The sequence below is a fragment of the Strongyloides ratti genome, scaffold srae_chrx_scaffold0000003 (genome assembly GCF_001040885.1).
Source record: "Strongyloides ratti genome assembly S_ratti_ED321, scaffold srae_chrx_scaffold0000003".
Taxonomy (NCBI): Eukaryota; Metazoa; Nematoda; class Chromadorea; order Rhabditida; family Strongyloididae; genus Strongyloides; species Strongyloides ratti.
The window spans coordinates 269,911-414,089 of record NW_020171511.1 but is presented as its reverse complement, the minus strand read 5'-3'; the positions used below and the strand labels follow the sequence as shown (position 1 = coordinate 414,089).

At 19.9% G+C, this 144,179-nt stretch overlaps 32 protein-coding genes across 32 annotated transcripts; 12 read left to right on the top strand and 20 right to left on the bottom strand.

Moving 5' to 3' along the window:
• Positions 1–118: 118 nt before the first annotated feature.
• On the bottom strand, positions 119–2,279 carry SRAE_X000190500 (Sphingosine-1-phosphate lyase 1; the record flags this gene model as incomplete). Its single annotated transcript, XM_024654229.1, has 7 exons — positions 119–328; positions 413–551; positions 642–1,027; positions 1,069–1,466; positions 1,519–1,690; positions 1,736–2,011; positions 2,097–2,279. 7 exons carry the CDS (start codon positions 2,277–2,279, stop codon positions 119–121), a joined length of 1,764 nt encoding a protein of 587 aa, XP_024499375.1.
• A 1,678-nt stretch (positions 2,280–3,957) lies between these two features.
• On the bottom strand, positions 3,958–4,809 carry SRAE_X000190400 (Major intrinsic protein family and Aquaporin-like domain-containing protein; the record flags this gene model as incomplete). Its single annotated transcript, XM_024654218.1, has 1 exon — positions 3,958–4,809. One exon carries the CDS (start codon positions 4,807–4,809, stop codon positions 3,958–3,960), a length of 852 nt encoding a protein of 283 aa, XP_024499374.1.
• A 4,812-nt stretch (positions 4,810–9,621) lies between these two features.
• SRAE_X000190300 (Hypothetical protein) lies at positions 9,622–10,023 on the bottom strand (the record flags this gene model as incomplete). The annotated part of the gene is made up of 2 exons (XM_024654207.1): positions 9,622–9,736; positions 9,800–10,023. 2 exons carry the CDS (start codon positions 10,021–10,023, stop codon positions 9,622–9,624), a joined length of 339 nt encoding a protein of 112 aa, XP_024499373.1.
• A 985-nt stretch (positions 10,024–11,008) lies between these two features.
• Positions 11,009–11,606, bottom strand: SRAE_X000190200 (Hypothetical protein; the record flags this gene model as incomplete). The annotated part of the gene is made up of 2 exons (XM_024654196.1): positions 11,009–11,154; positions 11,204–11,606. The coding sequence occupies 2 exons, from the start codon at positions 11,604–11,606 to the stop codon at positions 11,009–11,011; spliced, it is 549 nt and encodes a 182-aa protein (XP_024499372.1).
• Positions 11,607–11,641: 35 nt separating this feature from the next.
• On the bottom strand, positions 11,642–14,073 carry SRAE_X000190100 (7TM GPCR, serpentine receptor class x (Srx) family-containing protein; the record flags this gene model as incomplete). The annotated part of the gene is made up of 5 exons (XM_024654185.1): positions 11,642–11,656; positions 12,566–12,917; positions 13,045–13,205; positions 13,262–13,632; positions 13,722–14,073. The coding sequence occupies 5 exons, from the start codon at positions 14,071–14,073 to the stop codon at positions 11,642–11,644; spliced, it is 1,251 nt and encodes a 416-aa protein (XP_024499371.1).
• Positions 14,074–14,322: 249 nt separating this feature from the next.
• On the bottom strand, positions 14,323–18,193 carry SRAE_X000190000 (Protein HID1; the record flags this gene model as incomplete). Its single annotated transcript, XM_024654174.1, has 7 exons — positions 14,323–14,338; positions 15,951–16,130; positions 16,185–16,539; positions 16,588–16,623; positions 16,724–16,735; positions 16,789–17,499; positions 17,554–18,193. 7 exons carry the CDS (start codon positions 18,191–18,193, stop codon positions 14,323–14,325), a joined length of 1,950 nt encoding a protein of 649 aa, XP_024499370.1.
• Positions 18,194–21,151: 2,958 nt separating this feature from the next.
• On the top strand, positions 21,152–23,544 carry SRAE_X000189900 (Immunoglobulin-like domain and Immunoglobulin-like fold domain-containing protein; the record flags this gene model as incomplete). Its single annotated transcript, XM_024654163.1, has 6 exons — positions 21,152–21,403; positions 21,484–22,392; positions 22,452–22,872; positions 22,940–22,988; positions 23,044–23,119; positions 23,485–23,544. The coding sequence occupies 6 exons, from the start codon at positions 21,152–21,154 to the stop codon at positions 23,542–23,544; spliced, it is 1,767 nt and encodes a 588-aa protein (XP_024499369.1).
• A 1,308-nt stretch (positions 23,545–24,852) lies between these two features.
• SRAE_X000189800 (Beta-lactamase-like domain-containing protein) lies at positions 24,853–25,805 on the top strand (the record flags this gene model as incomplete). Its single annotated transcript, XM_024654152.1, has 2 exons — positions 24,853–24,898; positions 24,994–25,805. 2 exons carry the CDS (start codon positions 24,853–24,855, stop codon positions 25,803–25,805), a joined length of 858 nt encoding a protein of 285 aa, XP_024499368.1.
• Positions 25,806–26,301: 496 nt separating this feature from the next.
• On the bottom strand, positions 26,302–29,518 carry SRAE_X000189700 (Moulting cycle MLT-10-like protein family-containing protein; the record flags this gene model as incomplete). The annotated part of the gene is made up of 2 exons (XM_024654141.1): positions 26,302–28,125; positions 29,513–29,518. The coding sequence occupies 2 exons, from the start codon at positions 29,516–29,518 to the stop codon at positions 26,302–26,304; spliced, it is 1,830 nt and encodes a 609-aa protein (XP_024499367.1).
• An 8,973-nt stretch (positions 29,519–38,491) lies between these two features.
• On the top strand, positions 38,492–39,782 carry SRAE_X000189600 (Immunoglobulin subtype 2 domain and Immunoglobulin subtype domain and Immunoglobulin-like domain and Immunoglobulin I-set domain and Immunoglobulin-like fold domain-containing protein; the record flags this gene model as incomplete). Its single annotated transcript, XM_024654129.1, has 3 exons — positions 38,492–38,507; positions 38,871–39,353; positions 39,667–39,782. 3 exons carry the CDS (start codon positions 38,492–38,494, stop codon positions 39,780–39,782), a joined length of 615 nt encoding a protein of 204 aa, XP_024499366.1.
• A 2,112-nt stretch (positions 39,783–41,894) lies between these two features.
• SRAE_X000189500 (Immunoglobulin subtype 2 domain and Immunoglobulin subtype domain and Fibronectin, type III domain and Immunoglobulin-like domain and Immunoglobulin-like fold domain-containing protein) lies at positions 41,895–43,555 on the top strand (the record flags this gene model as incomplete). Its single annotated transcript, XM_024654118.1, has 3 exons — positions 41,895–42,090; positions 42,293–43,456; positions 43,512–43,555. The coding sequence occupies 3 exons, from the start codon at positions 41,895–41,897 to the stop codon at positions 43,553–43,555; spliced, it is 1,404 nt and encodes a 467-aa protein (XP_024499365.1).
• Positions 43,556–49,267: 5,712 nt separating this feature from the next.
• On the top strand, positions 49,268–57,948 carry SRAE_X000189400 (Receptor-type tyrosine-protein phosphatase delta; the record flags this gene model as incomplete). The annotated part of the gene is made up of 7 exons (XM_024654107.1): positions 49,268–49,355; positions 49,473–49,657; positions 49,714–49,837; positions 49,978–50,429; positions 51,110–51,239; positions 54,404–54,675; positions 54,730–57,948. The coding sequence occupies 7 exons, from the start codon at positions 49,268–49,270 to the stop codon at positions 57,946–57,948; spliced, it is 4,470 nt and encodes a 1,489-aa protein (XP_024499364.1).
• Positions 57,949–59,034: 1,086 nt separating this feature from the next.
• SRAE_X000189300 (HAD hydrolase, subfamily IA and HAD-like domain-containing protein) lies at positions 59,035–59,996 on the top strand (the record flags this gene model as incomplete). Its single annotated transcript, XM_024654096.1, has 2 exons — positions 59,035–59,907; positions 59,958–59,996. 2 exons carry the CDS (start codon positions 59,035–59,037, stop codon positions 59,994–59,996), a joined length of 912 nt encoding a protein of 303 aa, XP_024499363.1.
• A 595-nt stretch (positions 59,997–60,591) lies between these two features.
• On the bottom strand, positions 60,592–60,852 carry SRAE_X000189200 (Hypothetical protein; the record flags this gene model as incomplete). Its single annotated transcript, XM_024654085.1, has 2 exons — positions 60,592–60,723; positions 60,763–60,852. 2 exons carry the CDS (start codon positions 60,850–60,852, stop codon positions 60,592–60,594), a joined length of 222 nt encoding a protein of 73 aa, XP_024499362.1.
• A 2,767-nt stretch (positions 60,853–63,619) lies between these two features.
• On the top strand, positions 63,620–65,998 carry SRAE_X000189100 (Serine/threonine-protein kinase SIK3; the record flags this gene model as incomplete). The annotated part of the gene is made up of 3 exons (XM_024654074.1): positions 63,620–63,856; positions 63,912–64,383; positions 64,422–65,998. The coding sequence occupies 3 exons, from the start codon at positions 63,620–63,622 to the stop codon at positions 65,996–65,998; spliced, it is 2,286 nt and encodes a 761-aa protein (XP_024499361.1).
• A 13,451-nt stretch (positions 65,999–79,449) lies between these two features.
• SRAE_X000189000 (Zinc finger, BED-type predicted domain-containing protein) lies at positions 79,450–81,822 on the top strand (the record flags this gene model as incomplete). Its single annotated transcript, XM_024654063.1, has 4 exons — positions 79,450–80,075; positions 80,159–80,262; positions 80,303–81,661; positions 81,710–81,822. The coding sequence occupies 4 exons, from the start codon at positions 79,450–79,452 to the stop codon at positions 81,820–81,822; spliced, it is 2,202 nt and encodes a 733-aa protein (XP_024499360.1).
• Positions 81,823–82,525: 703 nt separating this feature from the next.
• On the bottom strand, positions 82,526–82,782 carry SRAE_X000188900 (Hypothetical protein; the record flags this gene model as incomplete). The annotated part of the gene is made up of 2 exons (XM_024654052.1): positions 82,526–82,705; positions 82,762–82,782. 2 exons carry the CDS (start codon positions 82,780–82,782, stop codon positions 82,526–82,528), a joined length of 201 nt encoding a protein of 66 aa, XP_024499359.1.
• Positions 82,783–83,629: 847 nt separating this feature from the next.
• On the bottom strand, positions 83,630–84,145 carry SRAE_X000188800 (Protein of unknown function DUF2650 family-containing protein; the record flags this gene model as incomplete). Its single annotated transcript, XM_024654041.1, has 3 exons — positions 83,630–83,752; positions 83,806–83,926; positions 83,967–84,145. 3 exons carry the CDS (start codon positions 84,143–84,145, stop codon positions 83,630–83,632), a joined length of 423 nt encoding a protein of 140 aa, XP_024499358.1.
• A 2,455-nt stretch (positions 84,146–86,600) lies between these two features.
• SRAE_X000188700 (Extracellular ligand-binding receptor domain and GPCR, family 3, gamma-aminobutyric acid receptor, type B and GPCR, family 3, gamma-aminobutyric acid receptor, type B1 and GPCR, family 3, C-terminal domain and Periplasmic binding protein-like I domain-containing protein) lies at positions 86,601–91,663 on the bottom strand (the record flags this gene model as incomplete). Its single annotated transcript, XM_024654030.1, has 7 exons — positions 86,601–86,709; positions 87,951–88,218; positions 88,993–89,056; positions 89,131–90,019; positions 90,069–90,943; positions 91,028–91,348; positions 91,394–91,663. The coding sequence occupies 7 exons, from the start codon at positions 91,661–91,663 to the stop codon at positions 86,601–86,603; spliced, it is 2,796 nt and encodes a 931-aa protein (XP_024499357.1).
• Positions 91,664–95,162: 3,499 nt separating this feature from the next.
• On the top strand, positions 95,163–97,525 carry SRAE_X000188600 (RNA recognition motif domain and Zinc finger,RanBP2-type domain and Nucleotide-binding, alpha-beta plait domain-containing protein; the record flags this gene model as incomplete). Its single annotated transcript, XM_024654017.1, has 4 exons — positions 95,163–95,184; positions 95,226–95,412; positions 96,019–96,080; positions 96,390–97,525. 4 exons carry the CDS (start codon positions 95,163–95,165, stop codon positions 97,523–97,525), a joined length of 1,407 nt encoding a protein of 468 aa, XP_024499356.1.
• Positions 97,526–97,855: 330 nt separating this feature from the next.
• Positions 97,856–98,590, bottom strand: SRAE_X000188500 (Hypothetical protein; the record flags this gene model as incomplete). Its single annotated transcript, XM_024654006.1, has 3 exons — positions 97,856–97,936; positions 97,985–98,193; positions 98,242–98,590. 3 exons carry the CDS (start codon positions 98,588–98,590, stop codon positions 97,856–97,858), a joined length of 639 nt encoding a protein of 212 aa, XP_024499355.1.
• A 3,319-nt stretch (positions 98,591–101,909) lies between these two features.
• On the bottom strand, positions 101,910–102,833 carry SRAE_X000188400 (Collagen alpha-5(IV) chain; the record flags this gene model as incomplete). The annotated part of the gene is made up of 2 exons (XM_024653995.1): positions 101,910–102,623; positions 102,675–102,833. The coding sequence occupies 2 exons, from the start codon at positions 102,831–102,833 to the stop codon at positions 101,910–101,912; spliced, it is 873 nt and encodes a 290-aa protein (XP_024499354.1).
• A 1,550-nt stretch (positions 102,834–104,383) lies between these two features.
• On the top strand, positions 104,384–105,664 carry SRAE_X000188300 (Protein kinase-like domain-containing protein; the record flags this gene model as incomplete). Its single annotated transcript, XM_024653984.1, has 2 exons — positions 104,384–104,416; positions 104,459–105,664. 2 exons carry the CDS (start codon positions 104,384–104,386, stop codon positions 105,662–105,664), a joined length of 1,239 nt encoding a protein of 412 aa, XP_024499353.1.
• Positions 105,665–109,123: 3,459 nt separating this feature from the next.
• On the bottom strand, positions 109,124–110,400 carry SRAE_X000188200 (Tachykinin-like peptides receptor 86C; the record flags this gene model as incomplete). The annotated part of the gene is made up of 2 exons (XM_024653973.1): positions 109,124–109,507; positions 109,555–110,400. The coding sequence occupies 2 exons, from the start codon at positions 110,398–110,400 to the stop codon at positions 109,124–109,126; spliced, it is 1,230 nt and encodes a 409-aa protein (XP_024499352.1).
• Positions 110,401–113,025: 2,625 nt separating this feature from the next.
• Positions 113,026–115,359, bottom strand: SRAE_X000188100 (Clc protein-like family-containing protein; the record flags this gene model as incomplete). Its single annotated transcript, XM_024653962.1, has 3 exons — positions 113,026–113,806; positions 113,916–114,777; positions 114,861–115,359. 3 exons carry the CDS (start codon positions 115,357–115,359, stop codon positions 113,026–113,028), a joined length of 2,142 nt encoding a protein of 713 aa, XP_024499351.1.
• Positions 115,360–116,963: 1,604 nt separating this feature from the next.
• SRAE_X000188000 (Sphingosine-1-phosphate lyase 1) lies at positions 116,964–120,322 on the top strand (the record flags this gene model as incomplete). The annotated part of the gene is made up of 7 exons (XM_024653951.1): positions 116,964–117,120; positions 117,164–117,237; positions 117,280–117,421; positions 117,465–117,768; positions 117,814–118,407; positions 118,458–118,804; positions 119,235–120,322. The coding sequence occupies 7 exons, from the start codon at positions 116,964–116,966 to the stop codon at positions 120,320–120,322; spliced, it is 2,706 nt and encodes a 901-aa protein (XP_024499350.1).
• A 2,282-nt stretch (positions 120,323–122,604) lies between these two features.
• Positions 122,605–124,358, top strand: SRAE_X000187900 (Adenylate kinase/UMP-CMP kinase family and P-loop containing nucleoside triphosphate hydrolase domain-containing protein; the record flags this gene model as incomplete). Its single annotated transcript, XM_024653940.1, has 5 exons — positions 122,605–122,845; positions 122,887–123,576; positions 123,627–123,718; positions 123,763–123,864; positions 123,909–124,358. The coding sequence occupies 5 exons, from the start codon at positions 122,605–122,607 to the stop codon at positions 124,356–124,358; spliced, it is 1,575 nt and encodes a 524-aa protein (XP_024499349.1).
• A 421-nt stretch (positions 124,359–124,779) lies between these two features.
• SRAE_X000187800 (Translocation protein SEC62) lies at positions 124,780–125,751 on the bottom strand (the record flags this gene model as incomplete). The annotated part of the gene is made up of 2 exons (XM_024653929.1): positions 124,780–125,676; positions 125,728–125,751. 2 exons carry the CDS (start codon positions 125,749–125,751, stop codon positions 124,780–124,782), a joined length of 921 nt encoding a protein of 306 aa, XP_024499348.1.
• Positions 125,752–126,484: 733 nt separating this feature from the next.
• On the bottom strand, positions 126,485–128,338 carry SRAE_X000187700 (Peptidase M1, membrane alanine aminopeptidase,N-terminal domain-containing protein; the record flags this gene model as incomplete). The annotated part of the gene is made up of 4 exons (XM_024653918.1): positions 126,485–127,108; positions 127,156–127,755; positions 127,801–128,076; positions 128,120–128,338. 4 exons carry the CDS (start codon positions 128,336–128,338, stop codon positions 126,485–126,487), a joined length of 1,719 nt encoding a protein of 572 aa, XP_024499347.1.
• Positions 128,339–129,147: 809 nt separating this feature from the next.
• Positions 129,148–130,497, bottom strand: SRAE_X000187600 (Cytochrome P450 18a1; the record flags this gene model as incomplete). The annotated part of the gene is made up of 1 exon (XM_024653906.1): positions 129,148–130,497. One exon carries the CDS (start codon positions 130,495–130,497, stop codon positions 129,148–129,150), a length of 1,350 nt encoding a protein of 449 aa, XP_024499346.1.
• A 1,234-nt stretch (positions 130,498–131,731) lies between these two features.
• Positions 131,732–132,998, bottom strand: SRAE_X000187500 (Organic solute transporter subunit alpha/Transmembrane protein 184 family-containing protein; the record flags this gene model as incomplete). The annotated part of the gene is made up of 2 exons (XM_024653895.1): positions 131,732–131,875; positions 131,931–132,998. 2 exons carry the CDS (start codon positions 132,996–132,998, stop codon positions 131,732–131,734), a joined length of 1,212 nt encoding a protein of 403 aa, XP_024499345.1.
• Positions 132,999–133,084: 86 nt separating this feature from the next.
• SRAE_X000187400 (Attractin) lies at positions 133,085–139,703 on the bottom strand (the record flags this gene model as incomplete). Its single annotated transcript, XM_024653884.1, has 4 exons — positions 133,085–133,101; positions 135,768–135,957; positions 136,008–139,392; positions 139,435–139,703. The coding sequence occupies 4 exons, from the start codon at positions 139,701–139,703 to the stop codon at positions 133,085–133,087; spliced, it is 3,861 nt and encodes a 1,286-aa protein (XP_024499344.1).
• Positions 139,704–144,179: the final 4,476 nt, after the last annotated feature.

Sequence of the window (144,179 nt, the reverse complement as noted above, 5' to 3'; positions counted from 1 at the left end):
TAAAACAATTGAACATTTTAATAATTTATTATAATTCTATCTTGATTGAATAATTTTGGAATCAATTAAATAAATATTCAATATTGGTATGAAATTATAATGTATTATTTTATAATTATTATGTATTTTGTGTTGATGACCTTACAATATGAGTTAATATGGAACTCATTTTTCTACCATCAATACTTAATGTTCTAGTTGTCTTTCCTTGTGGTAACAAATGACTATTAAGATTTGGTGTTGCATAATATGAATCTAAATATATCTGTGATAATTCATCAGACAATTCAAAACACTCAATTGGTGTTGAAAGACCATAGAAAATTGTCTAAAATTATATAAAATTAGGTTAATAATAAGCAAGAAATGTATATAAAAAAAAAAGTTTTTTTTTTTTTTTAATTACAGGTACCTTTTCTTTTGTTGGATCTTCTTCTTTTGTTGTAGGACGAGACATGTCCATTATATATTGACATGTCCTATCTAAATCTTCAACAAATTGTAAAATTATAGACCTTTCATCAGTATTTGTTGAAATACAAAAACGAATTCTAAAAAAAAAATTTGTATGTTAATTGAAAAAATAATACATGATTATATTGATAAAAAATAAGTTTAATAATTTTTTTTATTAATTTTACCCTTTTGGTTTTTGTAGTAAATTTAAATACCATCCATCACCTTTCATTTTTTCTGCTACTTTATATAAATCTACTAAATCACTTGTAAAACTAACAACACAAAGAAGTGGTGCACCAATAATTTTAATATAATCTAATTTTTCAAGTTCAGTTACTAATAATCTTGTTAAATCTAATATTTTTTGTGCTTTTTCAACATAACCATATCTACCATTATAAATTAAACTTGACCACATAGTTGATATTCTGAAACCTCCTCTATTTTCTGACATTGTTGCTGCTGAGTAAACACCACATGACCAATCTTGTTTTCCAAAACATTGATATTTCATGTAACGTTTATCACGATATAATATACATGATGATCCAACTAATGCACCACCATACTATAAATTAAAATAAAAATTTAGTATATATAAAGACATACTCTTGAAGCATCAACTGATATTGAAGTAACAGCTGTTAGTGCAAAATCAAAATTCATTGGTGGATAATCACATTGTTCAAGAAATGGTAAAATAAATCCACCAAATGATGCATCAACATGTAATGGTATATTATTTCTTGCAACAATTTTAGCTATATTTTCTACTGGATCCATTGAACCAGAAATATAATTTGGAGCAGAAACAACAATCATACATACTTCAGGTGATATTAATCTTTTCATAATACCAATTTCCATACCATCATACTCATCACATGGTACTCGTTTAATTTTAATATCAAGAATTTCAGCAGCCTTATCAAATGCCGCATGAGCATTTACACCTAATATCATAACAGGTTCTGTTATATTTCTTTCTAAAGCTCTTCTTTTGTAACCTAAAATATTTTAATAATATAAAAATTAAGAAAAATACAATAATATAAATACTTAAACATGCTAGAAATATTGATTCAGAAACTGATGTTGTAACAGCTCCACATGAATTAACTCCTCCATGAAATATTGAACACATAATTCTAATAACTTCAGCTTCCATTTTTCTTATTGCTGGATACATTTCTGGAAATAAAGCATCAGAATGAAAATACATATCAAGTAACTAAAAAAAGTATTTTTATTAAAAAAAATAAAAGTTATCAAATACTTCTTTATTTAATTCTTTTTGTTCTTCATCATGTTGTCCATATACAAAATTATAATATTTTCCTTTTATAATATATTTTGTTTGAGCCATATCTAAATATTCACGTGCTTCCTTGACAATATCATTAGCTGAAATACCTCTATCAGGTAAAAATCTATAAAATTCTTTTTTTTTATCTGAAGATAATAATATTTCTTTCATAATTTCTTTTGCATATTCTCTCTTTTTTTCATAATAATCCCAAAAAAATGGTAAATTTTTCATTATTTGTTTTCCCTTTAAAAAAAAACATAATTAATTAAAATTTTATTAATTAGTAAAGATAAAAATAATCAGTATAAATTAAATAGTTTATACGTACCAAACCAGAAAAATCAGAAGTTAAAATAATTGTTAACCATTGGATAAAAAGAATTGCTGATAATGTAAAACAAACAATTTGCCATGCTTCATATTGAGAACATGATTTATTAAAATTTGACCTTATTTCTGTAATTGCTTCATGTATTAAACGTATTGATGCTTCATCAATTAAGAAATCCATTTTAATAATATTAATAGCATAAAAAAGTAAACTGTTTTGGTTTTAAAATTGTTAATGTAGAATGAATATAATTCTATTTTATATTTGAACATTAAAATGTGGTTATTTGATAGTTTATATAATGAAAATTAATTGAACTGGTAAAAATAATTTTTTCAATTTGCCTGTTTAGTCTTAATTTTATTAATCATTTGATTGTTGTTATGTTAATTTAACAAATATATAAAGATAATTTTTTTTTCATCTTTAAAATATAGTCATTTATATGTAATTAACTTATAAATTATTACTTAAAAGAATCATTATTTTTAAAAGAAAATTTTACACTTAGAATGATAATTTACAAAAGTTTTTTTTAACATAATAAAACGTTTCTTTGATATCTCTTTATTAAAATTTTTCAATTTCCTAAAAGTTATCATGTTTACATGATAAAAATTTCATCATTAAAACATTTTATGCATAATAACTTTGATAAATTTTTTTTTAATTTAAAAAAAAAAACTATTTTTAAATTGTTTTTATAAATTAAAAAAAGAATACTAACAACATTCATAGTACACAAAACAACAAAAATTATAGAATATTTAACACATGACCAAATATATTTTTCTAAAATATTCTATTAAACATTTTATGAATATTCTAAAAGCAAAATTTTTTCATATTAAAATTTTGAAATATTTTTTAGTTAAACAGGTTAGAAAAAAAAATGATACTACAAAAATCGTATAATTAAATTATGAGTAAAAATAACTGTAAACTATATCAAAGATCACATTATTGACCTCTCATTGATTTCTGAAAAATAAATATTTTACATTTTATAAATTATTTAGAAGTAAAATGTTATATATTTTAAGAATAAAAAATTGTCAATAAAAATTTAAAACAATAATTTTAATCGAATCAATTTTATTATTCATTTAATAAATATTTTATAAAACATTTTAAAAGTCATCTTTTGCTTTTTAAGATTAGTTTAATCTACTAATGTCATATTTTAAAAAAAAATTTCCACTTTTAACAAAACAAAAAAATTTTGATAAACAATAATTATATTTTACTGTTTTTTCGCATCTTAAAAAATTTTTATCATAATTTTTAATGTATCAAAATACACTACACATTTCTTTGTAAAAAGACAAAAAATAAATTTACCATCAAAATTTTTGATATGATAAAAAAAATATAAAGTTAAGTTTTTTGGTAATTAAATAATGTAATGAAGTATAATAATAAATATATTTTTTATTATTTAAAATTTAAACATAGCGTGATTGTGTATCTAATATTTTATTTTATTTGTAATTTTTTATGATAGAAATATCACTTTTAATTTATTAATAAAATATGTATATATCATATTGATGATCATTTAGTTGTTAAAACATATATTTAAATGTAATAAGGAAGTATTTTATAAAATTGATAAATTCTAAAGTATATTATTATATTCAATTAAAGATTTTATTTATAAAATTGCAAAAAAAAAAGTGATATTGTTTTTTAAATACAATTAATAAATTTTTTTAATTGTTTATTAAGTTTCAAATGTCGTTAAAACCACAAAATGTGTTATACTAGCATGATATAAAAAATGTTTTTAAAAAAAAGTATACAGTAATTTGTTAACTCTCTAAAAATAACCGAAGAAAATAAAAAGAAAATTGAAAAGTTAAGCAGCAACATTGATTGGAATATAATCTTTTTTAATTGGATCAGAAAGATGGAAACCAATAAAAGCATGATAAAGCCATCCTCCAACAGCAGCACCAATTAATGGAGCAAATGTTGGTGCAATCCAATAGTAGGCAGATGGAGAGTTGAAAACATCAGAACCATATGTAAGAAGTGTAAAAAGTCTTGGACCAAAATCTCTAGCTGGATTTATTGGATAACCAAGATTCATACCAAATGAACAACCAATCATAACAAGAACTCCTCCAAAAAGTAAAGCATGTAAATGAGATGGAACTTCATTTCTTGGATCAATAATTGCAGAAACAAATAATGCTAAAAGTCCTGTTCCTACAATTTGATCTAAAAATGCACCAAAGAAAGAACAATAGGGTGCAGGATATGATGCAAATATTCCAGCTGTAGCAGTACTACCAACAACAGCACGTATACCACCATCAAAATGATTTATAGCTTCATAATAAAAACCATAAACTCCAGCAGCCCCCAAAAATGCACCTAAAGTTTGAGCAGCGAAATAAACAAACATCTTTACAAGACCAATATTTCCATAGGTATAAAACATAAAAGTGATAGCTGGATTCAAGTGAGCCCCAGATGTTTTTGCAGTAGCCATAACAGAAAAAACAATAGCAAAAGCCCATCCAAAATTAACATTAATCCATTGGTTTAATTTTTCATGACGGAGGATAAATTGAGCGTTTATTGCAAGACCAATAAAGCAGAGAAGAAAGGTTCCAAAAAATTCACTAAGGAAAACCTTTAATGTCTCATTTTGAACTCTAGCTTTATCTCTAGCCACTTCAGTATTGTTTTTTATATGACTCATATCTCTACAAAATTATATTAATTTTAAACTTAAATTATCATTATTTTATTACTATAACTAAATTTATAATATTAGTAATAATAATAAATTATTTAATTAACGATCATATAAAAAGTATTTTTAAAAAAAATTTTAAAAGAAAAAAAGTTTAATAAAATTTTTTTTTAATTAGCAAAATCCTTTTTTTTTTATAATATTATTTTATAACAAAAATATAGAAGAGCTTAAACTTCTAATTTTACTACAACACATTATTTAAAAAAAATTTTAAAAAATAGATTTATTCAAATCAAAAATCCACTTTTTTAATTAAATAATAATTTTTATATAAATAGTTATAAAATTGAATATTTAATTAATGTTTAAATTAAAATCAGTATTTAATTTATTATTATAATGTTGCAAGAAAATAAAATGATAAAGAATTAAATGATTATTAAATATTTTTACATTCCAAATTGCATTAAGATAATGGTAAATAATTTTTCTAAATATAGTTTTTTTTTTTTTGCAAAAAAATGCGTTCTTGATTTGAAAAGGTGTAAAATTAGTAATAGGTAATAAAGTTTATAAATTAAATTAATAAATTTGAAATTTTTCTTTATCTCAGTTATTAAAACAATAGTAAATTAAAGATAAATATGTAAATTAAAAATAAGGTTATTAAAATTTTTATTACCGGGGTTCTTTTTCTAAAACCTAGTATATCAATATATATTATCAATTGCTACTTGTGAATAGTAAAAATTTATTAAACTAAAATGATAGATATATTCACAATTGACAGAAAAATATTGAAATGAAAGATGAACAAAATGAGTCGTTTATGAATATTAAAAAACTTATAATGCAAATGGATAACACTATAATTAATAAAATTACAACTACAAGAAATTTATAAATATTAGTTATTTTATCATGTTTCAATTATATACACCTTTTATTATAAAAGCTTAAATATTAATAAATAGCATTTATTAGTTTTATCATTAATTTAAGTAGCTTTAATGAATAGAAAATTTAACAAAAAAGAGAAAACGAACTATAATATAAAATGGCAAAGAGAGATTATAATTTAAAATAAGATTATTATCAATAACTCTTGAAATTAATGCATTTTACTATTTAAATTTTTTTATTTTTAATATTTAAACAAAAAAAAAACAAAATAACTTATGAAAGAATAAGTAGCATTATCACATTATACTGCCATTATTTTTCATTGTAGTACATGAATATGTACGTAAAATATTTAAGAAACGAAATATGTTTATCTTTTTAATATAATAACTACATGATAAAAAATATATATAATATTACAAAGTAGCAAAAAAAAATTCTAACATATCTTTTATTTATTTGTCATATTTAATAATCATATGAAAGTTAAATTTGTAACAAAATAAGTATGAATAATATAAAAATATATTTTAAAAAAGATTTTAAATATATTAAAAATAATTATTTACTTTATAATTAAAAATAGAAAGTAATAATATTATTGTATTAAATAAATAGCAATTTAAGATAATAATTAATAAAAAAAATTTTTTTTAATACAAAGGAAAAATTAATTGTTTTTTTTATATAAGTATATTTAATCTTTAAGAAAATATTTAAAAAGACACGTTGGCAACAATTTATATATAATATTTTAATATAAAAACATACGTTTATAAATTTATAAACATATGCACTTTTCAATAAATGATTTTTTTTATATAGACTACGTTTAAAATTTTTAAATAAGATAAATATTTAATTTTATAAGAAACCAAAATTTTATAGACATTAATAGACAAAATTTTCTTTTAAATTTTATCATGTTGTAAAGAAACTAATTTAAACTTATTTTTTTCTTAATTAACAAAATTGATGACCTTGTTTAGTCAGAATGAATTAAATATTCAAGTAAAGTACGAAATAAAGAATAAAATATAATTAATTGTTTACAAATAAAATAGTCTATAATTAATTAATACACAAAAAGATAAAAATTTAAAGTTAAAATATAATTGCAAAATATTTATTTTATAATTTTAAATAGATATCAACATTTTAAAATACTCATAGTAGACAACAGATGGGTATACATAAAATTAATACTTTATTTGCCCTAAAATTTTTTAGAATATATGACATTATATATTTTATTTTAAACATTAAAAATATTTCAGCTTTTTGGCATATTTCTATTATGTTACAAAATTAAGTTTTGCAAGTAAAAATTTATAGCATTTACATTTTACTAAATTTAAAATATTGATATTTTAAAAATAGTAAATTTTTTGCATATATAAGATAGATAAACTTTTTCCTCTAACTATATAAATCTCTTAATATATAAAAATATTTATCCGATATAGTAAAATTCAAAAAGATTTCTAAATAACATTATAAGTATGTAATAAACTAAATGACTTTCGAGCAATTTTTAAAAAATTTAATGTATAAATTTTTAAAAATTAAATATTTCACAAAATAATAAATATAAACATACATTAATAAATATTATTTATTAAAAAAAAAGTAATCAAAACTTTTTTTTGATGATAAAATAATTAACGAATTATAAATATTTTTCCTTAATGTAAAATAAATATGAAATGATAATACTTTATATAATAAATATCCTTTAAATATTGGTTATTTAAGTTATTAAAAATAATTATACACGAACAATTATGATGTTAGATATGGTTGGAAAATTATTATTATATGGTTTTAATAAATTGAAGTTTTAATTATAATTAGATTTAATGGTTTAATCATTAATATAACTATAAAAATTGTATTCTATTATTAATATTTTATAATTTTATTAAATTTAAAATAAAAAATATATTTAAAAACGCACAAATTAAAATTTTAATAATAAAATTTTGATGTAAATGTTTTTTGCAAATTTTAAAACGTAATTTAAAAAAAAAACTTTGAAAAGTGTTAAAAATGCATTAATCAAATGTATATGTATATTAAATTTTTAATAAATATAATATAATTTTAGTCAACAACAATTGTTATCAATCGGCTTTACCAAAAATTATCCATAATATTTAAAAAAAAAAAAAATTTCACCATGCTCATAATGAAACTATAAAGCTTTTTTTGATAATAATGTTATATAAAAAAATTTTGATTGCGATATTTTTTGTTTAAAATATAAGTAGTAAAATTTGTATGTAAAAGTATTGTTGGAAAAAAAAAGCTGGTGTTTTCACTATATATTAGGAAAGATAAATAAATAGTGTATTATGTGGTACAAATAATTTTTTTTTACTGGTATATATTTAATAATATGGAAAAATTTCATCTAATATCATATAATAATAATTTTATTGAAAAAAATTTTTTAATTTAATTAGGTTTAAATAATTCTTAATAACAAGTAAATAAACTTATTATTTTTTAAAATTTTTAATTAAAACCTTTTTTTCAAATTAAATAAAAAAATTTATTATTATTATTATAAAATTAGATGTTTTTTAAAAATATATCAAAAATAGTTCTTTGTTTTTTTATTTTAATTAATATAAAAATTTATAAAAAAATAGCTGAAGAAAAAAGTACATCTACAGTATACTTTTGATATAAACTGTTGAAATAGTATTTAAAAATATTTGATTTTTATTTTTGCAAAAATATTACATAAAATGTACAAAACAACAAAACTTGTCAAAATTATAAGTGACAAGCCTAAAAATATTCAAATTTGATAGTTTAAAATAAGTACAAAATGTTATTAAATTACACTTTTGTGAAGTCTTGTCACTATTTATATATATTTCAAAATTTTTTTTTATTCCTGTTAAGAAAAAAAAAAACTACTTTATTTATTGGATTTTAAATAGTTCTGTAGTATGAAGATAGAACTACTCTTTTTTTTTATATTATAATAATTTTCTTCCTCTTAGATTGCTATTCGTAAATATCACATAACTTCCCATTAACATCAATTTAATTAGCAGTTTTTAAAACTTAGGCATTTGTCAATAATATTTTTTGGGCGAACAAAAAAGAAACAAAGAAGTTACAGTTAGACTTATTTAAAATTTTACTTTTATTTTATATTCCTAACCAATTTAATTTTTAATAATTTAATTTATTATTCATAAAAAAAAAATTTTATATTATTTCTTATCTCTTTGTCAATTTGATTTTTAGATTAATCTTAAGACCTTTTAATAATAAATATAAATTATAAATTAAATACATATTTTTTTTTATTTATTACAACATATTATAATTACAATTTTCTCAAAGACATTAATTATCTTAATTTCTTATAATTAATATAAATTTTATCTTATTAAAATGTAATACAGTAAAATATCTTTCTTATTTTATTATAAATTAAAAAAAAAAGATAAAATTTTATTTTCATTGTAATGGTATATATTTGTTCAAGCAGGCAATAGATATTGATATGTAATAAGTACTTTGAATTTTGTTATCATTGCCTTTAAGTGCTTTTAAAATAAACATAATTTTACCTTTTTATATTTTATCTTATTTATAAACTCAACAAACATTATAAAATATTTTCATTAATAGAATGCTACATATTATTGTAAACAAAAAATAATCTTTTAACATTAAATCTTTTTATAAATAAATTTTACATGATCAATTTTTATTTTGAAAAGAAATAATCTTAAGGATTATTAATTCGATAATAAATATTTAAAAGTGACAATTTTTTTTGTTGATAAAAGTAATTTTTTTTTTATCTAAATTGAATTAATATAATTTTACACTTATATAGACAATAAAGTACAATTTTATATTTATTCAAATTTTTTTAATTTAAAGTTAATCACAACAATCAGCAAGACAGCACCCAAAGCAGCATCCTAACAAAGCCCATAAACAACAGCTATCTTTTCCACTTCTAGGTTGATGACATTCTCTTCTTTCATTAACATACCTATAATAATATTTATTTTTTTATAAAAAAAAAAAGTTTTTTTTTGATTTTAAAATAACTTACACTACTTGAGGTGGTGGTGGTTGCGCTCCATAATTAGGTTGTTGAGGATAACCTTGTTGATTATAATATCCTTGGGGATAGTTTTGATTAGGATAATATGGTTGTTGGGACATATTATTAAAATTATTATATTGTGTATGTTGTTGTTGAAAGTTTGGGTTATATGGTTGTTGAAATTGAACTCCATCGTTACCGGGGTAAGGGGGTGGGGCCGGTCCAGACATGTTTAAAAATTCTAAATTATTTATACATTACTAATATCATAGAGAAATTAAAATTTATGATAAATAAAGGTGAGGTAATTGTACTATTTACACGTGACTATTTCAAAAAAGAAAAATAAAATGGAATGAATACTTGTATCGCATATTATATAAAGTTATATACTTATAATACAAAAATAAAAATTGATTTGTATATAATTAAAAATATAAAAAAGAATAAGGTAGTGTATGTACAATTTTACTCGCACAAATGATATTCATACAATGACATTTTATAAAATTTAATTCTTTCATTCATAAGTAAATGATGAGTCATAATTTTATGAATCATTTATAAAGAATTTATTCATACGTCAGAATATTTTTTTTAAATTAATTAAAATGACAAAAAATGTTAAATTTGAAATAAAATGATAAAATTTTATATTGATGTTAGATAAATTTTAAATTAATATTATTATCAATATTTAAATTAAAAAAAAGAAAAATAATACAATATATTTTATAGATTAATATTGTAAAACTAAATATGCATCAAAAAACATTTATTTTTTTATTTTTAAATGTTTCCATGACAATTTTAATTAATATTGTTGAGTTTTAAGACTTTAAAATTTTTATGACTAGTTATAATGTTAAGGTGCTTTTAAAGTTTTATATGAAATGTATTATTGTTTGATAAATATACATATATATTTTAAAATATGACTCTATTATCAATTTTCTAATCTATCAAGTTTTTGATAATAAGCTATTCCTTTTCGTTAAAAAAATTTATTTCATAAATAACAATATATAATATTAAAAAACAATTTATTAAAAAAAATAAAAATAAAAAAATATCAACAAAAAACTAATGTTGGAAATATTTATAGTTTAAAAATAAACATTTAATTTATGGACAATTAATTAATAATGATAAAAATTACAATATGTAAAAGTATATGCGATCAATTTTTACGTGAAATATTTGTTTGTACTTTTGTCATTTATCATTGGATATTAATGAATTTGATGATTTTGAAAGCTGTCTTTTACATAAAAATTTAAATGGTCTACATTTTGAACAATGACTGCGCACTCTATCATCTGACACCAAAGAGTATGTTGAATGAGAAAGTGGATTATCTTCTAAAGAACAAGGAAATAATCAATAATAATAATTAAGATTTAAACATACTTTTTAAATGTCCATTTAAATTATCAAATTCTGTTGCTATATTTTTAATCTGATCTACAGGACTAGGAATTTCTTCTTCAATTTTGTGAACTATTGTTCTCATAATTAATTGTTCCCAAAGTTTAGGACTATTAGGTTTCTTATTATTTTGTCCAATTTCAATTTTTCTACCATCAGCTAAATATTGAATTGTTTTATTTTTATTCTTTTTTTCAAAAAGAAACATATGTGACTCATCAATAGGAATATTTAATTTATTTTTACTTGAAGAAGCCTTATTGTTTATGACTGATGAAAATTTATCAACATTTTTTTCTACTGTAGTTATAGAATTTACTTCTTTTTTTGGAGCAGCATAATATTCTGCCGGCGATTCACATGGTACATTCATAATTCCAATCATTTTTAAAAAAAAATATTACAAAATGAATAAAATTATTAAAAAATATCTGCCTAAAATAATAGAAATAATGAGTTATATAACAACAACAAAAAAATAATAATTCTTCATTTTTTGAATAATAATTTTAAAGTTTTTTTTTCCAAATTTATTATGATTATATATCCTATAGAAAAGAAACCACGCGAAATCGTAAAACTTAATGATTGTAAAAAAAAAAATATTTTTATGTTCTTCTAACACTATTATTATTATAAACAAATATATTTATAAGGTAAAGTAAACAAATATTTTAATAAATATGTTAGGAATTTTTATTAGCCGCCTACAATAAATATTCACGAATAATATTCGTATTTTTATTAAATATTATATCTATAATAATTATATAAAAATTGTATGTTGAATTTTTATGATATGATTGTAAAGGTAACAAATGACAAAATATTTTATAGTACTTCCATAATATATTTCATAATACTCACTATAATGAATTTTTTTCTTATCAAAATTACAAAAGATTTGAGGTTTATAATTTTTATAAAAAAATCCGATTATAAATATATAAAATGATGATATATTATATTTTAATAACATGTCTAAAAGAATGATATTTATCAAAAAAAATTTATCAATTTATATAGCATCATTTTAAAAAGGATGAACCCAATGTGGAAATGCTATTGACATAACAAGTTTATAAACTTCTATGAAAAAAAAAAATTCATAATATGTTCTTTAAGAATTCTTTTAAAAAGACTAACTACAAACAATAAAATGATGAGTAATCAAAACTAGAATAATATATTGTATATCAACAGTTGTGAATAAAAGTCTTTTTTAAAAATTTAATTCAAAATTTAATCAAAAGAATCAGCATTAGTGTATTGCAAGTTTGTGACTAATAGGAGAAATATATTCATCTTAATCTTTTTTTTTTTTATTTTTTTTTAAATACTTGCTTTTTTGGCAAATCGAACCCATTGTTCTACTGTATCTCTACCTAAATGAAGGACTACTGAACGGCTCTCAACACCTGTATTTTGTGATTCCTTTTGATCATCCTTTTTATATGAATCACTTTTTTTCTTCTTTTTTGTACAATTTACTATTTGTTTATCATTAATTGATTCTTCTTCATCACTACATTCTTGCCATCCTTCACTACTATCATATAATGGATTAACACGCATCATAAATTCACAAAGTTGTTCAAAGTCCCTGCTTTGCATTTGAAGACTATTTCTAACAAAATTGCCATCTCTTGTTGATCTACATGATTTTACGGAATTTCGTGTACTCTTACCAATATACCTATAAATAAAAATTATTTAAATATTCTTATCTATATTATAACATATGATTATATAAATATATAATTAAAAAATGTGAAAAAAAAAATATTAAATGATAGGAAAATAGATAATAATAATTGTAATACCTATGACTTCTTCCTGTCCATCCCATTGTAGCAAGTCGTCTTCTTTTTTGTATAAGATATTGAGCATATGAACAATTATATATTTCACGGTAACTAAATCGCATTCTTTCATTAAAATATGAATAAATAAATGGATTACATAAATGATTAATAATCCAAATCTAAATATAATAATTTAATATAATTTTAATTTATTATTTATTACTAATTTTCTTACCAAATGTAAAATAATTAAATGCCAATTTGAAAATATACCATATAAAAATGGTTTAGATAAAAAAAGTATTGATGAAATTGTACATAATAAAGATGGATAAAAAAATTGGAATGTCAATCGTGCCTGTTTTTTAAATCTATTTGCTGAACTTTGATTTAACTTATTTTTATTAATTTTTTCTTTAACAAGTTTTATTTTTAATAAAACTAATATTGAACAAATCCATTGTATTGAGAGACTTAGAATATTTAAAAATACTATTATATAAAAAAAAAGTTTACTTCGTTTATTATTTATATTTTCTTTAAATGTGATTGACCATAACTCTGAACGAAGTCCAATAAGTGGTTCCGGAAATGTACCAAAATATGCTAAAATAAAATAGAAAAATAATTAAAGCAAGTAGATATTTAAAAATAAAAAACATAAAAAAAAAGAAATGTTATGTCACGGAACATACCAGTTATAATGCCAATCAACCAAGTTAAAATAGAACTAATGATAGCAATAGAGACACGATTAAAAAATTTAGCTTTTGTTCCATAATAACGTATTGCTACACATCTATTCATTCCAAGAATAGCATAACTTAAAATACCGGAAATCCATGCTGATATGAGAAGAAAACAAAGTATGGTATTAAGTTTATTCAAATTATAACTTAACAAATACATTTCAGTTGTTGCTTGCAAACTACTATTAATGGGTATAAACAATCCAATATTTTTGCGATCGAGATATAAAATATAAATACCACATCCACCCCCAATTAAAAGCATAATAATAGAATCAGCCAATGCAACATTTGCCATGATTGTGTACGCAGAAAGACGATATACTCGTTTGAAGCAAATCATTAAAAATGTTGTAAAATTTGATATAAAACCAATAATACCTAAAAAAAGGTAAAGCAATCCAATTACCACCGTAATCCATGTTTCAATATAAATTGTATTCTTCATAATTTTAATGTTATATATAAAATAAGTAATAGCAATATTATTATATGATGTAAAAAATTGTATTATAAATTAGCATGTCCTGATATAAATAAAAACATATCAAGTAAGGAGTATCCTAAAATAAATCAATGTATTAATAAAATAAAATTTGAACAAATTATATAACTTATTATAAAAGTTAATGGTCAACTGAAAAACTACATTTCAAAAAGCGATAAATGTGCCGTTATCCTCAAGATAGAAATTGTTTCACTTTTCACGGATAAGATGATGACAGAGTATCGAACTTTAGTAGCCAGTAATGGATAAAATTTAAAAGTATGAAAATATATTATCTCTGAAGGCTAATCTAATTTTTAGTTGTTATTCCTGTCGTAAATTTATCCTATTTACATCCTTATATCTGAATTAAAAATATAACTAACATTTATAATAAATACAATTTCATACTAAGTCAACATTTCAGTTATGATATTGTTTAAAAAAAGTATTTTTATTAATAAAGATCACATAAAATATACAAATATTTAATATATTTTATGTCCTTTGTTTCTACTAATATTTTTTATTCTTTTTACAATTATTATAACATATTTTAGAATATATTATCTTATTCTTTTCAACAACTTAAAGTTACGTTATATATATAAATATATAAAACAAATAAAAAAATAAAATAAAATACTAAATTTAAAAAAAAAAAACACTTATACTGGGTGTTTCTATTTTTGATAATATGAAACACTCTTTAGTACGGTGGAGTTAAATAAAAAATGCTACTATAGTAATAGTGTACATTATATATTTATATTTGGATTCAATCATGCAAAAGTGTGGTATATCATTCTACATGTTTATTAAAAGATGAGCTTTTCCTATAAACTAAAAGTAATTAATGGTTTTGTATTACAAAATGTTTCTTCATGACTTAACTTAAACATGTAAAAGTTATAAATAATACATTTTAATATATAATAATAATTATAAAAAAAAAAAAAAATTAATAAATTAAAATTTTGCATAAAATGTTATTTTTATGATATAAAATTAAAAATTGAAACGTTATAAACAAATTTTATAATTTTTGAAAACTTAAATTTATAAAAAAAAAATATATATATATATATATATATATAAAAAACAAGCCCACCCCTTAAATTTTATATAAATTAAGGAGAATGATGATTAAGTAAGGCAAAAGAAGAAATGAGATAAATAATACTATGAGCTAAAATACACAAAAGATAGAAAAAGATTTTCTTTTAAAACTCTATATTTATAATCAAAAAAAAAAAATGAAAGAAATTTTAATACATCTCCTTCAAATATAAAGTGTCAATTCGCCACTTTAAAATCACTTCTATATAAAGATAAATTTTTACAGATGCAAATAAAAAAAAAAGAAATTATAATATGACGCTATTTTTATTTGTTATTAAAGCTTATACAAATTTTAAATATAATTATTCAAAATAATAATAAATTTTCAGGTAAATAAATAACAGTACATAATTTTAAAAATCATAAATAAATAATAAGACTTGCCTTTTTTTTTCAAATATTATTTAATTTTTAAGTATAAGCATGTAATTTTTGCCTTATACAAAATAATGAAAACTTAAAAAGAAAAAAAAAAAAAGTAATAATATTTGATATATAAAAATTAAAAAAGTTAATAAACTATAATTTATTTTCCTGCTTCCATTAAATTAACATTTGTATCATACCATATTGGGGGATCATTATTTAGTAAAAATATTATACCCCACATGTATGTTCTAAACCAATTTTTTGTTCCTGCATTAGCTTGATACTTTCTTATAACAATTGGATGCGGGACAGGAAGTAATCCAACTAAAGTACCATTTTGTAGAAATTTTAAAATCTCTTTTTCATCTGTCAATCCTCTAAAACAGGATAATAAAATAAATGATGAATGCCTTCAAAGTCAATGTACTTACTTGTCAATACAGATTTTTTCTACTTGTGGTACTAAAACTTGCAATAAACGATTAATAGTTTGAAGTGGGATTTTAGATTTCCATGAATCCACCCACTCCGTTGTTGGTATCCATTCTTCTTCTATATTATCATTTTCAGGAGTTATTTTTGCTGGTCCATCAACCTCAGACATAATATTAATTATTAATTCTGTATTACATGTTTCTTTATTTTTTTCTTCTGCCTTTTTCTTCTCATCTTTTATCTTCTTTTTCTCAATATTCTTTTTAATAAAAACTGAATCAGAATTAATATTGGCAAACTCATAAAAAACTTGTCTTTTTCTAATGAGTGTATAAATTAAATTGGAATTTCCTAAACAAAATTTAAAATAAATTAAAAGATTTTAAAAATTATTGTTACCATCAAATTGATATTGGATAATATTATTGAAAACATCTATTAATAAAAATACGAGTGTGTAATTATTTGGGCTTGAAAATAAAAACCATGGTGTTGTAAAAGCTTCTGTTAAATGAAGCAATTTATTTGCGGCAACCATTGATAATGACTTTAAATAGGGTGAAACATTAACAATTATTGTTAGTAAACAATCAAACAAGCCTTGGAGTCTATGATTGCCAGCTGTAATTAATTTATGAAAAACAATAATTAAGAGATCTGCATGAGTCCCATTAAAAGATGGTAAATCCATCCATAATTTAGAAATGTATGGTTTATTAAGACGAACACCAAAATTTCTTTCACCACTTAAAAGAAGAATCAAAAATATTCCCATATGTATAAAAGATACTTTTGTAGGATCTGTTCTAGCCTCATTTATATAATATAATATTGGTACTAAAATTTCAAGTATATCACTAGTTTTTAAAACATAATACATAAATTTTTGATTATATTCACAACATTTCCATAACAAAACAAGTAATTCTTGGTAAAAATTAACTTTTTTTACTGAATTTGGTAGATATGTTGTTTGTAATGGATTATTTAATAATGTTGTAATTCCCTTAAGCATAAAAGCAAAATCATCCTCTCTATGAATCCTTGAAAGATATTGGATGAATAAATTATCTGTATACCCTGTTTCATCGTCTTTTATAGATGAATCATTATCTAATGAGACAAGTAATAATTGTAAAGATACTGAAACTAATGGTTCACGTGAATCTGATGAAAGTAAATAGTTATAGGGAACACCTAATCCAGAAGGATCATATGCACAAATAATATTAAGCAATGATGTAAATATAGGTAAAACATGTTTATTTTCAGCTGATGTAAAAGAAGTCACCCATCTCATTCGATTATTATCTATAATTATATTATTTAAATTTAATTAATTAATTAAATTTCCTTTTTTTTTACCTGTTGATTCTAAATAAAGAAATTCAGAGAAACATACTAAAAGAAGTCTTAAGATAGAAACACGATTCTCATCATGATATCCATTAACTCCCATTTTATTAGTAAAACCAACTCCAGCTTCCCAAATATATTCACAAGTATCTATTACTTGTTTTCCACTATTATTACATTCCTCATCACTTACTTTTTTGACAGTGAAATCTATTACAAACAAAAGATTTGAAAGAGCAGTAACCAAATTAGATGCAATTGTTTTTGGTTTTTGTGATGATTCTGTTTCATCTTCATATGTCCAAAAAAAATTTTTCCATTCATCACTTTCATACATAAATGGAATAATTCTTGTTAAAAAATGTATTGAATTAAGAATTTTTTTATGGTCGTTTATAGATATATTTTTTGTATCTTTAGTTATAACTTTTATAGCTTTACATACAATAACAGAAAAATTGGTTGGTGATTCATCTCTTAATTTTCTTATATCTGTTCCATTAAAATTTATAAAAATATCTTTTATTAAAATTGTTGTAGGTGATGATGAATAATGATTCCAAAATTTTTCAGATGAGGTAACATTACCAGATGATATCATTTCAGTAACAGCTGTATGAAAGTCAATTTTTGAGGTTGTATTTCCCATACTAAATAATATTTAAATAATTTTAATAAAAATTATTAAACTAAAAAAAAAAATAATAAATTATATTATTAAAATATTTTAATAATACTTATTTATAGATAAATTGATTTTAATAATATATATTGATAATAATATATATGGCCAAATATACGTTAGGAAATATATATTAAAAAGAGTAAACAAAAAAGAGAATTTTCGTTATAAGAATATCGGCATTATATAACCTCCTCCAAAATACAAAATATATTATTATGGATATATAAATTATGATTCAATGGAAAAAGAATTAATTAAAAAAGAATATAATTTAAAAAGAATAAAAATATTTAAATTATTACAATTTAATAATTACTTATGTAATTAACTAACAAAACATATGTTACATATCAAATCCTGTTTTGTTATTCTTTAAAATAAAAACCGATAAATTATTTGAAATTATTTAAAACATTCAATACATTATTATTAAAATGAAACTATAACAGCATTCTTTCTTTTAATTTATCTTAAAATAGCTGATATTTATAATTCCTTTTATATAATATATAATAAAATATAGATCAACATACTTCTTAATAATTATAATTTTATATATATATACATATATATATATATATTAAAATTATTTATTATTTAAATTTATTTATCTTTTTTCAATGTACATTAAAATAATTGATGAAAATTTTTTAATATTATTTATATTAATATTGTAAAGTAAATATTAAAAAAAAAAGAATAATTTTTCAAATTTCTATAATTATTTTTCTTTTTTTTTTAAAATTAAATAACATTTTGATTTATTTTTATTATGTTTGATTATTTTATATTAAAAATAGATAACATATTTTATTAATATCAGCTTGACAACCGTATACAGTTTTACTACTTAAAATTACTTGATTAGTCAAGCCGTCAAAAAGTTATGACTTAGTATATTTATATATATATATACAATATATATCTATATAATTAAGAATTCTTGTTTTAGTTTGTTTTTATATGATTCATTAGAAATGAGGTCATCTATATTGTTGGCAAGTGCCGAATACCTTTACTGTACTATAAAACAGGATTGAGGATAGCTTTTTATTATATATGAGAATTAAGGCATACAACTACATATCATTGTTGACCGTATAAAAGAGCCTTTTATAGCTACTGATGGCATTTATATTTACATTTATGTCCTTTATACAGGTTAGATTTATACAATCGAAGGCCATTATTCATTGCTTTGATAAAATCATTATTTTATATAAAGAATAAATTCATTTTGTTGGTTGTCTTTACATACATATATATATTTAATTATATTATATATATAAATATATAAGTTAAATTTACTTAATGAATAAGTAATTTATTATATAAAATAAATTTTAATTAATAATATTAATAAAATATTTTTAATTTTAAAAATATTTTTTCTTTCAAGGGTTATTCTTTAAATTTTATTAATATTTAACAATATAAAGATAACTAATGTCCTTCAAATTACTTTAAATCCATGTACGTTTTTAAGTCACCTCTAAATACACATCATGTAAAAGTATATTTATAGATAGTAAAAATTACATCATTTTTAACCTTACTACCCTTAATATCATGATTTTTGTATAATAAATTTTTTTTTTACTTACAAATGCTTATTATATAATACTAGTTAGAATACCTTTTTTAAACATATAATAATACTATTTAAAAATTATTATAATATAAAATTTTAATATATAAAAATTTTTTTTTAACATTTCTTTAAATATATTACTTATAAAATTTGTATAAATATATTTATTATATTACTTTATTAATAAATATAATATATATTTATTCTAATGGCATATTAAGAAATTACAGTATTAAAAAGTTTTTAAAATCATTGTTAATTATATGAGATGATTTCTTTTCTCAGCATGAGTTCATAATCTTTACTAATTGTGTCACATGCAAATACCTATTTGGCAATGTTTAAATTGTCATTGTACATATTTTATATTATATAAATATATTCTTTTACTATTATATTTTTCTAAGCAAACTACTATTAAAGATATTCATTCGGCTCGTTAACTTGATCTATTTGTTCTTATTTATGCGCATTTACAGGATATTATTTTTATATAATAAAAATATAATTTATTTATCCTCAAATTATTATAAAATTTATATTATAAATTTTTTAAATAATTTTCTCTCAAAATATCATTTAATAAATTAATATATTATTAAAAAATTTTTTTTTAAAATAATAATATTTTATACTTTTATTTAATTAATATCAATGGCGCCATTTAATATTTATAGTAACTTTTTTTTTTCTCTCATGAATATTTATACTACTTTCTTTAGATGTGTGAATTTACAAAATTAATGCAAATAATATAATATTTTATAAAAGAATAAAATATAATTGAGTTTATTTAAAGACATCTCTAATATTTAATACATTTTTTTTTTTACTAAATATTATACGGCTCCAAGATTGTTATCATCATTTAATTCGTATTAAAATCTTTTAAAATAAGTAGAATAAATTAAGAAAACTGTACATTTATAATTTTCTTTTTATCTATTAAATTATATTGTTTTAGCTTACCTATCTATATAAAAGTTAATTTAATTTTTATATTATAATTTCTTAAATAATATTTAATAATTATAATTGTTAAATATAATTGTTTAAAATATAAATTATTTTTTTTTATCGTTTAGTATAAAACTACTTTAATTGCTACATTATATGTTAACGACTTTGTAATAAACATGAACATTTTATGATTGATTCGCACTCTTTTATTATATGATCATTTTTTTATAATAATATAGTATTTTTATTACTCAAATAATATATTTTTTTTTCTTTATTATTTATTATAATATTTTTTTTATAGAATGTTGTTAGAAATTCAACTAAGGACATTTTTTGTTTTCATAATTTCAATATGCGCTTTAGCAGATATGCAACATAGTACCGTCGTTCCACAGGTAAAAATATCTGATCAACCATTTTTGGTAACAAATACTGATCAACTTAATAAAATAGAATGGACAATGCTTGGTACAACTGCAAGTGAAACAATATATTGCGTCTCTGAACATCCTGTTAGTCAACTTCGTTTTGTATGTGTTGAATGTCTTCAAAAAAATATTACGGATATTGTTAATGTATTAAATTCTGCTCAAGATTTAACTAGAAAATCTGGCTTTCCAGTAAGTAAATTTTCTTCTTTTTTAATTTTTTATTATATATATTAATTAATATTACCTATAATTTTTTTTTTTTTTTGTAGACTATTGCACTACAAAATGTTCCAGCAAAAGCTAACTGGACAGGAGTTACTATTGTATGTCAGGCTGCCTTAAATGGTGGAACGATTGATTCAGCACCAGCAGAGGTAAATGTAAGGTATATTCGTCAACCACATGTTGTTGATAGAAATGGTATGGGACCTGTCTTAATTGCAAATCAAGGTTATCGTTTTTATGTTGAATGTATAAAAGGTCAGGATGGGCAATGCCAACAAACTGTCGGTAGAGGTAAAACTTTAAGATGTGCCGTTCAAGCTCATCCACCACCAACTATATATAAATGGTTTAAAAATGGTATTGAAATATCAGGTAATAGTGCTGAGATAACAATTGGTGTAGAAATGATTAGACAATCTATTCAATGTGCCGCCAATAATGGTCTTCATAATGAAAATGATATGCCACAATCACAAGCTGTACAAATTGATCCATATACAGCAGCCAGAGTTATTCAAGATAATTTTCAAACTATTCAAACATCAAATCCATTTCAACCAGGAAATAGAGTTGATATGAATCAAGTTGTAAATTTAGGTTGTCAAGTTGAAGGTAATCCAAGGCCAATAGTATTTTGGAAACAACGTAAAATTAATGGTGAAATAATTGATGCACCATGTCCTCAAGGATTTGATGGTAATTATAAAGAAATATCAGGAGAGTCAGGTCGTGATATAACATATAATAATAATGCAGTAAAACTTAATGCTGTATGTAATTTACATGTTTCAAATTACTCATTTTCTGGACAATATTGGTGTACTGCTTGTTCTTATGTTTCTCAAGGTCCACCTGAATGTTCACCAACATCTGATACACCGCCAACTAGTGTTTTAAATATTCAAGTTCAAGGACCACCAATGATTTCAGAACAACAACCAACTGTACAAAAGGTAATAATAATAATAATAAAAAAATATATAAAAAAATTTATTATTATAATTTTTTTTAGAGTCAAAATGGTGAAGATGTTGTTATTACTGTTCATTATTGTTCAGATCCAATGCCACGTCCACCAAGAGAAGTTATATTTACAATTGATCAAAATGATATACAAGTAGGGCAATCATGGCAAAATTTTAGATTTGAAGGTACAACACAAAATAATACATTACCAAATTGTTATTTTGCTAAATTACAAATAAATCCAATTAGAGAATCAGATGAAAGAAGGCAAATAAAATTAAATGTACAAAATGGATATGGAAAAATAGAAATACCTGTACCATTAGGTATTTTATTAGGAACAAATAGTGGATTTTCTAATGGTTTATCTGATTGGATAATTGTTATTATAATACTTTTAGCTTTATGTCTTGGAACTTCATTAATTGTTCTTATATGTATGAGACAAAAATTATTATGTTTTGATAGTAAGTTATTGTTTTATTTTAATATTTTTTTTTAAATCAACAATTATTTTGTTGTAAATAATTTTAGAATTAGAAGATGTTGAAAACAAGTATACTCGCGATAATAAACAGCAAAAGTATGTTTTATTAAATGAAATAATTTAAATACAACTAATTTTCTTTCATTTTTAGTGATTTTCGTATACAACATGAATATCCTGATAACCATTCAATGCCACATAATCTTTTTGGATCACAAACTGGTGAGGTAATAAGGCCCCCTTCATCTAATGACACTGGTATTTATAATGATTATGCTGATTTTCATATCAGTGCGCATCACAAACAACCTTCTGTTTATCTTAGCAGAGAAGCTGTTGTTTGAATGTTTATTTTTAACAAAGTTATATCATTCAAATTATTGCTTCAAGGTTTTTTTTTCCCTTGCATGCTTAAAAAATGATTTACAGTCAATTTTCTTTTTTTTTTTTTATATTAACCCTTTACTATTATATTTTATTCTCTTTCCTATTCTCCTGCATGAAATGATTATTGTATAATATCACAGAAACTGACAAGTTTTGTTGTGACAAATTATTTTTAAAACAAATGCAATGTATGTTTTTACTTCAGGCTCTATATGAAGCAGCAGTCCATGCCGCATACATTGATTCCCGGATATCTTCAGTTTAATGCTTCATATCATGGAAAATGGTATAATCAAATGATTTTATGAAACACACTATTAAAAATAACTGTGAGATCTTTTATAACACTCTATAGCCATAATATACATTTAATTAAAAATCACAAAATTTAATTTTAATCAATCTTTTTTTTTTCATAAATCGTGAAAAAAAGAACCTGCCGTTAACAACAATTTAAAATGTTGTTATATATATATGTCTATTTGACATGAAATCTCAGATTAATCAACTAAAATACATGGTGCTTCTAAAAATACAACATAGATTTTTAACCAATATAGATAAAATTTGTGAACAATGAAAGTTTCTTTTTTTTACATCTCTAAGAAAATAGGAAATTATGAAAATTATTTTTATTTTTCCTTTATTGTTGTACATATGAGATATCTTTATATATACTTTCATCAACAATGCATAATTTGTTTTTAATTATTATTAAAATAATAGAATTACTTTATAATTCATTTTTAAATATTAATATTAAGATATTCAAATTTTATATATTCAATGCATTTAAAATGTGTCGCATTAATATAAATACCTTTTTTTTTTAAAAACTTTTTATATTTTTTTTTTGTCTTTCCTTAAACAATTTTCATTTTATTTTTAATAAATGTATAATTATTATTAAAGTTAATTATTTTTACTTTTAAAATAAAAATTATTCTTAATAATGGTATCTAGGAAGAATTATGACAATTGTTGATATGAATACTTAAAGGATCAGATATCATTAAAAGTACTTTATTGTTTACATGACATAATAGATTTAAGATTCTTCATAAATAGCATAATCAACTTTAACGTTGCAATAAAAGAATTGAGGTATTTAATATATAAAGTTAAATTAACTAAAGAATAAATAATTCTTTTATATGTTCAATTGTACAGCTTGGTACGTGGTGTTTAAATTGAAAAAGTTAGACTGGACAAATCATTAATAAAAACATAGTGATAACAGTTTGTACACCTTATCCAATATATTACAAACAATTACGTTTTCATGTTTGTTTAATTCTAAAAAAATATCTAAAATAAAAGTTCAACATTATTTGGGTACTTAAATTAAAGCTATAAGAAATATTATTTATATTTAAATCATCATAATTTACACTAAATAATTTTCCACTTTACTTATTTTAAATATTTATTATAATAAAAAAAAACTTTATATTACTAAAATAATATAATAATTATGAAGTATATATTATATTTTTTATTATCTTTAAATATCTATTGTGTGTTAACATTTATTATTGAGAAAAATGATAAAAATAAAAATCCTGCAAATATAATGTCACAAACATTAATTAAACCTAATATGGCATTTTTTCCACAAGGTATGAAATATATATAATAAAAATTATAAAAACTAGATATTTTTTTATTTTTTATATTATTATTACATTTTTTTTAATTAAATTTTTATTTTAAGTAAACGAAAAAGATATAAGAAATAGGAGAAGTTTATCAATACCATCTGATATAAAAGATTTTAAATTTAATACAGTTTATTATCCAATGCCTGATCCACGTCAAGGACCAACTGATGGTCCAACAGTTATTCCAATTGTTTATGGAAATTTTAATATGACTGATGGTGATATGATAAAACTTTCAACAACATCAATACTTATATTAGATGAAAATTCAAAAAAATCTGAGAAATGTTATATACTTGTTGATACTGGTTTATCTTTATTTAAAAATACTGTAACAGGAGGTTTAGCAGCACATGGTGTTAAATTAAGTGATATTAATAAATTAATTTTAACACATACAGATGTTGATAATTTAGGAAATTTAAATAATTTTCCTGATGCATTAATATTTTCTGGAAATAGAGAAATTAAAAGAGCATCATTTAAAGTTAATACAGAGGATGGTTATGAACATTCTGAATATGGTATGCCAACAATAAAATTATGTGATAATACAGAAATAATGCTTACACCAGGACAATCACCAGAAGGTTTATCAGTAATAGCTAGAAATGTTTCAGGATATGGTGATATTGCAATTGTTGGTAATTTATTTATATCAGAATCAGATTTAACAAAACCATTATTATGGCAACAATTTGTTAAAGATGCCAATCAAGCATCTATTTGGGAAGCAAGTAGAGAACAAATTTTATGTACAGTTGATTTTATTGCACCTGGTTATGGAGTAATGTTTAAAATTCCTGATGAAATAAAAAATCAAGTTAAAAATAAATGTAATGAATTTAAAAATTCACGTATTTAAAAATATTACATATTATACTTATTAAAAATTAAGATCTTCTAAACATTTTCAAAAAATAATTAAATAGTTTGTTTTAAAAGAAATATATTTTGTTAAAGTATAAAAATTTATATTGATAAATATCTATTAAAAATAAAATTGTATAAGTATATTAAATGTTTTTATTTTTTTTAAATTAAGTATACTAAATTTTTTATTATCAAATAAAAAAAGTTTTGTTATAAAAACAAACTGAAAATCAATTTATTACTTTAACCAAATTTGTTTATTTTAAATTTTAAAATACTAATAAAATATTTTTAAACTAACATATAAATAATGTACTGTAAATATACATAAAAGTCGTAAATTTTTTTATTCACAATAAAAAATGTTATTTAAATTTTAAGTTAACTTTAAAAAATTTGTGCAGTAAATAATGTTTGAAAACTTATTTTTATAAATTTTATTATTTTTAAGTAACTAGTTAGTAATTTATATTGTTGGGAATGATAATCTATATGTACATTTTTGTTGTTGTATTATTTACTTCTTCTTCTTCCTTTTTTTTATCATGTTCATTTTCTTCACTTTCATGACTACCACTAAGTAAATGAGGTGATAATATTTCAACAACCATACTATCTTTTCCATAAATAGTAGGTGATAAAATACTAGGTGAAAGAACAACAATTGCAAAATTTTCACTAGATGCAACATTTGCTGTAAGAAGTTTAGGTGAAAGTATTTTAATTACAAATAATTCTGGTGATAATATTTTTGCTTCTAACATTTTTGGTGATAAAACATCAATTATAAACATATCTGGTGATAAAATCCATGAATTTAAAGCTCTTGGTGTTAAAATTTCTGTTTTAAAAAATCCTGGTTGTAATATTCTAGAAAATAAGGCATTTGGTGAAAGAATTGTTGCAACGAATGCTCTGGGACTTAAAATATTTACCATACCAAATTCTGGATTTAATATCTCTCCAATAAATGCATGTGGTGACAGGACAATTGTTTCAAAAATAACAGGTGCTCCAACTACGTTTAAAAATGCTGATGGTTTAAACACATTAAAAAAACCACTATGGTGATGACCTTCATAATCATCTAATGGATCATTAACGCTATTGTTTGCTGCTCTTGAAAATCTATTTAATAAATAATTTTTTGATTTAATTGTTGATTTATTATAAAAAACAAAATCATTTAAAGCTAATTCTTTCAAATTTTCTTCTAATCGTCGTTCATGATCTTCTCTACTCATTTGCGTTAACATATTATAATAAGTTGGAGATAATCCACTGGAGTTATATTTAAATAACATTTGATCTGAGGATAAAAATGTGTACCCATAATAATTAATTTCATATTTCTGATTTTTATTAAATGTTTCATAAATTTTTTTATTCTTTTGTTCTAATTCTGCCATTTTTAATACATTAGGATAAATTATTTCTTCCATTTCATTTATTTTTGGTTCCATTTCTTCCATAACTTTTGATAATTTTTTTCCTCCACCAGTATGTTCAAGTAAAAAATTTAACCAATTATTTACTTCAATGTTATTAGAAAGCGATGATTTAATTAAACTAGGTAATGAAAATAATCCATCATTTTCATAAAAACTTAATAATGTTGGTGATAAAAATTTTTTTGAACTATCACATTTTTCAACTTTACATGATGGAAAAATATTAAATAATTTGGGTGATAAAAATATAAATTTTTTTGATGACGTAATAAATTCATTTAAAAGGTTAATTATATTATCCAAAGTATTACTAATCTTTTTATTTGGATCTTCAGTATCAGTTATTGTCTTTGTTATTAATGGATTACAATATTTTCCCAATGTTTTTGTATTCTCAGCAGTGATTCTATCAAAATACTTTTTGACATAATCACGCATCTCCTGATATCTTTCTAATCGTACAACATTTTTTAAGTGATTTGGTAAATTTAAACTATTATCCATACTTTTCATTAAATCTCTTTTTGGTCTTTGAACAATTATATTATTTGTTTCAAAATATTTGTTTGAAAAAAAATATTTATTATTAATATGCTCATTTTTTTTCTTAACTTTAATAATAACTTTTTTAAGTTTTAATTTATTATTTATCTTATTAATATAATTCTTTAATTTTTTGTTCATATTATTAATATTATTATCTTTTGTACTTTTGTTAATCAACTTCAACCTATCTCTTACATTTATTAGACTTACTATACATTTTGCAGCATCACTCAATTTTTTTGCATCATTCATACATACATTATATATAATTTTTTCTTTTACTGGCAATATTGATAATAATTGTTCAGCTTTAGTCTATAAAAAAAATTATACAATTAATATTGGAAAAATTATTGATAGACAATAAACTTAACAAATTTTTTTTAAAATTAATTATTTTTTGATTCTAATTCTAATGGATAGCTGAGATCATGAAATATGTAAATATTTTTTTTTATTAATATAAAATATATCAAATGAATGTTATTACTCTTTAAATCAAAATGTTAAATTTTTTTAATAAAAGTATATGCCATAATAAAAATTGTTGAAATATAGTTTTTTTTTTAGGTTATAAAATTTTTTGTTAATAATTTATAATCGGTTGTTTTACTAATGAAAGATTATAACTTTTATATATTCATTATTAAAAGTTTAATTTTTTTTAAGCTCTTTGATAGATATTATAATTTTTTGATTAATATGTTGAGGATAATTTTATATTTGATATAAATTTTTAACTTTTTTTAAAATTAATTAATTTTAGATTTATAATATATTGAACTATTTAAATTGATATATAAACATTAATATTAAATTTTTTTTTTCCTTCTTTTTTCATTCCCTTTAATTGGGAACAAAAATTTTAAATAAATTAATTTGTTTAAGGTTGATAACTTCATTAAAAATAGCCATTAAATATTTTCTTTTTATTTTATAAAAGCTTTTATATGTACTAACTTATAGAATGGTATAAATAAAGAACAAAATGTAATTATTGAAAACATCCTGTCAAAATATGACTATTGTTTTGAATTGAAACAAAAATAAACTAAATTGATAATGTTTTTACTTATAAATTTTGACAACATATGTAAAATTAAATAAAGAGAAACTAATCATTTTAAATATATATTTTATATAAATAAAAAAAAAATCTTATTTTTTAAGTAAAAAATTTTAATAGAAAGTAAATAAAATAATTTTTGATACATTGAAAAATATAGTAAATTAAATTTTTTTTAATACAGTAATAACAATATGATTGATAATGTTTAAATTTAGATTTTCTAAATATCTTAATATAAACATAGGCAATATTATATAAATTTACTATAGTATACCACTTATAAATTATAAACATTTTTATCAAACAATTATTACTTTTTGGTAAAAATAAGTTCTTGTAATTATTATAATAAGCAGTTATATGCAAATTATAATATAAACAATAATTATAGGACGGTAAAAATACAATTATTTGAAAATTACTTATATTTAAATATTATAAAAAAGATTTTACATATTCAAACAATTTTAAATTTACCTGTACTTATATGATATTTTTAAATCTCAGCTATCTTTTGCTATATTACAATCAAAAAAAATGTTTAATTTTAAAAAAAGTTGTTAACTTATTGAAATTTTTATTTTCTTTTATGATCCATAATACATTTTTTAGAATTTTTTTTATTATCCTTACCTTCATTATTGTTTTAATTGTAAATATATGATAAAGTTGATTAACTTTATTTAAATTAAATAAAAAATGTGTACTGGATGATTTAACATTAAAACAGAATAAGCAATATAATAAAAATATATAAAAAAGTAGTAGAAATATTCTTTTACAAAACATTAATTAAAAAGACTGTAATAAAAATTAAAAAATATTTTAAAAAAATAACGTAATAAACTTTTAAAAAACATTTTTAAAAAATTAAACGACCCTTTAAATCTTTGTAAATATATTTTATAAATTCATTTGTTTTCATTGTTATAATAAAAAGTAAAAAAAAAAACAATGTTTTTCATCAAATAACTGATAATTAGGATTATAATGTTATAGTGAAAAAATATTGGTAAATAATTTTACATTCTAGTCATGTTTATATTTACAGGAATTGAACTTTTTAAAGTATAATGCTATTTTCAAATTTAGTCTGTTGTTCGTTTTCATTCATTACTAAGATTTTTATGTTAAATAGTTTTATCAGGGAATGTGTTTTATGGGTTAATAATGTGAATAGCCGATTAAATTTTAATAACTATATTTCCAGCATCATTTGATTTATTAAAATAAAAAAAAAGAATATTTTAATCTTTATGATCTTATTAAATAGATTTTTTTCAATGAAAAAGATTTGTGTTACAATATTGATAAAATCCAATAATTATTCAATTTTTGGTAAATTATATAAAAATTTAAATGACATATAAAGAATCCAAATAAGTCAAAAGATGGCATTTAAGTAAATTGAAAAGGATTAAAATTAACGTGTATCATTTATAAAATTTTTCCGATTGAAATAAATTGATAAGTTGAATAAGGCTTAAAATGGTTCTTGTTAATAACATTAAACAAGACAGTGTGTTCAAAATTTGTTTACCAAATGTCCTATAAGATTTATTTCAATTTAGTTAAGATTACTTTAATATATAATATTACATAAAGTGTACTATACTTATTTTTTTTAAATTGAGTTATAAAAAAAAGAATTTTTTTTTAATCACTAATGTACCTTTAAACATAAGAAAGTATAGTAATTTATCAAATGATTTAAGTATATAAAATATCTTATAAAACAAAGCAACTCAATTTATTAAAATTTAGTAATCTCTTTAAACCATCATGAAGAGATATATACTGAAATTTCTTTTTTTTTTTCTGGTCTTTTTAACATTAAAAATTCCTCTTTTTAAATCACTTCCAATAGATAGTATTTACCATTGTTGTCCTTTTTAACAGCTAACCTCTATTATTATCAAGTTATCTTGAAATTTGTTTCTTAAGTTGTATATTTAACATACGTCTATGTCCAAAAGTACTTGAAATTTCCAAATAACTTAATATTTTCTTTTTATTAAATTTCGCCCATCTATAATTTAACATTTACAAAAAAAAACTTTTTTTTTTTTCTAAAAATATTTATTGTATAATAAATTATTTTTATCTATATCAAAATAACATGACTATCTTATAAAAATTTTATTTAATAATAACCAATTATTCAAAATTTTATGTTTATTTTCATAATATATTATCTAATATATTTATAATATACTTGATTGTTTCTTCTTATAATGTTGGAAAAAGAAAGATAAGATATTTGCATAATTTTAATAATAATAACTAAAATGATTTGTTGTATAATAAACAGTTAACTTAAGATAATAAGATATTTAAAATATATTAATAAGTATATTTAAAAATACAATAATAATTTTATATATTTATATTTTATTTATGTTTTGTCAATTCTTATTACTATTCTACCTTGCTTTTTTATTATGATTTTAAGAAAATTAATCACACATATATTGTTTTTAACATTTTTATTAATGTTTATTTAATTATCTTTTTTAATAATTAATAAGCTATCTTTTATAAATTTTTTTTTAATTAATTAATCAGTTATAAAGAATGGTAAATGCCATTGACACAGAAAAATTATTTTTAATTGTCCCTTTAACTTATTTTTTTTTTTTGTAGATAAGATAGAAAAAAAAATTATATTTTTTTTATTTATTCTTTTGTACTTTTTATTAAATTAAATTATTAAAGTATTTGTTCTGTATCTTAATAAAAATATTACTATATTTGTAAGTAATTTAATAATCATGATAAAAAAAAATATATATATATATATAAGTAATTACAATATGGTAGCTTTTTATAATATATTTTTAACCCTTAAAATTGTTTAATCTTTGCCTTGTTTTCAATTAATTGTCATATTTTTATCTTTTCAATTGTCGGGAACCTTTCTTTAATACCAATTGTTATATTAATATACAGTTTTGCTTTTTATTTTCATTATTTATCGTCTTTTCCATATTATATCTGGTAAAAGAGATAATATAACAAAAAGGAACACACTTTTGGCATTAAAATTTTCAAATATGTAAATATATACTTATAATAAAATATTTCATCTTTATATTAACTATATATAATCTTACAGTACCAATCTTCTTGATTACAAATCTTGCATGCCAATGAGGGAAAGTCTTTTTAAATTTTAAATGTGCGAAAGAAATGTTTTAAATTATGCCAACTGGTAATCTGCATATAAATTTCTTCGACTTCTTTCTTTTTAAAATATAAGAAGGATGATGAAGATTAACAAAAATTTTTACAATACTTTTAAGTTTATTGTTGAGATATGTTATTCTTTTATCATTTTATAGAAAGATTAAGCACATTTTAAATGAATATATTTGATTGTAATCAAATATATAAATATATATTTACCAATAAATTATTAAAATCTTCCTTTTTTTTATTGAATTCAATTAATATGTATTTTAATAAAAAAAAGAAGGAAAGTTAATCTTTGCATTTATGTTGAATATTTTTTATTTAACAATTAATCTTAACAAATGTATTGATAGTGTTACTATTAAATATATAAATTACAATGTTAATTATAAGTTATTATTTTAAGTAAACTATTTATCTATGACATAATAAAAAAAATATGATAGTACATTTGCTCTTGAAATATGAACTATTTAATATTAATTTAATAACATGATATAGAGTCATTTTTAATAACTTTAATATTATTTTTAAAATAACTTATAGTAGAATAATAAAAAAAATATATCAAACATCATTATTGTAATTTGCTTTTTGATTTCTTTAATGGTACTTATTATTACTTTTTTTTTTGATTTTATCGTTTCATTTTATATAGTGACAATTAAACTTATCTTAAATCTAACATTTTACCATTAATATATATTTTTTTTCAACATTTTGATATAACATATGCTATTTTATTTTATGGTATATAATACAATTAAAAATACATTTTTTTAAAGTATATCTAATAATATAATAATCATTCTATTTATATTAATGGAAATATATATAAATTTCTTTAATCTCACCATTTGTCATAGATTATTTTAATATAATATTTTTCAAATTTAAGTAGAAGTTACTTATTTATCATATATTTTAAATAAAAATACCATATCAATTTATAAATAATTGTTACTAATTCAATGAGTCAATTCTTAGCTTCCGATGATATAAATAGAGTAATATGGTTAATGATATACATATAATCTTAAATGTCAAATGTTAAATTTTAAAAATTCTTAATATAGTTGTCATCAATAAGAAGATTTAAATATAAAAGATTATACTTTAAAAAGTTAACATTTTATGTTGAAGTTTATTGTATTATTGTAACACGTCTTCGGCTAACATTAAGATAAAATGATAGATTGTCAAGTTTGATTATACAACTTTTATTCTATTAATATCTTATTTTAAGGAAAAGTATAAGTATTATAATATTGTGATCTTACTTTAAATTGATCTTACTTTATTAATAAAGTATACTTATTTTATATTAATATTAACTTAAATTAAAATATCTTATAATATTAAAAATAATTTTATAATTTTTATACTTCCTTATTTATTTCGTTAATTATTTATAAATTTTTATATTATAGTCTTAAAAATTATCTTAATATTTTTGATTTTTATTGACATCTATATATATATTTTTATTTTATTTTCTTATATTTTATATTTTAATTAAAATATTCCTAATTTATTATACATATATATTTTTGCTTATTATAAATAATAAATTGTTACATATATACCATTTTTATTTTATCAAAATATATCACATTTCTTATAATTAAATGTTTTACCAAATAAATATGAATATATACGTGTAATATGATGGCAATATTTTAAATGTATAAAATAATTGACAAAATAATTTATGTTTTAGATATTAGTATTTGGAAGAAATAACATAAGTGTAATTGGCTTATAAAAATTGGTTACTTCAAAAATAATATAATTGGAAAAAAAAATTTTTGAAAAAAAAAGATATCTTAAAATCAGTTAATTAAATTTAATACAATTATTTAAAGAACATTTGTTTATTATAAAAATTTTTATAGAACAATTTGTATAGAATTGTAATATTAAAAAGGAAAGAAAAAAAAAATAAATAAAAGAAAATTACAGGTATGTTTTAATAAATTTATAAATAGGTCTCTGTAAGATTTTAAAATTAAAAATTTATTATTTTTTCTTTTGTCATAAAAAATATTTTTTTAAAAAAGTTTATTATTTATTTTATAAAGATTTTAGTATACCTTTGGTATCCATAGTTTTATTCTTTAGATTTTATTTAAATGGTCCATTAACATTTAAAAGTTTTGAAGCACTTTTATAATTTTTATCATCAATTAAACAACAACTACTATGAATCAACCTTTCCGGCTTTTTATTTAAATTTTTAAGATAAAAGTTTAATACGACAAATTTTTAACAAATATATATATATATATACATGTTGATGGTTCATAGCCTTTTTATTTTAACCCTTCTTAAAACTTTTTGATATTTATCATCCATTATATAAAAATAAATAAAAGAATATTATGAAAATTGGATTTTTATAAAATGGAAATTTAAAATGTTTCTATTAATATTATAGGAATATATATAATTAATATCATAAATCTTTTTAACCAGTTAATAAATTTTTGATACCATATAATTAAAAAACTTTTCTTTTTTTTAATCACCTGAATAAATAGTAATCCATTTTAAATATATATCTATTAACTTCTTTTTTTTTATTTATCAATTATTTTAACTCTAGAATTCATCTAATTTCCTTTTTATACTTTTTTTTTAACAACTTATTTTTAATCTTTTATTATTTTTAGTAAAATTAACAAGTATATATTTACTAACTAAACATCTATTTTTAATCGTATATTAACTATCTATGATTATAGAAGTACTGATAAAAAAATTTTTTGACATTATACTTGTTGGAAAAAATACTAATAATACACACACATATATATATATCATTAAAGCCATTTATTTGATATATATATATATATTTCAAAATGACATTAATTTTACAATTTATCTACAAAAAAAAAGTAGTGAATTTTTTTCAGAATAAATAAGTTTTTGTTTATAACTAAATATTTATAACTAGTTAAATTTTGAGAAAAGATATTACATGCATACACTTATTGTACTTTTGTTGATGATTTTTTTTTATAATTATTAAAAATATTATGAGAAATTTTTTTTTATTACAAAAATATTAGTTTAAAAATTTTTAAATAATTATATTTAATTAAATATATAAAAATAAAAATTAAAGCCTTTTTTTTTCATTAATCACCTGTCATGACGTTAAATTTTTATTCAAAATTAGTTTACAATATTGTTAGAAAATATTTCAGGAATAAAAATTTTTAAATTAAAAATCTTTATTAATCTTTCTTTTGACAAATAGACAACAAAAATTTATTTTTAACTATTAAAGGCTTACATATATATCTTCTTTTTTTTATTATATAAACCTTAAAAATAACTTCAAATAAAATTTATTTTCATGTAAAAGATTATAAATATTTGTACTCTTATTGTACAAGATGATATAAATTTTCTAATATTTGTTTGTAATAAATTATAAATCAAAAATTTGTTAAACTAGTTATAATTTTAAAGGCAGGTTTAAAGGATGTGTCTATATTGGCATATTATTTATTTTGTATATATATATATATATATAAATACACTTTTTTTTTATTACTAATTTTTGAAATTTGTGTACATTTCATAGAAAGTAGTATAGATACATAAAAGTACTAAAAAAAATTTATCATTTTGTTATTACAAGTATGAAGCGTTTGAAAAGTGGCATATTTATTTTAAATTTGATATGTGTAAAATTAATTAAATATAAATTAATCTTTTGTAAATAAATAAAAATGATCTATTATAATATTTTATTCCCTTTTTAAAAAATTATAAAACATAAAAAAATTTCTCCAAGAATTATTAATATTTAATATTAAGTTTTATTATTTTTTTTTTTGTTATTTAAAAAAATAAAACCAAAAAATGTTTATTTTAATTCATTAAATTGTTTGAATTAAATATTTATTTCTTTTTTTTTTAGTATAAATTTTAAATAAAATATTATGAAGATTTTATCAAAACTATGTTAATGATTATTTGAATTTATTTTATTTAAATATTGTTTATGAAACAATTTGAAAATACTTTATGGTTAATTTTTATATTTCTTTTTAACGTGTAAATTAAATTATAAAAGTAATAATAAGAATTACTAAAATTTCAATTACATATAATTATTCACTTATTATACCATTTATGTAATATGTATATATATATAATATATTCAAAATAAAGAATTAAATAAAAATCTGTTGTTAGTTAAATATATATGTATATATATATATATATATATATATATATACCAACTTACTATTTATTATTGCTAAAAATTTAGATAATTTAATAAAAAATTTATTATATTGAAAGTTTAAACTAAAACTGTTATTTACTGTTATATTAATATATGCATGATTATTCTAAACAAATTTATTTTCATATCCAGTAGTTTACATCTAGAATCTCTCATTTTTAAAATAATTCATTTTTTGTTATCTCTCTTAAAATAAAACATTTCGGTACAAAAAAAAATATCCTTAATAAGTGGCTTTTATTTTAAAAATAAATTATTATTTAAATCATTTTGTTAAAAGACTATCACAGTTAATAATTCTTCCAACTAAATTCTATTGAAAAATTTTAAAACAAAAAAGATAGTTGTGTTTCCATTTTTAAAAATTTTTTGATAAACTATAATACTGACATTTTTTCAGTTCAATACACGTTAAAACTTTTCAAGCCATCAAGATGCATTATCCTACTTTTTTTTTATATTCTTTAACTTTAAATAATAGTATCCCCAAGATGGTATGAAAATATTCATATTGTAAATGTAAGATTTTCGTTGACAAAATGATTAATGATTTAACTTTTTAAAAATAAATCCTATTTAAAAGACTTCTTTTTTAAATAATTTTACACTTATCCAGTCAATTATATTTATTTTTTATTAATCTATTTTTTTTTCTACATCTTTTTTTTATCAGATTAATTTTTATAACACAACTTTTGACAAAATAACATTAAAAAATATTAAGCATTTTATTATTATTGAAAAAAATTAACAATAATTATATCATTATTATCTATAAATAAGGAAGACTAAATAAATATTAAATGTTTGAAATATAGTTAAAAAGAATTTATTGAAGTAATATTATATTTATTTTTTTAAGTAACAACTTTTATTTAAAATTAATATTAATAATTGATTTTTTTACACTATTAAACTGAATAGTTTATGAACTATGGATAAAAACTTTTTAGAAACATTAACATTTATAAAATTAATTAATTGAATTTTTTTGTTTGAGAAATTTTTATTTATTTATATATTGTTATATTTTTTTTTTTTAATATATTTTTACATGTAATACGTGTATTTATAATAAATTTTTAGACTAACTATATTATATAAATATATTAAAAGGAATATTTATTTATTTGTAATCTATACTTGAATATTTAAATAGTTAAAGCCTAATTGCTTATAACTATATTTGAAATTCTACATTTATTTATTGGTTTATTTTTATCTCAATGATACATGTTAATTAGTGTTTGGAATATCTTTTTAAAAAAAAATTTTTTTTTTTCTATTGTTCTATCATTTCATGATATTGAAACAAAAATTAAAAATCTTAAAAATAACTTGTCACTTTTTTAATATATTTCTTCTCACACTTTTGATACCATCAATAAGACATATGAATTAAAATCAGATAACTTTTTATAAAATCAACTTATTCTTTTAACCTCCCATCAAAATATCTAAAAACAAAACTGCTTTTATATAATTTATAAATAAATATATATAAATATCACATCAAATTGAAGTTAAAGTTTACATTAAAAATATATCAAACTGACACATAATATACTTCTAATTCAAATTCATACATCTTTATAGTCTAAAATAATGTATAACTAAAAAGTTTGAAGTGAAAGAAATTTGTTGTATACTTATTCTTTTTTACCCTGTCACATATTTAGCGCAACATTTTTTTTTTCCGTAAAAAACTATCTTGCAGAGACCCGTTACATTAAAAAAATAATATTATAATTTATGAATAAAATATATTAATATATTTTATAAAATTTTAAAAAATTTTTAGATTTATTTTATATACTATAAAAAGAAACTTTAATAAAAAAAATCTTTTTATGGTATCATTAAAAGAAAAAAATATTATTAAATTTCTAAATTAAAGAGAACTATTAATCTATATAAGAAAAAAATTTTTAATATTGATGCTGAATGAGAGTGGTCTTCAAAAATAATATTTTCTTTTTTTTTATGAAAACTGAAATTTGCCTTATAATTTTGTGATTTACAATATACATATATATATATTTACATAATAGTTAACATTTTTTTTGCTGTTTTATTTTTGTGACTGCACATTTTTGACTTTCATTACTTTTTATATCACAAAAACATAATATATATTTATTGAAAAGTATATCTTATTTATGAAAATGAAGAAACGTAAAGCAAAAAGAAATACGGTGGTTAAACATATCATTTTATTATTTATAATGGTTCTCCAAATCAATTTTGTAAAAATGATAAATGGTAATTTTTGTTTTAATATCCCTTATTCATGTTTTTTTTTTGTTAAAAATTCTCATTTGATATTCATTAAATATTGTATAGATTTTTGAAACAAAAATACTTATTTAAAAGTTATTAATCACTTTTTTTATTAAGATATCCATTACACTAGTTACATTCAACTACTTTCTTGTAAGTTGAAGTATTATATTTTAAGCTTTATTTATCCCTTGATATTATATTTTTTATATATCTCATTTTTTTTATTATAACAAAAAAAATTTTTTTTTTCTATAGATCCTCCAAAATTTATCGTAAAACCGGATTCATCAACAGTTATTGAGAACACAAAGATAAGTTTTTTTTGTCGAGCTGATGGTAATCCACTACCAAGTATTATCTGGAGATTGAATGGTGAAAGTATAAATAATCCCAGAATTACTGTTAAAACATTACAAAATGGTTTTTCAACATTACGTATTGATCCAGTGCTACTAAGTGATAAAAATACATCAATATCTTGTATAGCTGATAACGGGGTCCGCCAACCTATCAAAACTACTGCCTTATTAACTGTTTTGCCTAATAATGTTGTTCCTAATGGTTTTCCAAAAGTTGAATCACATCCAATTCTTAAATCTGTTGAACAAGGAAAAACAGCTCATGTTAGTTGTCGTGTTACAGGTGAACCAAGACCAAAAATTTTATGGCTTCGTGATATGATGCCAATTGATATCAAAACAAATAATAGATATTCAGTATCAACACTTGGAAATCCTGGTAAGTTTTAATATTTTACAAATTGCTTTTTTTTGCTATAGGAAAAATAATTTTTTTAATAATATTGCTTAGATTTAAAAATTGAAAGTAACGGTAGGGAGAATAATAGCACACAATACATTTCTTTTAAGTTTTTTTTTTTTATTTCTTTTAAGTTTTTATTTAGTTTTATTATTTATTTTAATTTTTTTTTAAAATTAGTTATCAATACACTGAATACTATTTTTATTTTTAATAATTGAACACTTATATCATTTTGTTTATTATTAGATAGTTATATGTATTAAATTATAATTAAAAATTATTTCTTCAGGTGCATTAATGATACAACAAGCTAGAGAAGAAGATCAGGGTAAATATGAATGTGTTGCTAGGAATGGTCATGGTGTTGTACAGTCTAAAAGTGCCCAATTATATGTTAAAGGTTAGTTTATTTTAAAAATTTATTAAATTTATAAAAGAGGAAAGGAAATATGTTGTTATCATTTTATTAAAAGGTTATAAATATAACAAGAATACTTATTATTAAACAATGAAATATAATACTAAATATGTTTAATATTTTCCTAAAAATATTTTCTTTCTCATCATTTAGATAATATAAGGTACCTTATATTAATCTAAATAATTCTTTAGATAATTATTTTGTCATAAATATTGAAAAATGAAAATAAAAAAAATTTTTTAGTGTATGATAAGCCTCTTAACTAAACAATATATATCCAATTTTCTTTACTTGTATTAAGAAAAAAAAAATTATTTAGTATAGAAATTAATGAATGATTAATCATAGTAAAAGAATGACAAAAAAGACGATACATTATAGGAAGCTTTATTTATCTAAAATTAATATTAAAAATATAGCATTATATATATTGAAAGTTTGTTCTTTTTATTTTTTTCATTAAAAGACTTTTACTAACTAACCATATAAAATTATTTATATTATATCAACACTTTTAATGTTACATCTTCCTATTTACATTATTAATTTTCCTTATCCTATTTTTGATAAGAGACAAGATAGTATTTTTCCTTATTTTTAATGATTTATAAAATAAGAATGGATATATTAAAGTAAAACAACATTCATTGATAAATTATCAATTAGATTTTGAAGAATTTCAAAATGCCTATCTTACGATGAGTGTGTTAAAAATTATCTTATTTAACTAATTGTTCACATATGGTTGACAGAATGTCTTTTATTCAATATTACAACTATTAACAATTCTTGTAAAATATCTTATTACTCTTGATTTATATATTAATTTTTCACATTGGGACGATTATTTTCACTTTTATTGACTTATAAAAGTTAATGAATGTATTAAAAATATGTTTTTGTGATTTTATTATACTATTTTGTATATATATATATATGTATACATATATATTCAAAAGTTTTATATTTGTGGATATTCTTGATAAAGATTATCTCTTTTTACAAATTATCTTTTCTAAATTATACGTTATAAATGAAAAGTGAAACGATATTAGGATATATTATCTTTTGATTATTTATAATGACTTTCCATAACTTGTCTTAGATACTTTCTTATTAACAAGTTTCTTTTATCCGATTTGCCTTTGATATTTTATTGTAAAATGATATTGTAAGAGTGAACTTTTATAAATAATTCAAAAAATCTGTTACGGTCTTTTTCAAACAATTTTAAAATCATAATATTAAACCAGGTTTTTCAATATATTTACTGTTTTGTTTCATATCACTTAACGTAAATTTATTATTAAGCTTCTCCTAATAATTTATTAGTATGACTAATTAAGTTTTTGTATTTTTAACTTAAATATACTATTTAAACTCTAGATTAATTATATTATTATCATAGACGTATAATTTATATATGTTGATGTTAAACTTGTAATAGTTTATACTTTCAATAACTCTTCTTATTCCACTTAAACTTTTTAAAAAATTTTTATTATTGCTTTATGATGAGATCATTAATAAATTTATATTAAATATTTATATACAATTTAATATACAAAGATGGTATATTTATTATTATTATTTAAAAATAATTAATACAATCTTTATCATACTAATAGTTTATAGTTATTTTCACAAATTAATTACAATAAAAGCTGATTTTAATTATCATTGATATATAGTTATAGCAATGAGTTAGTACTTTTAATTTTCTTTATTTAACTGAAAATTATTTTATTGTCCAATCACATAACATAGATAAATGTACTAAAACATAAAAATATATATTATTTTATCATTATTATTCTTAGTAAATCTTACTAAAACTAATAAATTTAATAAAATATTTATATAAAACATTATTTCACTACATTTTATGATTAAAATAATAAAATTATAAAACTTTTTTTTTTTTTTTTCTAATCATAAAATTTATCTTATAATTTTAATAAGTTTTTTAATATATTAAGTTAAAAACATCTTCGTAAAAATAATTTTATTTTATAGTTCGAATGAGCTGACCACTGATAGTTAATAATAAGTTTTAATATCAAAAACTAGGAAAAAAGTATACTTTGGTATAGGCAATGTCTTTTCTTATGCCTTATTTAACTTATCAGTTATTTATTTTTATCACTCTTAATTTAAATTATTATGGAAAAGCTTTTATTTTTCAACATGCTGTACCTAATAAAGTTTTCCATGAAGCTCAAAAATTAGCTATGGACTATAAAAGATGGGAAGCAGGAAATGATACTATTAATTTTGAAACATCTTTAGATGGTAAGATTAAATTTTAAATAATCTTTAATATATTATATTTACATAACAATCAATTTTTTTTTATTTTAACTATAATCTTAAGAAAAAAAAAATAGTATACATTTTTATAAAATTTACTTAAAGTACATTCCTCTTTTATAAGTATATAAAAAACAAAAAAAAAATTTAAAAAACATTTTGTTTTAATTTTTTTTTTTTCTAGTTCGTCGAGTTCCCCCATACTTTTCATACAAATTAGAAAAAGTTTATAAAGTTTTAAAAGGTGGAAATGTTAATTTGACGTGTGTTGCTGTTGGATATCCAATGCCACGTGTTTTTTGGAAAAGACAATCTGATGAAGTTTTATTAAATGATCCATCAACAGCACCAATTGGTAAAAATGTACTTAGATTGACTGTTGTTGAAGAGACAGCTAATTTTACATGTATAGCTGTAAGTAAACTTGGTAATATTGAAGCATCAACAACAGTTGTTGTAAAACCATTACCAGAAACACCAAAAGATTTAAGAGTACTATCTATACATAGTACATATATTGTTTTACAATGGGAAAAAGTTATGTCTGAGTATGATCATGTAATAACACATTATGTTATAAAATATAGACAAAAATATTCAACAGAAAAAAATTTTTATGAAAAGGTCATTGGAAATAATGAAACAAATACAATGATTAGTGGTCTTATTCCTTTTACACAATATGAATTTATGATAGCATCAGGTAGTTTATTAGGAATTGGTAAATTTTCATATCCATTAGAAGTTCAAACAGATGAAGATATACCTTCATCATCACCTACAAATATACATGTACGAACAATAAGTAGAACATCTTTATTAGTTCAATGGGACTCTCCAATAACACCAAATGGAAAAATTGTTGAAAATAAAATATATTATACAAATGATAAAAATAATAAAAATGTTACAGAATGGAATTATATTATTTCTAGTGATTCTAAAAATACTATAACATTAGATAATTTAATACCAGAAGCTACATATTATTTATCAATACAATCAAAAAATATAAAAGGATATGGACCACCATCTGAAATAGTAAGTGTTGTAACAAAACAAGGCATCCCTGGAGAACCAATTAATTTACAAGGAAAAGGAATAGATTCTAATAAAATTAAATTAACATGGGAAAAACCAGCACAATTTTTTAATATAAAAGGTTATATATTACATTATAATATGACACCTGATGATTTTAAAGAAATTCAACTCCATGAACATAATACAAAATTTGTAATTGATAATTTAAAAGAAAATACAAATTATTCTTTTAAAATTGCCGCTAAATCTTCAAGAGGCATGGGAAATTTTGGTAACATGATTACATTAAAAACATTAAATAAAGGTATGTAATTATCTTTTTTTTTTTAATATTTAATATCTTTTTTTTATTATTTCAGAAGAATTTTACGATGGATACGGTATGTTTTTAGTAGTATCATAAATTTATTAAAAATAAAAAATAAAAAAAAAAATTAAATGACAATACATTTATATTATATCTAATAAATGTTAGAGAAAATTAAAATTAAGTGTTAACAATTTTTTTTTTGAAAAACACATAATACACTTCAAAAAAAAAAAAATCGGAAACTTTCTATAAACAAAAATTCATTACTTCCTACTATATATATTTAATACTCTTATATTCTTAGTAAAGTCAATTAATTTTAATATCATTTTCATAGGGAAAAAAAAAATTTATTATAAATTTTGTGCCATTGCTTAAGATTTATTTGAAGCAATCTAATAATTCTCATACCTCTTTTAGATAACTATTTATCATTTTTATACACAAATTTTATTTTGTAATTTAATCCATATACTATCAAGTCGAAGTCTGAATTATGAAAACATTTTTCTTTTACCATTAGATATAGTATCACCCATCTTTTTAAATTTTTTTTTTCTTTTACAATTGAATAAAATATTTTTAAAAAGTCAATTATTTTGGCTATTGAAACTAAGTAACAATTGTTTTATTTTTATAAAATTATGTTTTGTAAAAATTGATAATAGATATTTTTATAATAGCATAAAATTATTATTACTATACAGTTTAGAAAATTTTATTTGTCTTTTATTTTATTTTACACATTATTCATCTTTTTTTTTTGCATTATACATCTAATAAAAATTTAGTAATTAGAAAGTAATGAGAAATGTTTTTAACTAATTTAATTTACCAGTTAATATAATAGTTATTAAATGATTAATGTAACATATATATAAATAAATATATGAATTTATATATATATATATTAAAGATATTTCTAATATTCATATTTATTGTTGAAGAATGTAATTTTAACACAAAAAATCTTACAACATATTCAATCTTTTTTGGCACGCAAACAGTTTACGGATGAACAAATAGATAACTTTATTTAACATATTACTCACTACTTGAAAACTATCAAAATTTAAGAATACTAATTTTTTTGTTTGGTGTTATCATTTTTGAGATAGTAATTAAAATTTGACAATCTTCATTTATTCATTCAATCATACTTTAATTCATGAAAGCATTCGTGTTATCTTATATATATTTTTTTTATGTTTACAGTATATTTTTTTTCATTTAACAAAATAACTAATTTATTATTTTTTTTTAGAAAAAAAATACTATATATTTTTAAAAAATTATTTATTTTTTTTACTATATTTTACCATCTTAGTAATAATTTCTTCATTTAATAGTTTTTTATTTAGTAAGATTATTTTTTTAAAATATTTTTTATTTATTAAAAAAAATTTTGACCTTATATTTAATGAGTTATTTCAAATAGATACTAATTGTAAATATATGAAATTTTTATATTTGATGAAATGAAAAATTTGACAAATACTGTCATTTTGAGGATTAAAAAGATTCTTACTTTAATTTGTCATAACCTTCTTTTTTATTAAAGCTATCATTTGAGTAACATGAAATTACATATACTTAGTAAAATAAAAACTTTCAAAATTGTTTGTTCATCCATTAAATATTGAAAGTTCTCCTTTTATTAACCATAAATATAGTAAATATTATTTTTCTTTTCTAAGTAAAATAGTTTGATTCAGAAAATATATATCTACATATATATTGTTATGATAAAACAATACTATTTTATATAAAAGCATCATAATATTATCGTGGGATTTAATTTTATAATATTTATATTAACTCTTTTTTAAAATACGTCGTCAATGAAATAATTTTTCAATTAAGCTTCATTTCTTAGATCCTTAGAGATGTACAAATATATGAATATTCTTTTATTATAACTTACTTTTGTGTTTCTAATATATATATTGTATCATAATACAATTACTAAATAATATTGTAAAGAAGCATTAATAAGTTTATCTTCGAAAAGTATATTACACAGTCCATTCTTATTATATAATGTTATATTCTTATTCCAGATGAAAAGCATTATAATAATTATAATATAATATATTCTGATTTATTCGATAACTAATACTATTTTATTGTAACATAAAAAATAAAAAATAACATTAATTTATATCTAAATTATTTTCTTTCTTTTTTTTTCTATCATTTGAATTAAATTAAATTTATTGTAGTTTATTTTTTTATTTAAAATAAGTTAACAATATAAAAGTAAATTAAAATGTTTTTTTTTTCTAATAATGTTCATTATTCACATAAAATTTCTATTTTAGTGTCGAAAGGCAAACACAGTTGATATAAACCTAATTATGAAACTCAAAAGTAGGATATTTATAAGTGCCTTTGATACGATAAACAGATTCAAGTTAAAACTCATATAGCCATCTGTCGTTTCAGTAGAACATTTTATCTTTAAATTAGAATATAGATTTTACTTACTTTTATAATCTTGATTAAGATATGTCCTTGATATTGTATATAGTTGTCACTAACCGAAAATCTTTGCATGAATTTTTACTAGGTAAAATGGAAAGGGAGAGCCTATCAAATTGGCTCGTAAATATGTGATTTATTAATGACTATATCTTTTTGTAGAATACCTTTCAAAATATCATATAATATCATTTATTTTTAATGTTATTTATCTTACTATTATATATATATATATATTTATTATTTCTTTAATTTATAAATAATATTCATACCTATTTTATATTACACTTTCTACAACTCTTTTTTATTTTTTTATATAACTTTTTATATCATATACAAAAAAAAAATTAATTATTCTACAAATTATTATACTATTATAACATTTAAATTATTAATTCATATTATATATCTTTAATAACAAAAAAAAAATTTTTTTTTTTTTGATAAAACATGTCTTCTACTTATTGTTGGAATAATTTACATATTAAACATAATTTATATTCATGTATAATTAATAACCACAAATTGAAAATGTTGTAATAATTATTTTAAGTAGAAACCATTGTATTATAAATAAACAATCATCAACATTATCATTTTTCATTTCATAATTGGATTGTATGCAAATTTAAAAATTTATGAAATAAATTGTCACTTGTATTTAGCTCAAATTTAAGCTTTTCCTATCTTTTCATCTTTTTTTTTTGTTAAATTGCGGCTGTTTAAAAGTAAATACACTTCACAGCATGAAATTAATGCCATTTATAAAAATAAAAAGAGAAAATTTATATATATAAAACAGTTCCTTTTGTATTTTATATTTTTATCCCTTTTTTTTTTGATTATAATCATTAGTAATGTTTAACTATATATTTTATATGTCTAATTTAAGTAAAAAGTTTTCCTATAATTTATCAAAATATATAATATATAGAAAATAATATATTTCTTTATTTTTAACCTAAAATTTGTTATAATATATGTTAGGTTTTCTTAATATCATATCAATAACTATCATATAAAAGTATTAAATAATGAATTTGACAATTATACAATGTACTTTATAAACACCAATCATCCATAAATATATTCTTGGTTCAGTCATCCCTCACTTAATATACTAATATATTTTTCAAAAATTAATTTATAATATCACATTCATTTAATTTTTATGACTTTTTATATATAAGGTCACTTCAACATGTAAAATATTCCTTCTCTTTTCATCTTAATTATATCTTTTTACCACGGTTTCTTTTTTTTTTAACAATATACAAAAGAAAAAAAAAATATTAAACATGCTTTTGATTTGGACAGCTATTTTTGTTTTACTATTTGTTTAATATAATCTATAGTCATATTTTTTAATAGTTCTTTTCTACTATTACTATTCAATAATATTTGTTTTATTCATATATTATATTATCGGTTCCTTTGTAATCATTTTTTAATATAAATCATTATTGGTAAAATCAATGTTACCATACATTCTCCTTGATATTAATACTATCTTCTTACATCCAATTGATTCATCTATATATATATATATAAAAAAAAACAAAATTTATAATGAAATGATGAATAAAAAGGTGCAAATTATGATTTTCTTAACCACTTATATATTTATCTATAGGTCTGTTCTATCTTAAGTATAGAAATGTTGCAAGGTGTACTAAGTGATTGGGCTGATTATTGTATGCTTTTAAATGACACATACACAACACGCTATTTTTATATATACTAACAAAACCGACCTTATTCTTAAAAGTGCCAATTTAGACGTTTATTGTGCACCTGGATTGCATCCTATAGAAACATCTATGTCATTATAAATATAATATAATCTATTACTTTTTTTAAAACAAATGTTATGTTACTATAATATTTTAAGATTATCTTTATATAAATAAAAAAAAATGAATGTTCTCTTCATATTACATAAGATAATTTTACTTTTTAAATCTTATTTTTTTTTTTTTTAATATATTTTTTCTAAATATTATTTTTTTTTTCTTTGTCATAAATATTTAGAGTTAAGATTATTATTAAAAAAAAATATCATAATAAATATTATTTATGGTAATATAGATATCTATAAATATATGTTTATATATATACATTATCATTAATTATCATAATTATTAATTAAAAATTATAAATTGTATATTTATTTTTTATTTTTAATTATAATTATTTTAAACTATAAGACTAAGAATATTATTCATTGAAAAAAAAAATATATATTTACATTTAAAAATTTTTTTTTTTTCTAATTGATATTATAAATAGAAATATTATATATAGGTATAGAGATACATTATATCTTTATTTACAGTTTTTTTTCTATTTTATTCTATTTTAATTTATGTATATTCATCATTATTCAATTCTTTTTATACATGGTTGGCTTAATATGACAAAAGTCCAATATAAGGCAATACTTATAATATTTCTCATTATTGTTTGCGCGAACTTCTTAACTATTTTCATTACATGTGAACTAAACAGTAATATAAAAGTTTGAGTGGATTTATGTAAGATTTATAATTGTATTCATTATTATATTATATGTATATAAAAGGATATGCTAACTATTCTATGTCCATATTTAAAAATGTTCCTTTTTATTTATCATCCTTAAAATCAATTAAAAATTAGCTTTATCTTTTGTTAAAATTTATTCATAATAACATTTCTTTTATCTTACATTTACTTTTATCCATTCTTATTTATCTTTATATCCAACTTTTTAATTTATATTTATCATTGATTTTCACAAATAATTTTTTTTCCTTTTTAAATATATATATTATTTTACTTTTTTTTTTTCCATATTTATTTTATTCCTTATTTATTTGTTATTTTAATTATTAGAATGCTTTGTAATTTTTTTTTTTACAATATTTATTTTATTGATCAATTCTATTAGATAATTTTTTTTTTAAATATTTCTTTTTCTATTCTTGTAATCATTATAAAAAAAATTTTTTTTTTATATATTATATTAATAAAATATATATCCATAAACAAAATTTTTGTTGACATTTTTATCATCTTTTATATATTATATAAACAATTGATTATAGTTACGAAACAATTACATTTTTCTTTTATAAGTATATTTATTTTAAAAAAAAAATATTAAATTTTTTTTAGATTCAATTTAGTAACATCCATAAAAATTGCCTTAATTAAAAAAAGTAATGCAAAAATTGAATTATTTATATTATAACTATATCTATAACATTTAAAAGTAATAACTGAAAAATAAAAGTTTATTTTTTTTATTTGTATATAAAATAAATAATCATTAACTATTGGGGAATGATAGGTTGTTCATATAAAATTTTATTTCTTTTTTTGTTGCTATTTTTAAAAAAAGTTTATACTGGAAGGAATGATGTATATAAAGGTTTGTCATAATATTAATATAAAAATATATATTTTTTTTTTTACTTAAAATAAATAAAATATTTTATTTATTAATAGTAGAATATTTTAATTATATTATTTATTATTTTAATTATAGTACCACCTGAACCAGAGGATGTTAAAGTGGAAGCAATTAATGCTACAACAGTCCATATTACATGGAAAGCTCCATCATCATATAGTGGTGTCATATTAGGATATAATGTTTATAAGGAAAAACTTTTTAATGGGGAACCTGTTGATAATAAATTGCATAAGGCTATTTCTGTTTATCCAAAAGAGGTAATTTATTATTTTTAAAAATAATTAAATATTCTTCATTTTACTATCTATTTCAGCAATTAAGTGCTATAATAACAGATTTAGAACCAAACACAGAATATTTATTTAGAGTTAATGCAGAAAATAAATTTGGGGATGGGGAACATTCAAATCCTGTAAAAATAATGATGAATGGTTTGCGTAAGTTTATTATATATTTGAATATATTATTATTATTATTAATTATATTTTTATACTTTATTAATTAATTTTAATTTATTCTATTATATATATAAAATTTTTTTTTTATGTCTATATATAATATATTACTTTCTTTTTAGCACCATCCGCACCAATTATTCAATCACTTAGTTTAATAAAAGAAAAACCTCCTTTGACGGCACGTATTGAATGGTTACCACCAAAAGAAACTTATGGTAAAAGTATTATAAAATATTATTTATGGTATCGTCCAGATATTCATACTGAATTGAGTAGAATTGAAGTATCAGGAGATGAAAGATCAATTGAAATAAAAGATCTTATAATGTTTCGTGAATATACATTTATTTTAGCTGCAGCAACAGTTGATGGTATTGGTGCTAATACAACTGAATCATTATCAACTCCAGCTGGTATTCCATCATCATCCCCATTAAATGTTCGTTATGATATTGTTAGGGGAAAAATAATATTTGCATGGGATCCTCCTCCACTTGACCAACAAAATGGAAATATAACATATTATAGGGCATCTCTAACATCTGATTCAAAAAGACCATTAGTTAAAAATGTAAGTGATCATAAAGAATATTAAATAAATTTTCATGAAATAGGATTAAACTTTAGAATATATAATATAAAAATAATGAAGTTTGAGTACTATAATAAAGAGAAGAATATATATATATATATAAATCTTGAAATAGTGTCAAATTGTCATCATGACTATTATGAGTTAATTTTTGTTGTCCTCACAATAATATAATATACATATACATATATATTTATATGTATATAATATATTGTCAATTGAAAATATAAAGATGTACGTTAATGTGACTAAAAAATTTTTGTGGTTGTTATTTACTTTTAAGTCAACATTTTTAAAAAGTCTTCTTTATCTTTTAATATTTTTTCCATTATGTCAGTTAGTTAATCTTTAGGCTACTACTATATAAAAAGATTTAAGATTTTGGGAAACATTTTATTTTTAATTAGCTATTTAACCAAAATTAAACAAAGTTATATAACGTAGAAAATATTTAAGAAACCATGAATATATTTAAAGTATATTATTTATTACTTTAACTATATATTTTCTTCATCTTTTTTTTTTATTATAAAAAATTTTAAATTATATTATATATATATATATTATAAAAAAGATACAATTCTTATAAAAAAAAAAAGTTATATATTATATATGTATATAAAATATTTCTTTTATATTTATTATATTTTTTTTTATAGGTTACTGAAGGAACATCGATTGCCTTGGCAATGCCGGTTAAAAGCACATCTACTTTTAAAGTAGCAGCAGCAACAATGAGCGGATTAGGGCCTGAATCTCCAGGACTTATTATCTATCCAGATGCATCAGGTAAATAAAAAAAAATAATAAAATAAAATAAAAATTATATATGTAAATATTTTTATATTAATAAGTATAAAATTATTTATAAAAAGGGTAACAGTATCATATATACATTAACATGAGTATGATAAATTAGATGTCGTAAAAAAGATGAAAAAAAAAATATTGATATTGACATTATTTTTAATTGAAATAATATATCTTTATATTAAAAAGTGATTTAAATATCTTTATGACATGTCAAATTGTAAGTCAACTCTTCAAAATTAAAAATTTTTAGCTTATGATGTGCTTATTCAAGTGTAATATATTAACTGTCTAAATGCCAACAAACATGATAAAGGTACATTAAAATTTTTATTTTTCTATTTTATTTCTTTACATGTTAAATATGTATTTAATTTTATCAAATATATATAAAGCTACAAGCAAATATATAATTTATAACATTCAATTAAATTAAATGTTAACTTCTTTTTAAATGGTTATAAAAAATTTTTTTTTCATTATTATACCCTGTTGTTAATCTTAGAAATAATGAATATTCTTATAAAATAATTATATATACATATGTTTTATATAAAACACCTTAATAATTAAAATTTGAATTTCTCTGAAGACTTATATTTTTTTATTATCTTAAATGTCCATGAAATTATTATAATCTTTAAGTTATAAAATTTAATTAAAATATATTTTTGAGGTCATCAAAATTGACTAGCAACTATAAAGTTAAGTATTCTTTATAGATAAGACTTCTTTTTTTTTCTGTAAAGTGTTTCATACCTCAATTTACTATATATGTATATTTATATATATATAAGTTGATAAGATTTAATAATATAAATTCTATATTTCTATTTCTATTTCTTTAAAATATTATTATATAATATTCTTTAAACAAATTTTATATAATTTTTTTTTATTATTTCATTTTGATTTTATTTGATTTAGGCAATTATAAAAAAAAAAATTCTAAATAATTTACCATTTTTATTTTTTTTTTCTACTTTATTTTGTCATTTTGTTATATAATTTCAAAAATTATTAGCTTTCATTTTTATAAATCTCATATATTAATATAATGATATTACTTTAGTTAATTATTATTTCTACTTTACTTCTGAAATTAATCGTTTTTATTTATAAATTCAAATTGTTACCATTTCCTGTCATTTATATCAAACAACTTTTTTATTTTTATAATTAATGATTATAATATAAATATATGCAGATTAATAATAATATTTTTTAAAATAAAATTTATTCTTGAGTTATAAATTTTACATTCATTTTTATATATTATTATTAAAGATTCTTACTTCATTATAATAAATAAAAATGTCTACATATGTAAATGAAGAAATAAAAACAACAACTGAAGTTATTTCTACTACTAATGATAATAATATTAATAATATTACTAATCTTTTTATTTCACCAAAAAAATGTGAAGATCAAATGGTTTTAAAATTTGATGAACTTGTTAATCAGTTATCTTCTGGATGGAGATATCATGTATCAAATACCAAGGGCATTAAAGATTCATGGCATAATTTTGAATTATTTTATAAAGATATATGTAGTTATACACTTGGTCTGTTTAATAATTCTTTTTTATATTAATATTTTAACATGATATTAATTGAATATGTAGCAATTTTCTTTAAAATATTTTTTTAAAGTTGATTGTAGTTGATAAACTGCTGTCAATATGTTTAATTGGATGTATATATATATATTTTTTATTCCCATATTTTTATAGAATAATGTGCTATTATATATATATATATAATATCTATTTTATAACTGTATTATTTTTTATTTCTCTCAACAGTAAAGTAGATATTTTTATCACTCTAAATAAGGAGGACTTAAACTTAACACTATCTTTTTGTGAGTTAAAATAAATGACATTGTGACTAATTCATTAATTCACTTGAGAAATCTATCCTATCTTATTTAGAAATAAAGTTAACTTCTACAAAATAACATTTATTTAAATGTTTTTTTTAATTTAATATATATATATATATCTACTAAAAATGACTTTATTATATTTAATAATATGGTTAAGTATATATTTTCCTGTTTTTAATTTTACTGATTTGCCTATTCATGTTTTTTCTATAAAAAATTATGGACAAAAAAATAAAAATCGGGTTATTGAGAATAATCGTAGACATTATTATCAAATGAGAAAAAAAAGTATGGTAGAATTTAATTTTGGCCATACTGATAATTTTATGCCACCAGGTTTGTTGGCTAAAGTCAAATATATATTTAGTTAACTATCTTTTATAATATTTAGAGAGAAAAAATTTATCATTAGATGATTATAGTTGGTGGAATAGTGCTGATATTTATAATCAAATATTTCATCAAACATATCCAGGACCTTTATATCCAATAATCGAAGATAATAATATAAAAGAAGAATATAATTCTTCTAATGACAAATTTTCAATATATGGTAAAAAAAATATTTTTAATATTTTTAAAAGGAAATTATAAAAATATTCTTAAGTTTTATGATATTTAAATACTTGTCTTTTTTTTTTATCATAAATTCATGCAATATATAATTGGTTTTTCTATTAAATAGCTTAGGATAAAAAATAATTACCATGATATTTTAGGTTTTTAACAACGAAATAGTATAAAATAATATTTTGAGATATTGATATATCCATAACTTATCATATAAAGTTTTCTTCCATTATACTTTTTAGTAGTCTCTTTTTGTTATTATAATAATATTGTTATTTCCATGTGACAACATATTCAAATATTGGTGGTACAATTATAAAAAAAAAAAAAACTTTTTTTTTTTACAACTAATTTTATATAATATTTAATTAAAAGTAAAATACTTTTTTTACATATGTATTTTTTATAACAAATATATAAGTATATTTATTTACTCATATTCTATAAAATCATATAAATATTTTTAATATAAAAATATGCAACAAGAAAATATTTTTACAGCAGTTATAAAGTCATTATTAGATGGTAACATTAAGTTTAATCTTATAATTAAAAAATTTTTCACTCTACGACATTTAATTTATTAAATAAAATTAAAAAAAAAAAAGATTTACTATAAATAGAGTAAAATTAAATATAAATTAATGTAATTAAATTTTTATTATTTACTTATATTTTAGCTTCTGTTAATGCACCAACAAATGTCAAAGTACAAGCAACTAGCAATTCTTCTGTTGTCGTCATATGGGATTATGATGATAAGAATTTTGATTCGGGAGCAGATGGATTTGTTATTAAATATATTCATGAACCATCATTAAGGGGTCCACATCATGATGTTGAAAGATGGAGGTCTGTTTCAATAATGGATTCAAAAGCAAGATATTTTGAGGTTGGACAACTTACTGCTCATAAACCATATGCATTTTGTGTATTAACAGTAAAACAAAGTGTATGTTTATTATAATTATTTTTTTTTAATAATTATTTTATCTTTTTTTTTTAGAGACAAGGACCATGTTCTGATCCTCCAGTTACAATTGAACAATTAAAACCACTTTTTATTCCAACAAATTTGCGTATTGAATATAAAACAAGTAATTCTGTTTCATTAAGATGGGATTATTTTGGACCTAATGATATTGAATTTTATGTAAATCGTACAAGTAGAAAATCATACTTAGATCATAATTTAAAACCACAAGAAATGGTATCACCAGGAATAAGAAAAATATTAAAAGGAAATGATAGAAGTCTTTTATGGGATAATTTACGCCCACACATGGAACATACATTTAAAGTAGGAGTCATACACAAAGATATTTACTATTGGCCAAGAGAAATAATTGTTCAAACAGACAACACTGGACCACCTTTTGTAGATAAGCCAGAATTTGTTGAGTCCAAATCTCCCACAACAATGAATGTAAGATTAAAGTGTGCTAGTGAAGAGTATGGCCCAATAAGTCACTATTGGATTATTGTTGTACCAAGCAATTATACCCAAGACAATGTTAACAATCTCGATTCACAAACTTTAAAATATCATTCAGAAACATTAAAAGGACAGTTAAATAGAGATGGATATAATTCTCAAACAACTAGTAATGTTATTAAAAAAGTTAGACGCCAAAGTAAAGTTAAGGATAGTATTATATCGATAACAGATAACCAAAATATTATTAAAAGAGTTACTAGATATTCTGGTGGTGCATTGCCTACTGTTCCTTATGTTACTGCTGGTATTTCAGCACAAAGAATGCAAATCATGCAAAAAGAACAAGAATTATTTACTATTGGTGATGGAAAAATTTATGAAGGTTTTGAAAATTTTCCACTTCATCCATCTTCAAAATATAAATTAATGATGAGATCTTTTGCTAAAGAAATTGAAGGCAAAAAAACATTTTCACAACGTGCTCCTATGAATCAACCTAGAGCTAAAAAATATGCTGATTCTATGTTAACAAATGAATTTTCTACTTCATCATCTTTATTAGATCGTTCTTCACGTCATTCTAGTTTATGGTTATTAGGACCATTAATTGCTATGATTATTATTTGTATTATTCTTGGTATGCTTGTTATATGGTGGTGGAAATTTAGTAAAAAAAATGTATCACATTGTGGTAATCGTCATGGTTCTATAACAAAAGTTGCATTAACTGATTCTGGAAAAGGTATAATGCCTAATGAAACATCAAAACTTCTTTTAGGAACTGATCCATATGGAAGACCAATTATAAATGCTTATGATGTACCACCAAATCATAATGCTCAATGCAATATGGGTGTCATGGAATCTAGTTTAATTGATGTTAATTCATCCTCACAACAATGTGATAATATGAATGTTGGATATAAAATTTCTAATGGACATGTACCAACAATGTATGGTTCACATGATAATTATCAAGATCTTCCTATGCCAATGCCTTTATTATCTGATTCTGCCACTGTTATTGGACGTCACAATATTTCTAGAGCACCTATACCTATTTCAGAATTAGCATCACAAATAGATCGTCTTAAATTAAATGGTAATCAATTATTTACTCAAGAATATGAAAGTATTGAAAATACATGTAATTTTACATGGGAACATTCAAATATGCAATATAATAAAAATAAAAATAGATATGCAAATGTTGTTGCATATGATCATTCTCGTGTTATTTTATCAACAATTAATGGTATACCAGGTTCTGATTATATAAATGCAAATTATATTGATGGATATGATAAACCAAAAGCATATATTGCAACACAAGGTCCACTTCCTGAAACTTTTAATGATTTTTGGAGAATGGTATGGGAAGAAAAATCAATGACTATAGTTATGTTAACAAAATTAGAAGAAATGAATAGAATTAAATGTGATCAATATTGGCCATCAAGAGGATCACAAATATATGGAAGTATTCGTGTTACAATTTTAGATACACTTGAATTAGCACATTATATAATAAGAACTTTTAGAATTGAACATTTAATAGAAAAAGAAATAAGAGATATTCGTCAAATGCAATATACATCATGGCCTGATCATGGTGTACCTGATCATACAACACCATTTTTAATGTTTTTAAAACGTGTCAAAACATTAAATCATCATGATGCAGGTCCTATTATTTCACATTGTTCTGCAGGTATTGGAAGAACAGGAGCATTTATTGTAATTGATTGTATGCTTGAACGTTTACGTTATGATAATACAGTTGATATATATGAATGTGTTTGTAATTTACGATCACAACGATGTTATATGGTTCAAACAGATGATCAATATATTTTTATTCATGATGCTGTTCTTGATGCCGTTCAATCAGGATCTACAGAAGTTCCTGCATCTAAATTATTCCCACACATTCAAGTATTAATGCAACTTCATCCATTAGATCAAGTTTCTGGTATGGAACTTGAATTTAGAACATTATCATCTTTAAGAATAACAAATTCAAATTTTGATGTTGCTACATTACCAATTAATAGATCAAAAAATAGAAATAGTGTTGTAATTCCTTATGATTCAACTCGTGTTATTTTAAAAATGATATCTGGAATTGAAGGTTCTGATTATATTAATGCTAATTGGATTGATGGTTATAGGCAACGTAAGGCATATATAGCAACACAATCACCATTACAACATACAACAAATGATTTTTGGAGAATGTTATGGGAAACAGAATCATCAGTTATTGTTATGTTAACAAAATTAAAAGAATTAAGAGTAGAAAAATGTTATGAATATTGGCCTTCAGAAAAAAGTTTTCAATATGGTTATTTGGTTGTTGAACCTATTGCTGAATATAACATGCAACATTATATATTAAGAGAATTTAAGATGAATGATACACAATCAGGAAATTATAAAACAATAAGACATTTTCAATATATGGATTGGCCAGAACATGGTGTACCAGAGTCAGCTGAAATGTTTTTAGAATTTGTTCAACAAATTCATAATACTTGTATACAATTTGGAATAGATGGACCTATAACTGTTCATGATCATTTAGGAGCTGGAAGAGCTGGAGTATTTATTGCTGTTTCTATTATTATAGATCGTATGAAGTTAGAACATGTTGTTGATGTATTTACAACTGTAAAATTATTACGAATAGATAGACCTATGATGGTTCAGGAAAAGGAAGAATATAATTTTTGTTATCAAGCTGCATTTGAATTTTTACAAACATTTGAGAATCCATATTTAATATAACATATATTTTAAAAGGTGATTCATTCTTATCACAGATCGCAATTAAAAAATTGTGAAAAGATTACTTTTTACAATATATTAAAAATAAAAAAGAAAAAGCCTTTTTTTTATAATAGGTTAATTTTCAAAAAAAAAAAAAGAAAAGAAAAGAAGATAAATAAATAGTCTCTCTATGATTCTTTGCCAGCATCAAACAATTTCACAATAATAATTATATCAACGGGTACTTATATTCAATTTTTTCAATTTTTATGAGTTTAATTCTTAAATTACATTATCTTTATAAATATGCAAAATATCATTGATAAAATAAAAAAATTTTTTTAAATATTTTAATTTTAATTAAATATTTTTAACATAAATAAGAAATATTTTTAAAATGAAAGAAAAAAAAAGTTTAAAGAAATGTAATATTTATGTTTGTGTAAAAAGAAAAAAAAATGAAGAAAAAATGTTTAAAAATTAAAGGTGGTATATTCTAATGACATTTTTTTCTTCAAAAATATTTTGTCGAATTGGTAAATAAATAGCAATATATTAAATAAAAAGGCTTTGATGAATATATTTTCTAATTAATTAATTAATTAGACAAATAAATTTTTTTTAACAAAATAATTGTTTTAGTTAACATTTTTATTTTGATAAGTAAATAATTTATAAAAAGTACAATTATTAATTTACCTTGTATTAATTTTATATTATTCAAGTTACTTATATAAAAATATATATTGATTAATTAATTAAAAATTATATATTTTAATTAACTAAAATGATTATAAGATATAATTTCATTAATTAATCATTTTTATTTATGATAAAATTATTTTATAAAGATTGAAATTTTCATTAAGAAAATCTACACTTTTTAAATATAGTGTCAATAGATTGCCTATAAATTTATCGTTATAAAAATATTTCATATCTATTTTAAAATAACTATCTTACATTTTTTCATTTTTAATATTAATATCATTATATTTTTTTTTTCCTGTTTTTAAAATGAGAGAAAGATGATAAACTAGTAGCTAAATAAATTTATTTTTTAGTATCTTTTTTAATAGCAATTATTTTTTTGCAGTTTAAAGAATGGCTTTAAGATCAGGAGTATTGAAAATTAATTCATTGAAAAGGAAACTTTTTATACTGGGAGAAAAATCTTTAAAGACAGGATTACAATATGAGATACCTGAGGAGAGAAGAGAAAAAATATACAATGAAAATATTGATTCTTCTACAATTTTATGTAATAAAAATTTTGTTAAAAAAGAATATCTAAAAAAACCAGAATTAATTATTTTTGATAAAGATGGAACATTAATTTGTTTTCATGCTATGTGGGTACCTTGGGTTATTGGTTATGTTGAAAGAATTGAAAAATTTTCTGGATTATATTTATCTTCTGATTTATATAAAAAATTAGGTTTTTGTAAAAAAACAAGAAAAGTAATTCCAGGTTTGTTAGCAGAAGGAACTATGAGACAAATTAAGAATGCTGTATTAGATGTTTTAAGTATTTATGGAATGTCAAAAGAAGAAAGTGAAAAAATTATTAAAAAAGTATCCCAAATAATGAATGAAGAACAAAAAAATGATAAATTTATTAAAGAAGTAACAAATATTCATCGATTATTTAATATCCTTAAAAATGATAATATTAAAATAGCTATCTGTACATCTGATTCAAGAAAAAATACAATTCATACATTATCATTTTTAGGTGTAACGCATTTTATTGACTTTATTAGTTGTGGTGATGATATTGGAAATATCCCTAAACCAGATCCAAGTAATGCTTTAAAAATTTGTTCATATTTAAATGTTTCTCCCTCTAAAGCAATTATGGTTGGAGATACTCTTACAGATTTAAAAATGGCACATTTAGCCAAACTGGGTGGTAGTGTAGGTGTATTAACAGGGGTTGGAAATTACTCGTTACTATATCCTTATTCTAAATTATTGGTAAGATAAATGTAAATATTTTAAAATATAAATAATAATAATTCTTATAGGTAAATGATGTATCCCAAATTCCAATGTATTTTATATAAAAAAAATATGCAATTATAGATGTCAAACTATTATCTATCAACAAAATAAATACATATATTTATTTATAAAAATAATTTTTTTTATAATATAATAATTTTTATTTTACTTTAATTATGCTATTTTATTTTTAATAATATGCTAACTCATATAACTACTTTAAAAAAAATAATATGCTAATGAAAGTATTCATTATTTAACAATTTTTTTACGTCTGATGTAAACTGTAATTTGTATTTTAAATTATTATAAATTACGATAAAAAAAAAAATTATTTATGGATAAAAAAAAATACTTTTCTTATAATGAACTCATTTATTTTAAAATAACCACATCAAAGTTAATCTTTAAAAAAAATGAATATAAATTTATTTATATATACTATTGTGTGTGTATTGTGGAAAATATTGTTTCAAATGGATTACAATGGATTACAATGTATATTTTGTTATATAAAAGTTTTTTCAATAAAAAGTTTTATTCAGATTGTCAAAAGCGTTGCATTTTCCTTTTACATTGCGTTAATTGGAGAAGTAAATTTTATGCTATAAGGAATTGAAAATAAAAAAGATGTTTTTTTTTAAAAAAATTGTATCATTAATAATAAGTTGATCGCTTTCCAAGTGATTGACCAGCTAATACATCAAAATAGCGCCGTGGTTGCCCAGAAAAGTCGTCATTTCTTTTTCCAATTGAATCCATAAAAGGATTAATTGCTCTTTTGAGTTTCTAAATTTAAATAGAATAAAAGATATTTTAGTAACTTACAATAGTTTCTAAATGATGTGGTTCGTAAAACATATCTTCCAAATAATAAGGAATAGAATTGCAAGTGATAGCAAAGCATGCAACAAACATTACGAAAATGTTTAATAAAATTTTTGAATTCATTTTTGTTGGCAGGAAAAATGATAGTGATTTTATCAAAATAAAGAAATTGCCTTTTTTCAGTATATTTATACTATCGTCCATTGAAAGGCGGGTAATGAGTATTTTTTAGTATAAAAGAAAAAAGTCATGAATAATTCAAAATGGACTTTTAACAAAAACTGAATAATTTCTTAAATTTAAATTTTTTTTTTCTCTCTTTTCAAATTAACTTCACGAAAATGAATTAGCTTGGGAATCACATTAGTAAACCGTCTTTAATTAACTTTTTATAAGATGTTAATTTAATTGAAAGTATTCAATAAAAGGAAATACATTAACTAGCAAAAAAAATAAAATTAGTGATATAAACTTGATTTTATATTCATTTTTTGACAGTTTCAAGTGCCACATTATCTAAAATTACGATTATTTTAAAGATAAAATAACTAAAAAATTCTAATTTTATAGATGATAATTTTAAGAAATAGTGATTTATATTTATATATTCTCTATAAAATTAAAAATCTTTTAAAAGCTTTTTTATAAATATAATCTTTAAATAATAATATTATATTCATAAGTGTAGGCTTAATAACACTTGATTGCATTATGTCATAATAAATATTTCGTACTAATTATCATAAGTAAAAGTGAAACATAATTTATAAATTTTTTTTTCAAATTTTTTATTAAAACTTTTTTCTTTAAGTTACAAAAAGGAATAGAGATAGATAAAAAAAAGGTTGAAAATCATAACAAATTAATTAAAAACAATTTATTTACACTTTATTTATGAATAAATTAATTGTTTTAATAATTATAAAAATATAGTTTATGTTACATTATACTTTTTTTTTATTCATTTCACTAAAAAAAATGATGCTGAAATTTATTTTAAACAAAATGATGGCTTATATAATCAAATATATTTTTTTTTGCAGCTAACATTATAAATGATCTTAGCACGAATTGATATTTATCAAATTTTGGAAATTTAACATCAGCTAAAATATATTATTACATAATAACATTTTGTCTTAAGATACGATTTTTTTATAAATTAATACTTTATATTGTGTATTTTTTCATTTATTTTTAAAAACTATATTAGTTATCATCTTTAAAAAGTAGTTTATTAGGAATATTATTATATTTCTTGTTATTGTTACATAGTTTTAAGTTAAAAATTAAGAATGTTTATTATTATATTTAATTTAAAATGTTTAATTTTATCGTTTAATATAAAAATAATAATTTATATAATTGATAAAATGAATAAAATATGATTTATTTGAATTATTTTTTTTTTTAATTTATATAATTTTTGTTTGTTTTTCTTTTAAAATAATATAATTTCTTTATAAAAAAAAGTATATATATATTTAATATATAAATTTTTTTAAAATAATTTTACAGATACGTATGCTAATATTTAATTTAAAAAAATTGCTCAATAAAAATGACATTTTGTACCATTTTTATAATAGATTTAATTAAATCAAATCATTTTAAATGGTTTAAATTCAAAAAATAATTATTGTTTATTAAAATGTTCATAATAGACAAATATGGTGTTTTGTTTATTAAAAAATTTTTTTGTCAAAAGGCTGCGGAACTTATTTGCCTCATATTATTAATATATTTATATAGTATTTATTATTATTATAAACAATACAGGAATCAACATATTTAATGACAAAGTGAAATGATAACTTTTAAAAATATTATATTTTATTATCAATTTTAAAACACTTTTAATTTATATTTCTTGATTATTATAAGTAACTTTAATCAACTTTATGTCTTATATTATAAGAAGATGCAGAAAAATGTTTTTTAATCATATTATGTATCTATTTTTAGATATTCCGTAATTTTAGAATATTCACCTACATTATAACTCTTAGTTTAAAAAAATTAGGATGTTACATAAATATATTTAAAATAAATTCCTGTCATTTTAAATTTAGGTGAACATTTGTATATTTATGTAAAATAACTCATCCATGACTATTTAATTTTTTTGCTTATATGTCCAACTTATTATTTAGCCATTATTATATGCTTATAAATTTTAATATAAAAAAAAAATAATTTTTTTATTATAATCATTTTTCATAGATTAATCATTTTAAATTATTCATACCAAACATAGTTCATTTTTAATTTTTTTTTATTTTAAAACATCATATAACAATTTTTATTAAAAAAAAAAAATTAATGACGTAACTATTTTTAACTTCAAGAAAGCTAATTATTAACGTTTATTTTATATCTCAGAGTTTGTTTTTTAAATATTACTTCAGCGCACCTTATAATTTAAGTAATATATAAGATTCACATGCTCTCAATTAATAGTATATATTTAATTTTTATAACTTATAAATCATTTTGAATTTATATACATATTTTCTCACAAGTTTTTATTGTTTAAAAGTGGTAGAATATTTTGTAATTATAAATAAAGTGACATTAAAAAATAAATAATTTTATTTTCAATTTTATAATATTGGTGTGTTATAAAAAATATAGATAAAAAAAAAAAAATTTTTTTTTTAATGTTTTTTACTACCTCATTAATACACCTAATGATCCATATAAAAAAATAAATAAAGTAATAAGTATTTGGCTAACTTAATTTGACTAAGTCATCTATACATGTTTAATCAATTTATTAATTAAATAATAATATTTGTATACACAAAAATTTATATTTTTTGTTTTATTTTAGGTTCCAAAAAAAAATATATATATAATGGGTAGTAATTTTTTATGTGACAAAAATTTTGGATCCTATTCTATTGATATTCTTTTATCTTCAAGAGCTGGAACTCTAATATATTATGGTAAACATCATCAAACTGACACACCAATTGTTCTTAAAACTGTTGAAAAAAAATATTTACAAAAAGCTCTTAAATGTTTTGATTATGATGAAATAAAGGCCTTGGTTAAGTTGCAAATTCATCGAAACATTTTAAGACTTTTTCAAGTAATATTTAAAAAAAAAAAGCTATTATATTATTTATAATTTTTTTTTATTATAGATTATAGAAACTGATACACATTATAACATGATAACAGAATTTATAACAGGAAGAACTTTATATGATTGTATCATACAAGATGGACGTTATAAAGAAAATGAAGCACGTAAACTTTTTCAACAACTTGTTGCCGCTGTAGGGCATTGCCATTTAATTGGTATTGCACATCGTGATATAAAGTTAGAAAATATAATGATAGACGGAACAAATACATTGCGCTTAATTGACTTTGGTTTGTCGTCAGCTAAACTTACAAATTTAACACAACCTTGTGGTAGTCTTCCATATACTGCTCCTGAAATATTGGCTGGACAACCATATGACGGAATTAAAGTTGACATATGGAGTGTAGGAGTTTGTTTATTTATAATGCTTGTAGGGAAATTTCCTTTTGAAAATAGTGGAGATCGTAATAAATTGTTGTATGATATATTTTATCGTGACTTAAATATACCATTTTATATTTCAATACGTAAGTAAGTAATTATGATATATTGTATGTCATTTTAGATGCTAATGATATACTAAGAAAAATACTTGTAAAGGACCCAACCAATAGGCATCATGTAGGATGGTTTTTATCACATGCATGGTTTAAATATGATTTAAATGAGAATATAAAACATCAACTTGAAAAATATATTGTGACACATGATTATATATCACGAATGGGTATGAATAATATTATACCTTCAACTGGGGAGGTTTTACAAGATATAAATATTACTAAAAGCCAATTTCAATATTATAAAATTGATAATACTGATGAAATTGAGGAAGCATATAAAGAAAAAAATTATACAAATCCATTATTTGCTATAATAAATATGTTAGATTATAAAAATAAGTGTAATATGAGAAAAGAAGATTATATGTCAATTCGACCACCATCGCCTTCTGGACGAGGAAGTATTACAACAGGACTATCTGTTACAGGGATTAACGCACAAAATACAAAAAAAGAAGGTATTGTAAATAATGACATTGAATTGGAACCTGTTGAGTATATTGAAAAATTAAAAATTAATAATAGTCCAGAAGAAAGTAATAATAATAGTAATTCATTAACAATGAGATATTTAGATATGAGACGTCATACATTACAATCAACTGACATAATACAACATAATTTAGCAAAATTACAAAGTTTAGTTATAGAACAGAATCAGAATGATTCATCAAATAAATTTAAACCATTTACAAATACAATGATACAATCTATTAATGAAGATATTGTTGAATGTAATTGTATTAATTGTTATAATAATATAACTAAAAATAAAAAACTTCGAAATCATGATAGACATCAACAAAATGAAATATCATTTGAACCTGTCATTGTTGAAGGTCAAGAATTAACAAAAAATAGTAATTTAAAAAAAAAGGGAAGACAAAAAAATTCTAATTCATGTATATCATCAAATAATAGTTTTAATAGATTTCCTAATACACCTTATAATCGTCCATCTTCATTAACATCAACTAATATTAATAGTCCTATAAGAAGAAATAGTGTTGCTACAGACCATGGTAACGGTAATAATGTATATGGATTATTATCACCTAATTATAAACCATTTTCAAAAAGTAGATTATATTATCAAAAAGAAAATGGAATTTATGAAAATTGTGAAGAAGAACATCATGGAAATAATTTTTTACAAAATAATATTAGTACATCAGATATTATTACAAAAACTTTTCCAGAACAATTAAATAAAAAACAAATAAAAGATGAAACAAAAATAATTACAGTTCATAATGTATCATTTACACCACAAATAACATTTAACAAATTAAAAAATTATTTTGATAAGGAAAATTGTGAAATATTTCCTAAATTTAATATAAATAATTTTTTTGTACAAATAATGGTAAAAATTAATAATTCATTGATAGATGATAAATTAACAGAAGAACATCCATTTGCGGCATGGAAAATAATAATTAATTTATCAGAATTAAAACAACAAACAGAAGTTCAATGGATAGGAGTTTTAAATGAATGTGATGAAAAAGAGTATAATATTTTAATGGAAAAATTAATTAAAGAATTTATTGTTGGAACATTTTTAAATTTTTCATAATTTATATATTGTTATTAATATATATATATATATATATATTTATATTTATTTAAATTTTTTATTTATAGAAACAAAAAAGTGTGCCAAAAAGATAATATTTATCTTTCAAAATTAATTATTCATATATATTTTTAAAAGATTTAAAATATTTCACCTTAACAGTAATTTATATAATAAAATAAGATAATATTAACAATTTTTTATAGTACATTAAAAAACTAAAATGTTAATAAAATTGCTTTTATATAGTAGTAACATAGAAAAAAAAACTTATTATCGTAAGTACAAAAGTTTAAAAAGAAATAATTTTATTTAAAAACTTACATTTATAGTATGATATATAATGCATTTAATGATTTTATTTTAAGAAATATAGAATATATGAGTATAATTAATAATATGAATAATTTATCATATACGTTTAATTTAATAATATATCATAATGATATTCAATAAAATAATTTTATCTTAAATAAACTTATAATTTAAATTACATAGTTGAATACTTTGCAATAAAAATTAAAAGTATTTTTATCCAATATTATAAAAATATTATATATATAAATAAAATTTTTATATATAACTTTATATATATTATGATATAAATTATATTTCAATAAACATATCAAATATTTTTAATGATTAATTAATTTTTACTTACTTTAAAAAAAGTTCTTTGATTTTAAATATATTTTTTGGTAATTATTTATAATAAGCATCTCTTTTGTTCTATAACTTTAAAAGTTTTTAAAAATATTTAATTAACAATAGTTAATTTCATGAATTATAAGATGAATAATATAATTTTAAAAAAAATTAAATACTTTTTAGTATTTTATAAACAATCAATGAAAATATTATTTTAATTTGATATTATACTTAAGTAAAATAATTATTTTTTATTATTAATATTAGTATATAACTTTAAAGTATATTATGAATAAAAATAATCTTTAGAGACTAAATTTATAGAAATTAATTATAATAAAAATGTATTTAATATCTCAGGTAAATAATTGTATTATTTTTTAAGATAAATTAATACGATACCATAAAACTTTCAGAAAAAAAAGGCAATAAATTTTTTTTAACAAAATTATTAAAATAAAATTAGACTTTTCAATTATATCTTAATATATTTATAGAAATATTTTAAAATTGCACTATGGAAAATAAATCAAAATTTAAAGAGAAAATTTTTAAACATTAAATTCATTCATATAAAAAAAAGCAAGGTGGCCTAGTCATCTCCATCATTTTAACAATGGCAATTTAAATTTACCACAATTTACAAATATATCATTTATCAAAATAAAAAAAAAAGATACATAAATAACATTCTTTAATTTTATTAAAAGGAAATACATTTTGATTTTGTACTTTTATAAAAATAAAATTAAAATAATGATTGCTTTGTGGTAATAGGAAAAAAAAATATATTAAAATTTTTACGCTTTGTTTTTCTATATTAATCTAAATGTTAATATTGAAATAAATGTTTATAAATTTAAAAAAAAATATTCCAATATATCTTTATAGAAATTATGTTTTATATGTAATAAATTTAAAATTTACAAATTTATAAAAGCTAATATTTTAAAATATTTGTTGTTTTAAAATTCATGTAGAAAATGAATATTATAAAATATTAGAAGTTTGTTGAATTGGTATAGGGATATGGATAAATTTTGAAAGTAAATATATAAAGAGATAGTATTTTGAAAGAATTTATTTTTACCAAGGAAAGAAATTATAATAAAAAAAAAATTAAAAAAGTAATTGGATAATTTACAAATTAACAATATAAATTGAGAACAAATAAGCTAGATATTCAACAATCTTTTTCAGAATATCTAAAGTATTAGTTATAGAAAATGGAAAATAAACTGATTACAATGGAAATTTAATTCCTATCAAAATATATAAACAAGAAAAATAATAACTTTATTATATAATTCTACAATTATAAAAAAAAATATTGCGTGATATAAAAATGATTAATAATGTTAAAATATTACATTAATTTATTAAAATAATACTCAGTATTGTTGAAAGATTTTAAATGTTTGATATTGAAGGTAAAATTTAAAATTATTTTTAATATTTCAAAATTATGATATTTATAATGGTTGAAATATAAAAAAGTACATATAAATATTTACCTACTTTTTTGACTCTTTCATATAGAACAAATGATTTTTTTAAAAAGTAAACTTTTTCTTATTGACAAAATAACATGCCCTAAACATATTTTAAAATAATTAACGAGTTATTAATAAACATATCATGTAAAAAAAAATATAACGTTATTTGAAATAAGTAAATAAATAAAAAATTTTTTATCAAAAATAAATTATTGTTAAAAAAATATAATTATATTTATAGTTTAAAATTATATGTATATCATTATTGAATTAAATATTTGTTTTATAATTATTACGACAGTTAAGCTGGAAATAAAAAACTTTTTTTGAGAATAAGTAATTTTGATTATTTTCTTTAAAAATATATGTTTATAAATTTTAATGATTATTAAATAAATTAAAGTTACTTTAATAGTGTATCTAAAATTTTGTGGCTATTTTGATGAAGTAAATTTATCAGTTGGACAATAGTTTATTGTAATGATGTTAAAATATTTGTATTTTTTTTAAAATAAATAACTTTTTTCAAATTTACTGAATTGACATTTCTATTATATTAAAATTATGAAAAATTATATTTTTAGGGGAAATGATTGTAACCATATAAAATTTTCTATATTATTAAAAATAAAATTCTTTTTATTTAAAACATGTTAGTTTCTTTCATATTTTGACTGATTAAAAATTAATATATAAAAAATTTATTTTTTGTAATTTTTGGAATATAAATGTAAAAAAATATTTATATATAATATTAAAATTTTTTTTAACAAACTTTATTTTTATACAAAAATATTATTTAAACAATACCATTGACTATTTGTGTTAATAGAAAAACTGCTATATATAAATATTAATATACTATTATATTATTGAACATTAAAAATAAATTGGAACGACTATAATTGATTTTTTTTTAATTACCAAATATATCTAATCTGATTCCAAATAAATATTTTAATTATATTAAATTATTTATTATCATAAAAGCATCAAAAATTATTTTATAAAATTGAAAGTTTTAGTCTACCATTAATATATAAAAGTATCATATGTTTTAACAGATAATAGTTAAATAAAATATTTTGTTTTGTGCAAAGCTTTTTTTTTGTCAATTAAAGATGATTTTTACAATTATTATTTGATTATACTAGAACATTTTTTGTTAAAAAAAATGATTTTTATTATTTTTTTTATCTCTCTCAACATATCATTTTATTATAAGCATATTTCATAAACTTTTTGGTAATTTACTGTATTTTTAAAAAAAAAAAGAATTTTTTTTTGTAAAGTTTAAAAAAAGTAAAACTACTCAAATAATATATTTTTTTTTGTGCATTCCACCTTTGTTTTAATAATAAATAATATAAAAACAATATTATACAACAAAATTAGAAAGAAAAACCTAATATAAATAAAGTGTATGGTAGAATGTTCTTTTTTGAGAATGAAACATTATTATCAATATATAAATAAACAAATCGAATGAACTATTCATTTTATTTTTTATACTCATCTAAAATGATTTTCTTTATTATTCATTTTAATATGTTTATATATTGTAATAAAAATATTCAAATAAGTTATTTTAACAATTATAACGTTTGATCTATCTTTTTTTTTCATCTTTTACTTATCTCATTTTTTAATAGCACAATCATTGCACTTTTGTAATGATTTAACCTTAAAATATTTTTTATTTTAAAGTATTTACATTAAATAAATTAAATGGTAAATATTTAAAAAAAAAATTGTATGATTTTTATAAGAGATTTTCCAAACTAATCTGATGCCGCAATCAAATATTTTTCTTTGATCCTAATTATTATCTTTCTATTAAATTTTTTTTTCAATCGGCTAAAAAATAATATATAAATGAAAAAAAAATTTTTTTTAATTTAATATAAAATTATTTAAAATCTATATTTTTTTTAGCTATTAATAATATTAAATTTTAATTTTATACATTTTTCTTAATAATAAATTGTTATAATAAAAATTTTGAAATATATTAATATATTGAAATATAATAATATTCTTGATTTTAGAGAACTGTCATAATATAATACATTCTATCAATCGCTTATTAATTGACCATTGGCAAGTTTGACATTATGAAAAAATTTACATATATATACATACATATATTATGTATTTATATATATTAAAGAGTCTAGTTTTATTAATTCTCTAATCTCTTCACAATGAGACTTCTTCATTCTCGCAGTAAGGTACAGAATTATATCTTCATACAACATGATTTTGAATGCCTTTGTTGCCTAAATAATCATTCATCCCTATCTATTACCATTAATTCCTCTATATAGTACACCATTTCTCTTCTGTTCTTACAATATTAAATGGAAATCTGAATCTAGATTACTTGATAATACCATTTATCCAGATACTTCTTGTATAGAAGACCTCTATCTCATTTCTTTAAACTGACTTTTGATGAAAGGTAATTTATATATAATAATAAATAAATATATACATATATAAAGATGAAAATTGGAAACTCACAACAACGGTATCATAAGATGAGATAACCAGTGGTAATAAGTATTTAACTCATTTTGCATACATTTCTATATATATGTATATATATATATATATATATTATTTGTAACAATTAAATTTTAAATTTTATAAAAATCATTTTAAAATGTAATAATTTATTATTAAGAACATATATCGTTTAACCTAACTTTTTTTTTTTCTTCTATTTTATTATAATAAAAATACCTCAATTTGATTTATAAAATTTATGTGTATAATATATTTATACATATAAATTATATATTTTAATTTTAAATTTGCAATATATTATTTATTACTTAAAAATACTTAAAATTTAGGTAATATTTTTTAATTATTTTTGTTAAAGGATAATAATTTAGTATGCCATGTTAAATTAATGATATTATAAATTTAAAATAAAGAAAAGATAAATTTTTTTTTCACACAATAATTTTATTTGATAATGAGTTAAATTTGTCAACGAGACAAAAGACTTTGTTTAACATTTCAACTCCCTTAGTTTTTGCCGACATTACACATAAAAAGTATATTTCTTTTGTTCTATAATAATGTTAAAAAGGAATTTCGAGAATTGAAGAATTAATTACAATTTAAAATATTACCTTTATTTGAATAAAATAATTCTACACTTAATTAATGTTTCACATTGTCGTAATTGTATAATATTTTTTTTTAACATTTTTTTTTTTCTTAATTTTATAATTATATAATGTAAAAATTTTTATTAACAATATAAAAATTTTAATTTCTAACTAGTTTATAATAAATAATTTCTATATAATACAATAAGATTAATAATAATTTTTTTGCTTATATATATTATTTTATAATTCTAAAATTTTTAATTTATCGTTAAAGTGCATCCTGAAGGCAATTTTAATAAATGGTTTATTAATAATATAAATATATTATAAAATTAAAGCAAAACGTGAAATATATATACAATATAATATATTATATATATATATATCGTCAATTCACATTTTTAAATTGATGATCACCTCTTTTAGAAGGTATACACATCCTCATAAAATTTCATTTTTAGTGATCCATCTAATTATTCATGTATCAACCTTATTTTAAATAATTTCTTATTACTATTTTTATTTTATAAAATTTAATATTATTTATTATATTATATTTTACATAATAATTAAAATGATTTTGGACCATTCTTTAAAAATTTATATATTAATTCTTATTAATTCTATTATTAATTTTACAAAAATTAATTTATTCATAATATTTTATTATATTATTATAAAGATCGAGATTATATACAAATATATATTAATTTATATATAAAACAAGTATGGATATAAAAGAATTTTATTAAAAGACTTCTACATAAACAACATAATTAATTCTATAAAAGTGATTATCATAATTGAAAAGTTATATTTTTAAAAAGATAATTGTTAAAGGAAACAATTTATAGATTATAAATATCTGTACATAAATATAATAATATCCATACATCATATTTTAGAAGACATTGTAAAAATGTATATTAACATTATTATTTTTGCTAAGAACATACTTTTGTAAAATCATTTAAAATTTTTAATTCTAAAACTTTTTACAATAATTTGCAAGATATATACTGATTTATTAACATGTGTAATTAAATTTATTATTATTTTATATTCATTGTTTCATTTATATATTACTGAAATAAGAAGAATAAGATGAAGAGTCAATCTAGTCATTCTTATTATTTTTTTTGCCTCCTTTATACAAAAATATTTTAATATAATTTTTATTATATACATATATTTATTTATTATAAAAATCATATAATATAATATGAACATTTAATATCTTAAAATGTAACTTTTTTTGAATATAAAATATTATTGCATCTTTTTTTTTTTGTTTAGTAATAATAATATAGGTTAAATAATTTATTGTTTTATGATAGTACCGATTTATTTAGAATTTTATAGAAATATAAAGTTCAATGAATAGTAAAATTTTTACGGCTTGTTACCTTTAAAGATGGCATAATGATAGTAAAAAATTTTTAAAAATTAAAAATGTTTTTAGGATAAATTCTTATAAAATTAAATATTTTATAACTTTTATATATATATTTCATTTTTTCATCATTCATTTTTACAAATTTTTTTATTTTTATTTTTATTATTTAATAATAAGTATATATGTTTATTAAAAATATTTTGTAAATATTAAGAATAATTTAAGATTATCATTACAAATTTATTGTTTGCATCATGCATATAATTTTTTTTTAAAGATAAGAATCGTTGTTTAATTTAAATAAATGATAATTTTTAATTTTATTTATTTTTTTAAAAGTCCCTATTTCTAACTATTTCTTAGATTTGGTTTGTTATTGTTTTGTTTTCAAATATTTTATCTATTGTATTACAATTATTTATTTTGTGTTGTATAATTATTTTTTAGCAAACAACAAAATGATGGAGTGAGTACTCGTCAATCTTCTCTTAATATATGTTAATTTTTTTTTTTGATCAAAACAAGAATATTATTACAGTTTGCCTCATTACGTTTATTTTTTTTAAATGTTTTCTCCTCATGTCTATCCTTAAAAATGTTTTCCAAGACAGGTATCTTCTTTTTGGATGACCTTCAATAGATATATATTTTTAAATAATATTAATTTTAAGGATAGGATAAATCTAGTCCATTTTAAAAAAAATGACATGTTTTTACTTTCATTGTTAATATTATTGCTATATTTAAATAGAAAAAGAAGAGAAAGAAAAAAAAAATATAAGAGTATAAATAAAAAAAAAAGTACAAAAAATATTTGGAAGTAAACTTTAATAAATATCTTTTTTTGAACAATTATATTTAAAATTATTTAATAGATTTTTATTAGAAAATGAATTAATAGAGGAACAACAATATAATTTAATTTATAAAACATAAAAATAAATCAAATATCTATTTTCATTGTTATCATACATTTTAATTTTTTACAGATGTCTTTAATACTTTGGTTTCTTATTGTTTGCCATTTTTGTGGTTTGTATCATGACACGCCTGTGCTTTGTTACTAATACAATCTTTTTTGAAACAATCATTTAACTCTTGCTTCTATCATCTATCTATTATTTATTTAATGTAATAATATACGGTACCTATTGAGCTTTATTTTTGAAATAAGAATAAAAGATATATGTATGTCAGTGTTATCGTAGTTATGTCACTATTTTTTTTGAACATTAATAGTTAATCTTAAAAGACAAAAATGACTCAGAATAGAGTTTAATATATTTAACATTAATTAAACTTTTTATGCATCATATTATTATATCATCCGACTTTTCAATTACCCTTTTATGTAAATAAAAAATTTAAAGTTAAAAAAATGAAATATTATATGAATGATCTTATGTAAATGTTAATTTTTGATAAGCATTTTATTAATTATCTTTTTTGTTCATGTTATCTATATTGAGGTAAAATTCATCTTTTTTTCTATTTTTTAATATTTGCATTTTCTTTACTATAAACAATTTTTTTTATCAATATTTTATTAATAAATGTATTAATAAAATTTTGTATACAAAATTATTAAAAAAAATTAATAAATTTAATGTATACTTTTTATAAAATGGATTTTTTTTTATGAATCAAAAAAAAAATTTTATATATCTTTACTGTCTTTCATAGTTGATGACTAATGAAATATAACTATTTTATTATTACTTAATAATTTAAATTTGTTCTAAAAAAAGTAAGATTTATTAATTCTGTGTTCATAGTAAAATAATATAATAATAGGAACCTAATTATTTTATTGAAAAAAAAAAGTTTAAAAGTAGGTTGTTGGAGGGAATTGAAAAATCTTAAATTTATATTTAAATTTTTAGGTTATTTAAATGTAAATTTATATACATTAAAAATATGAACTATTGAGATCTGTTGCATAGATAAAAATTTGAAGTGTGCCAATGTTATAATAAGTAGTGATTATAAGATTAATAACCATAATTGACCCTTGACAAAAGATTAGCTTAAATTTTTTAAAATGTTTATACATTTAATTACTGCTTTAAATATATCAATTTCATTAAAAAATAATTTATAGTTAAGATTACATAAATTTTTGATTATTTATAACAGATTACTTTAAACATAAAGTTCATTATTTTTTTTTACCATATATCATTTTAATATTCATTTTTTTGAATATACATGATTTTATATATATTAATAAAAATTATAACAATTTGATTATATATTTTTATTATTAAAAAAATCTAGCTAGTTATTTTTGACTAGTATTTAATGGTTAAATAAATTTTTTTTTTCATTCAAACAACGTTCAAGAAGCTGTTCTAAATTTATTATATAATTAAACTTCAAATATCCACTTATTTACTTTATAATATTTATATGGTGTTGAGCAGTTACAAGCACATTATATAAATATAGTTTTTTTTTTCTTTGATTATAAAAGAATAAAACTGTAAAATCAAACATATTTAACTAGTATAAGAAAAAAAAAAATTTTTTTTTTTATAATATTGTAATAAATATACTGCCTTTTTTTACAGCTTTTATGTATTTGTATCTTAAATAATTATTTATGTTAATTTTTATATATTATTATGTAATCATTGTCATTTTGATGAACATGTTTCTTTGTTACATTAATTATTATTAGTAAAGATTGTTGAAATTTGTTCCTGTTTTGACCAGTTGGTAAAATTTAATGATGACAGATAAATGAATAATTGAAATTTAAAAGTCTTGGAAAATTCTTGATTTATTTATAAATGATTGTTATTTCATTTAAAATTATTATTATTATATTTTTAATTTATTTTATTTTATTCATTATTATACAAGCTATAATTTTATTTAATATTTAAAAAAACATAATATTTGATCATAATATTTTAATGACATTTTAAGAAGTATCACAATACTAAGTACAAGTATTGAGCATCTAGTAAAAGATAAGAGATAGATAATTTTTATAAAATGTTTAAAAAAAAACTTTTAATATTAAAAAAAATTGTAAATATTATATTATCAGATACTTTTTATTTCAATGCATTTTTTTGAAATTCAATGATGATGATGACATATTTAAGTCCATCAAAAATATTTTTTGATATGAAACTTTAAGAAATATATTTTAAGATAATAAGTAATAAAAAAAAGTACTACTTTTTCTATGATACATGTTTCATTAATAGTTTTATTCCGGTATTTTAAATTAATTTCTGTAGTATAACATATTTTGTTTATTGTCATTAATCTTCCAATATATAGTTATAATCTTTCTTTCATTAGCATATTCAATTCTAATCATCGCTAATATTTTTTCTTTAGAACCAAAATATTCACCAAAAAAAAAGATATGAAACCTGAAGATAACTAGATCATTATGAATATCATTTATATACATCACATTTTATTTGTCTTTTTTTTTGAAATACTAAACAATATTGTAAAAGCATTAAAATTTTTTTTTTATGTATAAGAATATATATTTATATATATAATAGATATCATTGATAAAAATTATCTTTAATATATATTATTATTTATTAAAAAAAAGAGTTTTCTGATTTGTTTTGAAACATGTATTTTATTGATATATTACAAATATAAGAAGAAGTTTTGAATTAGTTTAAAATGTTATTAAGTTGTTGTAATTAGAAAATGATACCTAAAAGTTGTTGCAATTAAGACATATAACTTCTTTTTAATAAAATATAATGTTTTCAAAACAGCTTCAAATAAATTATATATTTATTAAAATGACCACTTATATATAGTAAGATAATAATTATTAGAAAAAAAAAATAGGTTATTATAGTTTTTAATTATTTATTTATTTATTTTTTTTGTAAAAAGATATTACAAACCTGGAAAATATCTATAACTAATTATTTATAGTACAAAACTTCAAGTGAGCTTGTTTGGTAAAAATTTAACAAATATAAGTAGTTTATAATAATGATAAAGGAGTTTCTAATGAAACATATAATTAACAATATTCATGTTAACTTATTTCTATATCTCCACCTGTTATTATCCATAATAGTAAACTACTTTTAAATGAAGCAGCTTATTCATAGTTATCATTGGAATTTTCAATCACCTTGATTATCCTTAATTTGTTTTTATCATTTTATTTTAAAAAAGCTTTTGTGTAAATACATTTATTATCTAATAGAAATTTACGCTATTATGAATGAGCACTTTTAATAGAGATGACAAGTTGAATTATTATAGCATCTTTCTTTTTTTTTTTTAATATCGAGGATACCTCAATGATCTTTTATTTATATACATAAATATATTTCTATATATATATATACATTATAATATCCTTAGAAATTTAAAATACTAGGTAAAACCAGCTTATCCTGTGCTCTTGGTAAAACAGTTATACAATTTACAAATTTTACAATTAAAAGAAGGGTATTATTTAATTTATATATCTATTAAAAAAAAAAAGAAATTTAAATGTTATTCTTAATTAGTTATAAATTAACTTTTTATAATAAAATAAAATTCTACAGTTTTTATAAATAATTTTAAAATAAATAATGTTACATTATTGTCACTCTTATCTAATAGTTTAAATTATGTTCTACTATTAATATTTTCTTATACCTTAAAAGATTTTTATTCATATTTCTATTGTATCATTCTTTATTTAAATTCTTATAGTTGATATAATTTTTAATTAGAACTTATCTAATAATAAAATATACACATTTCTTTCCATACATCTATACAATTTATCTATTTTGTCAAATTTGCGTTTCAAAATAAGTCTTAGGGTTGTCATATATGTTGTATTTATTAATCTTTATCACTAGACTATTATGTGATCTCCCTCATAAAATGCAACTATTGTTTTCAATTCAACACATCTGTTGTTTGGATCATGCAAATCGTTTAAAAATTTCCACATTCTTATATTATATGAAAAATTCTAGTTTCAGGAAAAGGTGACTTAATCATAGTATCGTAAAATGTTTTATTTATTTGGTAATTCACCTTTTTTTTATATTATTTTTTATTTTACATAAAATATTTATACATACATACATCTTGTTATAGCTAAAATGACTGTAAATACATTACGATTCTCTTATCTTATTGTAATTATTATTTTGTAAAGATAAAATAAAATTTTGTCAATTAACATGTTACATTTTTTTTATTTTAATTTTATTTTATGTTAATTTTTCTTGACTACTTTAAAGTTTTAAAAGATTTACATTATATTAAGTTATTTATAATAAACATTAAATATTAATTTTTGACGGCATCATATTTTTTTACACATATTCTTGTATATATTAAGAAAAAAAAAAACTATTAACATGATTTTCATGTAGTTACACCTAATAAATGCAATAGTTACCCGATTAATCTTAATAAAAATCAAAAATCCTTGAGATTATAAAAATACCAGAGCCAGCGGCTATTAAATGTTTGTATCTTTTTCATTATCTGACATTGACTATAGTTAAAAATACATATTAAGAAAATTAACAATATTACCGCTAAAGTATGAATATATAGTAATAATATTCTAAAAAGCGAGTTTATACAGCACTTGTCCATTGAAACATATGTAATCAAGATAGTCAAGTTACTGACCGAATGAGTCACTTGATAACCGGATTTTTGAAGATGATTCCATATGTAGATTATTATTGTAAATATTATTAATATACAATATTGCTCCATTTATTTTTTTTTTTGAAATATAGTAGTTTATTAGCATACTTTATATAGCTTAGTGATCAAAAACAAATTTATTTTTTTATATAAAATAACATTTAAAAGATCATTTGTATATTCTTTTAAGATATAGCTTGTAGAGCTATAATTATTTACATACTTTGCCTAAGGCAATTTTGATTTATCTAATCCAAAATTAAAAGAACGCATGAATGGATGTGTGACTACATAACATTAGGCTAATATTCGTTATTTATTTTTAAAGTAAAAAGTAAATTTAACAAGAAATAGAATTAAATAAATCAAAAATCCATTTATTGTGTTGATAAACAACTTTTTTACTATACTGAGAATTTTTGTACGGATAAAATCAGTTATTTTTGTTACATCTCTAGTTTCTTTTTGATACACCTCGTTGTTTAAAAATAGCTGAATAAGTATATGAAATTATTAATTTATGGTATAAATTTTACTAATGTTATTAATTAATTGCTTGATTATCTTGTTTAATTATATAAATGTCAAACAAATGACTTTTGATAGCAATCATTAAGGGTACATACATATTTTAAAACATATATCCCATAATATATATCTCTTTCTTTTTCTATAATGATAAAATAGTAGAACCATTGTATACTGTATAAATATAAAAATTTTAAAGTAATGAAAAATATCTCTTAATACAAATTTAATTCGTATCATATTTTTTTATTTTATTTTTTTAACAAACTGATAACAACGAGATTAATATTTTCAATCTATATTCCATAATATATTTATATGCAAATACTCTTATCTTGAGTTTTTTAAATATAATATTACTAAACACTAATATTCTGAATAAAAAAATTAGTAATGTTTATTTATTTTAACATTTTATATTATTTGATTATTACGATTTTTCTTTATTAAAATTAATTAAAAAAGTGATAAATACTTATAGGTATTAATGCTAGTATCTGATTAAAGCTATTAAAATATTTAACTAAATAAATCTAAAAAAATATTTTTTTGTACAGTTTTTTTTTTTTTTGAAAAATTTCTTATCATATTATGTTTAACGGAATTAATAATTCAATGCCTGCCAATCAACTTTCTAATTTACCATTTTCTTTTTTCAATCAATCTATAAATGGACAAACACCTAATAGAAATAATGAGTTAAATTTTAATATTCCTACAAACAATCCTACACAACTTTTGGATATTAATAACTCTAATAATACATTAACAAATGTTCCTATGGCACATCTTAATTTTTTAGGAAATCTCCAAAAATTTTATATGAATCAATCAAATGAACATCAAAATTCAATTGTTGAAAATTTTAGAAAACTTATTTCTGAAAATAAATGGGATCAAACTATTTTAAATACTATTCAATGTAATAGTAATGTACAACCTTTTAATTTACTTGGAAATAACTCTAATTTAATATTTAATAATTCTTTATCAACACCATTTGTTAGCAATAATAATTCTTTTGATAATATTTCTAAAAATAAAATTGAAAATATATCATCTGCTCCAGTTTCACATAGAAGAGGTCATCGTTCACGTGGTGGAACAACACAAAAAACTGCCAAAGTTTGGAGATTTTTTGATGAATTAACATCTTCAGAGGAACAAGCTGCTACCTGTAAAATTTGTTCTAAAACAATAAAAGCTACAAATAGTAGGTAAGTAAATATTATTATTATCTATTATATTATTTTAAAAAAATTATTATTATTATTGTTTTTTTTTATTATTATTATTTTAGTACAACAGGTATGATACGACATCTTAGAAGTTGCCATCATGATGAATATCAATTACTTCAGGAAGCTCGTTTAACTAGTATGCTTGAAAAAGTTGGAAAATTAGGTAGGATTATCTTTATCTAGTTATAATATTATATATTTAGATGACAAAAATGAGACAATAAAAAGCATGTTTGAAGATCCATCAACAGCAATTGTTGAATTACAAAAACAACAACAAAATGATTTAAAAAAGAATCTTATTGGTAATGATAGCCTTATAAAATTAATTGCAGCAAAAATAAGTGCTAAAAATGAACCAGATAGTAACAAGTTGATTAAAAAAGAGGAAAATAAATTATCATCTTTAGTCAATAAAACAAATGAATTAAATAGTAGTAGTCCAGATAATTTGAAACCTGTTGATGAAAGTTTAGATTATACAATTAATTCTGTCAAAAATGTAAACATTCCTTTAGACCTCAATCTTTTTCCAGATTTATTAAAAGAAGATAATGAAAATAAAAATTGTTTAAATCAAAAAAGACAAAGAGGAAATAGTTTATTATATTTATCATCTACCTCTAATGATACTGATGAAGAGTTGTTTCCTGAAAAAAGAAAATACAACAAAAGGTGTCGCAAAGTTGGAATTTTTGATGAATCAACAAAATCCTGTTTTTTGGATAATCAAAATATAACTAATGCTATTCTTATATGGTGTTCAATGGATGATATTGAACCAGAATTGTTGTATCGTAAAGGATTTATTAATTTTATTAAAAACATAATTCCAAATTATGAACTTCCTGAATTGTCACAAATGAAATTACTTCTTAGAAAAGTTAATGAAAATGATTTATTTTCTTCACAATTTCATAGTGCTAATAATTTGGCTCAATTACCATGTATTTTTAATAAAAACAATAATAATATTGATAATTCAATAATGCATTCACCAACAGCAACTGTTACAAGTGTTGGAACAACTTCATCAACAATATCAAATAATGGTATACCTCTAACTGAAAATTATGATATTCAATATGGTAATCTTAGTGATAGTTCACCTACATTTAATAGTAATGATGAAGATAGTGAAAAAACATCATCACCAGAAATTGTTCATGATAATTTAAATAATTCTGTTTTAATTAATTCTGTTAGAAATCAATATATTTCAAATAATTTTACACATTCAATTGATTTAATTAATGAAAGGGATCAAGAAAAAGGTGGTACAGATTCTGAATCCGTTTCAAGTGTTGATTCAGATGTATCTAATGATGAAAGAATACATTTATTTTTAAAATCATTAGATAATGATCAAGATACTACCTCTAATTTTAAATTACTTAAAAGTATTTTATTAATAACGGAATTCGTAAAAAATAATAAAGAAGTAAGTTCATTAATTACAAATGATCAAAAAAATACCTCAATAAATGAAAGCATACACTCAAAATATACAATGAAAGAAATAGTTAAGTATCTCAATATTTTACATTCAATAACTTTTATTGGTAAGTAATTATTAAATAAAAAAAAAAGTATATTAATTATATTTTTAGTTACACATTGGGAAAAACTAACTTTAATTGGTAGAACAAATTGCCTACCATTTGAATTTTCACTTTCAAATAAAGAAGCAATTCATCAGATATATGAACAAATAATAGAATAATATTTGGAATATCGCTTTCAATTTATGATACTCAATTTTACAATGAATCCATTTTTATTTAAATATAACAATATTTAAAAGTATAAAGCTTTATAGAATGAAAAACTTGAAGGCAAAATAAAACATAAAATTACTAAATAAAAATCCCAGTAAATATTGAATTTGAAAATCAAATTAACAATTAAAATATTTCTATGTTTTTCTTTCATATCATATTTTATATTAATATACAGCAATCAAAAGTTGCCTCTGACTCTTTCATACAACAACTCTGTAATATAAAATTTTTAATCTTTATTATTTTATGTCTTATTATTGTGCATTTCAATGTTTCAATTTTGTTATGCATGTCTTATTTGTATTCTCATTTTCAATTGATAGATATAATATTAATTTTAGTTTATAGATAACCACATTAATGTTCAATAAAATTATTTTAACAATCTTATTTATATATATATTTTTATGTATATATATATATTTTATTTTTTATTTTATGTTTAAAACATATCCTGTAATTATAATTAAATTTTTTTACTTAAAATTTATTTAGTTGCGTTAATATTTTAATAGAATGATATTATTTCAAAAAAAATGAAATATTTATATCATTTTTAGTGTAAATTAAAAAATAAATTATTTTGTGATATATTATTAGTAGAAATTAAAGATTAAAAAAAAATGCAAAATAATTTTCTTAAATTTATTCTTCAGCATACGTTGTAGATAAAAAATTTTCCGGCGATAGTACAAAAACAAAATATACAGCTAGATACATCATTAATAGTATTTGAATAACTATTCCTAAATATTGAACAAAACTTTTTTCACAATTATTAACATGAGGATTGTGTATAACTAGGTAGTTTGCGATATCCATTACCTAATAATTATAAATTTTTTATATAAAATATTTAAAGAATAAAAAAAAAAACTTACAATATTATGCATCATTTGCATCCAAGCAAAAAGAAATGCAAATAGTAGTAAAAAAATTATAAATCCCATAAATTTCTTAATAAATATATCTATATGTATTGAATGTTGAATAATATTATGTTACATAATATATATCATCAAAAAAGAACAGATGTGATTTTATATAAAAATGATTAACTTTATCTAATAAGAATGTTTATTATTGAAAAGGAACAATGAACTTTGATATTAATGGCAAATAAACGATTTTATAAATATATATATATAAAGTTAATATCAAGAAGACAAATGATAAAATAAATGTTTGAAATAAAATATTTTATTATCAGTGATCAATAAAAGCTTTCAAACTGTATCAAATATTATCAAGTAAATATAAAATACAATGTACATAATATTTTTCTCATTTTAATACAATACATATTATAAAAAATTTATGTTATTTCTAGATAATTTCCAAATATTGATAATATAAGCATATATCTTGTCTTTTCTTAGTACACGAATAAAAAAATAACATTTTATTGACATTCTTCATTACAAATGCACTTTTTTTAATATGTTTAAATTTAATAAAAAAAAAACCAAAATAAAATATATAAAAAAATATTTAAAAAAAAAACCGAAAATTAAAATTCTGGAATATAAGATGAATAATTAATGTTGGATTCTATTATTTTGCATAAATTAATATTAACATTACAAATAGATTATCTTTAATTGATTTAGTATGGGTCTTTTTTTTTCAATAAAAGTAAATATCTTCGAATGTAAAAGATTTGAATGATAGTATGATAATATTGCAAGAATTACTTTTTTTTTTTTAAATAACTTTACCCAGAATATTTAACCTATGTATATGTAAATATTATATACAATTTTGTGGTTTTACACTGTAATACTTTAAATTGTCATTTTTTGTTGTTTTTTTCAATTTCCGAGATATTTGTAATTGAAGGTATAATGAATATAATGCTATAATAAATATAACCTAAAAAAATTTTAAATATTATATAATTAAATATTTTAAAAAAATAAACATACTAAAACAAAACCACCACCTAATATATATATATGTGTTTGCAATCCAAAACAACAATCAGTTCCAGAGGGACCACAACAAACATACCAATGAATAGGACTAGCTTCGGGGCATTGTACATGTCTTAAAAAATTAATTTAAAAAATATATATAAATAACATACTGATTTATTGTAAAATTTCTACACCACTGACCAAAATTTTTATCATCATATGTTAACGGCCTTGGCAAGTTTTTATCAAATGGTACCATATCATCCCATATTGCTAGAATTTGAATATTTAATATAGCTAAAATTGTAGCGACCAAATATCGTTTAGTATTGTTTAATGATTTAAACATAATTACTTATTTTTTTATTTCTATTTTAGTATTAAAACCTGCAATAGTTCATAAATGAATAAAAAATTGTATTGAAATAAAATATATAAAAAAAATTTTTATTATAAGAAAAATAAATGTAAATAAATTTTCAAAAATGTGGATCAAGTGGACATAACTAAAGAATATTTTACCCTACAATTTTTTTTTAAATTTAAGTTATTTTAAGAATTAAAGTTTGTATATAATCATAATATTATTATTAATAATCTTTAAATATTATATTTAAAAAACTAGGTTTTATTTTTAATAAAAAAAACAAACAAATATTCAACAAATTTTTGTTTTATTTTTCAAAAAAAAATATTTTAAATGGAAATGCAATTATATTAAAAATGAATTGTATGAAAAATGTACTTATTTTTAAAGTGAAAATAGATAAATGAAGGATTAGTTATGAATATAAAAGAAATATATAAATTTATACAATAGAAGAATCTTTCCATAAGAAATTATTGGTAACTTTTTGCATATAAATACATTTTACAATATACATTATTGATAATACATTGTAAAGAAAAATTTAGGATAGGTATAGGTAAAATTGTGATAGAATATGTCTGAGATATTTAAACTATATATTTTAAATTTAATTTATCTGATAATATTTTGTGTATATCAAAAATTAGAGTAACATTAATTAGTATTGGAAAAAAAAATATGTTATTACAATTAATTAAAAAAAAAAATAAATTTTAGTTTAAAAAAATTTGTTTTTATTATTATAAAATAATGAACGTTAATAACAATTAATGCTTTGTTTTAGTTTTAAACTTTGTTAACATCAAACAACAACTTAATAAATATGCTATGATAAGTATCCAGGAGTATAACAAATTGTTTATTATATAATTATTTTTATTCAGTAATAAAAAGCAAAAAGGTTACAATCAGCAAATTAGAACCTTGATTTAACTTTTTTAATATAATTAAAATTTTAAAATGATTAATTATTTTAGCTTTATAAATTATATGTTTGTCTTATAATATTGAATTTTTTTTTACTCTATTCACTTATTATATAGTAATAAAATAAATTTAAGCTTTTTGAATACATTTTTCTATATTTGATGATTAAGATACCAGATCCAAACTGAAACTGGTATCTGATAATTAAAAGAAATTTAAATTGTACACTATTAACGGGTTAAAGGTAACCTCCAAATATTTTTGTCAATTACGTGTACATGTTTAAAGATAAAATTATTAAAAAAAAAAAAAATCTTGTTATTTTTATAGTAAATAACAAAATTGTTAAATATTAAAGTAATAATATTTATATTAATAAAGAAATTTGAGAAAATAAAAGTGCATCATAATAAAATAACTTCCTTTTTGATAGTCAAATGTTGATAAAATTAAAAACAATCGTTTATAAATAAGTATTATATAACAATTAAAAATTTTTTTTTATTTGTTTTGATAACAAAATAAATAAAATTTATTTTATAAAAATATATTATTTTAATAAAGTGTTAATAAATAAATAAATAAATATTTTGTCAAAATTAATTTTTAAAATTATAAAAAAAAAGATAAAAGTTAATGTATTACTTTTAATTATACTATATTTAAAAATTATTTTAGAACTTTAAATGCACTCTATAATGATTATAAAATTAGAATAAATTTTAGTGAGAAAAATTGCAAAATACAAACTATAATGTTAATAAAAATTGACCTGACTTATTAATTTATTTCTCTAATAAGATATTTAAAAGTTAATTAATTATTAAAAGAATGTTAAATAATATTAAAGAATAATTAATCTTTTTATATATTATGAACCTTTTAAAAAGAGTTTAATAGGCTCATGATATAAATGTAAGTAGTATATGTTGGGAAAATTTTAAACAAAATTAGAAGAATATTTTTCTATCATCTTCCTTATATTATGTCATTTTAAATAATATTTATTCATTTTAGATATATATTATAATTATTGTATAAAGTTATTTCAATTTTATAAAATGATTTCTTTTTATTATATCTTATTGAATTCACTAAAATTATAAAGAAAAATATATTTAATATCGATAAAAGACAAAACGACATGGATAAAATTGAAAGTTTGACCTACTATAATATAAAATTCAATAAAATAACTAAAAATTTTTCTTTACTAATTCTTAACATAAATGTTTTTAGACAATCATAATATTGAGTTTAATAGAACATTTTTTTTTAAAGAAATATAAAAAAATTTTTACAAATGATTTATTAAAAAGTAAGGATATTTAAAAAAAATAACATTAAAATAACAATATAAAATATTATATTTTTTTGCACTCCTCATTTTTTTTTGTTATAAAAATGAAAAAAAAATAATATGTAAATTTATACATATTTTATTAGGCAAGATATTATTCATGATTATAATAATCAGATCATATTAATAATTTTTTTTTATCAAAATTTATAGCATTGTAATATGTTGCGTTGGATCCAACCATGGCCATGAATTTTCGCAATTATCTTTTTTTGGTGATAAATTGACATTTGAAGTTAAAGGTATTTTTTGTGGACTAAAAATAAATAAATTAGTTTATCATAATATATAAAAATTAATTTTTAATGAAATATTTATCTAAAAATAATTAAAACTATATCTAAGAAAGGATTCTTTTTTTTTTGTTTTGTTTTGATGTTAGTAATAAGCATAAAATTAATTGAAATAGATACCATGCCCTTTTTATAAATTTTTCTTTTACCATTGAATAAAAAGAATTATTATAATTGTATAGGTTGTTATTAGAATTATGAAAAAAGAAATAAGAGATTTATCAATATTATTTTAAAAGAATTTTATGCTTATTATTCATTATAATTTGGTTTAAAATTTTATTTTACTACTTTTAATATTTAAAATTATTTATAAATTTTTTTTTTGAATTAATCTCAAAAAGCTAAATATAGTTTCCGTTTCATTTCTAAAAATGTACTATTAAAAGATTTCTAAATGTATTTTTTATTTTGAAACTAAAAATCTTCTTATCCACCTATATCAATTTTTTCCTATATATTTTTAATATAGATTTAAGAAAGTTAGCCTTTAAAAAAAAATAAAATTAAAATATTACTAAATTAATTAAATTGAAGCTATCTAATACAATATATAAAGTTAGATAAACATAGCAGAAATTATTCATAAATTATAAAGTCTAATTTGTCATTTTGTTTATTTATTTTTGATATACAATTTCACTAGAACTTATCAAAAATGAGAAGAATTATGGATAAATTTTTTTTTATATAAACATTATTTTCAAATTTATTAAATAATAACTAAGAAAATAATATATATTTACTGGAATATTAAATGTATTAGAACCTTTATAATATTTAATATTTTTTTTTATTAAAATATATAAATTGAAATAATTTAAAAAAAAATGATTTAATCATTTATTTTAGAGATAAACAATATAAGCTAAATTTTTCTATCTTATAAATTGTTGGTTAAATAGTTTTTGTAATATTTAATAACAATGCCTTATTTTTAAATAAATAAAAGCTGTATGTAAAAAATATTTAGTAGAATTTATAAATATAAAGTAAAATTAAAAAAAATTTATCAAATTATTTTTTACCCAAAAATTGCGCTTCGTTGATTTATTTGTTTGTTTTTTTACAAATTTGTAAATATAATAATAACAAATCCTAGTTATTTCCTGTAACTTTTATATAATAAAATATTATCCCTTTATATTTACATGTTAATTTAGTTATGGTAAAACCTAATATAATAAATAAATACTTAAGTTACCTGATGTTTGCTTCATTTACTGGTAAAAAGTCTTTAACAGCGTTTTCATCTTTACTATTAGCCTTTATTTTATTGCTATATTTTTCTAAACTATTCTCTTCATCACTTAACAATTTTGTTTTTACATTATCACCTTTATGTGATAATATAGTTGCTTCTTTCCTTAATGATATATCGTATACAAAAGAGTTGCTACTTTCTAATAGTTGTTTAGTTTCTTCTTCCCCTTCATTGTATAAAAATACTAATTTTTTTTCATCGTATGATCCTAGAAAAAAAATATTATTAAATATTTATATATATATTTAAAATTTTTTATTAAAATATTTTATAGTTTAACAAAAAAAAAATTAAAAAAAATGGTTAATTTTTTAAAATTTAATTTGAATTTTTTTTATCCTATCAAATACTACATTATCATATTAATTATTATAAAATCTATTTATTCTTCTAAAATTAGAAATCCAAAACATACAACAGAATGTTATGATGATACCAATAAAACACCACAACATGTTAAAAGATGCGCAATAAATGAGGTATGTTAAAATATAAATATTAAAAATATATATTTTTAAGGTCTGTTATCATCAATATGTTGCATTTAGAGGTGAAAAAATGAGACTTCTTGAATTAGTAGATCGTTTCTGTACACCAGTTTTTCATTGTAATAGTCGTGGATTTGACTCAAAATGTCTAAATGATAAAGAATTGGATCCTGTTATTCAACAAACATTTTATAAAGAAATGCAAATACGTTATCAAATGTCCCGAAGTCAAATTTTATATTCTGAATTTTGCTGTTGTAATACTACAAGATGTAATGGTATTGATGTAATAAAAGCAAGATTAAAATTTAATACAACATTTACCTCAAAATCTTATCAAACGAAAATTAACTTTAATTATATTTTTAAAATATTATTTTTATATATTTTTTTTAACTAATTATTAAACTAGCGCAATATAATTACTTTTATATTTTTAATTACAAAATATTTATATATTATAATTCTTTTTTTAAAAAAAAAAGAGACATTACCATGTAAGCTGCAAAAATTTTGCTTTTTTAATTCTTCTATTAATGACCATAATTCTAATGATAACTGAAATAAAAATTAATTAGTAGAAAAATGAATTGTGGAAAAAAAAACTAATAAAAAAAAGATGGAAAACTTACTTCTTTTAATTTGTTTTTTAATTCAAAATTTTCTTTTTCAATTCTTTCTATTTTTTGTTTATTCGTTTCCACAACATTATTATTTTTTTTTAAAGTATTAATAAATTGTTCAGATTTTTTGTTAGTGACAGATTTTAACATTCCTTTTCTATATACTTTTGTATCTTGATCATTATTATGCCTTGCTAATTCAACAATTTTAGGTACAAAGACAAAGAATAATGTTAATGTTGTGCAAAATATTATAAAAAAACTTGATAAAGCATATGCTTCATCAACTTTTTCTTTTAACAAAACAGCTAATGACACTCCAAGCACACTCATTACAACTATATTATATACTGACATTCCAATATATTTACTGTCATTTAATGCTGGGACATTAACATGCCTTGTTTCCCATGCTAAAAAGCAACCAAGAATCATGAGAAGACCTTTTATACCATAAAGTGATAATTGAAATATAAGACTATTATTACTTTGACAAACTTCTAATTCAGGTACAATTGCTAAATTATTTAAAAGAATTTTTGGTTGATCAATTATTTTAAATGAAAATGGTGATAAAAATGCCCATATTCCAAGGATAACAATATCAATAGCTAAAATACATGCTACAATTAAAAATAATTTATAATCTTTGATTGCTTTTTTATTCCATTGTATATTAGTAAATATTGAATGTACTCTCCAGGTTTTTGAAAACATTGATCCAAAAGCTAATGTAAAACCAATACAAAGAACCCAAACTTTTGCATGACAAAATGGTACTAAATTATCAGAGCTTACCATTCTTGTATCAACACCAAGAAGAATAACAGAAATATAAGCTAATATTGAACCAAAAATTATTAAATTATTCATATTTGGACTAGACATTTTAATAAATCTTTAATAAAATAAATAAATAAATATAAAAATATATATTTTTAACATACCGATGATTACGATAACGTATATTAATAGCAAGAAAGATGAGAGCAATACAAATTCCCACTATAGATATTATATTCATTATCCATATTAATATTTTACTGACATATTGTCTTTCACGTACAACAATAGTAGCATCTTGTGGGACTATCCAATTATATTTTTTAGTAATATTAAGAATATTCAATTTATCATCAATACCATCATAATAACCAAACATATGATAAGATTTATTTAAAAATTGATAAATATTTATTATTCCTAATCTTTCATGATTTTCAAAACCAACTTTTCCTGTTAATCCCTCAAATCGACTTTTATGAAGCGAAGATAAAAATGTATCCCTGTCAAATTCAATTGATGCATCAATTTCATTTTCTAATGTTTTATTTAATGCAAAAACTAAAGTCCATATACCATCATAGGCATATTTAGAATAAATATTATTTTTACATACATTTTTGCATACTTTTTGCAACTCATTTTCTGTTTGTTTTGCAGTTAATCCACTGACTAATTTAGTCTTCTTATCGTATCTATCCATAGCAAATTGAATTGAAAAATGACCATCTAATACTTTAAGAATATGTTCTTTGGTACAATTTGAATCTTCAAAAGTAACATCCCACCATGTTTCATTATGATATCCAGCTAATATCCATACATAATTATTACCATACATCTCTTTTAAATATGCTTCACATAAAATTTTTATGGCTAAATGACGATCAAAATCTCCAATAATTATACGAGCATCACGACTTTTTAATTCATCTAACTCTGAGGAAACTTTTTCTAATTCATCTAAATTTAAACCAGCAGTATATACTACCCGAATTCCATAATTATTTTCTAATTTAGTTGTTAAAGATTCATGAGCCTTAAAAAAAATAAATATATATACATATATAGTATATTTTAAAATTAGGAGAAAAAAAAAATAATTGTATATATTATAACTTACTAATGAAAATCTTGCATCATCAGCTTGTTTAATAGTTCCAACTCTTCTCCAATTATGATGTAAAATCATTTGACATTTTGCAGCAATAACATTTCTATCACCAGGAACCATACGAAAGAATGTTGGGTATAATTCATTGGCATCAGCAGTTGCAAATTTGGAATGTGTTTCAGCATATGATAAATGTAATAAATCCCAATGTCCAGAAGTCATTGCAACAGGTTCATTAACATTAGTACAAACATCACCAAAAACTGCAACAGGTTTTGTATTTCGACTCATAAGATCAAATAATGCTTTCATTCCTAATGATGTTTTACACTAAAATATTAAAATTAAAATAAATAATTATTATAATAATATTACCTCTGTATCTTTAAATATTAAATTAAGGCAATAATCTGGAATGACATTTGGTGTATTGTGCGCATGACGTAATGCCAGTTCAATTGCTGGTTCTATTTGCTTTCTATAATATTGAGGAAGAAAAACACCTAAAGAAAGTGATTCTCTACTATTACTATCATTACTATATCTACATTTTTTGTAATTACTAAAGAAACTAAATGAATATGTGTATATTGAAGATTGAATAATAACAAATAATATAATAAAAAACGTTTCTTTAATGAACATTTTTTTTAAGTAGATGCTAAATTAAAATATTTGTTAAGTTGATTTGCTAATAACACTGGTATAAAAAAAAAACGAGAAGTAAAATATATCGTTGGAGTAGTTTGATTATACGAAAGAAAAAGTTGTTTATCAGTTAATTAATTGATACTCTCTTAAAATTTGAGAAGATTAGTAATAATGTTAATATAAGATTAGCAATGGTTTTTTTTTTTATTTTTTAAAAATAAAAAATTAAATGTATAAAAAAATTTCTTTTTTTTCATTAATTTTCATTCGTTATCATATAAATCATGAAAGTTTATATCAATTTTTGGTTCTTTTTTCCATAATTTTTTTCTATTCAGACAGCTTTTGTCTTGTTGATTGAATTTAAATTCTTCTATAATAAATACATAATCCTTGAGATAGTTAAAAGTAAATATAATCGAAAATTTTTTAGTAAAATCGTCAAATATAATTTTGAAATAATAAGACATTGTTAATAAAAGTCAATAGATATGTTAACAAATTTATAAATAATGTTTGTATGGCGAATGAAGAAACCAAACTTAATATTTTTGTACATATATATATATAAAATTATTGAAAAAAAAAAAAAAATAAATAAAATAGAAACAGTGAATCAAAATAAGCTAAAATGATGTATCGAGAAATTTAAGTGTTAGTATGTTAGTGTACTATATTTTGTACTACTGACAAACGTGAGTGTATAAATATAATAAGTTACGTCAAGGAAGGGTAGATAAAGGAATAGGAATAAACAAAAAATATAAGACATGGTCTCCTAAATGGCCTTATTTTCAAGTTAATATTAGCTCTTAATCTTTTTACAAATTTATGTTTATGAAATTGTATCTATAAACATTATATTTATAAAAGTTTATAGAAAAAAAAAAGACTAAAATTAAATATAAAAATAATATTTATTATAAAAGAATAATATATTGTTTTTTTTTTATATTTATTACACCTGTAACACATTATTAACAAGTAATAAATTATTTTTTTGTTCTAATATTATATATATTTTTAAATCATTTATTATATATTGTAAAATGAAATATTTAAAAGAAAGCTAATGTATTTTTAAAAAAAAAAATTTTGGCAATTATATTTATGAAAGAATATATAACATTTTAGATATATTTTTAAAAAACAATGTCAATTTAAATAGTGATAAAGAATATAGAATTTTTTTTTACAATAATAAAACAAATGAAACATTTAAATGGTGATGCTTTTTTTCCATAAAACTATATAGAATCTTTACCATTTTATTAACTTCAGTAAGAAAGCTACTTAAAATACCATAAAACATTTTTAAATTATAATTTTTTTATTTTTAAATGTAAATTTTTTTAAAAGGAAATATAAAATTTATAAGTTATAGAAAAAATAGTGTTTAGTTTAATCAAATAATAAATTTTGATATAAATACAAAAATTTGTTGCAATTCTAATACTTCATAGAGATAAGATAATATAAACAAAAATGCAATATTAGACATTTAAATGCCAATAAAAGAGATGGATTATTTTTGTTTCTGAAACTTTTTTCTAGTCTTAACCTACTATTAATTTTGAAGATGTTACAAATATGTGACCCTGGAGAATTGTTAGTTAAGAAGAGACAAAAATAAGTTCAAATACAGGAAACTGTCACTATTGAAGAATAAAATTTCAATATTATAGGACTATTTAAAGTTAATTTTTTTTTCCTATCTCAAAAAGATTAGGTGATGAATGAGATATAAAGAAAGAATATATCTTGAAGAATGATGTCATATTTAAAAAAAAATTTATCATATGCCAAAGATAAAAGATATTCAAATATTTGAAATCGTGATAAAGTGTTATTGAAAAAAATAAAATAATATTTTATTTATAAATTATAAGATATATATATTTAATTGAACAATTCTTTTTCTTCATCTTTTAATGTGCCATTAATCTTGAAAAAAAATTAAAATAAATAATAAATTACTTTTAAAAAAAAAATAGTTGTCTAAAGTATATGATAAAAAAAACTACTTAATAAAATGTTTAAATTTTGTTATTATAAATATGTATTCAAAGAATGTTATTTTTTAAATGTAAATTACTGATTTTAAAGTAATTACGTATTTACAATCAACACTTCAAAAGGTTTTAAAATAGAGTCAAACTGTTTTATTCAAACTTTCTTTCTCACTATTGATCTAGAGCAACAGGTATAAAAAGTCCACCATTTATATGAACTATTCACAATTACCTTTTTATATATATATAAATATATCATTTAAAATCAATAACTTTATAAAAATTATATTTACTATAAAATATATTATATTTACTAAAGAATATAATTCTTAGAAATAAAGAAATATAAATATTTTTTACATTAAATTAATTTACATATATATATTTTTTTTTATTTATATTTATATATAAACTTTTATGTATATTTTTTTTTATTATATATTGTTTTAAAATATAAGATAATTTAATCTCATAAAAAAAAGTTTCTAAGTTTAAAATTAAATTTAATATTTATTTTCTTTATCAAATTATTTTTAAAATTAAACAAGTAGATATATTATAATCTTCTTTGTCATATAAAAAAGTTCAATTGTTGAAAATGAAACTTTAATTTATTTAACGAACATAATTTTAAATTGAAATAGTTAGTAATGTAAAAATAAATTTAAGAAAATTTTATCATAATAAAAATGCATTTATTTGCTAATTTAAACAACATCATGTTATAAAATTTTAATACTATACTTAGTTTATATGGTTTCAATTTCCTTCTTAAATTAAATTAATATTTCTTTATTTGTTATAAACTAATCATTTTTAAATTTTATCAAATTATATAATTTTGTTATACTTTATTTATTAATATTTTATACCCGAGACATTTTAATTAAATATATCTTTTTAATATTAATATTTTATTATAATTTATTTTTAAAAATTTTTGGAATGTTAAAAAATAATATATATTTATTAAAAATATTCAATTTTTTAAGTTTTAATACACACATTTTTATTTTATATTACAACGAAAATATTTAAGTAACAAACTGTTAACTTAATTTATCCTCTTTTATTACATATAGTACATTTAATTTAAGTAAAATTTTTTTTTCTCTCTCTCTCTCTCTTTTTAAATCATTTATTTGTCTATGACTAATATTAAAAGAAATTAGTATATAGTCAATGTTATATATATATAAATATATATATATATATATACTTATATATATATAATGTGTTATAGACAAAATATATATTGGCATTAAGTCCAACACGACCTTTCTTTTTATGTATATGCCATTCTTAATATATATGTATGTATAATATATTATAATGTCCTACAACGATATTACATAGAAGAGCCATCATATATATATACCCAAGCATAACCCATCGATTCTAAATATCTGCAATAAGTTGCATTCATTTTTAGACACATTTAACAAATTTTTGAACTAACTTTTTTTCTACTGCATTAAAAAATGTTTACAAACAATACTACATGTAAGTTAAATAAAAAATAAATATAATAATTTTTTTTTAAGCAATTTCTCAAGATTCCCATGATAATCAAAACAATGATGAAAACCCTTTAATGAACAAGGAAACTTGGGGAGAATATCTTCATTGTACTAATGATCAACAAAAATACATTAATTCATTAGAAGGAGGTTCTAATACCTTTGAAGATAGTGAAAAATATCAAAATGATGATGGAAATTATAACTCAGGGTAAGTATATATATTATATTTTTTTTGTTAAAGCACTGAAAACAATTTATACAACAATGAATTCTTTTTTTAATGATATCAGTATTGAATAACTACTATCACAAATAAAAATCTTTTTTAATATTAAAAAAAAAAAAAGATTAGGATTTGGTAATAGTAAAGAAGATTGAATAATATTTTTTTTTATATTATATATATTTCAAAGGGCAAAAATTAATTATTTCAAAGAATGACAGCATTTTTATTATAAAAACAGACGTAGTTTGTTGAAGAATTTTTTTTTTGAATTATTTTGGTCAATTTCAATTTAAATATTTTATATGTAAACAGAGGCATACGGTTCTATCTTGGGTAAATAAATGGCAATGTATATTGTCAATAGCTTTTGAAGTAATTCAAAGCTTTTATACATTATCATATTTATAATGTCAATTTAATGAAGTATAAAGTCAATTTAGAGTATAAAAAGGATTACTAATAAAATCATTTATTTTATATCACCACCATCGGACAAAATAATAATTACAAATTTATGGATAAAATAAATTAATCAAAAAATATAATAGAAATAAGGTTATATATTTTTTTAATTATTATATATTACAGGTTGGGTTACACCAATGATGGTGGTAGTGTTGGTTATAATGATAATAACATTGGAGAAAGAGGTATTTTAATTTTAAAATAAAAAAAAAAACTTTATTTGAAAAAAATATGATAAAGTATATATAGCTTATGTACTGTATATATTATATCAATCATTGTATTTTTTTTTTAACTATTGGTGTTGTAAATGTGTAAGCGTTTTAGTTTATCCTTAAAGAGTGTAATAATTATTCTAAATATGAATAATAAGTATTTAATGTGTACTAAAAGATAAAGCAACATATTAATAACACGGCTTAACTTTTATTAAAAATTTAAATTATATTTAAAAAAAATAACAACTAAGTTATTAAATTTTTTTTTTCTTTTAGATTCAAATTCTGGAAATCAAGATGATGGTGACTATGTCAAAAGTGAAAACAGTAATTCATCTGGAGGAGAAAAATCACAAGGAAATATTTCAAAAGAAAGCGTATTTTTCAGTGGAATTCCAACAAATGTTGATGAAAATTATCTTAAAGAAGTTTTTGGATGTGGAGGACAAATTGCTGTTAGTGAATTTAATGGAAGACCTAAAATTAAGCTTTATATGGATAGAGGATCTTTTAAAGGTGAATGTATGATAACATATACAAATTCTATAACTGCTAAAGAAGTAATAGATAAGTTTAATGGTGCCACATTTCCTGGAACTGAAAATGTCTTGACTGCAAATTTTGCTGTTTTTAAGGATAGAAGTCACGGTGATTCTATGGGAGGACGTGGTGGAAGAGGAATGCGTGGCGGATTTAGAGGAAATCGTGGAAATAGAGGTGGATCAGATCGTGGCAATTTTAATAGAAATGGATATGGTCAAAGACCTAGTCCATATGGTAATCCAAGAGAAGGTCAAAGAGGACGTGGTCGTGGTAGTTTTGTTGATCGCGGTAATTCTCAGGGAACCACAAATCAAGGATCAATGTATGGACAATATTCTGGTGGTGATAATTACCAAGGTAGTCATGGAAGTTATAGTGGACCATATAGAGGAAGAAGAGAAGGTGGTGGTAGTAGAGGAGGTTTCTCTGGTGATCGTAGAGGTGGATATGTTGATAGAGGCAATTTTAGAGGTGGCCGTGGTGGAGCTGCTGGTGGAAGTTATGGATCAGGAAGAGATTCATATAATCAAAGTAGTGGTGGTTATCAAGGATACAATAGTCAAGGAAATAAAAATGGATTTAATAATCGTGGAAGTAGTAGAGGAGGAAGAGGAAATTTCCGTGGCTCATCACAAAATTCAAATAATAGAGGACCTGGAAATTCAGAAATTCGTCCAAATGACTGGGTTTGCCCATGTGGTAATAACAATTTTGCTTTTCGTACTGAATGTAATAAATGTAAAGCCCCAAAACGTAATTGTTACCCTGCTCCAACCAATCAAGGAAGTACTTACCAAACTGATAATAACAAAGGATATAATAATAGTGGATTAAGAGCAAACGATAATAAAGATTCTCAATTTTTTTAATTAGTGAAATTAATAATACTTGCTTAAAAATAATTTTTTTTTGTTTGCAATATTTTTCGCTAAAAAATACTTTCCTTTAATTTTTTGAAAAAAAGGTTTTTTAATCAGTTTAAAATAAAAATGTTTAATTATTAAAATGAAAACAATAATTTTTACCATCTATTTAATAGACTTTTTTTATTATTTATTTATTAATGAAATAAACTTCTATACTGCCATAGAAGTATATGATAAATGACAAAAGGTTCTTTTTTATATTAAACTATTTGCTAAAAATAAAATTCATTTTGAATAAAAAAAAGAGAAATTGTATTAAAAAAGTTAATTTGTTTATGACTTGTGTTTTCTTTTTTTTAAAATTTCATTTTCTTCTTTTAACATAATATTGTGTTTAAGAACAGATTCAAGTTGCTAAAAATAAATTAAAATAAAAATATAGAAAAATATTTAATAACATACAAGTTCTAAATCTTTTATTTTTTCATTTAAAATTTGTATATTATCCGTAGGATTGACAATTTCTTCATTGTTTGGGACTTCATTACTAGTAATCTCTTTAACTATTTTATTTTTTTCATCAAAAATTATTTTTGAAGTTATTTCTCTGAAACTACCAGTTTGTGATAATGCATCAGCATCAGTGCTGTTGTTATCTTCACAATCAGCTTCTATAAAAATAAATTTTGTAAAATTTTTTTATTTTAAAAAAAAAATACCTAAATCAGAAGTTAAATTTTCACGTCTTCTTGTATTTAAAAATGAATGATTTTTAACAGGTATTTGAATAGGACTATGAATTTCAAGAATAACATTTTTACCATCATCTCCACTTGTAGTACCATCAGTACTAATTACAGCTGTATTAACATAAGATCTCCTTTTTTCTCTTAATTTCCTTTTATCACAGGATCTATGGGATCCTCTAACATGTTGATGATAATGATGAACCGGAGCACGTTTATCTCTCCATCGTTTAGGTAAATTTATAGTACTCTCATTTTGAAAAACATCAATGTTAGTTGGAGTAGAAACTGTGGTCATTGGAATAGCAGTTGAAGCACTCATTATTAATAAATACTAAATTAAAAAAAATTAAATAATATAATACTAAATATATAAATATATTATAAAAGTCAAAATGTAACAATAATTTAAATAAAATTAAATATATAATAATCATATTAAATGGGATAAAAGAAAAATGTAAACAAAAATGAATCAACAAATTATGGCTGGACAAAAAAAAAAATAATACTATAAAATTATCTAGTAGAACAGAAATGTTTATAGAAATATTTTCCTGAGACCTTTTAAAAAGATTAATTAAATTTTAAAACATTATTTTTTTTAATTTTACCACGTATTATTTAATAGTAGTCAATTCCTAATTAATATTACAATAAAAATTTTTATATAATAGTTTTTAATTTTTGATGTAAAAAAATAATATAATAGTGTTTTTAGAAACCCAACAAAATAGAATATTTAATTTAACTAATTAATGTTAATTTATAAATATCATCTATTATAATTATTCATAGATTACCACAACTACTATAATAAATAAATAGTATTGTTAATTTTGTGTTCAAATAACAAATATTTATAATTGTTGTTTTAGTATATAAACCCACAAAATTTTATTATTTAAAAAAATGAAATATAATAAAAATTTAAGAAAACCATTTGTTCAATGCATATGCAAAAAAATAATAAAAAATTGATAAAAAAATTGAGTTTATTAAAAAGTACTCTTTTCCTGTATAAATATATAGATATTACAAAATAACATTGTTCGTTGAAATTGTGAATATGTATCGTTTTAACAATATTACTTAGTACTATTAACTTGATTTTGTTAAAAATGTCAGCTGTTATTACAAAATATATATATATATATATATTTATATTTAACAAAGCTAGAAATAATAAAAAAAAATTATGTTTGCGAGTATATATACTGGTTATTTTATTGTTATATTTAAAAATAAGCTTATTTTTTTATTCATATATGGCATAATATTAGATGTTGTTTCAAAATATTATTTAATATGTAGAAAAAAATAAAGAATATACTAAGAAATTTAGAAAAATTAGTTGATATATTAATAAATAACATATTTTGAATTTAAATGTTCTAATTCTTATTCTTTTTTTTTATAAAAAAAAAAACTAAAAAAAATAATATTGATAAAATAAACAACATATGATATTTCACAATATGGGTTGAAAATTTAAAGATAAATTTTATTTAAAATTAACTTAGAGCGGAAAAAAAAATAGTCAATATTTTTAAAGATAATATAAAAGAATATGATAGCAATATAATAGATGATGAATTAAATATTTTTTAATAAAAATATACTTGAGATTTGGAGTACTATGCATAGTAAAGCCATAAAATATAAATTTTAAACGTTATACATTATCGATATTGTTTGTTGTAAAAAAATGTTGTTTAATTTTTATTAATTTAAGCTATCCAAATATGTAATGAAAATAGTTTAAATAATAAAAGAGTGATTCGGATGTTAATGATAAAAACTGTCAAACGGTTTATATAATTGTGTTATGATAAACAAAATCTAAAGTTTTTTTAAAGTAGTTTATCTTGATTATGTCACGTGAAAGTGGACTTTAAACAGTAACATCATTTTAATATAATAACAAATTTAAACAACCATTTTTCCTTTGTAATAACAAAATAAAATGTTAGGAATCAAAGATATTAGAGGAAATACTCATAAGACATTTTATATTTTGTTAAAAAGATAAAATATTAATAAACAAGAATATATAAATATAGCATAGAAAAATATTCAAACTAATATTTAAAAAAAAAAAAAAACTTTTTCTTAATATATTTTTGTTTTTACAATGACTTTTTAACAAAAAATTAAAAATATTTTGGTATATACCAATAATTAAAAAGAATTAATATTAGACAAAAATTATTTTACTTAGTAACAAACAATGACATCATCCTACACTTTTTTTTTTAGGAATTATTAATATAAAATTAAATAAAAAATATTACTCAGATAGTTGTAAACAATATGTTATTAAAAATAGCAAATTTTTTTAAAAAATAATAATAAATTATTAAAGATTTAATTGAAAGCTTGATTTATTTTGAATAAAAAATTATTAAAAATTTGATATCTTAAATTTATAGTTTTTAATAAAAATTGTATATAAAAAAAAATTTATATTAGCAATTGACGTAATATCTAGAAATAAATATACAATTTTTAAGGAAAAATAATGGATATGCAAAGCTTCTTAACTTTTTTTTTTAAATATATTTTTATAGAGATACAAAAATTATTAATGTAAATATTTAAGTTACTTTATATTTAATTGACGTTGTAAAAAATATAAATATATTTTTTTTTAAAGAAAAACAAACTTTAAATGTTAAGTATAAATGTTTTTTTAAAATTAAGACGAAAGGACAATATATACGTACGATTTTCTTCATAAAAGGCGGTAATGGCTAAATAAAAGCCTTGACATTATTGAATTGTTAATAAGTTTTATATATACTTGAGAAAAAAAAAGAAGAAAAAAAAAAGATGAGGATAGAATTTTATTAAAGTCTTATTTAAAAAGGTATTTTTAAACGGAAGAATAATTTTAATATAATATAAATGTTTTTTCATATTAAGATAAAATAAATATTTTGAAAGTATCAAATAATTTAGAAAAATATGTCTATACAATGAATGAAGAATAATTTGTTGTTTTTTTTATTAAAGATTATATATAACTTAAAAAAAAAGAATAATTTGTTTTCATTTTAAAGCAGGTTAATAAAATTAATTATAATAAAAATATATTAACCAAATGAATAATAATAAGATATATATATATTTTAATAACAAATAAAGTAAAATGACATGTTAAAAATATTCCTTGAAAAATGTCATAATCTATCATAATTAAAGCATTGTGTTAATAAGATAATATAAGATTGATCTTTATTGTTAGTCTTATTTTAATAGCCATTAATTAAATCAATAAATCAATACCATATTTATCAAATTTAGAGTAATATTTAAACTCATTAATTTGGTAATCTTTATAAATTTTATTAAATTATAATAACAATTTAAAAAAAAAAAATTTAAAAAACAAATATTTAATATATATATATATTTAAAAGCAATAAATAACATTATTTTTTAAAGAAGAAATTTAAAATTTAATAAAAATAGATTAAAAAATTTGTATTTTTTATAAAATAAGAAAAAAAAAATATATATAAACAATTTTTTTTTGAATAACCATATTGGCATTTTTATTGATAAAAAAATTTAAGATCGAATATAAAAAATAAAAAATACTAGATATAAATTGAATAAGTATTTCAAATATATAGTAATTAACGACGTGTTCCATCTTCGAAAAAGACACCACCATCCAAGGCACAATATTTTGGACAAATACCTCTTTCACCTGGGTTTCCTGGTTCTCCTGGTACACCAACCTCTCCTGGAGTTCCTGCTGTTCCTGGAGGTCCAATTGGTCCAGGTGGTCCTGGAGGTCCTTGTTGTCCTGGAGAACCATCTCTACCAGGTTCACCATCATCACCAGGAAGTCCAGCTGGTCCTGGTTCACCTGGTTCTCCAGGTTCTCCTGGAATTGATGGTGTACTTGTAGCAGGTCTACCTTGATCTCCTTTTTCTCCTTCTCTTCCTGGTGTTCCTGGTTCTCCAGGAGGTCCATTTGGCCCTGGTGGTCCTGGTGGTCCATTATTTCCTGGTCTACCTGAATTTCCATTACGTCCTGGTTGTCCTGGACTTCCAGGTGATCCTGGAGGACCTGGTGGTCCAGGTGGACATGGATTACATGGTGGAATTTCAGGTTCTTCACAAACAATTGGTGGACGTCCTGGTGGTCCAGGTCTTCCTGGTTCACCAGGTGCTCCAGGTTTACCATTTGAACCTGGTGGTCCTGGTCTTCCTGGATGTCCAGGTAGACAACATGATTCACAACCTCCAGCTTGACGTTTTGTACGATTTCCAGATACTAAACTTTCAAATTTAAATCTTGGTTCTCTTTTTGATACCTCATTAATAATATCTATTGCTGAAGTCTAGAAAAACAAAAATGTTTTTATTTTTAATAATTATAATTATTAATTTACCTTACAAAATTCTAATTCTTTTTTTGATTGCGATTGTATATGATCAACGAAATTGTACATTATTGGCATTGTAATACCTACAGCTAAAATGGCAATGAATGATAACGTTACTGCACTATAAGCTACAGCTTTATAAGCTTTTTCTCTTGTATCTTCCATAATTAATTTTTTTGTCTCCAGATTAAGTTTTTATATATGTTAAATAATAAAAAGAATATAAAAAAAAAAAACTAAAATTTTTAGTATATTTAAAGAAAAAAAATTTTTTAAACGTAAGAAAAAATAATAATAATAAAGAGGACTTTTAGAATTAATAAATGTATAAATTATGAATGACAATGTTCATTTAATTTATCTGAATTATATAAGATGACTATAAAAGTATTGTAGAACAACCCATAATATTGTTCTGTAATTCGTTATGTAGACCGGTCTAGAAAAAAATTTTTTAACTATTTTTGTATTGTGGATAGTAATATACAGTTTATAGTATCAGGTTGAGGATATGGACGCGGACGTGGAACGTAATTTCTTAAGTAGCTATCAACTAATCTTAAATAATTATTTTATTGTATATCTTCATTTATCTACTTCTGGATTGTTATATTAATTTTGTATGGAAGGTCGTTTATTATAATCAGCATAAATTTATCTTTTCTCAAATCAAAATATTGCACACATATTTTATAAATCATTATGAAAAGCATATAATGAAAAATACTTTTTATTTTTTTTTTTGTTGAATGTATTTGATTTTTATTATCTATACAATTTTATAATCATTATATCCTTCATAGTGTGTTGTATGTATCTATAATTATTTCATATTTTTACATATTATTAAATAAACAATTGCATTTTTAATTATATTCAATAATTTATAATTATTTAATTGTTAATATATTTTTATGAATAGATAAAAAAAAAAAGAAACATTTTTTTTTTGTTTTATATATATTATTTAATTATATGTTAAATTTTAAATGTTATCAATAAATATTTTTTTTAAAAATAAATATTTTATATGATATAGATATTATGCTATTTATCAAGATAATTAATTAAAATATATTAAATTATTTTTAAATAGTATGACATATATCAAGCAACGTCTATTAATGATAAAATCTATAATTATTATATTAATTTTACAATTAATGGTATAAATTAATATACTCATTAATTTATTTATTAAATGAATAATTTAAATATATAATACCATCTTTGAATATAACATAATTAAATAAATTTACTAATAAAATTTATATAAATAACCTTCAATTTCTATCATAATCAACATGTGTTAAGTTGATTATCATTTTTTGATTAAAGCAAGTTTGTTTGTTATTTATTAAATAACTAAACATGTAATAGAAAAGAAAATTTTAAAACAATTATTATAAATTATTTTTAAAAAAAAATTTTCATCATTTATATAATTTTGTAATAGCACATTTTTACTGATATTTAATGTGATTTTTAATAAAATATATAATAATGAAAGTTTTGTTGCACTGCTATTCATCATTATTATATATTTTTTCTTATTATAGAATGTATCTATATTGGAATAGTATATGTATTAAAATTTCTTATCTTCATAATAATTTTTTTTTATAAATTAGTTATTTTATTTGCTTATTTATATTTTAATAACATTATTATATGAGTTATATTTTGTTTTAGTTTAAAAATTTGTATAAAAAAAAATGGGAAAAAATATTACTGGAGAAACATTACGAGTAAGTTAATTTTATTTAAAAAAACTTTAAAAATATTTTTAGAATGCACTATTATCAGGTAATAATGAAACTGAATGTAATAAACTTTCAAGGGAATTTAAAATTCAATGTATGAAATTGGCAAAATATTATTTATCTGGTGTATGGCAACATTTAACTGAAGATAATTTTTTAGTTACAAAAGTAACTGGTGGGTTATCAAATTTAATTTTTAAAATTGAATTACCTTCACATATCAAACCAACAGGAAAAGAACCATCATGTGCATTAATTCGTATTCATGGTTCATCATCATCGTTAACTCTTATCATTGATACAATTATCTTTACAATATTATCAGAAAGAAGTATGGGCCCAAAATTATTTGGAATATTTTCAGAAGGTCGTTTAGAAGAATATATACCATCACGTTGTTTATCTAAAATTGATCTTCATCAGGAATGTGTTCAAAAAAATGTTGCATTTCTACTTAGTCAAATACATACATTATGTTGTCCAATTAAAAAAGAATCTGTTCTTGTTGATCAAATAAAACAATGGTTAAAAAATATTGAATTAAAATTAGGAAAAAATGCTAAATGGGAAATAAAAACAACACAAATTGATAGTAAATATTCAAAAAATGCACCAAAATATGTTACATTAGAAAGTTTAAAAAATGAATTAGAATATGTTGAAGAATGTCTTAATAAAAGTAATAGTCCAATTGTATTTTGTCACAATGACCTTCAAGAAGGTAATATACTACTTAGTAATGAATATGAATTAACAAAAGAAGGAAAATTAAAAAAGATTGATAATGATATAGATGAATCTCTAATACAACCTTTTTTTGTTATTGATTATGAATATGCTAATTATAATTATAGAGGATTTGATTTTGGTAATCATTTTTGTGAATGGGGAATTAGTTATGATACAGAAGATTCTTGTGGATATACTATAAATACAGATCATTTTCCAACATCTCAAAAAATGAAAGTATTTTTAAAAGAATATTTAAATAGTTTTTATAGTAATCAAAATACAGATTCTAATTTCTCATTAACATATGATTTTAAAAAGGATATGAAAACATTAATTGATGAAGGAGAACGTTTTATGGCTGTAAGTCATTATTTTTGGTCAATATGGTCATTTGAAATGGAAACACATAAAGAAATTGAATTTGGATATGTTCCTTACGGTATCGATAGATTATGCTTGTATTTTGAAGGAAAAAAAGAATTATCAAAATATTTAAAATAATTTTATTTTTTTCTTTCATTAATTTTTCTTAACAAATTTTTTTTTGCAATGTAAATAAACATTTTTTAATATATCATATGATTATGCACATTTTTATCACATTTTTTAATTATACTTATTCTTTTTAAATGTTTTAAATTACAATATATGATATTAATTTATCACTATCAATTAAAATAGTATTTTTTATCAAATGATTGATTATTACATAGATGAGTTAATACTACACTATATCAACACTAAACTATATATCTTTTAAATGTCAAAACTTATTATTTCATTAATGTTATAATATTTCAAATATACAAGTTTATATTTGGAAATAATGTTTACTTTTAAAAATATAATCACAGATTTTAATAATTTATTATCTATAAATTTTTATAGTATTAAGCTGTATTAAAAAAGCAATAATAATTATTGATATTTTTAAATAGTAATAAAATAAACAATTTAAAAAAAGATTATAACTTTTTTATAGATACTATAAAAAAAAATAAATAATATCTTTTTTACACAAATTAAACAATTATTATTAAAAATCTGTAATGTATTATATATATTTTTTTTCTTAAAATACATATGAAATAAAAATAGTTTTAAAAAACAAATTAAGAAAACACAATTATTGAAATGTCAATCTTATAAAATTAAAAAAAAGATACTGTAAAACTTAAAGTGGTAAAAAAATGAATAACAATAAAGCTATTAAAGAATTAATTAGAATTAACGTCATTTAAATTTTAATATTACTATTCACAAACTTGTCATGACATTTTTTTGTTCATTCATTATAATAAAAAAATTATGTAAATATAATTGTCAAATAGATTGATTTATAGATATAAATTCATGTTAATTTTATAATTTTTTTATATTTTCTTTTATTTAAAAAAACAGTATGATAACATTTCATAAAATAATTTTATTTGTTAATGAGAATTATATAAAAATAATATAATAAAAAAAATTTGAAATGGTAAAAAATTATTTTTACTAGATCAAATTTTACTAGATTATTAATATTCTTTTAATACATACACACATACATACATACACAGTTCATTTAAAATTTCAATTTTGCAGGACGTTAATATTTATTTATTTATATATTTATATTAAGAACATCAAAATGTAATTTTATTTATAAAATTATTGTTTTAAAAATATTTTATATTTATATAATATTAAAATTGAACAAAATATATCTAATTTTATTTTAATATAATTAGGAAATTTAACTATATAATTTTTTTTTTCATTTATATACTTATTATTTGTAAAACAATTTTAAGTTAAATTTTAACCATTTAATTTTGAATTATTGTTTTTAAAGTTAAGTATAAATAAAAGATTATAATTTCTTTGAACTTTTATAAATAAATAGTAAAATAAAAAAAGTTTTTTATACATCTTTTAAACAAATTGCAAGAACAATATATTATAAAGTTAATTTTCTAAAGTAAAAATTTATAAATAAATATTTTTATACAAATTTTTAAAGAAACTATTTTTATAAACAATTATATACCATATAATTAGTAAAAATACAGTACTTGTCTTTTTTTTCTGTCAAACATGTATATTAATATTCATGTATAAATTCACATAGAAAAAAAATGTTTTAAAATACAGCTAATATAATTTGATTTTTATTCAATCATAAAATTCTTTAAGTTTTATTTTAAAAAAATATTATATTTTTTATTTCAGTAATTTAAAACATATAATTTTAATTACAATTTTTAAAAATATTAATATGTATTCTATTTCATTAAAGTGTATAAAAATAAAATTCTTTTATATTAAATGGAAAAATGATGCTGAAATAATTTATTCAATAAAAAAGGAAATTGATATATTTTTATATATTGGTTTTAAATCGTAATATAAATACATCAATTTAAATAGTTTATTCTGATATTAATATTTATTTTTTTTTATAAAAATATAATTATAATAAAAAATTTCTATTTTAAAAGTTTATTAAAATTATATTTTTTTTCAAAAAACTTTATAAATAAAGTTTTGTTAAGTGAAAAAGAAGATTAAACGCATTAATATTATATGCTTGTTTAATAATTAAAAATATTTTGAAAATTAACAATTTTTTAAAATAATAATTAAAGGAATTTGAATACTTTCTTTAGAAATTTATTCTCTTGGAAAATATAATCAGAAAATTAAAGTAAATATTTTTATTTAGATAAAAGTTTCCGTTTTATAAGAAATCATATTGCAAATTAAATTGAATATTTTTAAGTTTTGATATTTGAGATTTTGTTTATTTATGAAAATAAATTAAAATATTTAAAATTTTATTGATTTTGAATATTTTGAAATAAAAAAAAAATTTTTTTCTGGATCACACATGAACTATTGGTTTTATTCATTATTATTCACATCAATAAATAACGTGCGACTGTTATTAAGAAGATTGTTTTAATTAGCAAATATTTATTACTAACTAATTTAGATTTAAAATAAGAAATAATATTTAATAATTTATATAATTCAGTTTTATAATTCTTTTTCAAAGTGTTTTTATAGTATTTTTAGAAAAATTAATACTAACAATAATTATCTAACGTTAAGAAATAAAAGTTATGTTGTAATTTAAAATATAGTTTATAAACCAATTTATAATGTTAAAATATAATATTAATATTTGAATCGACAAAAAAAAAACTCTGCTTACAATATATTTCATTACTATTTAATAGTATTTTAAATAAAGTTGTAGTTACTCTAAAACTTATTAGTTAATTTATTTTTTAAAAGTTGTGTTTAAATTAACATAAAAACCTTTTTCCTTTTTAGTAGAAAAATTTATTATTAATCGTTGTTTTTTTAACTAAATTTTTTTCTCTTACACTGACTATTGTTTTTTATTTTAAAATATATTTTAATGATAAGATAATTTGTTTTCTCAAAAAAAAGTAAAAGTAAAATTTTCAATTTTTTTTTTGAATGTGTAAATAAGTCGAATCTGTAATATTCTAAGTAATAACAAACAAACAATAGTAATTCCAGTTAAAAGTTTTTTTTAATTTATTCCATCAATTTTAAAATAGTGGCAAAAAAATTTCCTTTTAATTTTCATTGTTTTAATTTTATTTTTCTTCAAATTAATGGTACTCTTTAAAAATAACACAAAAGTTTGAAAGCAAAATTTTTTCATACTATTACATTAATAAAATAAATTATTTATTTTAAAAAGTGGAATATAAATTGTTAAATTTATAGTTATCTTTACTTCCTTATTATTTGACCAAAACGACTTTTTTAAGTGTAATTTAAAATTAATTAGAAATTAATAAATATTTTTAATTAAAAATTTATTAGAAAAAATTATAACAAATTTATTTATTAGAAATATTTAGTGATTTAAAAAAAATTGATGTATTGTTATTATTTTGTGTAAGATAATTATGAAAGAATAAATTCTTTCTTATAAGCTTAAAACATACTTGTTGAATCTTTTTTTCTTTCACTTATTTGTATATTCGGATTAATATATATATGGTTTTTGGGACAATTAGTAACAATCCAATTATTTTTATTGGTAAAAGCTAATTCATATTTTTCTAATGAAACATTAATAAAAGGTAACCATCTCCAAGCATACTTGAAACCTAATCGAAATCTTACATGCATAAAATAATAAATGATTGGATTAAGTATTGATGATGCCATTCCTAACCAATAAATGTTAAGATATATAATATGTTCAGTTTTATTATCTAATTCTAATGTTATATAAGATTTGAGAAGAAAATACAAATTGTATGGCATCCATACTATTGTAAACATTACGACAATTAAAGCAAGCATGTTAGCTACCTAAAAATAATAATATTTGTTTTTAAAATAAAAAATAAAATAATTACTTTTCGTTTTGCAAGAATATTATCTAATTGAACTGAATCACCAATTATTTCAGATTTTCTGAGAACAACAACTGTTCTACCGTATGTAAAACACAATATAACCAATGGAAGTACATATTGTGTAATAAAAAGTGCATTATTGTATAATTTATATAAAAAGCTTGTATATTGATTACCATCAGGAAAATTAGTAGAAGAACATGTCTGATCTTCATAAATTATTTTCTCATCACTGTCCCAAAAGAAATGTTTATTAACTTTAGAAGCAAAAAAATTTGGTAAACCCCATAATATGGCAAAAAACCATATTAAAAAAATTATTGCTAATGTTTGGCTTTTACCAGGTCTTTTTCTTAATGGATAAACAATAGCAAGATACCGATCTATTGATAAGACAATCATTGTAAAAACAGAAACACAAATTGGCGTAATTCCCATTAGACTATTTACAGCACAATAAAAAGAACCAAATTTCCAATTGTAATAAAGATTATACATTCCTGAAAATCCAGTATTTAATATTGATATTGAAATATCAGCAATTGCTAAATTTAACAAATAATAATTTGTAACTGTTCTCATTTTTTTATGGCATAAAATTATCCATACAACAGTAAGGTTACCAGCCAATGTTGCAACAATAATAAAAAGAAACATAGCAATATATATTATTTGAATTAATAAACTATGTGATAATGGAAATGGAAAACAATTTAAATCAATAATATCTTCATTAATGAAGGAAATATTTTCACAAGAACATCCTGAATTAATAAGACTTTGAATAATTTTTTTGTCAAATGATGCATTTTTGCTAACTATACATACTTCATTTATTTTTTCCATAATTAGTTATCAAAATATAGTAAAATATTAAAAAAATATTATTTATATATAATATGAAAATTATTGAAAGTTTAAGGAAGCGTTTCTGAAGGCAAAAAAAAATATATATATATAAATATAAAATAATTTTAATTTTTTATACAATTATACATTCTTTTTATATTAAAAAAATAAATAATTTATTTTTAAAATAACATTTCTATGTAAAATGGTATTTAGCTATGAATTAGGATGTATTTTTATAGTATAAATAAATTATTTTTAAAATATCATTATTAAATGTTTCTTTAAAATAAAAAGAAATTAAAAATTTAATATTTAATATTTAAAAATAAAAAAACTAACAAAAATAGTTTCTCACCTAATATTTTTAAAGAAATTGCTAAGAGGATCTTGATAATTCTAAATGCTTTAGATAAAGGATGATGTTATATTAATATATAACTGTCAAAGAAAAGTAAATTATATTTCCTTTTAAAAAGATGACATTAAATAACCAAATTTCTCAACTTTTATAGATAAAAGATTATTAAAATAACAAAAGTACATTAATAGTTAAAACATTGTAATAAATTGGAAATAATATTATAAAAATATAAGAAGATATCATTCTAAATTTTTTAATATAAACATTTTATCTATTTTAATATAGATATTTAGTAAAAAATACTAAATGTTAAAAAAAAATTTTTTTTTAATAAATAATTGTAAATTTAATATATATTTTTTTTTCAATTAAAAAAAAATGTATACCTTTTTTAAAATATGTCATAAATTATTAAAAAAAAATTCTGTAGATTAAACAACAAACAACGATAATCATAATTTTATTTAAGATGTAAATTTTTATTAAGATCATTGCTTTATAATAAGTACGTTTACACAAAAAAAAAGAATTCTTAGTTAATGCTTAAGTAAATTTACCAAATATTAATGTAATGAAAAAAGAAAATTTTATTTACCAAAAAAAAAAACTACATAAGAATTGTTTTTTATCGGTTAATTGTTGAAAATTATATTTCAATTATAAATGCTAAATATACAAAAAAAAACATTGATCAGAAATTAATTTATTTACTTACAGTAGTAAATAATTGCTTTATCATTATAATAATTTTCATTAATATTAAATATAATTTATAAATAAAAATAGATAAATAATATATTATTACATAAACAATCAGAACATAAAAAGTTTTTTTCAACATTAAAATATTTTTAAAATTAATAATTATTCAACATAAATACTATATTATAAACGTCATTTTTTTTCTTATTTAAAGACTTATGTTTCAAGTTCATTACTCTTTTAAATATATAATTTATTTTCACTAAGATTAATATTTTTCATAAAAGAAGCTTTATCAAATATTTTATTATATCTTTCTTAACAATTTTTGGTAACACTTTAACATCATTTTATTAGCAGCTGTTAACAAAAAAAAATAGACAAATTTTTATAATTATGATAAAAAAATTTATCCGGATTTATGTAACAAAAAAAAAACAATAGTTATTTAAAATTGCATAAAAAAATGTTTAAGTTTTTAAAAAAAAGTTAAACATAATTATTATAAAATAACCATTACTATTTTAAACTCGATTTTAAAAAATTTTAAAAAAATAAATAATCATAAATATATTATATATGCTAAAATGGATGAAAAAGCTAAAATAAAATTAATTTCTTTATAAATTCATACATTTGACAATAAAACTAGTATAAAATAAATAATTGCATATACTCAAGATAACGTTAAAATAAAAGTTAAAAAAGGATATCAATTTAAACAAAAAAAAAATGTGTCATAAACATTTAGAAAGATTTTAAAATTGCTCTTAATGTAAAAAGAATGTTTAAATAAAAAAGAAAGATATAAAATTTCTAAAATTATTAAAATGATATTTTATACTTAACAAAATCTTTTACCTAATTAACTAAAAATAATTATAAATGCATTAATGAATGACAATTTGTTGTCAAAATTTATAAAAGTAGAAATAATAAATTCTATTAGTAAATTAAAATTAAAAATTTAAAAGACAAAAAAAATTTAACATTAATGATAATTTTAAAAAGTTCTGTTATTCACAAAAACTAATTCTTGTTATTTTTATTTATCTCATAATTATTTTTTTTTACAAATTCGTTAAACCATTTTATGACCAAAAAAAATATTTTAATGAATGAATCTCTAGAATTATTTAAAATTAAACTTAACTAATATTGAAAACTTTTTAATTATGATAAAAAGAATTAAAGTTTTGCCTATATTATTCTTTTAATTAAAAATTATTTTCTGTGATTCTATTCATAAATATTAGGAAAATATATATTATTATTCAAAAAAAAATCAATATTTTAATTATTGTTTTCTATTTTACATGTTTTTACACAATTTTAGATAAATAAATAATTTTTACCTTTTAAGTTGTATTATACAAATATAAAAATCCTTACAATATATAATATCTTTTTTTTTATTTGAATATAATAGTTGTGGAAAATATATTAAAAAATTTTTATAGAGATCACTAATTTATAAATTAAAAAAAATTAAAGTTTTATATTTAAGAAAATTTGTTTCGTTTCATTTTATTTTCAAAAATCTTTTTAAAATTTTTTTAAACAACTGTTTCATTAGGAGTATTATGTTCCGTTGTAAATTTATTTGTTAAAGGTTTTTCTGGAAGTATATGATCATTATTTATATAGGTAAAACTACCAATAGAACGATCACATTCACTTTCACATTCTTCTGATGATTGTTTTTGTACATCATTTGTAATTACTGAATTAGGTATAGATCTATGTCCACGACTACTACTCCTTTTTTTGTAAAATCTTTGACCAATTTTTGGTGATATTGGATCATTTGTTATTTTTACTTTATTATTAATTGTAGGTAATATGTTTGATGTGTTGTTAGAATGAAATTGCTTTGAATTATTGCTTTCTGATGAGGAAGATAATTGTTTACTTGTTGAAGAAATATTAGATGGCAAAATATGTTTTTGAGAATTAACTTTTAATATACTTTTTGTTTGTTGGTTATTGATATTTTCTGACATACAATTATCACTCATCTTTGATGATGTTAATAATGGTGGATTTGGCAGTTTAATAGTATTTTGTTTTAGTGAATTATCATTTAAATTTTTAGACGAATGATAATCTTTTTCAACTTCAAATTCAGTTATCTGTTGTCCTTTCTTAATATTTTTTTCTTTTTGTGGAATTTCTTTTTTTAATATAGATGTTACAGTACATTCATTACCAAATGTAGTTCTTTGTACTGATAAACTTTCATTAGGTTTTAAATATTCATTTTCTATTTTTTCATCATTTGATAAACTTGAAAATGGTTCTTGAGCATAAATAGATGAATAAATGTCATCAGTATTACTGAAAATAATAAAAAATGTATTTAAATTAAAAATATTTTAATTTAGATAAAATATATTATTAAGAAATTTATCACGAAAATGTAAACATAATTAATTTTTAAACTTACTCTTTATCGCTAAAATTCCAATTTATTGGTCTTTGTTTCTTTATAGTAGTTATAATTTTTTGTTTATTTTGTAATGGTACATATTCATATATTGTGTCAGAATCATTAATTTCACTAATATATGATTTTCTTTTTATTTGTTCATGAGATTTATCTAAATTAGTAAAAGAAACTGATTTATTTAAAAAATTTTTTGAACTTGTTTGATCAAAATGTTTGCGCAATGATGTTGTTGAAGGGCGCCTCTGGAATGATGGCAATTGTTGGTGAGATTTATATAAAATTGGTTCTGTCGCAACACTTGGATTATTTATTATACTATTTGATGACATTAAAGTATTATTATACCTTTTAAAATTTGGGACTGAATTTGCTCTTTTAAAAGAAGTAATATAATTATTTGCCATCAAATTTTCAGGGTTAATTGGATTGTATGGTATAAAATGGTTAATTGTTTGTTGATTTTTCATCATCTGTGCCATTTTTATTTCTTTATTTCTCATAGATCTGGCGCAATCTCTTTCAAATTTACGTAATGCAGATGAGTCAACTTTATATACAGCTGAAAATGTTCTTTTAAAATTTTTTTCTTTATTTAAACTAGGTTGACTACTAATAGTTATTAAAGGATCTTCACAATTTTCTACATCAATTTTAACTATTTTGGCATTATTAAATGAAAATGATGTTGTAAGGCAACCTAATGCTGATGCAAATATATGTAAAATGGTACCAATTACTGATGCATAAAAAGCCCATCCAATAAATTGTTCATATATATCATCTTCCTCTTTAATTACATTATTATCTTGATAATTTGCCCATATATAAAAAATTAAATTACCAATAATTGCAAAAAAAGCTATAATAAATATAAAATAATTATATATATATATATATATATATATGTAAATAAATAAATAAATAAATTAATAAATAATATACCTGATATAGAAACAAGAACTGTTGAAGCACATGTTAATGTACGATGACAAAATGCACATATACCAATTAATAATGCTCCTCCTGATGATAAAATTGATAATAAAAAAGCAGATAATGATACAACTTTCCATGCTAATAATAAATGTTGATTTGCATCATCTTGTAATTTATTTTCATCATAATTATGTTCATATAAATCTTCTGGATCAATATAATAATCAAATTTATATACACACATAAATTGTGGTAAATAAAATGAATCAAATGGACTTCCACGATCAGCTAGTCTATATAAACTTTCATAATATTCTTTTGTTCTTCCATAATCATTAGAATAATCTCTTTTACAATCTAACCATAAACCATGATGATGTTCAGTTCTTCCACCTTCTAAATAAACATATTGCCAACTAGGAGATATTAAGGCTATTAATGATATAATAAATGCAAATATTTCAACAATAAAATAAATGGATAATGGAATTCTTCTTCTAACCATATTTATAATAATAAATAACTATTATTATTATTTAAAAAAGAAATTAAATTGAATTAATTAAAAAAAATTATATATAAATATATATCTAAATACAATTTAGCTCATAAACACCCATAGGTATTTCATAAATAATTAAAATATTATCTAAAAATATATATTCTTTGATAAATAAATTATAAAAACTGTTTTATGATTATTAATTAATAACAAAATAAAAAGATTTATTCTTTTACGGTTAACTATTTTCTTTATTATAAAAAATTTAGTAACATGTGTATTAATATAAAGAAAAGATGATATCAGAAGACTTTCTTTATCTATTCATCTTTATATAAATGATCAACATGTTGTATATGAATTATTATTATATGTAAAATATGCAAATAACTACTATATATATTATGCGATAATATAAATTGAAAGAATAAAGTACAGAACTCTATTTTAACAATATATATATATATATATATATCATCTATAAAATTGGATATTTCAAGGTCATGGGGATGCTAGTATACCATAACATTTATTGTTAAATTTGATGGAAAATTTTGTTATAATGTTTTATATAACTGTAAAATAAGTAAAAAGGTGAATTTAAATAAACATAATCTTAACATACTACTTTTAAAAATACAATATAAAGTTAAGTTTTTAAATAAAAATATCTTATTAATGTGGGAGAAAATATTACTAGGTCATTTTTTCTTTATTTTATTATACTATAAACTAACAATAAAAAAATAAAAATATATAAATATTTTTAAACATTTAAAGTTAAATAATCTAAACTATAATCATTGCAATGATTTTATATATTTATGTTAAATGTAAAATATATTAATAAAAATTTTCTCCTTTATTCTTAATATACAATAAATATAATTTAATTGTATGAATGTCTATATATATATATACATGTATTCTAAAGACTGTTCCAATAAAAGGTATGACTGCAGGAAGAATAATAGATAATGATCACATCAAAATAAATATTCATAAATGTTGAATAAAAGTTATTTATAAAAACTTTTAATAAGTTAAGAGTTAAATAATTTATTACTTATTTTGTGTAATTATTTTCATAATAAATATAATTCCAGTTAATAAAATAAATCTTTTAATAATTACATTTTAAAATTTTCATTTATCTTATTGTTTTCAAAAGTATTTCTTATATTGCAAAAATTATTTTCAAATAAATTTTTTTTTTTATATCATACATCAAAAAAATTAAAATAATCTTAAAAATATTATTTTAATAAATATATATTTATGCATCACAAATTAATACATCATTAATTTGGTATAAAAATTTATATAATTGATAAGAATAATTAACATAATGTTTTATTGTCGTTGATAAAAGATTATATCATAATTTTCTTGAGAATAATATTCATTTAATAAAAAAAACCTTTTTATATAATTTCCATCATTCAGAATATTAAATAAAACATTTTATTATCTTTAGAAAATTATTATCAATCTTTATTTATGAAAATATAAAATTAATTGTTTTATAAGTAAAATATTATAATTGGTTGAAATAATAATAAACTTATTTTCTAGTATTTTTTTTTAGATAAAAAAAAACCATTAAAATGTCAGTAGTTGATAGTGTTTTGTTAAACATAAAAGATATTACCAAACAAGTTGATGTTTTCCTTGAGCCTTATGGTAAATTTAAACTATTAATGATTGGAAGTGTAACAGGCTATTTATTGTGTTACATTGACAAGATTCTTGAAAGTGATAAATGTAAATTTTAATTAATCTTTTTTAATTAATATTATTATTTAAGCTTTAACTTATAGAGTTAAAAATAAATTTTTTAAATTAATACGTAGAATACCTTTTATTAAAAAGAAAATAAAGGTAATAATTAATTTTTAATTATAATAACAAAAAAATTTTTAGAGTGAATTATTATTAATAGAGAAAGACTTGATAAAAAGTATCCATAAAGATGACACAACAAATGTTTATGTATCTGAAATTCCAGATAAAGGAAAAACTAAATCAGAGATAATTCAATTTCTTGATAATTATACAAAATTTGGTATCGTTTACCTATTAATTATTTTTATAATATTAATTTTTAGAAACACCACAATACTTGGATGGTAAAGTTTCAGGAGCTGTTTTTAGTGATGAATGTAACAAGGAAGAGATTGAATGTTATAAAACAATTATTGAAAAATTTGCTTGGTCCAATCCACTTTGGCCAAAATTGTTTCCAGGTATTAGAAAAATGGAATCGGAAATTATTAGAATGTGTTGTAATTTAATGAATGGTGATGATGAAACTTGTGGTTCTATGTCAACAGGTGGTTCGATGTCTATTCTTTTAGCCTGTTTAGCCTACAGAAATAAAGCACTTGATAACGGAATTCAATTTCCTGAACTGTAAGATATTAATAATATTTATTTTAATATTTAAATGTATTTTAGTGTAGCACCAACATCTGCTCATGCTGCTTTTATGAAAGGTGCTGAATTATTTAGAATGAAACTTGTTTTAATTCCTTTAGATCCTGTTACTTATAAAGTTGATTTAAAAAAAATGAAACAATCAATTAATAAGAATACAGCTATGTTAGTTGGTTCAGTCCCTAATTTTCCTTTTGGAAGTGTTGATGATATTGAAGAAATTGGTAGATTAGGATTAAAGTATAATATTCCTGTTCATGTAGATGCTTGTTGTGGGGGATTTATTCTTCCATTTGTTGATGAAAATATATATAATATTCCAAAATGGGATTTCCGTGTTCCAGGTATTACAAGTATTACAGCAGATACTCATAAATATGGTCTTTCACCAAAAGGAAGTTCTGTTGTTTTATACAAAAATAAAAGTTATATACATTATCAATATTTTTGTGAAACAGATTGGCAAGGTGGAATTTATGCTTCACCCACAATGGAAGGTAGTAGATCTGGTCTTAATATTGCTCTTACATGGACTACTTTATTCTATTATGGTAAAGATAAATATGAAAATGTCAGTAAAAAAATTATTGAAACAACAAGAAAAATAAAAAATGGGTATGTTTTTTTAAAAGATTTTGTATTTTTTTTATATAAATTATTTATAGTCTTTCAAAAATACCAGAATTAAAGTTACAAGGTGATTGTGATATTTGCATTGTTAGTATGACATCATCAATCATTGATATTCATAAATTTGTTTCAATAATGGAAAAAAAAGGATGGCATTTAAGTAGTCTTCAATATCCATCAGGATGTCATTTAATGGTTACATTAAATCATACTAAAGATAATATTGCTGATGAATTTATAAAAGCATGTCATGATTCAGTTAATGAAATTAAAAAAAATAATGACTCAAAATTAGAAGGAACTGCTGCATTATATGGTATGGCACAAAAAATTCCTGATAGAAGTTTGGTTAAAGAATTTGCATATATTTATCTAGATACCTGTTACTCCTTTCCAAGCATTTTTAAAAAATTATAATTTTGTTATAAATATATAATTAATTTTTTTTTCTACATACACATACATTTTAGTTTCTTAAAATCAATTTTATATAATCCATTACATTTATTTTATTTAATTAGGTTATTCTAAAGAATAAAATAAATTTATACAAAGAAAAATTATAAAATATGTATCAGAATTAGAAATAAGAAAGAAAAACTAATACTAAAAAATATATATAGAACTTTGATTTTTAAAATGACCTAATTATTTAGAAACAATTTAGCTAATCATTAAATTAGGTAAAGGTTAAATATATTAAAATATATAACGACTATACTCATAACTAATTTATTTTATAAAATATCTTCTTCTTTTATTTTCTTTTTTTTTTGTAATTTAAATATTATAATAAATATTTGTTTTTATAGGTTTAATTATGAAAGTAGCTTATAAAGAAGCTGCTTTTTTAGCATGTGTTTCATCAACAGTATGTCTCATACTAACTGCTATATTTTTACCAATAATTCATACAAATATACAGAGAAAAAATTCTAATATTTTAGCTCATGTAGAACTTTGTAAAATGAAATCTAAAGATATTTGGAAACAAATTATGGTTATTGATAAAAATCCAATTATTAGAAAAAGAGCTTCTGGTTATACAAATAATTATGAATCAGTTAATACACCTTATACTGCCTCTTCTGGTGTTGGTAATGCTTGTTGTGCATGTACTCAAGGACCACCAGGTAATAGAGGTGCTCAAGGTAAACCTGGAAAACCAGGAATTGATGGTAATCCTGGAAGAAATGGTTTAAATGGAAGAGATGGTGTTTATTTACCTGCTCCACCTGCTGGAACTAATGCTTGTCAAAAATGTCCACCTGGACCTCCAGGTGCACCAGGAATTCCAGGTCCAAAAGGACCACGAGGACCACCAGGAAATCCAGGAAAAGCAGGAAGAATGGGTGAAAATAGTAGACCAGGACCACCAGGACCAATGGGAATGAGAGGTGAACCAGGTCCACCAGGTCCAAAAGGACCAAGAGGTGATAGAGGAAAAGTATTGAATGGTGCTCCACCAGGTCCACCAGGACCAACAGGACGTGTAGGACCTAGAGGTCCACCAGGTGGAAGAGGTCATGATGGTAAACCAGGTATTGGTGGAACAGTAGGAATTAGAGGACAAGTTGGAGATAGAGGAAATCCAGGTAGCATTGGATTACCAGGTCCACCAGGACCACCAGGTGATCCAGGAAATCCAGGTTCATGTTCACATTGTGATGGAAATCGACCACAAATTCCTTCACCAAAACAAGAAAGTATCATGCCTGTTGTTACAAGAAATAATATTCCTTCTCCTGTTCCAATACCACCACCACAAATGGAAGAACCTATGAATGCTTTACCATCATCTAAAGAACATATACCATCTACATTACCAAATTCTCAATCTGAAGTTGAAGTTTTACCATCACAAAGCAGAACTCAAGGAGAATATTTATGGTTTAATTAATAATATAATAAAACATATAATTAAAATTTTTTTAATAAATTATCTTTTTAAAAAATTTCACACAACAAAAGTAAATAAATTTCTAACAACACGTGTTAACTATTATAGTAAAAATTAATTTTAATTATTATTCATTTACAATTTCAAAAGTAAGGATGTAATAATTTACTACTTTCTATATTTTATATAATCTTCCTGTTATTTTTTATTTTTATAAAAAAAATTTTCTTATATGTTATTTGTAAAAATAAATATCAAGATTAAAGAAGCAATTTTGCAGTATAAAGGTTCATATAAACTTTTATCTTATATTAAATAAAATATTATAAAATAATTTTCTTTTTAAATCTATATTTATTTTTGTAGGAAAGATTTCATTTTTTTTTTTGAACATTTTGCTAAAGAGATATTAACAAAGTTTTCTATTTTTAGAACTTAAATCTTATGTTAAACTTTTTCTAATTCATATTTTTTTTAAATTGTTAAATTTATAGGAATCAAAATTTAATTTTTCTACTGGCTTCTTTTTTTATCAATTTGGTGTAAAATTATTGTAATTTAACATCATTTTAATTATACACATTTTATAGAAAGTAAAACTTTTTTTTTAAATATAATAATATTAATTTCTGTATATGTAAAAACTTTTAAAAAAAGTTTACTTATTAAAGTTTTTAATCTACAGATAAAAAATTATGATAAAATTTACTTTTTTAAGTAACAAATATTATGCTTGATTCATCTACTATTTAATACTGTTTATTTTTTTATATAAAAAAATATTTTTAATATATGTTAGCGTTTATAAAAATTTAACAAACCAATTTATAATATTTATAAAGTTTAGATTATAAAGTTTGACTTGATAGTTTTTTTGATGCGTGTAATTTTAAATCACAACAATACTTTATAAAAAAAAGTTTTTAAATTGAAAGAAATGTCAAGTAACTATGTTTTTACTAAGCAATTATCTAATTATTTTCAAAAATAAAATTATATTTTTTATAAATTAAAAATTTTCTTAAATTTTTTAATTAAATTTATTTGATTCACAAAGAATATTAAAAAATAGTAAACTTATATTTAATATAATTAATACATTATTATATTTTAAAAAAAAAATTTTTTCATTTCCTAATTGTTAAATATCTCTATGTATGATATTTAGAATAGAAAAATCTTTTATAAAACTATTAATTGAGAAAGAAAAAAAATATGGTTTAAAGTAAAAGAGATTATTTTAAAGAAGATTCTATGACGTATTAAATTTTACTATGACGATATTTTTCTACTTTTAGTCTTTTATTTATTTTTAAAATTAATTATAGTGTAATATTAAAATTTTTTTTTACTTTAAAATTCTAATATCTTTTTTTTTCTTAATTAAATAAACTAAATTTCATTTTTTTTATAATAAATATTATTTTATTTCATTTAAAATATTTTTATACTATATCATTTCTCAACTAATGCAATATCTATTTTATATACAATATGATAAAATAGATATGAATTAAAATAACTACTATTATTATAAGCATATATACAACTTTACTAATTTTAATTTTTATAATATAAGATTTCATTTAATGAACTTTTTTTATAAAGTTTGAGCAAATATATTTGTAGTACATTTAAGTAAATAAACTTTTAAATATTTACTACCGTAATTATTACTATAATAGAAAAAAAATTATTTTGCTCAGACATTTTAAATATTTATTTATTGTATAAATTTTGATATTATTAATATATTTGAATTAAAATGTTTTTTTTTCAATAATTTATTTTGTCTTTTTTTGAAAAATAAAATTAATATATAAGTTTTCTTTAATGGTTTCATTGATTATTATTCAATGGTATATTTAGGAAATGAATAAAAATGTTTTACTTGTGATAAGACTACAAATTATTAATATATATACATATATATATATATATATATATATTTTCAATTCTTAAAATAAATACCTATTTATAAATATACAATATTTTAAATATTATTTTTACAACAAATTTCACAAATTATTTTCTCCAATATTTTATTTGGGGATAAAAATATTTAACAATATGTTTATTAACGTCATTTTCTTATCAATATAAATATAAAATTAACACCTTAAAATGTTATATTTTCTATAATAATATTCTATATTAATATTATGTTTTCATTTATAGTAGATTGGCTTTTATGCAAGTACTTTCTAATATTCTAATATTTATACTTTGATATACTAAATACATTATTTTTTTTTCTGTGCATCATATTATTTTTTTGTTATATGGGGTGTTCTGTTAGTATACCGTGTGACTGTAAAATTATTACATCAAAATTTAGAAAAAAAAATGTAAATACAAAAAAAAGTGGTATAAATAATGGTGGTGTTGAAGAATCAGAAAATGATAGTATAAATAATGATAAATTGGATGAATGTTTAGCAACACCACCAGAAGTAAAAATTGAAATAGGTAATGGTATTAGAAAAGATGCTACTGAACATCAAAGTATAATTGTTATTTTTGGTTAGTTATAAATAATAATAAAATTTATATTTTATAAATAGGTGGACCAGGTAGTTTAAAAGGTCTAATAACACAAGAATTAGGAACTGAATTTGAATTTACTACTATAAATGTTGAAGATATTATTTTTAATTATTTACCAAATAAAGTTGCAAATACAGTTAATTCAATTGTTGAAATTCAACAATTATTAAAACGTGATAAAGGAATAATTACGTTAGATTGGGTTTTTAGTATGATATCAACAAAATTAGCCACTTCAACATCTCAAAGATTTTTAATTGATATTGTTCCTGAACTTTCAATAATTTTAAAAACAGATGCATATAAAAATGCAGATGTTGAAGCAACATTAAAAAATTTTGAAAGAAGGCATTCTATAATGTTTGTTTTAAATATTGAAATAGAAAATGAACATATATTATTAGATGGTAAAAAAACACAAAAAAAAAGTGATGGAATTGATAATAAAGACTTATCACCAGAATTAAGTGCATTTTTGAAAGGAGTTGATGAGGCAGATAAAGGTTTATTAGAAAAAAGAATAGATGCATTTCATAAAAATTCAAAACCATTTGTTGAATATTTTCGTAAGACTAAACGTGTTATTGATATTGATATCAAAATTCCTTATAATCCAAATGTTGTACCAAAAGTTAAACAAATTATTTCTGATTTTGGTTTAGCTAATGATACTGATCAATCAGGAAAAATTGTTTTATTTATGAGAGGTATGTTATGAAATTTTTAAAATTTAAATAAAATGGTATTTTTTTTATAGATGAAAATCAATTTATGAATATTGACGTAGATTATTATAAATTAAAAAAAATACGACTTTCAGAAGTCTGTCCAGATAAAAATGGAACACTAGTAATTTTATTATTTTTAATATATAAACTTATATTTTTTTATAGAGTGCCCAAATTAGAAGTGTTAAAAGATACATTTTAAATTCAGGATTAGTTAATGAAAATTATCTTGTTATTCTAGATAACATGAATAATACCGATTATGCCGTATGTTTTAATTATAAATATTTTTTATGATAATTAATTTTTAGTTAACTAAACGTGTTAATTTTTTTGAACAAAAAACAACATATTTGGATTATTTTATTCAAAATAGAAAAAGTGGATCAAGACCAAAAAGAAGAAATAAATTACCATTAAGATGTTTATCAAGTCCAAATGGTGAAATATGTTTATTTCCATTAAATTTTTCACAAAAAATATGTAAAAAAATAACACTAATATTTAGTGAAAAATTAAGTAAAGCTGAGGATAATGAAATAATTGGTAGTGGTGAATCAAGTCCTAGTGTTTATGATTCATCATCAACAAATTTAAACAAACCTAGAAAAGATAAAAATTTAAATACAAATAATACAATTAATGGGTCACAATTTTTACGTGTACCAATACATCAAGGAATCTATTCTGCTAATGGAAGGCAAAGAAGGAGAATATCAAACACCATTAGTATGAGTTTAGATAAACAGGATGAACATTAATAATTATAGTCATTTTGAATTTCCTTTTATTACTAATGTTTTTTTTTTTAATATATATTTATATAAAAATATATAACAAATTACAATATATTTATAAAGATAAATGATTGACGTAAATAATTACTAAAACTAGGATGGAGTTTGCTATGTTAACATTTTTAATTTAAAAATTTTAGAAAAATATTTATTATATATAACTACGTGATGACAAGATAAACATACTTATATAATAATGTTGCGAAGTATAAGACATTCTTGTCAGTCTTTAGACATCTTTATGATTAGTAATTTAAAATATAAATAAATATGATTAGTATTGTGTACTTCCTTATATAATATAGAAGTATCTAATGCTAATTAATGCATTTTTATACCAAAATATATAAAAAAAATATTTTAAAAAAAAATTTCACAATAATATTTAATTTTTTTCTTCTATCATAACATATCCTTCATCTTTACTAGATGCATTTTTTTCATCTTCAGTATCTTTTTCATCTTTTGTTATATCTTCGCCATCTGAAATTTCATCATCACTATCTTTAGCTTTCTTTTTATTTTTATTTTTATAATTAGAACCACGATATTCATATGTATATAATGGTACAAATGATTCAAAGAAACCACAATCTTCCGTCAAATTTGGTAATATCCATAAATGATGTTTTCCAAGTGTAAGTACAAAAATAATAACGAACAAAATTGAACGTGCAGCAGCAACAGTCATAAGTAATACAATAAATCCAACAGCAGCCATAGCAATATAATATACTACAGTACGAAGCCATTCAGGCCATAATGGTAAAAGACAAAGTGCAACAGTTCCTACTAATAATCCAATTCCAATTAATTGTTTAAAAAGTGGTGTTGGATTGTATGTCCAAACATAAGTTTCTTTACCATCGATAAATGATTGATGTTGGTGGACAGTTAATTTAACCTTCTTTTTATCTTTTTTCTTATTTTCTTCATCAACTTTATTTTCATCATTTTGATCTTTTGTTTTTTTAGTTTTATCTTTTTTTCTTAAAACAGTCTTAACAACTTTAAAAAATAAACCTCTTTCCATTAATGTTTGTATATAAGCAGCAGCTTCTTCTCTATCATTAAACATTGGTGTTTTAGATTTGCTCCCATACTTGTCTGATTCATAAAGTGTTGTGACAGCCTTTTCACCAGTAAAATATTCAACTTCATTTTGATTGAAAATTGTCTTCTTACAAGGTGTATTAAATCTAATAAATTTTGCTATAGCTTCTTCCTCTTTTGTCATATTAATATTTGCCACTGGTTCATCATCATGTGAATGCCCATGTTTCTAAAAAAAAAAATCATACATATATAATATATATTATTTTTATAAACTTACATTACCACAACAAGCTTTTCCCATTTTTTAAATTAATTATAAAATCCGCTAAAATAAAAATATTAAATTGTTTTTATTAAAAAAAAATATATATTTATATAATAACAATACAATTATGTCGCGTGTAAATGTTAAATGTTGTTGATGTATAAACGTGTTCAATATATCAGAAAAGCGTGCTGAGATTAACAATTTTTATATTTACTAAATTTCATAATATTATATTCTTTTTTTTTTTAAAAATTTTTTATAATTTAGAAAATAATATTTAAATATATTATAATATTAAATAAAAATAATTCAATAAAAAAAATTTATTGATTTAAATATATATATAAAATTTAACATAATATTAAAATTTTCCATTTAAAAATAATTTATACTAAAAATTTATGATATTAAATAATTAAAATGTAAATTGCCTAAGGTAATTTTATCGCAATATAATAAATGTCTAGTAATTATAAATGGTTGTCAATTAAAAAATAAAAATTTTAAAATTTTTGTTTTTAATATAAAATAAGAAAATAATTATGTAACACGTATATATAAATGTAAAGTATATATTTTTATTTTATATAAATTGAATAAAAAATAGTCATAATATTAAATAATAAAATACTAGCACGTTTTTGTTGTTTATTTAGTAAAAATTAAAGTAAATATTATTTTAAATATAATTGCATTATGAATAAACTATAAATATAAAAGTAGTTAAAAAAAAAGAAACAAATTTTAATCACTAAATTATTAATTTTTACATAGTAAAGTAATTATATATAACACTATAATATACTGACCGATTTCTATTAAAAGCTACAGCAGCAGATTTATTTGTTTTTGTTAAATCATTTATATGTAAAACAAGATTTGAATTCTTAGTTATCCAAAATAATTTTTCAGGTACAGTTCCAACTGCGCAATCAACCCATATTGGTATTAACCATCTATTTTTAGGGTTACCATATTTTGGTGTTTGTGAAAGTGTAAATAATTTATTTTCTTCATCAAAATCTATAAATACTAATGGATAACTTCCTTGGTATAACCAACTTTTAAAAAATGGTAATGCCATTGGCATATGCATATGAGTTACATGTTTAAGAATATTAAAAAAATCTTGACTGTCAACTGACGTTAATGCATATTTTTTAATAAATTTTCTTAATAATTTTTTCATTAAATGTGGGCCAATGACATCTTCTAGCATCATTAATACAGCTGGACCTTTAACATATACATGATGTGGTATTTTTTCAGCCCATTTTTTATCAATTAATGGTTCTTCAGAATTATCTATTTCAACTCTAAATTCATAAGGTCTTTTCATTGATATAAAACTTGTTAATGATTCTGCTATCCAAATATCATTCCACCATTTCTAAAAAAAAAATTAATTATTAAGAAAATTAAATTATTTTAACATACAATTGTAACTAAATTTCCAAAAAATTGATGTGCCATTTCATGTGTTAATGTTTTTGTAAATGTTACCATACTTCTAGTATTATTTTTTTTTGGCCATAATCTTTCAGATACTTGTAATAAACCAAAATTTTCCATACCATTTAATTGACAAGGTACAATAAGAAAATGTTCTTTTGCTTTAGTATCAATATTTAAATATTTATCAATTAAATTTTTATATTTTTTTATTTCATAACAAACATCTTCTGCAACATCATGCCAATTTGGATCTTTTGATCTATTAAATTTCCATATACATATATCTTTTTCTTTTTGAATTTTATTTTCACAACAATAATTATCAAATTTTCCAATTGAAACTGTAAATAAATATGTTGGTATAGGTGGAGTTGATTTAAATGTCCATATTGTTAAATTATTTGAAAACATAAATGGACTACCTTCTGTATTAGATAAAGCAATATATGATGCTTTAGCAAATTCTCCACTTAACCATAATTGAAGTCTAAAGACACTTTTCCATCTTGGTTCATCAAAAGAAGGAAAAACTTGTCTGGCATATGTCATTTCAAGAAGTGAATTAACCCAATTTCCATTTACCTATAATGTGTTTTAATTTTAAATAATAATATACAATTTTCTTACATTATCCTCAATTTTCATAAAACCTCTTAGATGTTCTGAATATTTTGTTCTATACCATATTGTTAATTTATATAATTTATTTTTCCTATATTTATTACTTTTTGGATATTTGAGAATAACTGTTTGCGTATTATAATTAAATACCGGATCATCCAAAACAATAGATTTATTTTTATTGTTTTCATGAATTGTTACATGTTTAAAAAGAATAAAATTACTATCAGAATGTAATTCTAAATATGTACTTGTTTTTTGACATAAAATATCAATAACAACCTTAATAATTTTAATATAAATAATAATAATAATAATAACATACCTGTCCTGTTATTTCATTTGAATGACTGTCTAAACTTAATTTAATATCATATTTTAATGGATGAAAATGATCATTTAACTTATAATAAACATCATATACTTTTGTATTTGCTACCAGAAGTTGAAAAATTGAAAAAATTAATAAAAATATAAGGTATATAGTAGAAAAGTTAAAAAATTTTTTATGAACAAAAGTTAACATTTGTTTAGATAATACCATTTAAAATTTTGTTACATCAATAGAATTATAATACTTTTATTAACGAGATCGTTTTTCAACATAGATTATTAATAAAATAACTAATATTAAAAAAAAATTCTTTTATTTTAAAAAATATACTTTTTTTTCTTTTAAAAACAAAGTTTTATTAAGAAATAAATGTATTTTATCTTAAAATTAAAATATTATATATTTAAAAAAAATGAATATTAGTAAAATATTATATATATATAAGTTAAGTATAATAAAGTTATATAAAATTCACACTTAGGCATTTATAAATATTTTAAAGAATAAAATCAATTAGCTGAAAATAATGAATGAACATTATTATTTTAAGATATTTAAAAATTTTTTCATCTAAAAATGTTTTATAAAATACTATTTATATTATAATTGTTTTATGATATGTAATATTAATAAAAAGAAGATTATATTTTCATAGGTAACGTTTAGCACCAGATAATAGTTATCAATCATTTTTCATTTTCTTCTTTATCAATTAAGATTATATTTAGATGTATTTATGAGTACCTTAATTATTGTAGACTGTTATCAAGAATTGAAACTGTATAAAAAGTTAAAATTATGTTACTGTTTGATTATTAGATATATAAAAACTGATACATAATTATATCTTTGTTTGTATAATAAAATTGTGTCATACAAAAATTTTGACTATTTTATAAACAATTAATATCAAAATATTATAAATATATTGTATAATATTTCTTATAAATTATCTCATATAATATTATATAATAATAAATAACTATACAATTAAAATATTTTTATTAAAAGAAATTAACTTATTTATTTGTAACTTTAATAACATCAAATGAAAATGGAGGAGCTTTAATAATTCCTGCCCATTTACCTTTAAGTAATGGCATTGAACTATTTTTTGGAACTTTTATTATATATCTAGATAATATATTAGTTAAAAATAAAAACATTTGCATCATAGCCATATTTTCACCAATACATTTACGTGAACCAGCACTAAATATTAACATTCTATCAATAGCTTCTTTTTTAAATGTTTTTTCATCTTCCATTAAAAATCTTTCAGGTAAAAAGTTATCACTATCACAAAATATTGGATCATATTTCAATATATTATATTGTTGTGCAAATATTATTGTATTTCCTGGTATAAATTTTCCTCCAATTGTTACATTATTTTCTGTTCTATGAGTTACATTATGTGGTATTATATTTGAAAATCTTAAAATTTCATATACAGCAGCAAGACAATATGGAAGTCTATTTTTATCATCATAATTTATATCAATATCATATCCAATAACTTCATGAATTTCTTTTCTTATTTTTTCTTGTTTATCTGGAAATGATCCTAAAATATTCATTGACCAATTTAATGCTGTTGCTGTTGTTTCCATACCAGCAACCCAAACATCATGAATTACATAAGGCATTTCAGCTTCATTTACATATTCATCACTAGAATCAGTTTTTTCCATATATGCATGTACAAAATTTGTTGGTTCTTTTCCTTTTATCCATGTTGATTTAGATTCAATTATAACATTACGAATATGAGCAAAAGCAACATCTAATTGATCTCTTCCAACATTATTAATTTTTTTTAATATTTTAATTATCCATGGATAATCATTAAAAAAATGATAAAATAAAGTAATATTTGATCTACCTAATTGAAATAATTTTTCAAGTGGTTCCATTATAAATTTAAGTTCTTGATTATCATCAAGTGATCTTCGTATACCAAATAATAATTCAGTCATAACATTAGCAAAACATGCCCTAAATATCCAAGTAAATTCAAGTGGTCCTTCTTTTCTTTTATCTTCAACATAATTTAATGTTTCAAAAACATATTCCATAATTTTGGATTCCATTATACTTCTCCCAATACCAAAATTACGAAATATTTGAAGACAAACTTTTCTTTGTTCTTTCCAATATGGACCATCAGCAAATACAATTCCTCTACCAGTTTCAGGGTGAACAAATGATTCAGGATATCTTTTTGCTCTTCCACTAAATGTCATTGAATTTTTAACAAGTGCTTCTTTAAATGAATCATAATCACATAAAACAACAACTGGATATGGAAGATAAATTGTAAATATTGGACCAAATTGTTTTCTATAATCTTCAAATTTATCTGGCATTTTTTCAAATGGAATCTTTAATTTTTTTAAAATTTATTTAAACAATGTTTAAAGGTAAATATTTTACCTGAAAAAGATTTCCTACAAACGGTAATGGAAATGGTCCTTTTGGATACTTTGTAACTTTAATATAAAATTTTACAATCCATATTAAGATAAGTATACAAATAGTTGTTATTAAATATATTGAAGTAGTTAATTTCAATGGAAAAAGAAATTGTATAAAATAATCCAAAATAAAAAGCATTATTTCTTCAAAATAAAATAAATGAACTTTTTTTGAAGAAAAAAATCTATTTTATAATAAAATTTTTATTTTTAAAAAACTTTTAGAAAATGATAATAAATTTGCTTAATAAGTCTCTATAAAAATTATATTATGATAGAATTATACATTTTTAATATAATGTTTTACAATAGCAATTTTAAAAAATTAACTTAAATTATCATATCAATTTCTATGTATTGTATTTTTATTCTTTCATAGTTTATTTAATTTATTGCCATTGTAAATTATATAACATATATTAATAATAATGTTTATTTTATGTAATTCTAAAAAAGTGTAGTTTGTTGTTTAATCATACAAATTTTATTTAAATTAAAAAAATATTCATAATCAATATATATAAATTAGTTTTTTTTTAATTAATAACTTTCTTAAAATTACATCTATTATTTTTTTAATATTTTTATATGCTTGTAATTTAATATAATTAAATATAAAAAAAGTTTATTTCAAAAAAAAAAATTTATTTGAAAAAACATCCATTTATCATGGTAATGTGAATTAATTTTATATGACTAATGTAAATGATTATTGTTAAAAAATTGTATGCCAGCAACACAAAGATTCATCCGGGTTCAATACTATTTTGATGAAACACAATATATATGATAGTAAAATAGAAATGATAAGATATCTTTATTTTAAATAATAAAGAAAAAAATAAAAATCTTCACATTGTAGGCTGGTATTGACAAATGATATTAATCAAAAATAGTAATTTGATATTATATTAAAATAAATACATTTCCATATAATTGTTGAAACCAAATTAGTATATATAGGATGATTGTTTGCGAATTTTTGACATAAAACATGAAGTTAAAAGAAGCACCATCCGCATTGATTACAAAAAAATAGTTAATTTGATAGATCGAGATCATTCTGTATGGGGATGAAGCTTAATTTAAATTATATGTTTTTTTTTATTCAACCACAATTAAAAATTTATAGATCGCAAAGCGGTCCAACATTATTTGAATTAGATGATGAAGATGATACAGGATTTGGTGTTGTACTCATACTAGCATAATTACCTTCTGAATTTGAACCAGCTAAACGTCTCTCATCATTTGAAGAAGATTGATTATTCTAAAAATAAAAATATAATATAATAATTATTAAATAAAAATTTAAACAAACATACTGAACGTGATGGATTAGAATGTTGTGTGTATTGTTGATATTGTGGATGAAAATTATGTATTGCATCTTGCATAATATCTTTTGGATTCATTGTTTCTTTAAGAGAACTTGAAATTGATTGTAATGTAACAGGACGTCCTTCATTATTTGATGTTACAGAATGAACATCAGCATAAGCACTAACACCAAAAGCAAATCTTAAAGCAACAGCAGCAAAAAACATTTCAACACAAATAAGAAAATTTTGATATTGTGCTGCTACAGTACCAGTTGAAATAACTTCTTCGCCATGTGAATTATATATAGGAGCAATTGCAGATGTTAAACCAAGAATAGCTAATAAAAATCCTTGCCAAAATGACAAAAATATAACTGATTTAACTGTTAAAAATTTTAAAACAGGGCTATATGGTGAAAGAAGATCTCTTGTAGCTGTATAAAAAAGAAATAGTCCATATAAAGCTAATGATACAGAAAAATTATAAACAAGTGTTGTATAAAAATATCCTTCATTCATACTCCAATTACCATCATGATATTTACCACATATAGCTAATAATAATGTTATAAAAGCCATTACAGGTTTAATTAAACAAAATTGAAGTGTTGCTTTTTTACAAAAACGTAAAAATTCAATTGTATATTGTTTACCAGCTAAACAACATGTAAATGTCCAATAATTAGTTGGTCTAATTGGTTTTCCTCTTATTTCAGCCATTATGTTACTTTCACCACCAAGATATTCATAACATAAACTTAAAAAACTATATATTACAAATGCTTCATAACAATCACGAATAGAATTGAAATAAACATAAACATCATTTGAAAAAAATAATAGTGAAAGCCATGAATCAAATGAATATATAGGTACAATAAAAAGAATTCTTACGATCCATCTTTGTTCAGAAGGACATGAATACCAACGAAGATGTTGATATATATGATGTGATGTTATTAATAATGCAGCCCATGTAAAAAACCCAGCAATTCCTTTAGCAGCTCCAGAACGAATAAAAATGTCTCCGGAATCGATTAATAAAGATGCAGCGTCAGTAGTAGTATTCATTGTAATTTTATTCAATAAAATATTTTATTTATATATGTGTAAATTATATATTTTACTTTTTATTTAATTGATATTTAATGTCTAACTTAGTTCATTACTGAACCTATAAAATAAAAAAAAAAAACTAATTTACAATTAAAATAACTATTATTTAAAAAATCAATATTAGGTGTTAAACAACGAAAACAATTGACTCTATTTTATTTAGTTCAAATTTATATATAAAAGTTACGCGTGTCAAAAATAATACATTTTAGATAAAAATATATTTTGTTAAATAATAAAAATATATATTATATTTAACTTCTTGTTTATTAAGGGAAAATAAAAATATTAATTAAAAAAAAATATAAACATTAATCTTTTTCTTTATTTAATGATGTCAAGAAGATAAAAGAAATTTATATCTAATATGAATATAAGATTTTAACTATAAAATTTAAAATAGAATAACATTAATTGATGTCTTTATTTTATTATAGAAATTTTATTTAATGAACATTTTTAAATCGAAATGAATAAATTTTTGTTTAAATATAATCGTTACAAAATTTATTTTTTTTTTATACAAATATTTAATTATATTATCTATCTTTAATAATAATAATAATCAATAAACATTTAAATTAAAAATTGTCAATATTTTTAATAAAAATAAAAGAAAATGTTGATAAAATTTTGAATAGAAAAAAGTATAATTAAAAAAAATTGTATTTATTTTAAAAAGAAAAAGCATGTGATAATGCATATGTAAATAATTTACTTATTTTTATAAAATATATTTTATCTTATTACATGTGATATATTTAAGTTATATATATGTATATATAAAATAAAAAATAATATAAACTTTATAAAGTTATTATAAATAAATGTATTTGATATGGTTTTAATAAAAAAATTAAAAGTTAATTTTAATCAAAAAAAAAAATTACATTTATATATTTTTAATTTCTACATCTAGTGGCTGTTGTTATATAAATAAAATGCCTAAATAACAAAATTGTTCATTTTCATGGATGGAGAAATTGACTTTATATGACTAGCTATCTACATAAGTATGATAAGAATAATAATATAACTAAAAATGCTATAGTAAAGATATTGTAATTGAGTAAAAAAGTCAATAAAAAAAAGATGAGTTGTGATTAATTAAATATAATATTATAACTATTAACTAAAAAATTTATTTTTTTTTTTTTTTAAAAATTTGAAATAAAAATTTTTTATTATTTATATCAAAATAAAATTTCTATAAAATGACAAGAATATAATTTTTTTTTATAATTATAATATAAAAGATAGGATATATTAAATAAATAAATGAAAGAAAGAAAGAAATATACATATATATATGACATCCTATAATACTTATAAGAATGTATGAAATATAATTTAAAATAAATTAATAAATGATACATTGTATGATAAAGTCTTTCATCATATATTGGTATTCGTTGCCATGTTTTTATATAAAATAAAAATTTTTTATTTTGTCATACAAGTTTAAATAATAAATGTTATAGTTATTGGTCAAATATGATAGAAACTTAAAAGCAACATTCCAACATTAATGTTATTTATAATTTTAATTTAACATTCTATATAATGAATCATCAAGATAAAACAGAATGTATAATAAAAGTTTTACATACAAACTTATTAAAGATAGAAAAAAGAATAAAGATAAGTAATGGAAAAATAAAATAAATGAAAAATAGTATATATTGTAGAATGTTTCTTAAATATAAAAAATAATTCATCTTACTTGTCAATTATTCACTCATGTAAATCAATATATATGAAAGAAAATTTAAAATAATAACTATATAATATTAAATAGTATATTAACAATTCAAATACATTTTCATCAATATTTTGGACTTGTGATAGTTTTAAAATACACATATATTTTTATACATATTATATTAATAATACATTATATTTAAAAGTTACCATTTTAAAATGGTATTAAAATAAAATATAATGAAAAAAAAAAATAACTGTTAGTATATGCAATAAAGTTAAAGATCAATTTGAGATAATATTTTAGAAGAATGAGTAATCAATATCACAGCATATATATTTTAATGTAAACGGGACTAGTTAATAGTAGTAGATGCGATTGAAAAATTTTCGTTATATATTTGGATGTCACAAATTAGTCTTTATCGATATATTGTAATCGAATTGTTGTAATGATGAAAATCTTAAAAATAATAAATCTAGTTTTTCTATATTTTTATTAAATAGATAACCAATATTTAAAATAGCCAAAGGATATATATTTATAATATATATTTAATCTGTTATTTATTTAATTTTATATAAAAATAGATTATATATATAATAGAAAGTTATTTTAAACAATAATATAATTTATCTATATAAAAATAAATAAATGAATGAATGAAACAAACAAATATATGTTTTTAATATAAAAACGAGAATTAATTAAATTAATAATTTATTTTATTAACTAAATTTTTAAAGTAGGTAGACAATAAGATGTTAAATTAATACCAGTATCCGTAAGTATATTATATACATAATGTTGATATATCTTTAACAAGATAAAATTACGTCCGTTCTTGTCATTTTATAACAATTATTTTAAAAAGAAATTAAATTTTTTAACACACCAGTATTAGTGGAAGGAACTTGAAAAAAAATTGTCATTTAAAATTTGTTTACTTTTGTGACTTATATTTTAATTTCTATTTATGAATGGTAAAAACCGTTTGATAGATACTTTGCAATTATTCTTACTTTCTCCAGACTCTGGTGTTTGTAATAATGCTAGTTGTGCTGGTGTTAAAAAACAAATTGATGATGCTACAGCTATTCCCGATGTACCGTGTGGGGTGTAATTTGTTGAACCTGTTGGTAGTCGTACAACACAACTAAATATTCCTGTTCTGTAATTAGCACTAGGTTCAATTGATATAGGAGTTGTTGTCTTAAAAATAATTAATTAATAATAAAAAAGTTTAATAAAAAAAAACTTACATTTTTTGTTCCATTAATTTCTAATTTAACAGAAGCAAATGGTCTTGATGACATTTGTTCAATTTCATCATATCTTCTTTGATTTTCCCTCCAATCTTGAAATCTTAATTTTATCATCCATAATAAACCAGCTACAACAAGAAGTACAATAAAACATGCAGCAAAAATAACAAAAAATAAAACCCAATTAATTGGTGGTGATTGAGCAAAAGAAATTTGTATTTTAATAGGTGTTTTAAAATTATCAACTTTGACAAGAAATGTTGTATTGGCATCTGTACCAAAAGCAAATCCTGGTTCTGCGGCACTATATGTTCTCCTAATTCCTTTATTATCACATTTATTTTTTAACATAAGTTGTTTTGTCTTAACTTCACCATCACTTTCAGTTGATGTTAAATTTAATGAAACTTCTGCTCCTGATAATCCATCACAAACAACTGTAAATTGAACATCTGTATCTTTTTTATATGGTACACTAAAGAAATTTATTTGTGTAACATATTTATCTTTTGATTCCTCATTATCTAGTTTAAAAGTAAAAATAAAATCTACTGCTAAATCATAATAACAGGGTTTATTATTTTTTGGATCACCATAATATTTAGGTTCACAACGATCACAACGGTCACCTGTAACACCTTTTGTTGTACAATAACAACTACCTGTTTTATGATTACATTTATCAGCTTGCCCATTACATTCACACTGTTGACATGAACCACCATTACGAGCATCACCAAAATAACCAGGAGCACATCTTTCACAATGATCACCTGTCGTTTGATTACTACATTCACCACAATTTCCTTGTAAAATTGTTGACAATGTTGAATGTTTTTTAGATACTGTTGGATTTGTTATACATTTACTATGACCATTACATTGACATTGTGGTCCACCAATATAATACCAATTTTCTGTTTTACATTCACTTGAATTTTGTGGACCTGATAAATTACCTGGTATACATTGTCCAAGACCAGTACCAGATCCATTATCACACCAACCACAATGTGGTCCTGATAATTGACATTCTTCAGGTGATTTTTGAACTTTACAATCAAATGTATCTGATTGACATACTTGAAAATTAACTGCTGTTACCCAACCTTTACATTGTCCATATGGAAAACTTATCATATATGTATCTGTATCAACACAACGTTGTGTCATTGGACACCACATACATTGAGAATTTAAACAACTACTACATGATGTTCTCATTGCACATGGAATTGGACATGTTTGATTTGATGGTGTTAAAGCTAAACTTGGTAATGAATTTATAAGATGACTTACACTCATTGCTCTAGAATTATGTGAATGTGTTGAACGAGAGAAGTCTGATGATAATGCTAATCTATCAATTTGTCTTTGACGTTGTTTTTTTAATATAATTTCTTCTTCTTGATGAGTAAGACATGTTTGGGTTGTTTCAATCATCATCCATGAACAATGTGATAATTGTTTACATGAATAACAACTTTTTGCAAGTCCACAATATCGAATATCTAATGAATCTACATCATTACATTTTACTTCATCATCAATATCACGTTTCATTATATTAAAACAATTTTCACCTTTTTTTAAACATTTTTTACTACTACTACACCATGAGCAATCTTTTCTATGATTACAATATTTACAATTTTTGTACAAAGAACATTTATTAAATGATTCATTTCTTAAACAATTATCCAAACGTCGATCATCACCTTCAAATTTGATTACATCCATAAAATTTTTACTATATGTTACATCATTACGTTTTTTTTTACATTTTCCTTTTTCAAATATACATTTTATACCACTTTTTATATTTGTACATTCATTAATATCTTTTATTTTTTCACATACTGGTGGTGTAAATTTTAATATTTGTGGTAACATTTGCCCATTAAAACCACCAATAATATACATTTCATTTTCATGTTTAACAGCAACATGTCCATACATTTCTGTATTTAATATATTTTCTCTATCTAATGTTATTGATAATGGAAACCATTCATTACATCTAACATCATATGAAAAAATTTTTTTAGATAAACATTGTGATTCTTTTTTTAAACTACTTTCATTATGTGCATTACCACCAACAATAATTAATGTATCATGTAAAAGTACAGAAGAATGTTTATATATTGGTCCTTGTGAATGATCTAATTCTATCCAACTATTATCTGATGGATCATATTCTAATAATTGATTACTTATTAAATATGAATATGAATCGTCAATTGGAGCATTATAACCACCATAAACAAGAATAATATTTTTTTTATCAGGAGAATTAATTAAAACTGATGAATGACCATATCTTCCTTCAATATTTGGATCAACTTCACTTCTTCTCCATTTTCCTTTTGTAAATGAATATATTTGTGTTTGATGGATAAATTCTTCATATGGATTATATCCAAAAAATATATACATTTCATCACCAATTATATGTGCTGTATGACCAGCAACAGCTAATGGTAATGATGAATATGAATCATTATGTGCATTTAATAATATAAATTCTTTTGTTATAAGATCAAAACTCCATAATTCATTTGTTATTAATTTTTTGTTTAAAACACCACCAAAAATATATAATTTATTTTTATATACAACCATACTATGATCATATCTATTTTCAGGAATTTTACCATCAATATTTGGTACAGAAAATTCATTTTTTTTAATATTATAAACTACAATATCTTGATTAGTAACACCTGATAGATATGTACCACCATATATCCATATATTGTCATCAACTGTCACAGCCGTATGTGATGCTCTACCCTCAAAATAACCTTTATAATTTAATTTATCAATTACTAAATCTGTTATCTCATTTTGACAATATTCTCCATGATATTTTTTACCACAATCACATTTACCATTTTTACATATACCTTCATTTAAACAGGGTCCTCTACTACCATTCATATCAATATCACAATATGGTATTTCACAGTAATCACCATGAAATCCTTTATCACAGATACAATGACTTTTAACACATTTTCCATGATATGAACAATTATTAAGACAAGAATCATAGTCATATGTTATATTAAAACCAGCCATATTAAAAGCAACATCACTTGTAAAATATATTAAAGCTGATCCAGATGGTGCTACATAATCAACTGTTGATAAAGATCCTGATAATGCTGCTAATTGTTTACCATAAACACCATCCCCATCATAAATATAAACATAATCCCAGGAACATTCTGTATCAAAATTTTCAATATGTAAACGTAATGGTGGAACAGGCATTGATTTATTTATTTTAGGATAATTAATTATCCATGTACATTTCATTGATGAATGATAATTATTAGGACCATCAAATATAAAACCTTTTTGATTATTAGATATGCTAAAAATAATTATTAATAATTATAATATATTTTTATATTACCTTATTCTACCATGACAATAATCACATTGCGCTCCAGACCATCCATGAGGGCAAACACAACTACCATTAATACAAGTACCATTATTAAAACATGGTTTATCACATTGTTTTTGAGTAACAAAATTATTATTTTTTTGTATTTGAAAACTACATTCTACTTTTGTATAACCAATAACTAATAAAAGAAATATAATAGAAAAATAATAATTTCTTCTTTTAAAATAAATATTAAAAATATGATTTTTTTTTTTAATTAATACCATAACCATATTAAGTAATTTCTTTGTTTTATCATTTTTAAAAATATCAAATTTTTTTTCTTTCCATATATTATTATGAGTAGTAAAATTTTTTTCTTTTAATATTTTTGAACAAATATCAAAAGACATAATACAAAACAAAACCAAAATAATATTTTTATGGATATATACTTTTTGATGCACTAATGGCTGGGATCATTTCAAATAATAAGTAGAAATAGAAAATATTATTTGATATTTGTATGATTGATAATAAAGAAAATTGATTTCTGTAAATATATATAATAATATATACGATTTGTAATAATAATAAAATTGTACTACACGATTTATAAATAGGAAAAATGAAATGTAAAATGATAAAAATGATAAGTACAAATAAATAATATATCTTATTAAATAATATAATCGAAAAAGTAGTAAAAAAAAAAACTTTTTTAAAAAATGTTTAATTTATTAAATATTAACATTTTTAAATAATTTAACAATAAATGATAAAAAAAAAATTTAACATAAATTTTTTTTTAAGAATATGTTAAAAATATATATTTGATATAATAAACTATTAAAATTAAAGGAAAAAATATTTCTGTAATTTGATATATTGCAAAAAAAAATAATGGTAAAGAATATTAAAATGGTAAATAAAATGAAAATTATACAATAAAAGATGAATTTGTTATGTAAAAAATATAATTGATAGTATAATAAAAACATTCACATTCTACATCTTATATTGTTTATAAAATAGAACAAGAACCTTGAAATAGTTTTAACGATGGGACAAATTATTCATAGAAATATAAATTAATAAAACATTTTGTCAATTATTTTAATATTATTTACATTTTTTTTTTGAATTGTTAAAAAAGTAAAAAAAGATTATTAAAATTATTTAAAAAAAATTTTTTAATTATTAGTTTTATTTTTTTATATATATATTTGAAATTGTTATAACCTATAATTTTTTAAAATAATTTCTATAACAGATGTCAAATTATAAAATTGAATATGTAATAAAATATCCTTTTAAATATCAAATAAATGCAAGAAAATTATTTATAAAATAAAAGGTCAATTATATTTAGATGGTACCAATTTAAGACAACAATTTTAAATACTTGGTTACAGTAATATTAAAAACTCTAATAAATACTATTAAATAAAGTATTTTTTTTTTGTAATATTTAAAAAACAAATTGTTAGGTTGTAAAATTTACTATTAATTTTTATACAAAAAAAATGATAAAATTAAACGTAAAATATTTTATATTTGATGTAAACTGTTTCTATGTGTTATAATTAAAAGAAAAAAAAATATCGTATAACAATATCCAAATTTCAATTAATTTGATCATATAAATGTTTTTAAAAGTGCCTAATAATTTTTTTGTCAATACAAAAAAACAATTTTTGATTATGGTAATTATAATCATAAGAAATAAAAAAATAGTATTATTGTAAAATGAAAAAGAATAAATTAATTATCTGTAAATATACATATATATATCGTTATTAAAAATATATGAGTAATATAAAGTAATAAAATTTTTTTTTATAAAATTGGACACATTTATATAGTTTACTTAAAATTTTATTTAAATAATAATTTTAATCATAATTATATTTTATATGGTATAAACAAACTTATTAAATTTAAAAAAAAAAAAACAATTAAATACAAAGTATTGATAGCCCGTTAAAAGCTAGTTACATTTTTATTATACATATTAAAAGACAAGTTTTAAATTATATTCATCAGGTATCTATCTTTATATAATTTCTTAAAATAAATTTTAAAATTTTTTTTTACATAACAAAATAAACTTTAAATAATTGATTGAAAAATTAGAAATTAATTAAATTTTAAAAAATGTTAATAGGCTGAAATAATTTATTTTAGTATGTAAAAATTTTTTATATTAATTAAAAAATGTAGAAAATAAAAAAAAAAATTTGTAAGTGAAAAATTTAGTTCATGAAAAAAAAATGATGTATTTAAACATAACAAAAAAAAATATAATTGAAAATAATGGTTTTTTTGTGTGATAATTAAATTCTTTTTTTAAATTACTTAAAATTTTAACTATAAAAAGATATCTATTGATATTTTATCATATAAAAACTATAATTGCTTAAAATAATATTTCTACAAAAGTGTATAAATCTGTGACCTGTTTTGGAATATAGAAAATAGATAGAATTTGTTAAAATAGATTTAAAGAAATATTTATCTTTATAAAATCAAAACAAATTAATAATTATTCTTTGATTTTTATTTATCCTTACTTTAAAGTTAATTAATTTAATATCAATATAACAAATAAATATATTACAATTAAATTAAAAAAAAAAGTATGAAAAAATATTTAATAAATTTTAGATGGAAAAAAATTTATCTGATTGTAATAAGAAGTATTTATAAATTTCATTAAAATTTACAATCACTGTATACAACATTAATAGTTGTAGAAGTATTGTGAGGTGACACGTTTAGAATTGAATGGGTGATGTTGACCATCATTTCGGCGATATATCTATATGTAGTGAGATGAATTATAAATTACAGCATCTAAATTTATTATTATAAAGAAGAAATATAAAGAGAATAATGCAAATATTATAAACGGTACATTTTTATTTAAGGGAGTTATTTAAGCTTAATTCAAAAAAAAAAATATTTCTTTAAAATATATCTATTTAATTTTTTTATTGAAGTGATAAAATTTCTAAGGATAAAGACAAGTTATTTATTTATATTAAGAAGAATACACCATAAAATGAAACTTGATTATGATATAATCAAGGTTAAATTTTTATAAGAAATGATTTACATTACTTTTAATGATACATTAATATATTTTTATATTATTCTAAAAATTTAATTTTTTATTAACATAATATATTACTTATTTTTTCAATAAATGATTATTGTTAATGAACCATTAATTTGATTTTTTTTAAGTAAAAGTTTTTTCTTAATAAATAAAATATGTCAAAAAAATTGAATTAGAAATTTAAATAACATATAATATTATGTTAAAGTAAATATTAATAAAGTAAAAAAAAATAACATTTATAAGTAATTAGAAAAAGAATTATTTAATATATTACATAAATATTTGAATAAAAGAAAAAAAAAGTTGGATATACTTTTTATTAAAATCAAGAACAGAAATAAATTACAACACACTACATATCTTGATAAAGATAGAATATATAAAAATGTATAAAAATTTTTTATACTTCGTTGTAAATGAATCACTTCAATGTATAAGATGAAATAAAAAGGTAGATTTATACATTTAATATATAATACAATATATTACATATTATCTTCTCAAAAATGGGCTGAACTAAAAAAAAAATAATTTTATATAATATTAAAAATAATTTCATGTTAGTTAAAATTGATTTTAACGATATTAATTTTTATGAAAATTTATTTTAAAAATATTAAATACATTTAACAATACATATTGGTAAAAAAAAAAGATTTTTTTTTTGAATTTTATATAAAACATAAAGACATAATTGTATTTAAAAATTGTATTATATGTCTTAGGAATTAAAATTTGCAATTTTTGAAGATTATCTTTTTTAAAGATATGAATATTTATTTCTAAGACATTGTAAAAAAAAAGTATCTACTTTACTTTCAATGTCTATAATCAACGTGATTAAAAATATTAATTCCGGTATAATTTTATAGTTTTTATCTTAGCCTTCTTGGTACTAGTAAAAAAATGTTGCTTAAATTTCTAAGTAACATGTTGTGTCAAAGTAAATATTAAGAGAACGATAAAATAAAAAAATTAAGGTAAAGTTAATCGTCTTTAACTACTTTACCTGACTATTGACCATTAAATTATCATAAGGAAACTTAATATTTGTTCATATACTCATAAAAGAATTTTTTAACTATATATTTGTTAATATATAAAAAAAAATGATTTTTTTCCATAATATCACATAAAATAGTTGTATAAAGAGAAAATAAAAGAGTCTAAATTTGTTAAAGTATTAGACATATGACAAATTTAGTTTTAAGTAGATAAATAATAAATTAGTTTTTTTTCATACATCATAGAATTGTTATTAATTGATACTTTTATAAATATATCAATTAATTTAAAGAAGAAAAATAATATTTATATTTTAAAGAAAAAAAATAAAGATTGTTAAATGAAACATAAAAGTATATTTATAATGTTATTTTTTAAAAATATTATAAATATAATATATACATTTTATAGTATAATTTTTTTAAACTATTCTATAAATTATATATAAGATTATTCTATAATATTAAACTTAAAAAAAAAAAGTTATACTTATAAAAATGCTAAAGAAATATGTTTTAAGAATACAATTATAGAATGTTGATGAAAGCATCATATTGTATTAGTTTACTTTTGTGGACAGGTATAAACTGCGCAATTGCCTAAAAGGTTATTCACAATTTGCCATCTTTTGTATTTGAAG